The sequence below is a fragment of the Psittacula echo genome, assembly GCF_963264785.1.
Source record: "Psittacula echo genome assembly, chromosome: 3".
NCBI classification, from domain to species: domain Eukaryota; kingdom Metazoa; phylum Chordata; class Aves; order Psittaciformes; family Psittacidae; genus Psittacula; species Psittacula echo.
The window spans coordinates 82,886,330-83,030,508 of NC_137736.1; the positions used below are offsets into that span (position 1 = coordinate 82,886,330).

The 144,179-nt window shown below is 38.5% G+C and overlaps 1 protein-coding gene across 3 annotated transcripts; it reads right to left on the bottom strand.

Annotated features, from left to right (window-relative positions):
- Nucleotides 1-8,318: 8,318 nt before the first annotated feature.
- Nucleotides 8,319-57,520, bottom strand: SLAIN1 (SLAIN motif family member 1; the record flags this gene model as incomplete). Of its 3 annotated transcripts, XM_080612749.1 has the most annotated exons (8): nt 8,319-8,394; nt 11,897-12,191; nt 13,548-13,712; nt 22,435-22,773; nt 24,972-25,121; nt 27,040-27,189; nt 53,693-53,832; nt 57,027-57,520. In XM_080612749.1, the coding sequence occupies 8 exons, from the start codon at nt 57,518-57,520 to the stop codon at nt 8,319-8,321; spliced, it is 1,809 nt and encodes a 602-aa protein (XP_080468875.1). The 3 variants fall into 3 exon arrangements, with proteins under 3 accessions (XP_080468875.1, XP_080468876.1, XP_080468877.1); XM_080612750.1 differs by lacking the exon at nt 27,040-27,189; XM_080612751.1 differs by lacking the exons at nt 22,435-22,773; nt 27,040-27,189; nt 53,693-53,832; nt 57,027-57,520 and having other exon boundaries at nt 24,972-25,032.
- Between the last annotated feature and the right edge of the window lie 86,659 nt (nt 57,521-144,179).

Below are 144,179 nucleotides of genomic sequence, written 5' to 3' on the forward strand. Positions count from 1 at the left end.
TATGCTAAAAATCAGCATTTAGGCACCAAAGGATTCCCAATACCCTTTTTTTTTAATTATTATTTTGTTTATGGGTAACAGATTGTAATGCCAAAGCCACCTAAATGCTTGGCTTATATAAAAGAGGAACAAGGCTCCAAGAATCTATGTGATCTCCCCACTTCCTTTCATGAGGCGCTTTGTAAAAAGTGTTGCTGAACTGCACATGTAGAAATATAATCTCTCAGGCTTCTTTAGGTCAAGGCCAATCCCTTGAATTGCATTTGGAACTAAGGGGCAGTCTGGTCAGATCAGACAGTAGAGGTGTGACCCTGCTAAGGCATCACTGACTCTGGCATTAATTACTAACTTCTCAGAGCTATGAGCATCTCTTCATGCCTTAAACGTCCCTTCCAGCTGTCATTAATTTAGATTAAGTATAACTGCTTACCTTGACAGGTAACAACTGAAAGTCCCAACAGACAGATGTTCTGAGGACCTGCTCCCCAGGCTGGTGAGCAAGGAGCAGAACTTGCTGACAGGTGGGATCTGCAGGCGGATGGTCAGGAACCACACCAGCCACAAGAGCATGTGTAACCCCTTCGAGAGGTTACAAGAACAGCAGGAATCTGGAGAGAGCAAGAGCTGGAAGTGTAGATAACAGGAAAAAGATGGCTGAGCAGGTGGGCTGGTCAGCTGGGAAAAAGAAAACTAAACCAGGTCAGCTTGGACATACCCTTTTCAACACAACGGTGACAGGAAAACCATCCGGGCTTAGTAATTTCCTTTTTTATCCATGATTTCTCAATTGATAAGTCATGCGTGAAGATCAAACACCACAAGCCTGTTTTTAACAGTGTTACTGCACTAGTTCTTTTAAAGTATGAAACCTCATCCACCACTCACAGGAGATATTTAAATAGTGTTTTCCATATAAAAATGCTAATTTTTAGTATTTGTGTTAGCATACAGACATTGTAATGTCCAGGCTGAAATCCTACTGGGCTTCATGCTGTACAAGCACAAAGAAAAAATACAGGAATACAGGTCTCCAATAACTTGCAATTTAGGTACAGCAATGTCATCAGAGAAAGGAAAACTGGTTAGATAGCATCTATTAAAGGACTCAAGAGCAGTAGGAGGACACTGTTGTCCTGTTTTGAGTGGTACTGTACCAAAGAAAAAAGCTTTTAAGGATATATATGCAGACAAATAAAAATGGAGACCTACGTGTTTATGAGGGATTTTCCCCACAGTAAGGGACAACATGGAAGGAAGCTAGGAGGTGCTTTGCTTGCAACAGGCACAATGCAGGCCGACATCACGGATATGGGAATCCACGCTCAATAAGAAACAAGTAAAGAGATAGGATATTGTCCGTGGCTTTCTAAAAGAAGCTCATAATCTTTTAAAGTGTATTCCACAGAGAGGAGGAAATCAGTAGCGATACACAAAAAGTAGTCAAAGCAGTGACATGGTGAAAGCAGGGAGAGAAGAAAATGATCTTTTAGAATCATAGAATAGTTAGGGTTGGAAAGGACCTTAATGTCATCTAGTTCCAACCCCCCTGCCATGGGCAGGGACACCTCACACTAAACCATGTCACCCAAGGCCTCATCCAGCCTGGCCTTGAACACCACCAGGAATGGAGCATTCACGGCTTCCTTGGGCAACCCATTCCAGTGCCTCACCACCCTCACAGTAAAGAACTTCCCCCTTAGATCCAATCCAAACTTCCCCTGCTCAAGTTTTAACTCGTTACCCCCTGTCCTATCACTACAGTCCCTAATGAAGAGTCCCTCCCCAGCATCCTTGTAGGCCCACTTCAGATACTGGAAGGCTGCTATGAGGTCTCCACGCAGCCTTCTCTTCTCTAGGCTGAACAGCTCCAACTTTCTCAGCCTGTCTTCATATGAGAGGCGCTCCAGTCCCCTGATCATCCTCGTGGCCCTCCTCTGGACTTGTTCCAACAGTTCCATGTCCTTTGTATGTTGAGGACACCAGAACTGTACACAATTCTCCAAGTGAGGTCTCACGAGAGCAGAGTAGAGGGGTAGGATCACCTCCTTCGACCTGCTGGTCACGCTCCTTTTGATGCAGCCCAGGATACGCTTGGCTTTCTGGGCTGCCAGCTGCTGGCTGGCTTAAGCCATGACAGAGCACACACTGAAGCCGGCTTATTTTCATTTTCTCATCGACCAACACCCCCAAGTCCTTCTCTGCAGGGCTGCTCTGAATCTCTTCTCTGCCCAACCTGTAGCTGTGCTTGGGATTTCTCCCACCCAGGTGTAGGACCTTGCACTTGGCATGGTTGAACTTCATAAGGTTGGCATCAGCCCACCTCACAAGAGTGTTGAGGTCCCTCTGGATGGCACTCCTTCCCTCCAGCGTACCAACTGAACCACACAGCTTGGTGTCATCAGCAAACTGCTGAGGGCACACTCAATCCCACTGTCCATGTCACCGACAAAGATGTTGAACAAGACCAGTCCCAACAGCGATCCCTGAGGGACACCACTCGTTACTGGTCTCCAGCTGGACATTGAGCCATTGATTACAACTCTGTGTGCGGCCACCCAGCCAGTTCTTTATCCACGGAGTGGTCCACCCATCAAATTGATGTCTCTCCAGTTTAGAGACAAGGATGTCATGCAGGACAGTGTCGAACGCTTTGCACAAGTCCAGGTAGATGACATCAACTGCTCTATCCCTGTCCATCAGATCTGTAGCCCCATCATAGAAGGCCACCAAATTGGTCAGGCAGGATTTCCCCTTAGTGAAGCCATGCTGGTTGTCACCAACCATCTCCTTGTTCTTCATGTGTCTTAGCATGCCTTCCAGGAGAATCTGCTCCAAGATTTTGCCAGGCACAGAGGTGAGACTGACTGGTCTGTAGTTCCCTGCGTCATCCATTTTCCCCTTCTTGAAAATGGGGGTTATATTTCCCTTCTTCCAGTCATTGGGAACTTCACCTGACTGCCATCATTTTTCAAATATGATGGCCAGTGGCTTAGCAACTTCATTCACCAGCTCCTTCAGGACCCGCGGATGGATTTCATCAGGTCCCATGGACTTGTGCACATTCAGGTCCTTAAGATGGTCTCAAACCAAATCCTTTTCTACAGTGGGCCTAAGGTCTTCATTCTCACAGTCCCTGCGTTCACCTTCCAAGACTTGGGTGGTGCAGTCAGAGAGTTTGCCAATGAAGACCGAGGCAAAGAAGTCATTAAGAACCTCAGCCTTCTCCAAATCCTGGGTAGCCAGTTCTCCCGATATCTTCCGGAGGGGGCCTACGTTGTCCCTAGTCTGTCTTTTACTCGCTACGTACCTATAGAATCCCTTCCTGTTATCCTTAACATCCCTAGCCAAGTTTAATTCTAACTGGGCCTTAGCTTTCCTCACCTGGTCCCTAGCTTCTCGAACAGCATCCCTGTATTCTTCCCAGGCCACCTGTCTCTGCTTCCACCTTCTATAAGCCTCTTTTTTCCTTTGAATTTTCCTGAGCAGCTCCTTATCCATCCAAGGAGGTCTCCTGGCCCTCCTGCTGTACTTCCTTCTAGTTGGGATGCAACACTCATGAGCTTGTAGCAGGTGATCCTTGAATAACGACCAACAGTCTTGGGCCCCCCTGCCCTCTAAGGCTATATCTCATGTGTCCTGGGTTAAATAGCGGTCATATTTTCTCCTTCTTAGTAGCTGATGCAGTGCTGTGGTTTTTACTTTTAGCCTGGGAACAGTACTGATAACACCAATGTTTTTAGCTACTGCTCAAATGTTTGGTCTGACCAAGGACTTCGTGAGTCTCATGCTTTGCCAGGGAGGAGGGGAAGCTGGGAGGAAGCAGAGACAGGACACCTGACCCAAACTAGCCAAAGAGGTATTCCATAGTCCTGCCCAGGATGTAACTAGGAGTTACATGGAAGTGCTGGCTCACTGCTGGGGGCTGGGTATTATCAGTTGATGGGTTATGAGGTGTTGTATTCTCTTCCCTTGTTATTTCCTTTATCATTATAATTATTGGTGGTAGCAGTAGTGATTTGTGTTATACCTTAGTTACTAAACTGTTCTTATCTCAACCTGTGGGAGTTACATTCTTTTGGTTCTCCTCCCCGTCCCTCTGGGAGTTGGGGAAAGAAGTGGGGTAGTGAGAGACTGCCTGGCTGATTTATGGCTAACTGGGTTTAAACCACGACACCATGGAACCTTACTAAGCAGGTTCCTGAAGAGGCCAAAGTCTGCCCTCTTGAAGTCCAGGGCAGTGAGCTTGCTGCACGCTCTTCTCACTGTCCCGAGGATCTCGAATTCGACCACCTCGTGGTCACTGCATCCAAGGCTGCCCTGGAGCGTCACATTTCCAACCAGCCCTTCCCTGTTGGTGAGCACGAGGTCACGCGTGGCACCTCTCCTTGTCGGCTCCTCTATTTCTTGCAGAAGGAAGTTGTCTTCCACACAATCGAGGAACCTCCTGGATTGCTTGTGCTGGGCCGTGCCTTCACTCCAACAGGTGTCAGGGTGGTTGAAGTCACCCATGAGAACAAGGGCCTGTGAGCGTGAGGCTGTTCCTATCTGTCTGTAGAGCACTTCATCCACAGAGCCCTCTTGACCAGGCGGTGTGTAACAGATCCCCACAGTAATGTCCCCCACAGCTGCTCTCCCTTTAACTCTGATCCACAAACTCTGTTAACCGATCACCTCTCCCCAGAGAGAGTTCCATACTCTCCAACCTATCCCTTACAACTCCCCCTCCCCACCTGCTGGACCTGTCTTCTCTAAAGAGCCTGTAACCTTCCATTCCAACACGCCAGTCATAGGAGCCATCCCACCATGTTTCTGTGATACCCATTATATCAAATCCTCGTAGATGCGCACACATCTCTAATTTCTCTTGTTTATTCCCCATGCTACGGGGGTTTGTATAGAGGCATCTGAGCTGAGCTTCAACGGAAGCCGGCTCATTGGATGGAGTGGCTGAAATATCTCTACATCGCTCCGAGCATTTATTATATTATCTTACAATAATCTTATAAGATATAATTATAATAATTTTATTTATTATATTAACGTATCATTTTAGTTTGGATAGATCTCTTGATGAAGACACTACAAGTCCAAAGATGACTTCAGGTGAAGAGGAAATGGATGACTGCACTAGCTGTAGGGATGAGAAAGAAAAATTATTAAGGAAATTTATTATGCATGAAGGCCTTTAACCTACCCAGAATATTAGGTTATAGAAAATGCAAAGACATTTATGGGGCTGAACGACTGGAAATGCAGAGGTTTTATTCTCACTGACTAAAAAGGGAGGGGAAAAAAACCTTAGAGAAAAAGGTTGAGAGTCATGACTCTGTCATCAGTTCAAGAGCTGAGCCCAACTACAGTTTCAACAGAAGGAGGCAGGCAATTTTGGGGATGCAGCAACAAGGAGAGAGGAATGGGATATGCAATCATGGACCAATAGAGAACCACCAAGGAAGGAGCAAAGCCAGAGCTCTCAAATGTTCCCTTACACTTAGATATTAAGTTTTGGCTGTGAAAAGTAAGTTTGAGTCTCTACTTTTAAAAATAACCAAGTGGCCTTGCTGTTTGCAATTGCCCTGAAGGAGATTCTGCCTCTCACAAAATTGAGCATGACAGAGGTGGTTTTATGTTGCATATTTCACATGATCTGCCCCCAGTTACCCTTCAGTGAAGTACATGACACTGTGCAGTAGTACCTGGTTAGCTGATACTAATCTCAGGGGAGACAGCCAGCTCCGCCATCAAAAGGCAAACAGCAGCAGTACCACAGCCTGTGCTTGAAACCAGTGTGACTGTCTTGAGTCTTTTGAGAGTATAAGAGATCAGGCTGCTCACACCTTGCATTTTCTCCTGAAGTTTGATGGTATCCAACGTGATACATACTTGACAAAACCACTTAGAACAGCAAAGTTATAAGGTTACCAAATCCTGACATGATGTATTGCAAGGGAACAGGATAACTAAAACAGGAAAAACAATGGCATCTTAACTGAAATAGCTGATTATATCCAAAATGCTTGACTCTCCAGTTCACACCACATGTTGTAGTGTGAAATTTAAAAATGCAAATCATAAACAGTTGGGCACCTTCCTTTTAGACGTTGGCATCATACATAAACAACACTGGAAGAAAACATATGCACTGGGTTCAAACCAAGAGCCTGGAAAATAGAAGAGCTATAGCTACCGAGAAGAAAACATTTTCAAAGTATATACTGCCCTCCTGTGTACAATCCAGAATTACCTCTAACGCTTGCAACCTCTTTGTAAAATTGAGAGTATTGTAGGGTTGTGATGTCCCAGATAATGGAGGAAAACAGGTAAAATCTTGGTGCTAGGGAACAGAGTGAAGAAACAGCTCTGACCAGGGCTGGCACAGACAGCAATGAGCAAAAACTAATCATTGCCACTAGTCTCTACCCATTTTTCATGAAATAGATAGCGCTGGTTCCCTAGCACCAGCAGCCATGACAGTTTATTAACCTGGGAGGTTCTGCAGCCCTCGTGTCACAGGCAAATATCAAAGCACCCTCCCAAGCTGGCTCTGCACCCCTGTCACAATCAGTCCCAAAGCAAGATAAACAATTAAAGACAACAGTTTATCCACAAATGACTCACTGCTTTAACCAGCAGTAATTTCTTCCAATGAACGCTTCTTATGAACCAAGTTTGGGACACTCCTGTTGGAATACTTACCTCTGTAGAGATAATTTCATCATTGGAATATTTATTGATACCCTCTTCAACAGTTCTGCCTTTTTTTTTTTTTTTTTTTTTTTTTTTGATAAAATGGATTTTAACTGGATTATAAGAACTAACATGAAAAATCGTTTATCTCTGGTAAACAATATCATGCTGTGAAGGGATACTACTGCACTGCTATACAATCACTTCTCAGTGTAATGAAGGTTTTACCCACCACTAAATGCTTCTCTTTTTTTCTTTTATCTTGCCCATTTAAGAAAAGCAGGTCCTCGAGCAAATTCAGAGCAAAACTGAGAGGAATTCAGAGCCACAGTGAAAGACTCACTTGGTACACGATCTGTTTCCCACTGTAAGTCGTATTTCCGCTTGCAGAATCTGAACACTGAACTGAAAAAAATTCTTAAGATCATAGTAAGATTGACTAAAAAATAATACATATGTCTTTGATGCATACTATGGCTTCGTAACACAATTAAAAAGACCCAGAAATTTTCAGCTGAACTTAGTTATTATTTGCAAAAATCCAGCATAACCTTTATAAATACTAAGTAATAAAAACTTTGGGAGCTAAGTAGATGTCAGTTGCTAAATTCTGACAATGTTTACACTGTACACTCAAGAGCTGCATTATTGCTGAAATAGATTCTTTATTTCTGAAACATTCCAAAACAGCAGTATACACAGTTGTAATCAAATATTAAGTCATATGCCATTATAAGAAAGCATTGATTAGTGCAATTGGATTTTGTAAAAGATCTATCAAAAAAATTATTTGCATTAAAACTCGTTTTCCATAAGCAACTGTTAATCAAACGTTACAATTTAATTCTTTTGTAATAAAGTACTGAAAATCAACTGTAGTTTTCGAGACCACTTTGTAAGTGCAATGTGACTTTTGCTGCCGCTTTAAACACAAAACACTATGACAATTGAACAAATGGTGAAAGACCAACAAAACCATGCTGACCCAGCTGGATGGCAATTTCCAGTGAATGCTACTTCTTTTTTGTGCTTCTGCAACATAAATATACTGCTTTGTATTGCCAATGGTACCACTTTGTAAGATATGCTCCTAGCGCTAAAAAAGTACATTACCCCAAAAATATTATTTATGGCACAGAAAAGTTAAATTATCTCTCTGCTGTTCAAGGTTCAGGCAAGTTTAAATGAACTTAAGTATACAAAATAAAATGTACTGGAAACACTAGAAAAAAATTCAAGCACATACATAAGTCCCCCCAAATTCAAAATAAAATGCATGACGACTTTACACTAAATAAATTAACTTAGAATTTCAGGATGGCAAAGCTGCCCAAAAGCATTATCTCCTAGTTCTTTCCAAGGAAATATTCTGGAACTTTTTTGAGTTCCAAATACCAACACTGTCATTATTAGTCTGGTAACAATGCAGCTGCTCAGGTAACTGATTAAGTGCAATATTTAGTACTTGATAAGATGTTCATTTTTTAAAAATGACATTGCATTATAGATGGTTACATATTAAAATCCCAGGGGAAATAATACTGTATGACCCTCCTTTCCCAAACCATTGTTACCCAGCCAGCTGGGTAATGAAATCCACATTATTTTTCACTGTTGATGGGCATCCTTCATCAATAGCAGCCGTCTCTCCAGCTCCCATCCCGCATCGTGCTGAGTGATGAAAGTGGTTTTGGAGGCTGAAGAAAACTGTATTAACCAAATGACAGAAAAAGGCAAAGGAAGTCATATTTCATGTGAAAGATCAAGGTAAGAAACATCATTTACTTCTCCAGTGACACTGGCTTTACGGTTTACTTAAAGACATCACTCTGGTTCATTTCTGGCTTCGCACTAATGTAAATATAAAGATCTACAGTGAAATTAAGGCCACTTCCAATAAGACCCCATTACTGTTCCTGGTCTTAACAGACTAAAAGCTCTGTAAAAAGGAATGTGGTGAATATTGTCATGATGAAGAGACCCCTCTAAATGCAAAGATTTGTGTTTTCAGGGCTAAAGATGATAAAAACCTATTTTTGTCACTATGGTCAGCAAAGATCTAACAGGAAGTATTCTCCAAAAGCTGTTGTGCTCAGCATGCTCATGAAAAACGAGAACATTATAAAACCACTGTCTAGGCACTAAAGAATTTTGGCATCTTCGCAGTTGAAGAACTCTACCAAATCTTGTTCCAGGCCTTTTTATCCAAGACAACGTGTTTCTACCCCACAGCTGTAGTCTGAGAGCTGCCATTTCCAGCACCACCACTCCAACTTGGAACTCGCTATGCTCCAGGCCCCCACCCTCACACCCAAGCTGCCTCTCTCACTAATCAATGAGCACTTATTATAATATGTTTCCTGACCACATTCCAAACTCTCCAGGTAACTACGGTGGTAGCTGTATCTTTTAAATCTTTCAAGTAAGATTAAAAAAAGGAAAACCAACCATCTGACTCTATGTGACTGCCAACACACTGCTGATGAGGAAGGTTATCTCTAATTTGCTGTGAACTTATTTTTATTTCACCAGAATTTGCTGAAAATAATGCATCTCAATTCCGTGAAACTATTTCTGATAAAGCTGGGTCTCAAGCCTTGTTCTCACACTTTTTCTGTGAGAGGGCCAAGGTAAAGAATAATTAACTAAGTTGAAAATAACTAAGAATACTGCTGTATATCCTGGGCAGTAAATAGGAACAAGTGACAGCATTGAAAACCATCTCAAACAGGCACAGGCTGTCAGTATAATGCCCTGTGGTTTGAGATAACAGTTTTTGAGGGTCTGCAGTCCCTTTCTGCTTTTTCCACCACCAGCTGGATTGCAGTGATTGGCTCCAGCACAAGGCAGCAGGAACAAGCAAGGCTTCCACCTTGGCTCCAGAGCTGAGCTCACACTGATACCGTGCCTGTGCTTGGTACCTGGGTTGATCCAGACTGAGCTGCTGACTGACTTCCTGGCTTTAGCTGCAATCTGCCTCATCATTGTAGACCTATCTGGAGACTGGGACTGTTGGCTGACCCTGGTCACCATCAATAATTCTCTTGGTTGGTCACTGTAAAGCAGCCTAGCTATGCTGCTCGTCTCCCAGTACACCTTGCCATGCTGCCTCATGTAAGGATAGAAAATGGAGGACTCGAAGGCAGGGGTCTGCAAGAAGCCCCAAGCATGGAGCCGGAGAGAGCTGAGGGATTGTCTGAACCCATTCAATAGGAACAGAAAAAAAAAGTGCTGCCTCACTTGTAAGGCCAAGAAAAGATGGACTGTATGGTTACAACTTTTTCATGCTGCTTGTGGATGCATGAATCTCAAACGGCAAGGAGAAAAGTGGTTAATATTTAGCCAAGTTGTTATCTTGTCTATTATAACTTATTTTACAAATTATCTAAAGCACTCCCTTATCCTGTGTTTGATCCTATGCAGTAAATACTGAAGTTCCCTAATGCAGGCTCTATATAAAGTGTCTAACAACCTATTTTAAATAGCTAAAATACCAATAATTTGGCTACCTAACAGCCTGGCCATAGGCATGAAGACACACCTCTGCTCTGAATGTGCACTTACCCCTGAACATCTGATTTATTTTAAAAATAAAAGATCTGTGTTACTTTTAATCAAGTAATGAATAGAAACAGTTTAATTTTTCAGTCTAGACTCCTGACTGATAATGTGAAATACCATTCCTTGGAATAACCATGGTGACAAAAATCAACAGAGAGAAAATCTGCCTCTAGCGGCTGAACTGCTTCCAAGAAAATTCCATATGAACTGAAACTGCCCTTATTTTTCACATGCATAAATAAAATGAATCCAGGGTCTTAAAGAGCTCCAATCTGCCTGTGCTTTTACAGACATATAAACTTGTCATTCCTACAGTGCAAAGACCATCTATCATCAATGATCACTGGTCTGGCTCTGTGGCAACATAGGATCCTGCTAAGGAACATTTGAAGGTAAGAGGACAGGAGCCCTGACTTTCTGGACTATAAATAGCTTTGTTACTGATTTGAACCAGCTTCTAATAAAACCAGTGTTGAGAGTAAGGTCTCACCCTCCCACTGAAATCCCAACTTTGTTTTTCTTTAATATTGTCTGTTGGACGCAAAGTTACAAAATAGCAAGGGACTGGTCTTCATGGCCTAGGAAGTATCTTTCTCACATGTTGCTATGAAAGATTTAAGAGCTCTGCAGAAGACTATGAAGTGGGGGAAACTTAAAAAAAAAAAAAAAATGGTAAGAAAACCATCTACTATAAAGAGCTCTAACAGGGAGCTCCAGCAGAGAGCAAAGGAGGTTATAATAGAAGTCTCATGGTACAGGCTTCATCAAAGAAGAAACCTGATGGCTCTTTATGAAAGTTTCACCACAGCTGGCCTAAGTCTGTTGTCAGTCACATCAGTGTAGTTCCCAAGTAACTCAACCAAAGTGAGAATGTGAGCAACTGAAGTTACTCTGGATTTAGCCAGTATCTACTGAAAATTATAAAAATGGTGAGATCTAAACAGTGACAGTTCATCAAACAGAAAACCAGGTGGTTGTACAGCAGGCCCTCACACGAGGAGAGATGGATGCATGTGATGGGGAGAAGTAGTTGGAAGAGTTGATGTAAATTGATAGACAATTCTCTTTGAGAAACTTCATCACCTATTAATTACAGAATATAGCTAAGAGTATTTACTCAAGCTATATGTTCTGTTATCTTTATTCAAGCTTATTTTAATACTCACTCTAAAAAAAAAAAAAAAAAATTTGGAAATTAAATTCTCTTAGAAACAATGCAAAAATACATTCGTTTATCAGCATAGCTCATTGCCAAGTATGTGATACTCCAGGATTCCCTGTTTGCCTGTTGTCTCCCAAGCTGGAGTTGAAGAGATGCTAGTTCAACCCAAGACTGTACTATCCAAGATAGTTTCTTCCTCACAAATGCCGTAATGTCACAAGCTGCATTTTTGCAGTCTACTGCCATTCACAACAACAGGGATGCATTTGCTTTTATTTCTTATTGACAGGTGGCAAACCATTCTTACTTACATGTGATTACATCCTATCAATTATCATAGTTTACTAGGAACGACCAGCAAAAACTGTTCGCTATTTCTGGAAAGGAATCCACAACAAAACCAAGCCAAACAAACAAACAAAAAAACCCAAACACAATCTAAGCCAAAGCCATCCACATATGGAAGGAGGCCTGTTTAACTCTTACCTTCGAACTGGCTGTGCAAGTTTACTTCTGGGGATGCCACTCCCATTGATGGCTAGTGATGGTCTTGGAAGAGCACTGCGCCCTGCAATCCCTTGACTGGCAGTCTTGTTTGGCATTGGGATCCCAGTGTTAGAATATAACTGCAAGTTATTGGACACTGGAATACTGCTGCTACTATTGCTACTACCTTGTACAGTTGGGCTTACGTATGCAGTAGCTTTGAGAGGCTGTCTGGCAGACACTGGAAAATGTCCCACACTGTGAACTCTGTGTTGAAGCTGTCCTGGTGGTGGAACTGTAAAGAGTGGTAGAAAAGGAAGCAGCAAGGTCAATATGCAACAGATGATGCTAGGTAGTATTACTCATTTCTAGAGAGACATGAATAAGGATAAATCATTATATGTATCATTATGTATCATATCATTATCAATTTACTTACTAATTAGAAACTGCTGAAAATTCCCTTGTATTCAATACTGCGTCTAGTAACACTGCAGTGAACTAAAATACCCTGTTCCATCCTCATCCTGAACAAAAATCTCACCCCACCCTTCTTTCTCCCCTCAAAAAGGTTTTATCAGCCATTACAAGCACACTAATTCCACCTTTACAAATAGAGCTTTAAGTAGGAGAAACTGCTGAACATACAAATTAATCACTTAGACCATTTAGATTTTCGTAAGTTTGCCGACCATAACCATATCTTGTTTAAGGAATGTTGCATAAAGCATTATAAAACATCACAGAAGTCTCAGCTTTATGTATAAAAACAACCAAAAGGCTATAAAAAGATCTTGAATATAACAGCATATTCCAAGGCAAATGTTATGTAAACTATCATTTTAAATCAATGCTACCGGCTCCAGAAGCTTTATATACAGATTTTCTACACAATCCTGCCCTCTGGTGTACAACCAGACATGCATCTGTTTCAGAGGCCACATATCAAAAAACAAGCTGTCAAAAGCCTGAAGCACATAACACTAACACAGCACATCCTTTTTCAACTCTCAGCAAATTATTTAAAGACACGTTTTACATTCATAATCTTAACATCCACTAGATCAATACTCTGTTTTATCCCCCCATCAAGAAGTCACCTAAACTGAACCTATTTCAGAGTAATGTTAATTCCGCCACTCAACAAGTATATTACACTTGAGGACGTAACCCTCTCTTTATCACACTTGCTCAGAAGTGGCTTAACTTCAGCAGGAGAGAAGTCATGTATTTTGAGATAGTATTTACACAGTGTATCGTAAACCCAGCATTGTATAAATCACCAGTAAAAGCAGTTTTTAATTCTAGCATCAAAACTAAAAATATAAGTTTATAGGAATTAATTGCACTACAGTGCTTCTGCACTACTACTTACTGGTATTATAATTTTAGTTTTATAGTTAGCACAAAAGGAATGGGAAAGGAAAGAAAACAAAAGGAGGTGATGAAACTCTCAAAACTTGCATAGCAAGAGTGGCAGAATTTGCTTTCCAAAATAGAAACTTCAAAAATCCTGAGCTATATTAAAATCTGGTGGAAAAGGAACACAATCTGATTTTAGCTTTTCATAAAGCAGAGGATCAGTGACTGGGACATATATTTTACCACTCTGTCAATTCCTTGCGTACAGCCAAAGAACACAGGTACTTACTACATGATTGCAACCTTGAAATTCCATTACTCGCTCCATGCAAATTGGAGTCAAAGCTCTGACTGTTCCTCACAGTGACTGGAGAACTAGCAAAGCCAGCACTGCTGTTAACAGTGGGGGTACTTGGCATCCGAGCAAGGTTAGGCATGCTTCTTCGAAGTTTATCTGAAGCAAAAGAAGACAATGTTCATGGTCATGTCAGAACGTCCAACAAACAGAAGCAGCTTCTGAATAATTTCTGTAGAAAATAAAAATTCAAACAAATTAATTCAACACAAAATTTTTGCTCTGCAGAAAGAATATGAATATGTTATTGACAGCCTACTAACTGAACCCTACTGACTACTGTAACAGCAAGATTATTCACAAATAATTTTAAAGACATCGATAGTACATTTTTGGAATCACAAGGATTTAAAGACTAAAGTGTCATAATAGGAAGAGTTTCACATAAATGTGTAAAATAGGTCAGACGAATGATGCCCTGAACGTGCCTGTTTCTTTGCAGCGAATACAAAGTAAGGCTGCAGTGAAAGTCAGACAGATGCAGCTACACTGTGGACATACGTCTAAAGACAGGTGAGGTGAGTCCATCCAAAGTGACTGAAGTCTTGCTTTCAGGTGCCAACGAGATGCTAAAAAATTCTATGCAGTAACCTAACCTTATTAGCATGTTAAGTTTCTGTAGATGGTCATGCACAAAACTTGCTAAGTCTTGATGCTTTTCAGTTGATTGGAGTTCTGGGTTGACATCAGAATTTCCCCATCTGGTGGTTCTCCCTCCATACCCCACTTGTGGTGCCTGATTTGGTGGTGTTTTTCACAATAGGCCTGAAAGGGTCTTCCACAAGAAGAAAGCTGCAAATGCCTCAAACGCTTCTGGGTCAGGTTCAACAGCTAAGGCAAGTACCTAAGAAGTCAGAAGATGTCTGCAACTTCACTCACACTAGCTGACTTGGACAGAGAAGCCAAAACTAAGTCTGATACATTAAGAAGAATTCCCAAACACAACAGCAATAGATAATCCAAAATGAAGCTCTTTTGGTTTCTTCTTCCACAGGGCCAAAGGATGACTCTATTCTGTATAATCAGAGGAGACTGGTGGGGGCAGAAGGGCACACACTGAATGACCTAGTCTGAATTGCCTCCTGTGACATGACAGACTTCAGTAAAGCACCACTGTGGGGAAATGACAGGTCATTTGTTAAACTGGCCTCTTGGCCAGGTTCAGGAGCACCAGTGCTGTGCCCCTCAGAGGTGGCTATGTTTCTTATGGTATCATGGTCAGCGTGGAGGCCACCAGCTCCTGCCCATGCCATAGGTTCCAGTGTCTGGCAGGTGTCTGCCTCCAGTTCTTCCACTACAACAGAAAGCAGAGGCATACTTGTCTTAAAACAGGCAGCTACAATGGCTCTCTCCAGTGGCAAGCAGGGCATTTCAAGATTGATGGTTTGGATTTTTGCACAGGAAAGACACATCACATGGCTTGGAACTGCTGTTCTAGGCTGACCTCGTAGCTCACACAGGGCAAGTTGAGTCCACAGAAATAACAAACTGACTTATGAATCTCTGTTTATCAGTCCACATAAATATATAACCTATTTAGCACCAGCATGAGCTCTTCTAATCTTTAAAGCTGCTAACAGCTGATGACTAATAAGAATTGACAGTACAGATCTAGATATACAAGGTATTAATAGCCACTAACAGTAACTTTAATGTATGTGATGCCTATGTAACTCCTGCAAACAGTCACAGCAAGGCTACAACTCCAGCTGTTTTTTATGACTGGTCCTCATGATAAGAATGGTACAAAATCCTGCAAGTAGTCAAAAACATCCTTGTACTTCAAAGGTCCAGCATTTCGAATATCTATGTCCCAGGTCCCAATTACTAGTGCCTGTCTGCCCTAGACACTGTACCATGCACGCTAGTCCTGTGATGATAAGATCTTCCCTTCCACCTCACCTAAGGCTGACTTTCAGTTACCACAGGCAGTCAAATATAGAAAACCATTGCTGTCTAGGAAATAGTTTAAATATTCCTATGAATTAAATACACTACATTTTCATATTTTTTAAATCAAACAGTAGATATGGGAGGTGAGATAGGGCGGGGTTCAATGCAGGAAAAGGAAATGCAAGGTTTTAGTTCCTGGAAACTAGAATACAGTCAAATCCTAACAAAGTACCAGCTTAAGGGTAATCCTTCATCAAAGAGTTAGAGCTGTTGTGCTTCAGTCACTCATCACTAAGGATGGCAGGCTGAAACTGTTAGTGGTACAGCAATAAACATTAGCAAAGGAATTACCACTGTGGTTCAGTCAGGTGGTGAGTATTAATCTCACTCATATAATAATAATGAAAGAGTTATCAGGCTTCCAAAACTGTCCTGGGGATGAAAATAATGGCATCATACAGCTACTATATAACTCTATTTACTGAAATAATCATGATTTTGCAAACTGGAAAGGAACTGTCTTCCTATGATGCAATCCTTGGCCCAGAGTGGCAGAAAATTCATGATTATGGGATGTCCATAGCTACTGTTAATTCTAGCCTAGCCTACTCTTTAAAACCCTAGGTCCTAAAATCCTACGTCAAGATTACAGCTACTTGGCAAAAAAGGTCTGAGCAGCAGGATGGTGGTAGGGAAGATGGTACTGTGTAAAACAGCTTTTCTAATACTATTCATGTATCATGTCGTATAAGCAGAATTTCTTGGACTCTACACGCTTTTCCAGTCAAGAACTGTATCAGCCAACACAGGCATGATCTGCGCCTTGAATTGTCCAGTGGCTGCAGCTACAATAGCAGTAAGAATAGGTACAGAAGTAGCTTGGATTTCCTCCATGTCATGGACATCCACGTCCTTTGCTTCCTGTTCATTAGCCCCTTTTCTTTGCAGCAGTCTGCTCTGCTGCTGATTCATTCAATCCTCAGGCAGCAGGTTCCTGCTGCACCTGCAAGTTCTCATCCATCAAGCATCTGTGTTTACTTCTTTGATGGGTCCTTGTGTCTGCTGAGATAAATGGCCCTGAAAAGCAATGAAAATAGCAGGTCAGTTCTGTGTTTGGGGAAAACCCAGAAACGTTTGTCTTGATGACATTCTGCAGCTTTCATCTCCTTGGATGATGCATCCTCTTTTATCTTTCTTGAAGTCTCTGTCACCTGTTCACCTCTTAAGAACAGTGAAAAGAACCTTACAGACATTTTGTTTGTAAATGGAACGCTGGCTTGTGAGCTTGAGCAGAAGGTGCAAGTTATGAGATTTTAACATTATTTCAGGTCGCCAAGACACGACTAGAAAACAAACTTGCTGGAAATATATGAGAAGAAAACAAAAGTATTTTTCCAAGCTGCTAGTAGCAAACCTTCCCTTCCTAGAGCATTCTGTTCTGCTATGACTGATAAGAAAATTAACAGAGAGGAGGAGTGAAGCAATAGAGATGTATTCTCAGGTAAGAAGTAATTTGCCCAAATTGTCCTGTTTATGATGAATGCTGAAATTTGCTACAGTTTCTGCTACCTCTTCTGCACTAATCTGGTTCAGTGGCAAGCCTAAAAATATCATCAGTTGTTTACAGTTTGTTCTGTTGGGAAGATGTTGATATTAACAGTAGCAAGGAACTCCAAAGGACCTGTACCTTCTACAGCATCCACAGTTATTATGACCCACTACTGAGTCTCAATGATAATCTAGGCCAAAGTAAGTATAATGTTTAAGTAGGATGCAGACATACAAAACATCACAGATACATCTTCACCTTTCCCAGGCTTCTTTGAGATGTAACAGCATGACCTGCAGACACTTTCGTATTGAGGTATTTTAAAGTTCGAAGAAAATGCAGTCACACAAGGGAGTTAACCAGGAACTGTTTATTACCACCTTCTCAGAATAGTTCATGCATACACACACATTGTCACTTCATGAGTTCTGGTGGCATATGTTGCCCTTTCTTCACATATTTGCAGCAGAATGATACACCAAAAATCACCAACTGCATGTTTACGCTTTCTCCCCTATGTGGCATCCATGCTGAATTGCCTGTTGACTACAGCACAGGAAAAACAGGGAATTGTGAAATACAATACTCCTGAAAATGTGCATCCAACAGCACAGATTATATCCACAACTGGTGAGAAACGGGTCAAAAAGCAGACAAAAGTGTCCTTTATTTTGTCACACATTCCACAAAATTACAGGAAAGACAGCAGTTTGCCTCTTACTCAGATGTTTCAGTTCCGATTTTTTCCAGCAAGTTCTTCCCCCAGTGCTGTTTCTTCTCTGAAGTCAGTCTGGGATCTGTGGCCCAGCTTCTTTCTGGCAGGCCACCAGAACAGGCATCACCTGCTTCTGTCTTCTGGTCCCAGCACTGCTGGTGGCTGCCCCCGTTTCACTGCTTCTATTTTTTTCCTTCTCTGACCTAATACTATCACTGGCCAAAGATTAATGTCCATGTAGCACACAAACAGACTTTGCCCTCAGAGCAAAGCTGCCCCAGAAAAGGTACTCTTTTGGTGGGCTGCCAGGCTGGGATTCTGTAGCAGTTCTTGATAGCTAACATCTTCTCTCTGCCAAAACACCTCATCCAGTGAGGCTCGCCTTGCAAAGAGGGCTTAAGTTGACACTAAAGTCAGGTGTCTTCAAACCCATTTATTCACTCATTGTTATTCTCTGCAAGTGTTGTCAATGTTTTATTTGCACAAAAGGACTCACAAGCGTTGCCAAAAGTGCACGATCATTAAGGAATGTGATACAATGAATCATAATTATTAGCATCTCAGAAATCTGTATCATCATATAACCTACGTTAGCAGTTCATTACACATAATTAAATCCTTCACACAAGCCCTGCAAATTCAACTCTGCCTTATCCATACTATAAGCACAAATAAGTTAGGAAAAAACCATAAGGAAAAAAAAAACCCTGTGCTTTTCTATTTTAAATATTATTTTATATTATGTAGTTATTCAGAGTTTGTTCTGAAATCCTTAGCAAACTTTTAGACTCAATTACAACTTCACCTTAAGGGATTAATTTCTTTTCCTCATTGTTGAAGACCTGAGTTGAGTATCTGCATTACATTTATTATGTTTATGACATTTATGACATCCCAAATACACCGGGGTCTGGTTAAAAATAGTTACAGATGCTTACAACAAATTAAAGATTTTTTCCATTATTCTTCCATGACTTCTCCCCACTGATTACTGTTCTCAATACAACTTCAAAGGTGACAAAGTAAGATTTTTTTTCTCCTTTAATAAAATCTGCAACAACTTCCTAGAGTGAATTCCGTTTCTCACTGAGCAAGAGAGGTTCTGAGCAGAAAAATACCCTCTAAATCAGTAAGAACAGACCTTTACCCAAACACACAAATCAATGTTAGTCTACACTGAACTAGTATCTAAACACCAGACTACTGCCCTTGAAATGCTCCTCTTTTATTTCTGCTGCAGTTTGCTTAAAAAAAAATTACTCAAACAAACAAAACTCATCAGCTTTACAAATGAGGCAAGGGTGTTGGAACAGCCGATGACATTCACAATCTTTTCCCTGAAAAAAGTTATCCTGCAGAAGAACATGCAATAAAGTAACTCAAAACCAGTGATTTCTGGAAAATAAAAGCAAAATTTTCCAAGTGAACTGTATCTGTGGCCTGTTTATGAGAATATCAACCAAGCTAAAAACTTTAAAATCAACATGAAAAGATAATGTCAAATATACATTCAAATTAACCAAATAGAACGCACTGCTACTCAGTGAAGGATGTATTTTTCATCTGCCCCTTCTTATCACATTATCATAAACTCCTTCTTTAGCTGAAGTAGTTTATCCAAAATACATATTTTCCAATATTCAGGTATCATTAAAATGGATACTTTAAATTGCACATGAAACAAAGGGTACCAAGGATAAAGTTTATGAGTAAGCTTATCTCAAGATCTGGTAAGTGGGTCTGAACACAAGAAGATCAATCCCATTTTCAGTATCCTGTTTACCCTTCATTTTGACTCTATGGATGATTTCATAGCACAGTAGTTCTGTTACTTCTGGTTTCAGAAAATCAGAAGAAATAAAGGCCATAAATATCTATTCAAAAAGAGTAAAGTGATCAAACAGAAATAAAAAATGCTAAAAAAAAAAGTTAAAACAAATGAGATCACTTCTGTGTCACAGTAAAAAATAAGAAGTGTACATTTTCGGACAACTTAAAGCAAGAAACAGCTTGGGTTTATAATATTTGGTGGTATCTCTTATATGAAAATTATTAAATATAAATATTCTTGATTATTAATAGAGTTAGCAAGATTTTAGGTTGTTAAACCATGAACTTTTTCAAATTAGAGGAAGAGCAGAGAGGTATAAATGTAAATCTTTCTATTGCCAAAATACTGAAAGATTTGTAAAATTATAAAACACACTAACTAAGAACCTGAACATTAAGAACCTGAACGTGCACAACTCCATCGGACCTGATGGAATCCATCCACGGGTCCTGAAGAAGCTGGCGAATGAAGTTGCTAAGCCACTGGCCATCATATTTGAAAAATCATGGCAGTCAGGTGAAGTTCCCAATGACTGGAAAAAGGGAAATATAACCCCCATTTTCAAGAAGGGAAAAATGGATGACCCAGGGAACTACAGACCAGTCAGTCTCACCTCTGTGCCTGGCAAACTCTTGGAGCAGATTCTCCTGGAAGGTATGCTAGGGCACATGAAAAACAAGGAGGTGGTTGGTGACAGCCAGCATGGCTTCACTAAGGGGAAATCCTGCCTGATCAATTTGGTGGCCTTCTATGATGGGGCTACGGAACTGATGGACAGGGGTAGAGCAGTTGATGTCATCTACCTGGACTTGTGCAAAGCGTTCGACACTGTCCCACATGACATCCTTGTCTCTAAATTGGAGAGACATTAATTTGATAGATGGACCACTCAGTGGACAAAGAACTGGCTGGGTGGCCACACACAGAGTTGTAAGCAATGGCTCAATATCCAGCTGGAGACCAGTAACGAGTGGTGTCCCTCAGGGGTCGATGTTGGGACTGGTCTTGTTCAACATCCTTTTCAGTGACATGGACAGTGGGATTGAGTGTGCCCTCAGCAAATTTGCCTGACACCAAGCTGTGTGGTTCAGTTGGTAAGCCGGAGGGAAGGAGTGCCATCCAGAGGGACCTCGACACACTTGTGAGGTGGGCTGATGCCAACCTGATGAAGTTTAACCATGCCAAGTACAAGGTCCTATACCTGGGTCGGAGCAATCCCAGGCACAGCTACAGGTTGGGCAGAGAAGAGATTCAGAGCAGCCCTGCAGAGAAGGACTTGGGGATGTTGGTCGATGAGAAAATGAACATGAGCTGTCTGCAGTGTGCGCTCGCAGCCCAGAAAGCCAAGCGTATCCTGGGCTGCATCAAGAGGAGCGTGACCAGCAGGTCGAAGGAGGTGATCCTACCCCTCTACTCTGCTCTTGCGAGACCTTACTTGGAGAATTGTGTGCAGTTCTGGTGTTCTCAACATAAAAAGGACATGGAACTGTTGGAACAAGTCCAGAGGAGGGCCACGAGGATGATCAGGGGACTGGAGCGCCTCTCGTATGAAGATAGGCTGAGAAAGTTCGGGCTGTTCAGCCTGGAGAAGAGAAGGCTGCATGGAGACCTCATAGCAGCCTTCCAGTATCTGAAGTGGGCCTACAAGGATGCTGGGGAGGGACTCTTCATTAGGGACTGTAGTGATAGGACAGGGGGTAACGAGTTAAAACTTGAGCAGGGGAAGTTTGGATTGGATCTAAGGGGGAAGTTCTTTACTGTGAGGGTGGTGAGGCACTGGAATGGGTTGCCCAAGGAAGCCGTGAATGCTCCATTCCTGGTGGTGTTCAAGGCCAGGTTGGACAGAGCCTTGGGTGATACAGTTTAGTGTGAGGTGTTCCATGCTTATGGCATGGAACTAGATGATCTTAAGGTCCCTTCCAATCCTAACTGTTCTATGATTCTATGAACTAGATGGACTCACATTAGCTAATTGCAACAGATACCAAAAAGCTATTTACCTCCTGTATCTCTTGGATCTTAAGTGATCTATTTCTGACCCACTAACCGATTACAAAATCTCTGAAAACCAGAATGCCTTAAAATATTCACAGATGAAAATCTTCTGATGTAACTCAGTGTTACAAACAATTCAGCTGATTTAGCCTGACTTAGGGAGAGGGTGTAATTAAATCAGGCGCGGGGGTGGGGGGAGGGCAGACTGCATGCAAAGCTTGTCTTAGTGTATTCTTGCTAGAATTGGAAATAAAACTTCTTAGAAAGCAGAGCTAACATACATATTACAGGTTACAGCTGCAAAAATATTGTTTAAGAGGTAACAACAGGTACACCTACAGCCTATGCTACAAGTGGCCCCAAATACGCCTTAAACACATCTTCACTTTTTTCACGTCTTAACATATTTACAGTTGCACATATCTTCCACTTTATGACAGCATTTACCAAGAGCTTTTCAGCTCCTGAACAAAGGCAAGCTGCTGGGGACTGACAATCCATCTTGTGGGAACACCAAACAGATTATCTAACACCTCAAAGTTCTGCTAAAAGATGCTCTTCTTTCTTTGTTCTTCACTTGTGGTCACCCTTGTAGCACTTTAGAACAGACTAAAGCAACAACTTTTATGATTAGGTCACAGATTATATTTTGCAGCAAATGACTTAATAACATACCTCAATCTTTTGCACAGGCTTAAACTGCTCGTCACAATTCAGGGTCTGATCTAGCTGTCAAACACCAAACACAATTCACTCTGTTGACACAACTTGATCTTTGAAATGACACTGTCACTTTGCACAGAGAAAAGACCACGTCTCAGAAAAGCATGCAACCCACCTCCATTAATCTTATTTGGTTGCTGCTCTGGAGTTTGGGCTTGAGGAGAGTAGTAGGGCTGCTGATAAGTATTTGAAGGGAAGTGTGGGGAGGTAGGGCTCCTCCTGCAGTCCCGGATACTGGAGAAAGTCTGTGAGTGAGGAATCCCTCTCTGGAAGGGGGAGCAGCGAGTCAGCCGTGGCTGGGGAGGCGGGAGGTGGTCAAACTCTTCCTCATCCTCAAGACTATAGCGATCATACTCCTGGTCAGGGCATGTCCCTTTCTTTCCCGCATGCAGACTGACGTTGGAACTGTGTCTTGACACAGATGCTGAAGTTGAAGCATAATCTTGCCTAAGGCCTGCAAATTCCAAGAAGAGGATAATTCAACTTCTGCTAAGTAACTCTAAACATGCACTTCGATCTTGACAACTAAGCAGAAGAGTAGACAAAATTTTACAGCAAGAATTGGATTTACTGTGTCCCCAGGCTGAAGATTTGAGGTACGATTCATCTCATCTAACTTTCAGTGTCTACTTTTCAGGCATCTAATTCTGAATTATTTCCTTCAAGATCCCTTTTTAATAAAAAATAAAAGTAAAAGAATACAGGCACTTCCAAAATGTAGTACCTGTGAGATGTCTTAGATGCCTCTCCCAGCATAAGATGAATTGCCTTCAGGAGGCATCTATTTCTCTGCCAACAGAAAGACTACATGAGGTTTGTTGTTTTTTTTTTTTAATTAGAGGTATTAACACTCAGTCTATTAGGTTTCCAAGTTATTGCTATTAAATTTTTATATTCATGCAATGAAAATGCTGACAATGACATTTCCTAAACTTAGAACCCATGTAAGGATTCTGGCTCTCCCACCTCCCTGAACCAGAATTATTTCCTGCTAGCAAGACAGCTTAGTGGTAACCTGGCTGACTTTTAGACAGGTATGCACCACCACCCCTTCCACCCCGCCTTCTCAGAACACCAGGTTTTGAAAACCATCCCACTATTAGCACTGCCCCAGAAAAGCATGTTAGCTCCAGGTCAAGCAAGAGGGAAACATCCACATCCCTTGTACAACCCCCACAGCAGCCAGAGAAAAAGGGGATGTACATCACATTTCCAGGAGCTGAGTATCTCTGGCAATAGCTGCAGATAACAGCCTCGCTAGATTTACAAAAAGCCCTCATCTTTGACAGGTGTCTTTGCCTCATAATGGAAACTTCTTAATATGCTTCCTCCCACCCTCAAGTGGGAGATTCTATCCATGGCATTGAGGAGAGCGTGCCTGTGTACATGTATAGTACTACCACTTTCCACAGAATTAAGGGGACAACAACTGTCAAGTGCTCAAACACTCTATACTAGTTGCTACAAGGGTGAGATACAACCATTACAGTTGATAGAGATGAGAAGAACACAGTGTATTTCCTTCCAGTTTACCAATGACCTGATTCCTCAAAGAAGAGTCTTTTTTACACTTCACTCTGAAGGAGATGAGTGCAGCTGGCATTTAACCAATGCAATCCTTTGTATTTTTGATAGTTACTATTTTACTTTTTTTAAATTATTACAACTTCAACATAATATCAGAATTTTTCCCAGCTGTAACCACACACATTTGCCAGCTAAGAGAGAATTCAGCTATCTTGGAAAGCCTCACACTTGCTAATTTCTCTGCTGAACATAATGAGTGCCACCAGATGCTCAGCAAGTTCAAGTGCTCACAAGTGTTTGCTCCAGCTTGTTCAGTCTGGTTTGCTGCAGCCAGACCACAGCTCTACTTTTTAATTCATGTTTTATTTTTACTCTATTTAATCACTTATTACTTGGCATTTTCCTTCAGTTACCATCTCTGAATTTCTCCTGTTTTTCAGCTCATCACATCTTCCTTGATGTCTTGTCATTCATGGGAAGTGAGAAAGATACTGCACTTACTGTCTGAGTGACTTCTAAGTCAAATGCCCTTTATTTATGAATAAAGAGATTTTCCAAAAATTACTATCAAGCTAAACTAAAATCTATGTCAAACAAGCTTCTGGGCTCAGATTTGTGCATAGTAACTAGTCTTTAACTGAAATGCTAAATTTAAATGCCCCAATTCAGGATTTGAAGGGGAATTAATTTAAAAAAATCATCTGACATGAAAAACAACGTAGAGGAAAAGAAATCCACGACAGCTGCTTATTATTACCTTTCTCATAAAACGTATGTGTGGGAAAAATGTTTTAGCATCTTCCCTTCTCAGAAATAAAAGTATTTTAATTAACGTGGTAAGACATTATAAATCTTTTAAATATAAATGTACTCAAGAGATATGGAGCTACACCAGTTGAGATTCCATAAAACATAAGCATCAAGTGTTGGAAGATCCAGTACTATTAACCTGAACCCAACAATGTGCACATCTTGTCTACGCAGGTGAAGAGTTTTTCCACCTGCGACACAAGAGGCGAAGCCATTTAAGAAAGATCCACCTGACTGAGACCAGACTGAAGCAGCTTTGACTGTTACGGGAAATCTTCCTCAGACTGCTTTGGAAAACTAACAAAAGCCACCTACTCTCCTCCTGTAGACGAGCCATGATCTGAACGTCGGTGAGGTCCTGCAACTTGTATCCCATGGAAATGGAATCATCCTCCAGCTCTGAGGTGCTCAGCTCACTGTCTATTGATGACTGTGGGCTCAAAGGCGAGCTCCTAGAAAGGTAACCTGCGTAAGAAAGCATAACCTTTAGTTTGTGACTGCATCTGTCCATCTTTCATTCACTACTATCTGCCCTTTATGTTACAGTACCTTAAAATATTTTCTGCATAGCAGATAAAAACTTTCAGAAGTGTAGTGCAATCCACTAAATTAGCAAGTGTTTTGATTCTTGTGAGACGTAGTAAGTGTAGTAATGGACCATGAATTCCTCTGCTTTTTTCCAAAATACCATCACATAGCCCAGCAATGAATAATTTACCCAGTACAGTTCTGACTGATCTCAGACTACTTAGCATAGTCTAAACACATCTGCATTTGAATACTTCTTATGGGACTGTGGTTCTCCCTACTTTGTTCTGAAAAGCAAGTGTGTGTCATACTCAGTACTGAGATTCCATTTCAGAGTCATTTAACTAAGTTTTGCTGGCTGGGTTGGTTTTTTTTTTGTTGTTGTTTGTTTGGGTTTTGGTTTTGTTTTTTTTTTTAATTCACTAAAACGATCAGATAAATCAGTGACAACAATCAAGACTAAACATTATGCAGCACCACAGAAAGCATTGCCTCCTTCAGAGAGCTACCTTTTGGAGAGGGGTCTGGATTCTACTTGCAGTTAGTTGCATGAGCTAGTTGTTGTCCAACTTTAAAGACAAATTCTTCCAATAAAACAATAAGTTGCTTTCTAATAACCTCTGGACCACCAAAGGGCCACAGCTGCCTGCAAGGCAAGAACCACTGTGGCTATGGTTCATCAGCTGTGCTCGTAACACAGATGTGTTTGCATCCTCTAGCACTGCTGAAAATGGCCACCTGAAATTCATCCTACCTTCAGCTGTTCTCCAATAGTATCTCCAACAGAAAAGAAAATGCTGGGGACTACTTTGCTTTGGAACGATTGTAAGGAGTAAATGTGTTTGCTTTTCTTAAATTTGCAAGTTACAATGGTCCTCCAGGCTTTGCAGAGGTAGTAACAGCTGTGCCTATTTGGTGCAGCAGTGGAAAGCTAGACAAGATACCTGAGGGTATCTCAAATAGCATGAGATGCCTTCATTTAGGTACTAAACTACATCCCATTGAATAGGGGAGTTCAGACATCTTGCTCACACATACACGTACACCAGGCATTCAGTCTGGAGCTGTATCTCATCCACAGTGCCCATATCCCTTAAAACAGGGCTTTCTGCACTGATTTCACATGTTGAAAAGAACAGTGGGCACAGATCAGTGTGACACTGAAGCTAACTTCCTTAGACCATGCCTGCTCCTGCCAGCAATAAAATTTTAATGCCTCCTGCCAAGATTATTTTCTCTGCTGCCACTACAGTTCAGTCACAGATACAAACTGACTCCTGATACTTGTAGTGAAGAAGGAAAAATGCAACTCTCTGTAATTTACAGCCCACAGAAAGTTTACATTTTTCCTAAATGCCTATGTGCCCTGGAAATCAGTGGCAAACATAAAAAAATCTTGGGTTTATTATTTAAACAATACCAGTTTGAAAACAGCCATGATTCTGTTGCCTGTTTTTATTGTAGAGAAATGCTCCCTGATACTTTATTACACAGTTGCACAAATGTTTCTGTAGACAGAAGGAAGTTGCAAAGTGGGGCAGAAATGAGCAGTAAAGGGCAGGCAAAGCAGGAGACTGTTTAACTTGACACAGTCACAACTATACTCTCAGGTAAATCATTACTGAGAAATAGGCTCTGTTTAGTAGCACCACTTTCCTATGACATGCTGCGTAACAGAAGATAACCTACACTACTAGTTAATTGCCACATTTTAGGTTTTTTAAAAACATCTCCCTCTGAGGTGAGAGTCTATATACAATCATCGAAACAGTCCATTGCTGTTACATGCCAGGAAGATTAGATTATATCAAGCAATTTTGTAAGCACCATAAATCAACAAAAAGATAAGCATTACCTGTTCGTTCAGGTGTTAGTATTGCTTTACTGGAGGTTTTAGAGAAGCTGGGACTGTTAAAGCCATTGGTATATGGGGTGAGTCTTGCAACAGGGCTATAGGGAAAAGCCAAGGAGACAGGTGTAGAGAAGAGGTTCCGCCATCGGCTAGCTGTTATAGATATGAGGGAGAAGGGGGAAAAAAAAATATGCTCCATTATGAAGAGAATAGTGCTGTTAGAGAGAATTATTATCTCATCTTATCCTGTTCATTAGACATTTTTTACTTAAATGAAGTAAAGTAAAAGGAAAATAACAGTCACAGTTCAGCAGCAAAATAAAGGATCAGCACAGTCTTCTATATTTAAATGTGCTCCAAAAGTTTTCTAGCAAATGTCTTGTTTGCCATTTTCTATGTATACACCATTTTGGTGTATATTCATCACATACATCACTGGATGCAAACACACAAAGTAACAGAGGAAGTAAAACCCACTACAGTTAATAGAGAAACACAGATTAAATTTGTAATGCTCTTCAAGGAATTGTTCATGGCAATCAATCATCACACAATTGAATTAGCAGTTAAATTATCAGTTATGGGAGTTCAGAGACACAGCAGTAAAAGACACTTAACCATCAAGTGCTAAAAACAACTGTAATTCCACAGCCAGGTTTAAGTTACCATATTTTCTCTCTTCTTTTCACAGAATCGATTCCTGATTACGTAAGTATGAAGTCTGTTGTTTCTTTTTACTCTCCACTGTTTTGGTTTTTGGTTTCTTTTTTGAGGATTAACCAAATAATAGAACAGCGCACCTCTTTTCCTACATACTCTTTACAATAAACTTGCAAGAAATCTGGTCTGCTCAGCAACATCACAAACAGCTCAGAGCAGGCAAAAAAAAAAAAAAAAGCTAAAGGCTTATTTAATTTACATTTTTTTAGCTCATCCAGTAAAATATGAATATAACTGCCCTTTGGTTTGCTTATTTTGTAACATGCATTCGAAAGGCAAAATAAACAATATCCACATGCTCTTCAGAAATTAAATAAAGAGGGTTTAATTAGAAGGAAAAGGCAAAATTTTAAAAATGTGAATTTTCAGAGAACCCAGACAGGTACAAGCAAAGCTTGTACAGATGAAAAACAATCTATAATATCACATAGCTATTTGTGACAGAATTTATTTTGTCCTGATAGATGTTACATACAGTGACACAGGGAGGGAGCTAGGAACATAGCTCTACCTAACTTAGAAATCAATGGCATAACCTCAATCCTTACCAGGTTTTTGTGGTGTTAGATGCTGCTAACTGGTTTTCAAATCTAGAAGGGCCTCAAAGCCCCCAGAAGCTATTCTCCATCACATGTTTAGTTAATACCACAAATCTGCCATGTTATTTGGACCTGTTGATCCAGTCACTTTAAACACAGATACCCAAATAGCATTCAGGCCCTCTCTATTTTAAAACCTCACTGTCATCAAAATGATTTAGCAGGACATATGAATTATTCTTTCTGGCTAACATCAGCACCAAGTGGCTATGGAAAATCAGGGAAGTGAATCTCGTTGGCAGTCTGCCAATCATATCCTTGCAACATTTTGGAGGAATCAGTTCATCATCAGTTCAAAATATGCTACTTCCACCTTTCCCTTTTGCTTTGACTCACTCAAAGCTACTTCTGGAGTTTTAAGGAAGAAGCAGCCTTTCCTACTCTTCCCACTAGTGCTACTAAGCTCAGAGTGAAGGCAGCTACCTGATTCCAACACTGGCACAAAGCAGTTTGCCAGGGAAGGGAAGTACCTGCAAGGCTCAGTCTCTGTGGGAAGGAGCTAAACTACACATTAGTAAGACATAAAAATTAAAATTGTGATCTTTGCTGTCCTCTCATCGAAGAATTACTGCAACTTCCTCATTTTTGATGATTCTAGTTCCTTCAAGCTTAAAAAAACCTCAAGGTCAGAGTCCTTAACCAGGAGCAGCGACAGCACCACTTCTAGGAAACTGCTTGATGCCAAGCAACACAACACAGACTTCCAGGCAGTGTTATTTGTCTTTTACATCCACTAGCATGATTAGTTCAGAAGTCAGGCACACAGGTGTTCCAGGACAAAAAGGACACCACATGCAGATGGACACCACTCTATAAACCAGTAACTAACACAAATTGCTGGGAATGAGATTAATTTACAAGGAGTTAACAAGTGCAAATTGATTTGAGGCATTCCCTGAAAGAAATCTGTGCAATAGAGTAGGCCTCAATATCATATTCACAGCTAATGTTTGTCATTTCCACTAGAAACCATCAGTAAGGAGCAAACGCTGACAGTTCCTTGTGATTTTATTTTTCTGCCTAACACAAGTTCCTGTTTTGTAGCAGCCTGATCATCTGCCAGGCCAATTAGCTGCCAGCATGTTCTCACCCCAGATGTGGTCAACCGCACAGCACAAATAAACATCATTCATTACCCTCTACAATAACCACTGTGCACTGGTCCACAAAGCACAAAGCAACAGCTACTGCGACTATGAAAGCAAGAGCCCGTGTGAAGAATATAATTAGTATTTATGGCAAAGCAGATTTCGAACTCCTCTTTCAAACAGTATATGTTTTCAAGCAAAGATGGACAAAGAAGCCAAGAAACTCTAGACTAATCTCTCTATATAATGAACCAATGTAAAATATCCCCAATTCTGGAACTTTCGCCACCGTGCCTAAAATAAAACTTTATAGTGTTCAAGCATCAGCAAAGTAATGACACTTTTCTGGCATACAATTAGTTCCATTGTTCAGGATCAAATATAGAAAGGAGTTTTCACTAGTTTTCCAATGGAAATATCAAAGTACAATTAAGACCTTATTTTTATAATTTCCCTGGAGATATCAAATATGCTAAAATAGATAAAAATAAAACCTCAACTACATAAACATCACCATACTGACTCCTGTGAATAATCAGCATTTGGTAAGAACTGACAGAAAAATCTCACATGAAAGCCTGAACAGGTAAACATCTACAGAATTGCATGGCTCAAAAGGAATGAAACACCCTGCAAAACCACAGGATGCTGTACCATATTTAAAGCAATCCCTTTACTAAAAGCAATTTCTCATTTAATCTATATAAGGTACAGAATTTCTAAACATATATAGAAGAATGTTTTTGAAAGTGAAGAAAAAAATTGCTATTCAAGTTAATGGCAATATTAACAATCTGGGACATGAGGTAAAAATCAGCATAGATTCTCATTATGTTGTTTTAATTTTGCAAGATTACACTGATATAAGCAGGGACAAATCAAGTACAGGCCCTTTACTTGATGAATCAGATACGCCCCATCCCTGTAAGTGCTCAAGGCCAGGCTGGACAGAGCTTTGAGCAACCTGGCCTAGTAGAAAGTGTCCCAGCTGATGGTGGATGGGTTGGAACTAGATGATACTTAAGGTCCTTTCCAAGCCAAACCATTCTGTGACTCTGTAATTCTATTATTTAACAATATCAGTGTAGACTGCACAAGGGGACTTCTTTCAACAGTTAGTAAGTAGGGGTCTCCACAATACAACTTAGTGTACATCCTTACATAAACAGACAGACAAGCACAGAGGCTTTGTGAAAAATGTAGTTGTCTCAGCATTCATTTTCCTTCTGCATGCACAACTCTCCCCACATGCACAGGTCCAAAAGCAAATTTTCTAAGCAGACATAGCAGCCAAACTTGGCTTTCCAGCTTCCTCCCCAGCTCCCATACTCCGCAAGTGCTATTTTATATAAACTGCCAGTTTGATGCACTTTCATTCCATTTGGTGGATTCCTAACCAGAACCCACGAGCATACAAGCTCTCACATTTCAGCTAGCTTGAAGAAAGATAGACTTTTCTGAGCAGAAGACTCATTTTCATGTATTACTATATAAGGTAACCTGGAACAAAATATATGGCCCCAGATTCTTCGGCCAAACTATTACCATTTCATTTATTAAGGAGAATGTTCACCCCATTTAATTTTAGGAGCCTTCAAATAAGAAATTAGGAGCTTTCCAAAACAAGGAATGCTTACCAAAGGGCACGGTGAATGCAGAGATTTACATAGGAAAACTGCACAAATTCACAGAAGAGGAATCCACCAAAGGTTAATCAATCACATCTAAACCAGAGTTAACATTGGGTTCAGTCAGTCTCTGAACTGGAAATACAACCAGGAAGGTGTTAGGGCAGGCATGTATGCTCTTTCCCCATATTCTCACTCCCTTCCAATATCTATTTATAGCAATTCTGGATGCTGGAACCAGTGTCACAGACACAGTGAAGATGCTTTAATGTATAGACATTGATGGTTGACCTCATCACCACAGGACACAATATACTCTAAGAGAAAGGATGGGGAAGAATTCATCTCACCTCTACTTGAAAAGGTCATGAGCCCTGCCTGTTTGTCTGCACTGCCTACAAAGGCAGCACAGTGTGACTGGCTCCGATACAGATCTCTGCATATATTCAAATGAAACTCACCCTGACAGTATTAATTCCAGAGAACAATAAACAGAGCTTAAAAACACATCTCAGAGACTGCATTCAGTTTTCCCTTTTTCTAAGCAATTGAAAAAGGCAACTCTTTTGCAGCACTAGAGCACTGCAATACTTGCATGCATCCTATTGAAACAGCTGTAGATACCCAATTAAAGTGGCTGAACATCTCTTTTGGCAGCAGTTCCAGTTGAAAGGGGAACCTCACTACCTTCCTACAGGCTAATGCTTTACTGCAATCCTCCCCATGCCATCTTCTTGGCTGCACTGGTACAATGTACCAAGTACAGATGTCCTTGCCAGACTTCATGCTCAATTAGATCAATTTTTCAATCTGTACTAAAAACACCTTTTTGTTAATTTATTTAAAAAAAAAAAAAAAAAAAAAAAAAACACCACCAAAAAGCAACAAACAATGAGGAGTTCCTCAACGCCCTTTGCCAGCAAGATGGAGTCAAGTTGTACCAGGGCATTTAAGGAGAGATGGAGAAGCAGAAAATAGAAGCAGGAAGGTGGGGCTGCTGAAGCCCACTTTGCCTCCAAAAGAAACAACAGCAGTCTCCACAATGTGTGTAAAGGCAGGTGAGATTAACTCAATGTCTGACACCAATTGCTTGCTTACACATACAATGCAGAGCAAAACACCACCACTTGCATTGCATTTTAACAATTATCAACAAAAAGGGAACAAAATGAGAATGACCTTACAATATCACTCAAAGAGTAAGGGTCTATCACTATGATGTGCAGACAGTGCACAGCAGGCAAAAGAAAAATATTCCTCCAACCCTTGCTGTGTCAACTGGATAGATCTCCTGTCTCTGCTGATTCTGGCTGTAAATTATCAGATCTCTTGTCAGGCTTACAGAGCATGTAGTGACTGAAACAAGCTACGAAGCCACCATGTAATCATCACAAGTAGGTCTGAATGGGCAGCAGTTCCTGGAAGCACAAATGAAGTTAGAACAGGACATATGTCCCTGCCAAAGAGAAAGCAAGTTACATTCCTGTGTAAAGGGAAAGACTCAACCACAGTGATGAGGCACTGGAACAGGTTGCTCAGAGAAGTTGTGGATGCTCCATTCCTGGCAGTGTTCAAGGCCAGGCTGGATGGGGCTTTGAGCAACCTGGTCTAGTGGAAGGTGTCCCTGCCAATGGGTTTGGAAGGAGATGATCTTTAAGGTCCCTCCAAACCCAAACCATCTATCTTATTCCAAATGTAGCAGATCCCCAAGAGGCTGAGGTTGGTTTATACCATACAGCAGAGAAGAGTGTTCAAGAGCCCTGCGGAAGCTCTGAGGAGACTGGTGCATCTATCTAAAGAAAGGTAGGACTGTGACAAGAAATCAATGTCTCTTACACTATCAGCATACCTTCGCTAGCAGCACCAAACTGGGTGAGTGTAACTAATCTGCTCTCAAATAGTTCAAATAACCTTGCAGAAAGCTCCACGCCATACTTATGAGTGGTGGCCTCACTCTTCTAATGTGAAACAGGTGTCTTGACGCAGACATTGCTATTGCAGTCTACATCACGGCAAAAGAATTACATTTAAGCAGAGCCGTGTCAGACGTCATGATACATATACCACTTAAACATTGTTTGAGCATCATGATCAGGGTGAATCACATTTTACTCACTGCCTGTAATCCAAAGGGAAAACATTTGGTTTGGCACAATTTGTGAAATACTTTACATTTTCCTTTACAAAACACAGTTCTATCATTGCTTACACACACTCTAACACTGTGAGACACTCATATTCTCCAACGTCATCGTAAGCAAAATCTGAACACTCATGCTCATTGCATTAAGCATTACGAAACTCATCCCAACCTTATTTTCCTTCATGAACTCATTACCTTTGGTAACTGCTGTGTCTGTATTTCACTGACAGTGTGATACAGCAAAATCCCACAGAGTACTGTAGAAAGCACATTTTGCAATCACTCAGCACTGGTTTAACTGCTCTGTTTGCCACAACACTCCACAAATAGTAAAACCAACTGAATTTTGAACAGGAAAACATCTGTTTGTCCTTTTCTTTAAATGCTGGTTCTTTGAAGCATCTCACAGGTCTGAGAAAGTGTGCCTGGGTCTCAGCACATCACTGCTTACTGCTTGCAGAGCCCTGGCAACCTTTGCCTGCCATATAACTGACACCCTTTCAATCCAATGGACATTTGCTCTGTGGACCAGTATGACATTCTCTCTAGTTCAGAAGCAGTTAAGGGAATGTCTGCCAATAAGCAGCAGCAAGGAGTCTGAAGCTGCAGGACTCACCTCCACAGCCTCCATAATTCAACACTTGCAGCATCCTCATCGGAGATGCTTGCCTAGGATGCAGCTCTCGCACAATAAAGTGTTGCTGACCAGCAGTTCGACAGCTACTGTGTTGGATTACTAACACCACAGTTCTGTGGTATTATCAAACCAGGAGGACCTAAACCTGTGTTCTCTGAATTAACACTGCCATATCGTCATCACCTCTCAGAGAGGTGCCTTTAACTGTAATGGGATGTATAGAGTCGTTTGTAGGGTTTATATTTTACTGTTGACCCTGTGCAAAGGTTATATACAGCTGTAGAGTGCTGACCAGAATATACACAGTTAATATTTCCTATTTCTGTATAAAATGTGCTGTTACACTACTAATTTTAGGGTCTGCTGTAAAGAAACAAAGTTTAAAGTCTAAATCCAGGCCGATAATCTTATCAACATATTCAACAAAAATGCTAATTAAAGTTCCTTAACCAGGGGAGGAGGCAGAAATATCTTCCACTTTGAGGAGAGTACTTACCAGAGTTGCTATTTTGAAAGACTCTACAAACCACTTTACAGTAAGGATCTGGGGAGCTGTATCTCTACAACCCTTCTCAGGCATGTCCCCTGGGGTGTACTGAGCCCTCTAACTCATCACTCTCACTAGCAGAGATTTGGGATCAATGGAGAGAGAAACCTAGTTTCATATATAAGCTTAATAATGCATGTTCAGGTGGGGGGTTGCTTCTAATATGGGCCCATGATCATGATCTGTGCACTTCAGTGAGCACTTAATCCTAAAAAGCATCTGGTGGTAAAACTGACTTAGGGAAATCTGGCCTGCCACTTCTTCAGACATGGTTATCTATTATTCAGGAGCAGGCTTTCAAGCTACTAATCCATCTGGTGCACGTACTGGGTATGGGACTCTTGTTACAGGTCCTCCTCTTCCCCAGCCACACAGCTCTGTCCCCTGGGGCTTCCCTTAGATGTGGAATTTGCCTCAGCATCCAAGGGGAAGGAGAAGCAGTTTCATGTCCCCTATTCCTAGAGGGGCTTCCTTTACTCTTGTACAAGACGTGTAGGTGCAGTGACATTTTCAAGACACAGTAAAAGCTAGTAATTTCATTTTTTGACATTTCTCCGTCAGATTACTCCTGAACTAATACTTATGATAATTACCTGTTCAAACCTAAACAAGGGAAGTTTGGGTTAGATATAAGGATGAAGTTCTTTACTGTGAGGGTGGTGAGACACTGGAACAGGTTGGCCAAGAAAGTTGTGAATGTCCATTCCTGGCAGTGTTCAAGGCCAGGGTGGACGGAGTCTTGGGTGACATGGTCCAGTGTGAGGTGTCCCTGCCCACGGCAGGGGGGTTGGAGCGAGATGATCTTAAGGTCCCTTCCAACCCTAACTATTCTATGATTCTATGATACTTTTCTCAGGCATCTGTCTTGCAGCTCAAAGATACCTGTTTCCCCACAGCAGTCCACTTGCCACATCCACTTAATTCTTCAAATTACTTAAAGATCAAATAGCCTGTTATTTGATAACAGGTATATTTGATAAAATACCCTGCAGAGGTATTTTGCCAATACAATATAGTAGGATGTGTAAATGACTCAATACCATTACGCAAAGTTGATCTTTATGTCAACACCCCACAAGCATTCCCAAAGCAGGTAATGGATTCCCATAGTTTCACACTCTCAATGAACAAAACTACACTGCATTCAGGTCTCCAGCACAGATCTGATCTTCCCAACACTTGAACAACAGCAAGAATATCATGTATAGCTCTATTGTGTGTCAGAACCACTGCATGGCGGTGCTTTGCAAAAGTTCTCATCAAGCAAAATCTGTAACTACAGGGAATCGATCTTCAGAGTTTTAAGCAGTTTGCATTGATTGCTGTCAGCCAAATTAAGAGCATGAACTCATTCTATTTTCAGTCATGTGGGAACCAATAAATACTGAACCTCATCTTCCCATATTTCTAACCTCAAATATAAAGCAGAAGACTCCTCTCAAAGATATCTGACATTCACTCCAAAAAGCTTACAATTTTTAGACAAAACACCTTAAGGAACTAACATAAGGTCAGTGCACAAACAACAAGAAAGACTTCTAGTGATTTCAATAGGTTTTGGATCAACATGATCCTTTTCCTATTGTGTTTCTACTACTATATTTTTTCCATTAATTCTACCTTGTACATGAGATGTAATTACAAAAGATAATTTTTTTTTTAAATACTATATATTTAGTTACCTTCCCTCCTACCATAAGACTAGTGACATTTCACTTGCTTCTTGTCTTAGATTAATTTTAAGGGGTAGAAGGTCTGGCTTTCAACAAAATTTCAGTTTACCATGCACTTCACCAGTAAGTGAAGGCTGGAAATTACTTTTGCTTGATGACTAATAATTATTACAGAAGCTATTGTATGGAAGCCAATCTGAATTCCAGCTATGCAGGAGGGGAGAGACGGAGGAAGAACATTTTGAAAAACGCAGCATGCCCTCTGTCTTCACTAAACTCTGTGGTCTGTATTCACCTCAACTACTTTTCAATGCTCAAATTTGCCCTCCAGTCCTACCTAACCAGCTATGTTCCTCTCTGTCCTTCCCTGTCACTGAAGGAAGAAAGATCTCATGCTCCACAGTTGTCTCTATTTTTCAGTTAGTCCCCAGTTTCAACCCTAAAGTTTAAGGTTGCTTAAAAAAACTAGTATAAATCTTATTTGAATGCACTTCTAGCATATTTAACACAGAGAAACAGACATACATGGTAGCTACAGAAGATATAACCAGAAAGTTGAAATAGAGGAGTATTGGGTTATTCATTCAAGCTGGATCCAAGTGACAGCTATACTGGTATATATTATTATTATTATATTATCCGTGCAGCACTGCACTGCAGTGTGTGGATGGCTGTACTGGAGCTAGGCTGTTTGGCATGCCTGTGCGTGGTGTAGACAGGTTGTATGCACTGACAAGATTGATTCTGACAAGATTAACTCTTAGTGTCTACTTATGTTCTGATAACACAGTAAGGAGGGCTGAGGTAATCTGTGTGCCTGTATATGCTCTGTATATAAGCATATACCCCTCAAGGCTACTAAGAACACAAAAACCTTGTACCTTATCAGCAAGGTGCCATCTACATAGCAAACAAGTACAGGTTGTGTATTTTTTAACTTCAGTCTGAGAAGGAAGCCTGTTTTTAAAACCAGTTAACCTAATAGAGCTTTTTTGTGTAGAAATAAATCTCCCTAATCTCTTGCAACTGTACATTAGATGTCTTCAGTTCAATCAGCCAAAAGCAGTTCTAAAACCCCAGAGATAATGGTGTACCCACTCTTTTGCAAATGCTGTTTTCATCCCTTAGAGAACAACAGCTGCTTTGTGATCTCTTGAGTCTTTGTGTCTTTGTACATCTAAGATCATCAGTGCCATCATATTTATCTTCCTGTGCATTCAGTACAGGAGCTGAGTCATCGCGGTCACAGCAGTCACAAAGAACTCTGCTGGACAGGCTCCCTTTCTGCAGCTTTGGTCTCAGGAGTTGAATAAAAGATAGGAGAAGTCAGTAGTAAAAGTGCCACTCATGAAAAAAAAGAAAAACAAAACAAACATCACCACAATAAAATAAAATTGCATCAACTAAAACTCTTGAGAGATATGTAACAGTTAGGGCAAACACAGAATTGCAGTTTAAATAAATTCATTTAAAACCAAAACACACGTTGAAAGGATTATTTTAGAGAATAAAACATTTATTTTTTTTTAATACAGATTTCAAGACAGGCTTAGCTGCCATTCACAAAATGGAGTAAGAGGAAGGGTGCCTTTGCCCTTTCACCCTGTGAGTTCACACTTAGGGGACTTCTCCAGGATAAGGAACAAGGTTAGTTATCCCTTCTCTGCTTGATTTACAGAACAGGTATTAGTTCAACTCCCTTGCAGATCAGAGATCAGCTACTACACCACATGCTTTTATGCTCTTCTGCTGAAGACAGCCTATTCCTTTAGTCTATCCACTGAACTAGAGGTAAAACAAACCAAAAAAGACTATTATGTAGTGGTTAGTGCACTCCTTCAGAGAAGGTAGATAGGGTTTTGCTCCAGTTAATAAGAGAGAACTTCATTTCCATATGCCACAAAGGATGTACAGAAGTTCTCCTAAGTGGACATGTACTATACTCCTACTCAGATATGCTAGCAACAATTTGAATCAAAGATGTAAATTTTTGTTCAGAGGAACAGTTGGCTGGAGAAAAAGAGAGCTAATTACATTCCTTACATTTAAAATTTTTGGTAGTATATTTCTTAGTAATTCTTTTTCTCATTTTTAACTTACCATCTGCAAGCGAGATAAGGGATCCATTCTGTAAATAACAGACTCATAGAAGGGCAATTTCTCATCCTTCTCCTAACAGTATAGGACATAATTACATACCAGGTATAATTTAAATATGTGTCTCTGTTGGGATATAAATCTCTTGAGCATTTATTGTAACACAAAAACAATAAAATAATTCAAACATTAACCCTAAACTGCACTTTTTTTCTAACCTGACTGGTCAGTTCTGAATTACCCCTGCATCCAAGGAACACCTATAAACACATTATCTACTTGCCGTCTTTATTCACAGGTTAAACCTCTGAAAGGAGCGTTTTGAAGAGGGCTCCTCTGTCTACACTTTCTGACTCTGACACCCTGCTCCAAGATGCCACACTCCCTTTTTCTTGCACAAGTATACCTGCTGCCTATACTGAATCTGACTGGAAAAATTACAAGTTAGGCTTAAATCGGGGTCAAAAGCAGCACTTACCCTCAAGGACTCTTGTGGAATTTGGATAAATATAGCAGGTGTCACAGTTATGTGCTTATTATGAGAATGTGTTAACACTATCACACAAATCAGAGAAATGATGCAAAACCCTTAAAAAAAAAAAAAAAACAAAAAAAAAACAAAAAAACCTATAAAATAGGTTTTTCATACTTCTGAAACACCAAATAAGGAAAAAAAAAAATCACAAAAGTTTAAGATTAAGAAAAGTACTGATAGAAGTTTAAGTGACTCTCAACTATAATAAAGTATTCAGAATACATATCGTTGTGTAGAACTAAGGTTCAACACCAACGTAGGGTAAAATGAAGAAATTCTAACCAAACAGTTACTTCTAGGAGAATGGGTGAAATGGCATAGAATCAATGAATCATAGAATAGTTTGGGTTGGAAGGGACCCCCAAAGATCATCTAGTCCAACCCCAATGAGCAGAATATCTTCATCTAAGTCAGACTGCCCAGAACCACATACAGCCCAGTCTTATCTCCAGGGATGGTGCATCCACCACCTCTCTGGGCAACATGTGCCAGGATTTTACCACCCTCACTGTAAAGAATTTCTTCCTCACATCCAGCCTGAATCTCCCCTCTTTTATCTTAAAACCATCACAGTATCACAGTATGCTAGGGATTGAAAGGGACCTCAAAAGATCATCTAGTCCAATCCCCCTGCCGGAGCAGGAACACCTAGATAAGGTTATACAGGAACATGTCCAAGCGGGTTTTGAATGTCTCCAGAGAAGGAGATTCCACAACCTCCCTGGGCAGCCTGTTCCAGTGTTCCGTCACCCTCACTGCGAAGAAGTTTCTTCTCAAGTTTAAGTGGAACCTCTTGTGTTCCAGTTTGTACCCATTACCCCTTGTCCTATCATTGTTTGCCACTGAGAAGAGCCTGGCTCCATCCTTGTGACACTCCCCCTTTATATATTTATATACACTAATAAGGTCACCCCTCAGTCTCCTCCAAAATATAGAGACCCAGCTCCCTCAGTCTTTCCTCAGAAGGGAGATGCTCCACTCCCTTAATCATCTTAGTTGCCCTGCGCTGGACTCTCTCCACCAGGTCCCTGTCCTTCTTGAACTGAGGGGCCCAGAACTGGACACAATATTCCAGATGCGGTCTCACCAGGGCAGAGTAGAGGGGAAGGAGGACCTCTCTCGACCTACTGACCACCCCCCTTCTAATACACCCCAGGATGCCATTGGCCTTCTTGGCCACAAGGGCACAGTGTTGGCTCCTGGTCATCCTGCCATCCACTAGGACCCCCAGGTCCCTCTCCCCTACACTGCCCTCTAACAGGTCGTTCCCCAGCCTATATTGGAACCTGGGGTTGTTCCTGCCCAGATGCAGGACTCTACACTTTCCCTTGTTATATTTCATCAAGTTATTCCCTGCCCAACTCTCCAGCCTGTCCAGGTCTCTCTGGATGGCAGCACAGCCTTCTGGCGTGTCAGCCACTCCTCCCAGCTTAGTGTCATCAGCAAACTTGCTGACAGTACACTCAATTCCCTCATCTAAATCATTGATGAATATATTAAATAATACTGGTCCCAGTACTGACCCCTGAGGCACTCCAGTAGATACAGGCCTCCAACTAGACTCCGCCCCATAGACTACAACTCTCTGGCTTCTGTACTTCAGCCAGTTCACAGTCCACCTCACTACCTGATCATCCAGACCACACTTCCTCAATTTAGCTGTGAGGATGCTGTGGGAGACTGTGTCAAATGCTTTGCTGAAGTCAAGGTAGACCACATCCACCACTCTGCCATCATCCATCCACTGTGTTATTTCCTCATAAAAGGCTATGAGGTTGGTCAAGCATGACTTCCCCTTGGTAAAGCCATGTTGACTGCCCCTCATAACCCTCTTATCCTTGATATGCCTTGAGATGGCACCAAGGATAAGGTATTCCATCACTTTCCCAGGGATGGAGGTGAGGCTGACCGGTCTATAGTTACCCGGGTCCTCCTTCTGGCCCTTTTTGAAGACTGGAGTGACATTTGCTTTCCTCCAGTCCTCAGGCACCTCTCCCGTTTCCCAAGACTTGGTAAAGATGATGGAGAGTGGTCTAGCAATGACTTCCGCCAGTTCCCTCAGCACCCGCGGGTGCATCCCATCTGGGCCCATGGATTTATGGATGTCCAGATTGCTCAGCTGGTCTCTAACCCATTCCTCATCGACTAAGGCAAACTGCTCCATTGACCTGACTTCATCTGAGGTCTCAGGGGTACAGGGCTCTTCAGGACTGCCTCCGGCAGAGTAGACAGAGACAAAGAAAGCATTCAGTAACTCTGCCATCTCTGTATCTTCTGTCACCAGGGCACCCATCCCGTTCATCAGTGGGCCTACATTGCCTCTGGTGTTAGTTTTATCTGCCATGTGTTTGAAAAAGCTCTTTCTGCTGTCCTTGACCCCTTGTCCTGTCACAACAGGCCCTGATAAAAGGTCTCTCCCCATCTTTTGTATAGGCCCCTTTTAAGAACTGAAAAGCTACAATAAGGTTTCCCTGGAATCTTCTCTTGTCCAGGCTGAACGTATGTTTGATATAGACACCATTATCATTACTGTCATGGGGGTCAGGGCTTCTGCAATGACAGTTTTTAGCCTGAACAGACAAGTTTCTTCTGACTCCCTAGAGAAAGACAGGTTTCTCCTGGCACTAACTCAGAGCACATTCCTAAACTTAAATTCCCATGGGGTGACTTTAGACATCACGAGAGACTCCCTGAGTACCTCCCAGAGGTACATACACTCACCCTAGCAGGAACCGTACAAGCATTTAATAAAGTGGCAATCCTTGCTCCTTGCAAAGAAGGAACATAAGTGCAAGCAGACAGAAAAGGAGAGAGAGGAATATAACATTACCAATCAGGAGTACAGTACAACAGGGAAAGCACGAGAATGGCACAAGAGACGAGTCAAAGCACACAACTTGCAGAAGGACCATCAATACAATTACAGCACTGCTGCAACATCCTTCTGCCCACGTCTTACTTTCAGGATAAAAAGAACTCTACAGTATCTTTAAAGAGTTTCCACCACCACAACCTGTCACGCCCACAATAAGCAAACGTGGGCTTGGACAACAAAGCTTGAGATGTTTCTCCAAGCTTCTCCGTAAAAAAAGATTTTGTTTCTTCCAAGTAAAATTACCTCAGATTTAACAGCACCCACATAGGCCAAAAATAAAATCTGTTTTGGACCAAGTCCAACACAGTGGGAACATATGTACCTACTTACACACTGAATCTTTTTTATTTAGCAATAAAGACCCATTTGTGATTACAGTGAAGAATTTCACAGTGTTTCAAAAGACATTTAATAAACAACCCTGAGGCACTCTTAATGTTGGCTACATAACAGCAACATGTGAAGCAGAAATGACAAAAAAAGAAAACTGGTGACACCATGGAGCAACAGGCTGAAGCGATGACTCCATCACTCCATTCTACCCTATTCCATGCTGGCCTATGAACTGCTCCTTTCCCTAACTTTCCTAAGGATTAGGAAAGAACAAAGAACACAGAGGTTTTTCTAGTGTTTCACAGATCTACTTGAGGGACATGCACCTCTAGGAAGAAAGGACCTTAAGCTGTTAGGATGCCGAGCCCAGTCCTCTGTTTTTGCAGGCAACAACGCAACGGATAACTAAACTGCTATCACATACTATAGCCCATAAAACCATTCCCTGCACCCATAACAGACTTAAGAGGTGTTATGAAGAAAACACTGCCTAAAGCTAAAAATCGCAAACACATGCAGTGCCAAATAACTCTAAAATTGGGGAAAAAAAACAACAACAAAAAAAAGATATGCTACCACTCAGATGCAAATTCTTAAGACTTAACACTCAATCCTACTTGTACTAAGGCTATACTGTGGTAGTACCTTGAGCCCAGTGAAATTGGAATTGCATTTTATGAGTCACTCCTGAAGGATACAACAAATGACAGCCCCTGGCCCTAACAGCTTACTTTAATTTCTGACACAAATGTTTACATGGCTTTCAAGTGGCTTTAAAAGAAGTAGTAAGTAGTTAATGCTACTCAAAGTCCATTCACACACTGAAAATATAAGTTATCTTGCACCACTTATTTTCTTATTTGCTGATAACTCTTCAACGATATGACAGCATTAATATAAAGTGCATCCTGAATTTTGTTATATGTAAACAGCAGTTCTAAATGGAAAAGACGAAGTAATGAATACCTACTGCTGTATGACGCATGAAAAACCACAGAAGTCATATGCCAACATTCTAATCCTTTAAAAGCTATAGCCTGAAGTTACATCTGGAACAAATAAGAAAATAATTACAATTTTTCCTTCCAAAACTCTTAAAATAATTCTTTCAAATTAGCAGGTTACATATTAAAGTTGCCTGCATAATAATACCTGTATCATTGAAGAGATTAATTCAATTTCATTACCAATAAAAACAATGTCTATTAAAAAAAAATTGTAAGACACGAACACATTTCTAAGAAGAAAAAGAAATTAAGCTTCTGTTATAGGATTGCTTCAGGCATTCTTCACTATCTTTCTACCTTCCCACCTTCCCAGACATGTCCTCTGAGTGTCTATGATGTCCACAACTAAGTTTTGCACCTAAGCTCTGACTACAGTCAATGAAGACCTACAGCTCAATTCAGCTGCCCACAAGTAGGCATATTCTGCCATTTAGATATCCACTCAGGGCATTTCAAGGGCATCAGTGCCACACATATATGGACAACCAAACCTAGCCCTGTCTTTCTATTGGCTATAATGGGATACTAAATACTGCTTGTATGAAGGTATGACAAGAGATGACTTGTAACCAGATGCAACATGAAACGTTGCTCAACATAACAAGGAACAGACTGAACAGGTCACTGCTGTGAGCCAGCCCTGCACTTTATCAGTCTCTACTGCATACTGAACTCTCAACTATTTTTCTGCACAAAGGGTGTTGTCTGTGCCACATATGAGTGCACAAACACACATGCATGTGTAAGAGAGTTCAGCAAACTGCAAAACATGCTAGCCAATTAGACAGACAAGAGGTCTGGGAACCCATTAAGCAACTACAGGGCTACAGTCTTGGCACTGGAGAGACTTTGGGTCTAGGCCAGCTACCAGATGTCCACTTGAGCATGTGAGATGCCAATAAACATCAAGTCAGACTAGCCAGCAAACAGGACCAGAGGTTTGGGGCCTGGATACTGCCCGGACAATGGATGTAGGGGTCAGCTACCATAGCATGGGTGTCGGAAGCCGAACAACGGAGGGAACGTAGGTCCAGGCAGGTGGCTGGACATGAAAATAGAAAACTGTAGCAGCCTCACATCTAGTGGACTGGAGAGGAGAAATCTTCTGGGTCTGAGACTCCCAACAACTTCAGCTCTGGAGAAATGTAGCAATGCTGTCCTTGTGACTTGAAGTCCACCAGATTTAGGCACACTAAACATCTCATATGCTTAGACAGCTTCATTTAAATACCTGCAATCTGGAGCAGAGCCCACCCTCCAGCACAGAACAGCAGGGGCATAATTCAGCTGTCTAAAACCAGAATGTAATGACATCTGAGGTGCTCCAGCTGGTCCAGTTAAGCGAGGCTGCTGTGCAGGTCCTGTATCATACCATCTACCCCATCTAGATATTTCAAGGACCCAAGACCATGTCAAATTACACTTAGTATCCTTGTTAAGGTAAATGAATCACGGCCAAAGTGATTGCGCTGTTAAATTAGGTATAGCAGACACATTCCTAAAATTAGGTGGAATAAATCTGAGCAATATGTTCTATGAATTAAGTAACAAATGTCTGAGATCCAAGGACAAGGTACTTACAGTCAGACACAATGGAAACAGCTCCATGTCTGGCTCCAGTAACCAAGGCACAAAAAATCTGTCCAAGCAAAACTGAATCACACAGATTTCTCCCTGTGATTCATATGCAACACAAAGTATCCCATGTATCTCACTTCTGACTAGCAGACACATACTACAGTGTTCACACCCTTTCATCAGTGTATGCATGGACCCTGGTACAAAATTTTTGTGCCTATCATAGAAAGATTCAGATGAGCTACCAGTATGTGAAAAAAACAAAAAGACCTCAATTGTCCCTGTTCTGCAGAATGAACTTAAGCATCTAAACAAATGATTATGAGCAGGGTCTGAAGTGCAATGACTGAAAAAATGGAGACAATGAGAAACAATCTCTGAATTAAAGGTATCAGGGCTAGTCTTGCAAAACGCAGCAGGTATTCAAGACTTGCTAAAAGTATAACAGAATATTGCCATCTAACTCCTTCCAACGTTAAGTACTCCCAAGGTTTTTCTAATTAGTGGAGAGAAATGAGTATCCCAGACTCAGTTCAGAGAATTGCTTAAGAATGGAGGAAGACAGGTTGGATTAATTGCCATTTAGCTTCTTCAGAGTCAATGGACAGTTAAGTTTTTCCCAGGTATCTAATTCAAATCACTAAGGTTAGGTGCAGTTACTTATAACCTTTAGCACCACAAAAGCTCTCTGGTTACAAATCCTTACCCTACTTAGTCAGATACAATCTGTGCTCCAGCAGCTGCAGACAAACCTAAGCGAGAAATTAACTTCTCTCTCCTATGCAGCAGAGGATACAGCTCATCAACTCTTACCTCACTTAGTGGAATTTATCTGACTGCATGAGGACTTCACCAAACTTAGCCACTGCTACCTCTATGTGCAACCATTTCAGATATGTGCATTTCGAGATACAAGTCAACTCACCCTGAATTAATACAGTGCAAGCAGCAAGATCAACATTGGTACTACATAACCATACAATCATAGAATAGTTGGAAGGGACCCTAAAGATCATACAGTTCCAAACCCCCTGCCATGGGTAGGGACACCTCCCACTCGATGAGGTTACTTAAAACCCTGTCCCAGTTGGCCTTGAACACCCCTAGGGATAATGGGGAAAGACAAATGAATACAAGAGAAGATGGCTTTCTTTCCAAAAGTAATAAAACTTATTTGTTCCAAGTCAGAATGCATTTGCAGTGTCCCTTTGTGGTAGGGAGGTGCACAGGGTTAAATATACACAGACATCAGACATCTGCTTTTATGAAAAAAACCTATCCCAAAATAGTGTTACTGTACAGATTTCTCTGGTGTTAGAAAGTGGGTTCGATCTTAGCTCAGCCAGCTACATTGACTCGGTTTACAGGTACTTTACACTGTAGAACAGTTTGGGGGTTTTTTGGTAACACAAAAATTAAAAAAAAAAAACAAACATAAAATAAAAAGATGAAACAAATAAATAATGTATAAGCTATCAGCTTAATGTCACTTTAAAAATCACTTGTTACCCTGTATCAGTTTTCTGTAACGTCTCATAAGTCAATCATAAAATAAAATATTCAAGAACACGTTGAAGTATATTTTGTGACTTATTTTCATATGATTCTTTAAAATTAGTAAAAAAGAAATTTTTACATTGCTTCAAATGCTTTTCAAAACAAGAATTACTCAGGTTTCAGCCTCTTTTCCTGACAAAAGCAATTTTCTGTCCCACAGGCATATTTAAACTACTTTTCTCCCTGAGATTTCTCAGAAGTATAAATCTCTTAATGAAGAATTCCACTGTAGTGTTTGATCAAGCCACATTCAAAGACTTCACGAATGGCTTAGGGACTCCACCAAAAGTGAACATTCCACAAGAAAACCTTTTCTGTTGTTGTAAGTTTTACAAATATATTCCACTTTAAAAGTAAAATTAATAAAATAGAAGTTGAGGGGAGGGCCACGAAAGAAAAATTATACCCTTATGCCTCAAGTATTCAGATTAGAGCTTACCGACTACAATTCATTACCAGGGAGAGTCAAAAAGGTTTTATTTTATTACAAGGATTTTGGCATGAACACTTAGGTAAAAGCAAACTACTGGTGTAAATATTTTATTTCCACAAAATATGAACAGAGATATGCTGGATGTGGAACACTCAGTAAAGCAAGCGCAGATAACTGACTTCTATTAAGATGTGAGGTCAACTACCAAGGAGAAAAACTGCACGGCACATTTACAGGACTATGGACTATATCCCAAAAGTAACCAACCAAAAGATACTTAGGGGCCATGACATAGAACAGTCTGAACAAAACTTCCCAAAAGATGCAATGCTATAAGAACAAGAACCAAAGTGCTCCCTGAAAGTGAAAATATGGAAATAAACCTTTTAGTAAAGAGGCAGTGCCACCTCTATGTACCACATGGGGGAGGCTCATCTACATTATGAAATGTTATTCCCAGCTCTCTTCTGCAGACATCAAAAATAAGCAGTGAAAGAAAGTCAGCATGTAAGAGAAAAGCTATAACAATAACTTGGGGCTAGCAAACAATTGGCAAGACTCAGACTATCAGGAACAAAAATGAAATGGCAGCTTCCAGAATAACCCAGTTTTGAAAAGATCCTCTTTTCCATACAAAAGGTATCTTCAGAGGATAAGCTTTCAAGCACCCCAGGTCCATCAATAAATCTTACGTTTCTTTTTAATGTCTATCCAGGAAAGTAGCTGCATACTTTGGAAACAAAAACAGTGATTAGTACTCTGCTGGATAACACTAACTATGCCTGTATTTTTAGTGTAACTGTCAGGGCTGATGCTACTACTATTGCTTTTAGACATATGCTGCGTTACAGACTCTGAGCCTATATGGCAAGAATAAGTTATTTTTATATTAAATAAGCCTGCTGAAATCCTCACGTAAAATTTGACAGCATTTTTCTAGCTGTTTAAACACTCAGGATGAGTTGATAATCTCAGCTCAGCAGCTAGCATGAATTAATAGAGCATTCATATTCTAAAATGGGATGGGTATCTTCTCAACTGAGGTAAGATCCAACTCCACCTCTCCACAAACCTTTAGATACATTTCAGAACTCAGCATATTCTGGTACATGTAATGACAACTAGAAATCAATTCTAAGAAAATATTTATGAGCTAAATGACAATCAATCCCCAAATATGAAATTAAATTCTTAAACAGTATGTATAATTTAATGAAAAGCAGAAGTCATATCTAAGAACTATATTAAAAAGGCAAGAGATATCTGTGAAATGAACAAGTGTCTGATGATCTATGCATTTGTTGCCATAAGGGTTTTCAATCAAATATTTTTATCTTGAAGTGTATTTGCAGAGTTGAAATGTTCCAGTAGGAGAGAGAAAATACTTTGAAATGCAAGCAGAGTATCAAACCAGGGTTCTTCCCAAATGCAATACACAAATCATGATCAGCAGCTGCATCAGAAAATCCAGTGATATCATCATTTGCAAAACCTCTAAGAACTGCCTGGAATTAGGCAGCTGTTACAACAGGTTACATCAAATAAATGGAATCTAATAGGAAATTGCTCCTGTGCATGAATGTGTGCACTCCAAGCTCTAAGCTGGTAGTGCAGCAGAAGACAGCTATGCATCCTGTCCTCTGAGATACTGCTTTCCTTGAAAGGTGCTCCTACGATGACAGAAATTACAGTTGCTCATCACCTTTTATTATCAGAAACATTTATAAAAAGGAAGCAAACCTGTTGTGCCACTTCTTTCATTCCTTTTAGAGCTTCAGGCATTTTATGATTTATGATGGAAGCAATGATCCAATCATCTGCAAGCTCCAACATGGTATCATTTTACCCCAAAAGCATTTTACATAAAACTCTATATCTCCATTACATATGAAAAATAATTATGAGAAAACTGTTATATAATAAAACCAAATCTTCTTAATCTAGTCCCGAGAGCCACAACACACATTTCTGATCTATCAATGGACAGCAAATAAATCTGTATCAGATTAATAAAAAAAAAATCCCACCTTGCAGTGGGTGCTGCACTGGATCCAGCTCAAGCACACAAAATAAAAGCTTTCATCCACTTACAGCATTTTCTGTTTGATTCTGCTGTTAACAGACTACAGCACAGAAGTTCCCTATGACAGCAATTCTTAACAGTTGATGAAATGTATTTTATATCTTAAAGATTACAAATTAAATCACTTCACTATGAAACCCTGGGAAGTGAAAGAGAATTAGGAGAATGGGACAGGACCTCACCTCTTTCTCTTTAAGCAAGAAGTTGCACATCCAGGCAAAAATCTTCTGCCTGGAGCCCTACCAGCTGTAATATTGTTTTTTTACAAGTAAAAAGAATATATCATTGTTAAATTAAACAATTTATTTTAGTTTGGGTTTGCATTTTTTCTTCTGTTATATGTTTGGCCATCAAACTTAATGGACATCTGTCATTGTGATCCAACATAATAAAGGCTAAAATGTCACTGACGAGATACTTGGGGTTTGTGAAATCATTAGCAATTGGGAAGAAACTACAACAGGTGCGTTTCACAACACACCTTATCATCCTTTAGATGACATAACAGCATTCATCCTGAAGTACATTACTCATTTTAAGAAATGAAGCAGAGTTTAATCGTGAAACTGTAAATTACTGCAGCCAACTGCAAAATATACAGACTTCTGTTGCCTCCATTTCTTAAACATCTGAAGCAGCACTTCTGAATAAGAACTCATATAAGCCAAACGCTGAAACTAGCCAATATTTCATATTCTCCAAGAAAGAGGAGCTTTCTGTCTGGAAGGCTGAATTGGATGAGATATGCTTTGAGGCCCTGAATAAAAGCTGAGCTCCTACAGATTGACTCCTTGCTAAGCCTCTTAACTCCTCAGTTTATCCACCTGCTTCCTCCAGAGCATTTTACAGAAGTGAAGCTATACAGGGTATCTCCAGCCAGGGTGTCAGTCAACACCATCTCATCCATTTCGGAGGGGCTATACCCGTCTGCACCAGCTAGGAAGTATACACACCACATCTCTCTGCTAACTGGGCTTAATACTGATGTGCCCCAAAATCTCTAAGTACTATCAAGAATATACAGAAGAAGCTCCATCACACTGTTAAGACTGTTATGTGACCCTGTTGGTTTGAATGAATCTAAAGGAAATAAATAGATGGCAAGATTAAAAAACAAAGGGAGAGGGAACTGACCCTATGGTAGAGAGAGAACTGCCATAAACAAAACCAACCAGAAAGGTTTCAAACAAAAGATGATTGAAGAAGAGCAAAAAGAAAGAAGTGATCAGGATCAGGGCAGGGAGAAAGAAAAGAGACACAAACAAATATTACCCAGTAATTGCTCATGGAAAACAGGAACAACTCCAAGCAAAGATCATATGAGGTTACATTTAACTGTCATCCTCCTTAAAGCTAGCATGCTTAATCCACTGTTGTGGTTTAAGCCACTTGGCAAGACAGCCACACAATTTCTACTCCCCTCCCCAGGGAAGGATGGGGAGGAGAATTGAAAGAATGTAACTCCCACAGGTTGAGATAAAAACAGTCCAGTAACTAAGGTATAACACAAATCACTACTGCTGCCACCAATAATAATAATGATAAGAGAAATAACAAGGGAAGAGAATACGACACCACCCACTGAAAATGAGCCCGACTGAGCATAGCATGCCCTTCCGGGTAACTCCCAGTTACATCCTGGGCATGATGTGCTGTGGTATGGAATACCTCTTTGGCTAGTTTGGGTCAGGTGTCCTGTGCCTGCTTCCTCCCAGCTTCCCCTCCTCTCTGGCAGAGCATGAGACTCACAAAGTCCTTGGTCAGAATAAATATCCTGACCAGCAACTGAAAACATCGGCTTTATCAGCACTGTCCCCAGGCCGAAAGTCAAAAACACAGCGCTGCACCAGCTACTAAGAAGGAGAAAAAAGTGACTGCTACTGCTGAACCCTGGACATCCACAGAAACAGGGTTTGTAATAAGCCTAGTTCATTATGAACAAGATAAAAGCTTTACCTACTTAGTGGTAGACCTTGTCCAAGTTCTCACAGGGGTTCACAGATGAACCACTTGCTGGAAACCACCACAGTGCTTATACCCGTAGAAGATTTATTCCAAGATGAAATCTTACTTCCACAATGAAATACTGGAAGCAGTCAATTTTACTCAAAAAGAAACAGACTGTTGAGTGCAGCAAGGCAAAAAGTAAAAGAGCATCACCCAAGTGATTCTCCAGCTTGGAAGACCAAGTAATCATTGTATTAATTCATCACCTACGACTGCTTTGCCAGGAGTTTCTCACAACAGTTTTAGCCTTGTTATGACCTATCTTAATGCTCGGATATTTTAGACAGCAAATTAATACTTTTATGAAAATCAAGATATAACATAATACAGAAAATTTATATCAGTGGGAATAAATGAGCACAGATTTAAAAATCTTAAGACAACAGGAATTCCTTAGAACTCAGAAAAATAGCCTGGCAAAACTTTACTAATTTTGGCTCATAGTTCTTCTTTCTGTGTGCACTTACTTAGGTATGCTGACTTTGCAGACAAAAATCAATTTTTACTGCTTTTTATTTCTATGCTCACTATAGTGCCTGAAAAGCTATGACAATCTAAACTGGATTAATTTTTGGGTAATGTACCATGGACAATATTACTAAACCAATTCTAACTATAAGCCACTTCAGAAACCATGCACTGGTATTTCATACATGTTTTTCACTACACATTTAATAATTCTCAAGTACTTCAGTGTTACCATTGACTCAGTGCCAAACAGAAGAGGCACAACTAGATTTCAATGCTCTTTCAATGCTAAAATGCTCTTGCAAGGCGTATGGCTAAAAGGGGGAAGAAAATGTCCAACTTACAAAGTTTGAAATTTTAGGACCAGAAAAGAAAAATGACATTCTTACTGAGATGCTTTTACAATAAGGCTAAAACTGTATGTATGTATTTATACACATATACTTACTGATGAGAGTGCACTGCAAAACAAACCCCAGGAAAGTCAGGTTACAGAAAGTTTGTTGTACTTTTAAAACAAAATTATTAGATTCTTACAACAACCTCACATCTGGTTTCAAACCGAGGGAGAAATAAATATTGTGAAAAAAAACTTCCACACAGTTAAGGTAAGAAATACAACATTTGCTCATTACATATTATTTGTAAAGGTATAGGTGATAAAATCTTTAGAAATACGAGAGTTAATCAAGTCTAACTGAATTATTAATTAAAACAATTTTAGCATAGAACTGCTGCAGTAGAAACACGAGCCTATTCCCTCCTTGAACATCCTGCTCCCATAATGAGTTTCATACATAGCATGTAATTTCTCAGAAACTTTATACAGAGCCCAGGAAATGCACAAACCCATTAGGATTAGAACATATGGATTAAACCAGCTCACTGTCAGCATAACTCTGCGACATATGTCACTCACTGTGACTTCTGCATGGAAAGAGACTGAGTTTGCTTCTACATTCATATTATGGGCTTGATTCAGTTGCCCATACCTAAGTGTGCTTGCCCACCTGAGAGACCCGTGCAAGGCCAAGATATCATCAAAGGTATGGCAGATATGACACAGGACTTGTGGAAGGTCTGTATCTGTCCTGAGTGGAAACCAGAGTAACTGAAGTCATCTCAAATGGCACTGGATACCTATGCGGGGCAATCTAAACTGAGCTTCTACACGAAAGTCAGCTCAAGACTGCAAACACAGAATGCTATGGGTTGGATGGGACCTTAAAGATCATTCAGTTCCAACACCCCTGCCATATGCAGGGACAACTTCCACTAGACCAGGTTGCACAAAGCCACACCCAGCCTGGCCTTGAACACTTCCAGGGATGGGGCATTCACATAGGGATGTCCTACACCACACAGATAACAGGTGACTAGATGGAAGTTGAGTGTCAAGCACCCATTACTGGTCTCAAGAGAGCTACTGACTTCATTTTGAGGCCATCTCCTACACCTCAACACCTGAGCATCTCCCCTGATTCCTCTGACTCTATGGACTAAACTCCCATTGACTGTCAAGCATGAACAACAAGCTCACACAACAGGTGCCTGAAGTCAAGTGTCTAATCACAAGCCAAATTCCACCCTAAACCTAGGCTGGATGATTACCAACACAGGAACCACAGTTTAGCCCACCTAACTTAAGGCAAATGAGCTGAACTAAATATTGCTAGGACAATAATCACTGTACAATCTTTTATAGTTGATGTAAAGACAGCTGCCTGCAGAGACTGATTCAGTTAAATACCTGATTTTGGATAATACTAATCCACAGCTACTCAGCTACTCATATCCTCCAAAGCATATAGGAACATGCTCAATCTTTTAATGATGGCTGTAGTTAGCTTATACAGCCATATGCTCATATTGTCATTAGCTTTATTACTTTCTCCTGTCACCTATATTGTTCATTTGCTTCTTCTTTCTTAGCAAGTTATAAACCTTAATATCCTACCTTAACCACTTTCTTCAGCAACACTTGTTACAATCTTAATAGGACCCTGGATGGTAAAAAAGTAAAAATAATGCTGGCTGATACTCATTTAAAACAAAATCCAGCACATCCAGCTATAATTCTACAAGTTCACTGGCACCAAACAGTCATCAGATAGATCCCAGTCTTTGAGACTACTGAGAGCCTACCAAAGAAGTGCTAGCAGTCACATTACAGCTCTTCTTGGTCTGTCTTATACTCAGCAAAGTCCTGATAATACACTAGATGTGGATAAATATGCCTTTAAAAATTTATAGCACCATAATAATTTTGACTTTGCAAAAGAACAAAAGCATCATTTTTCAAATCTTGATAAAGACACCAACAGTAAAGTTAACATCAATGTTTTCGTGCCAGGAGGTTCACTATTTTAAGCAATGGAAAAAAACTGCCAAGTTTAAAAGACACAAGTTATACATGGGAAGAAAAGGATAACAAAGGAGAAGAACACTTTAAAACACGCATGAGCAGAAAAAAAAAAAAAAACCAAACAATTGTTAGCATTTAGTGGAGGAAGGCTTGCATATATAGAAAAAACTTGCATGTGTGCCATCTGTAGAGCTTGCTAAATTGTGAAAAACACCAAACACGAGTGAAATACCAGACCAAAAATGACAACTTACTAGTAAAGAAATTTAAAGAATAAGATTACCTTGTTCCAACCTGAAGCATAGGGAACGTTTTGCAGCCTCTATCTCAGGACTTGGATGATCCAGAACATGTCTGCACCACTGCAGGGGACTCAGTGATTTCTCTTGAGGAGTGAGAGTCTTGGTAGGCAAGATATACAACCTTAACCAACATATACACAAATATCAGCAAGATACACAATATTTTAAAGTTTACTTTGTATTCCCACTTTCCTGCCTGCTCACAGTCTGTAACAGTGCAAAGCCCTGAAATATGATATCTAATAACAAAATATATTCCAAAGTAGAAGGGTTTTCATTAGTTTGATTCCTTCCCTTCTGAAAAAGTGATGGCAAAATATGAACTCTACAGGTCTGGCATGTCAAAACAAAGTTCAAGCAGACTTCTTATAAAAATCTTCCATCTCATATTTACCCCGTCTGAATTTCAGCACTGCCCAAAGTTCCAATGCATTAGGTGTTGTACATACACCAAAGGAGCTATCAGTTTTCCCTTGCAGATTTACCTTTAGTGGAGATTAAATAATTTCAGTATTGGATTTCACATTTAAATCACAATTTCACTGTTAACTATTGCCCTCTTTTACCTATAACAATTTAATAAACTTGTCAGAGTGTTGCTGATATTCATACGCAGTATGTTGTCTCAGATGAATCAAATGTTGTACAAATCACACTTCTAAAGATTAGAAAATATTTGCTGAGAAACAATGAAAATCCAATTTTGATAAAAATAAAAATAATGAAAAAAAGCGAGAGTATATGTGCTATTCTCAGACAATAGTAGGCAGCTAATCAGATGCAAGCACATAAGGAAGCCAGGTATCAAATGGGGGAAATTCTTGAAGCTGGGCTTTGCACTGCCGTTGTTGCCTTTGTAGATTAGTGGGCACAAGCAGATGCTGGTTCACCTGGGGGGGAGCAAGTCTCCCAGGAAGGAAACTATTCTTGGCTGCTGGAGACAGCTTACAGCTCCCTGGCCTGACCACTTCAGATTGCATCGATGAGGTTGCAGTGAGAGGAAGTTTTTTCACGTACCAGAAAAACACTCCACAGGCTGCAAAGGAATCTGGCCTGCACACAGTGGAGCAAAAGGCAAGACCTAGAAAAACGCAAGGGATTTAGCTCCTCAGAGGAACACTACCAGGTAGCAGCCTTTCACTTTCGGGGTTTTGGCTCAACAGTTACGCAAATCCCCCGAGAGCAACTGTTCTCCAGTGTCTGATCAATGGGGGTTTTTTTATCCCTTTGAAGTCAATCAGCTCTCTCTATCCAGCTCACAAGGAATAAATATCCTTGCTGTGATTGCTATCTCTCTCAGCAATCCCAGCAGAGATCAACTATTGAATTTCTCCAAGGAGAGGACTCATTTCCCCCGACTTCCAGCAGTGTCTGGCTACGTATCTAAAAAAAAAAAAAAAAAAAAAAAAAAGAAAAAAATAAGAGAGAAAAAAGGAAAAGACGAAAGAAAAAAAAAAAAAAGGGAAACCAGAAAACCTTTCATCTTTCCCGTTAACCTGCAAAAGTGCTTCAAAAGCTGAACAACTGAGTTCATGTGAAAAGCTGAACAGCAAAAATAGGCTGGATTTGTCTGGAACGATGCTAATTCTACAGGGTTTTGTAACTGCACAGGTATTCAAGGACTAAAATTACTGATTAACAACTAGGATTAACTCATCGGCCTCTGGCTTTCCAGATCGCAGTTTGCTTTAAAGACTGACACTACAAACAAGCTCCAAGCAGCTAGCATCACACTGCTGACCTTTCATGGACAATCACAGAGATTTAGCCTTGAAATGAAAACGTTCAACAGCTAAAACAACTCACTCTTAGTGGAATAAACTGATTAACAAACCCCTGTCATTAAATTCTTCCTGTGGACACACAGTTGTGTGATATGAAGGTAAGTTTTGCCCCCCCCACACCCACACTCCTCAAAGCATTTAGGATTGCTTCCAGAGGTTGAAAGGAATAGGAAATTGATGGAAATTATTGGAAAAATAGGATATTGTACTAAGGCACATAAAATAACAACGACTTTCCACCAGCCTGAAATGTAAACAGGGAAAACATTTTTGTTTAACATGACAGGATCAAGTAAGTTTGATATTTCTTAATGTGAAGGAAAGGGGTTAGGACTGATGTAAAATCTGGTTCGAGTCTGGACTGACAACCCCAAAACAGCCCTGTGCAGACTAACGGTACGCACAATGAAACAACACTGGCACAAATTTCCATACTTGTTGATGACTCTCAAAAGCAATTTTCCAAAGCTGCAGCATGGTATTATTTGTACCATGAAGTACAGACCATGGGCATTCAAGAAATATTTTTGCTATTTAGCTTAATTTTTAAATCCTTTCTCTTCTACCAAAAATAAGGATGCCAAATGCATCTCAGAAGCATTATACTGTATTTTATTTCCAGATGACATAAATTTCAGCTTGATTTGAAAACTAACCACATAAAAACCTGCCTTAAAGCTTTGACAAATCCTTAAAACAGTTCTTCAAATATAGCTAATCCATAATTTATAAGTGACACCTTAGAACAACTGAGCATCAATTATGTTTAACATGGTTACAGAGTCAACGATTTCCATAGCATTCCAGCAGTGTCCCTACAATGTTTGTCCACGTTGCTGACAAGTCTCGAGGCACCAGGTTTATTTATTTATATCTCCAGTCTATAACTTCCCCTCTATTTGTTTTTAAGAGAGCCTAATCATTTCTCGAGGTCGATTTTATTTTCTGTTTTATTCATTCGCCATTCATTTCTGCTTTATTCAATTTCCTAGCACCCAGCCGAGCCTTTTGGAGCTACATGGGCGTCTGAGATACACAACCAACCATTAGATCAATGTCTAAAAGACAAAAGCCCTCCCAAATCCCTGAAGACAGGAGACAATTGGGCACAGATTTTAGGATGGGGAGGCAGCCACTGCTCTGAAAAGGCTTTCCCAGAACAATTCCTCTATTTTTAATTCCTTATGTAAACAGGAGGCTGAAACTAGGCTGAGATCTGAAATTATAGAAAAGCGATCTTCCTCGAAGTGGGGAACAAGCACAGATCCCCCACCGAGAGCGAGACGGGGCGGTAAATGCCCAACCTGAACCTCATCAAAGACACGGGCCCCTCCCGTCAGGCGAGTACCGCACTGATGACACGTTTTAGGGGAAAAAAAAAAGCAGATTTAAGTTTAAGCAGAAGGAGATCGGGTGGATTATTTGGGGGCTAACCCTAAACGGAGCCTGGGGAGCGCCCGCGGGGTACGCGCTGCAGGGGCTCCGGCCGGGGTCCGAGGTGCGCAGGTAGGGCGGGGCGCGCCGCATGTACCATGTATCCTCGTCCTGTCCGCAGCAGCCGTCCTCCAGCTCCAGTACCGCCACCTCGTCCAGCACCGTGGTGGCCGCCGCCGCCGCTGCTGACCCCGGACCACCGCCAGTGTCCTGTCCCCCGCCGCCGGCCGCGGGCAGGCCGAGCGTGGGCTTGAAATAGGCGAGCGGCTCCGGCGGGCCCAGCACGGCGGCGCACAGCAGGGTGGGCACCGGCCCGGGCATGCACGGCGCAGCCCCGCTGCCCGCCGCCGAGGGAGGGCTGGCAGGGCGCAGCCCGCCGGGGGCCCGCAGCAGGTGCGGGCTGGGCGGGCCGGTGGCGACCGCGACGGCAGCGGCGGCGGCAGCACGGCTGCGGAGCTGCTCGTTTTGCTTCTCCAGCTTCCGCACCAGCTCCTGCAGCTTCTTCACTTCCAGCTCGGCACTGACGGCGGAGCCCGCTCCGCTCCCTTTCACCTCCGCCATCATCGCCGGCTTCAGCAAGGCAGCCTCCATCCCGCCGCCGGCACCACCGCTACCGGCACCTGCTCCGCCGCGCCGCCGGAGGGCAGCGCCCAGCCCCCGCGGGCAGCGGGAGTGCCGGGAGTGACCGCGCTGGGGGCCCTGCCCGGCGCTGAGCTGCCCGACCCGCTCCGCTGCAGCTCCTGCGCCTGCCGTCAGCGGCGGCGAGGACGCGGGTGGGATCCCCTCATCCCCTCCCACTTGGGCAGCCGGAGCGCCGCGCACACGCACACGGTGGGAACAAAGAGGCGCCCGGCTCCTCCGTCATCGGCCCGGGGCAAGGACTGCGGGGCCACCTCCGTAGGGAGCTCCGCGGGCAGCCCCGGGGCCGGCTCAACGCTCGTCATTAAACAAAGGTGCCGTCCCCGCACCCCGCCCGCGCGCTGGAGCTGGCCCAAGGCGCTGCTCCTCCCGTGAGCCGCGTAATTAGAGCCTGGTGGTGCCAGGGTTGTGATTATGCGGATTGGAAGTGTGATGGGAATGGGAATCACAAATAGAGGCTTTGTTGGGCTTGAAAGGAACGAACTCGGCCAAAAGCAGACGTTCAGGGGCTTGAAACGTGCTGATTGTAGGAGTTTTGATTCTTAGCGGGGAAAGCAGTGTATTTTTGAAGCTGGCGAAGCCAGGACTGAGCCAAGCACAGCAGAAAACTACGCGATTATTTATGTGTACGAGAGGGATTTTTTTTACAAGGACATGTAGTGATGGGACAAGGGGGAATGGTTTTAAACTGGAAGAGGGGAAATTTAGATTAGATGTTAGGAAGAAATTCTTCACTGTAATGGTGTTGAAACACTGGAACAGGTTGCCCAGAGAAGTTGTGAATGCCCCATACCTGCTGGTGTTCCAAGTTCAGGTTGGATGGGGCAACCTGGTCTAGTGAAAGGTGTTCCTGCCCATGGCAGGGGGACTGGAACTAGATGATCTTAAAGGTCACTTCTGACACAAACCATTCTCTGATTCCATGACCCATGAGGTGCCCTCATACTGAAATTTGTAACATAGTCCAGATACACAGATGGATTTGCAATGTTCCAAGTCTTTGACAGGGGAAGAGTGGCCTTCCCTCATGCTAATGTTTTTACACTGTACTTCATTTCTCAGTATTCAGAAAAGCCATTGCTTGTGTCCCTTCCTCCCACCCAGCAGATGAGCAAAGATTCAGTGTTGCTCAAGGCAGTTCAGCCATCACACAACCCTTGCTGGGTTCATTTCCCCTAGCTACAGCTACAGGCCACAACCTCTTTAAGCTACTGTCCTGAAGATTCCTAAAGCTCTGATATAAAATAGGGAGCAAATCTCCAGGAGGTGTGTGAGCTGCTCAGCCAGCCACCACCCACTAATAATAGCTATCAGTTTGTCGCTGCCCAGTTCATGAGCATCAGCTTTAGGCAGAGTAGTAGCAACAGCAGCCACCACTGCCTTCACGGTGCTTCATCACTGTCTCAGATTGCTGTTGTAAGGAGGAACAAACACAAATTCTCTTTTCGGTGCATAAATCAACTTTGAAGTCATCCAGCTTGTCACAGTTTTCTGTCTTGTTTGTAGTTGGGAAACTTTCTTCTGCACATTCACTGGACAATGGCACTGTTGTTTGTCAGTCTTTTAAGTGTTCTTACAGTGCAAATAATAATAACAGGCACTACAGGAATGGCTGGAAAGGAAATAGAGCAGGGCACAAAGTGCTGACCTCCAGATAATGCAGCTTCTGTCACTGAAGAGATTAAGTACAGTGAGCACTGTACTACAGTACCAACCAAATAGTGCTTAATCCAAAACTTTTGCTGCATCTTTTCTGTCCCTTTGAAAGAAAGGAATAGAAAAATGTTGCGAATATAAAAAATGTCTGGCCCCACATGCTGGATTTGGATGGGTTAATTTTCTTCATAGTAGCCGGTATGTAACTGTATTGTGCATTAGTGCTGGAAACCTGATAATACAGTGATGTTATAGGTACTGCTGAGCAGTGCTTACACAGAGTCAAGGTGTTTTCTACTCCTCACCCCACCCCACCAGAGAGTAGGATGTGGGTGCACAAGAAGTTGGGAGGGGACTCAAGCAGGACAGCTGACCCCAACTGACCAAAGGGGTATTCCATACCATATAGTGTTATGCTCAGCATGTAAAGCTGGGGGAAGAAGAAGGAAGCGGGGGACGTTTTGAGCGACAGTGTTTGTCTTCCCAAGCAACCATTATGCATGATGGAGCCCTGCTTTCCTGGAGATGGCTGAACACCTGCCTGCCCATAGGAAGTGATTCTTTGTTTTGCTGTGCTTGTGTGTGTGGCCTTTGCTTTCACCATTAAACTGACTATCTCAATCCACAGGTTTTCTTACTTTTACTCTTCTGCTTCTCTCCCCAATTCCAATACATGAGCGAGCAGCTCTGTGGGCTTAGTTGCCAGGTGGGGTTAAACCACGATACCTCAATTCTACTGTGTGTCATCAGAGTGAGTAACATAATCCTGTTTTCACTACTACAGATAGTTGTAATCTTTATTCCCATAAGTGAAAGTAAGAATTGAGCTTCTACATGTTTAGCCCCAGGCAAAAGTTGTCACTAATAGTGATACTTAGCCTCAATTCTTAGAGATGCATAAACTAATCCAGTAAGATTGTAAAGTGATACAAATTATAAGCAGCACATGTAATAATAAGTTTATTAGACATCAGTAATATACAATGAAAAAAAAGCCAAGAAGAAGTTTATGACAATATCAGTGCTGAATGATGCAAGGAGGCAGAGGAAATACTCAAAATAAATTCAAAATGGATGAATTTTTCTCTTTGAACCAGACAAGCAGAGTTATTTAGTGGGCCAACAAAAGAAAAAAAAAAAAAAAAAAAAAAAAAAAAAAACAAACAAACAAACAAAACACCAAACAAAGAAATGAGGAAATGGGTATCATCTGATTTTTTTCAATTGCCAGAACAGTGTGGTCAGGATATTGCATGGTTAAAAAAAATCTAATGCAGACGCCAGTTTGGAGAAACACAGATTATTCTCCTCCCAACGCTGACATTACTAATGAATTGTTAATGAGCTCTATTCAGTATCCCAACACTAGCTGATGAGTTGGATCAACCCAGAAACTTCATAAGCTCTTTACAAACCACAGCAAAGGCTTGATGGTTCCATTTATTTTTTTAAGGCATTGATAAAATCTGTTTAACACCAACCCCAAACATCCTAATGTGCCCATGAAACCTGTCATTCCTGGACCCGAGAAATTAGTAGATCTTTACTGATTTAGGCCATATACAGGATGCTGCTTACATGATATGCTATAGTAGAAATTTCTGAATCAGTATAGTTACTGATAGGCTCCCAATGCAGAGAACAAAGAAGCAGGAAGTCCACAAATCCCATCTGCTCTTCTCTGATAATAAGCCTGTTGCTTTATGCTGCAATAGCTGCAGGCTGGACCTGCCTTTCAGACAAGCCAGTAAAGAATTAATTGCAAAAATCCAGTCTGGGCTGTACAAAAGATGGGTTACAATAAGGTCAGAGCACGGACGGTAAACTCAAGTCTGGTGAGATTATTTTAAAGTGCAGTGCCAGTCTGAAAAATGACTGTGAAAGTAGTTTTATAAAAATAGAGCCACTACCATGCCAGCAGAAGTTCATCTAATACAGTATTGTGTCTTTAACAAAGGCTGATAGTAGCTTCATAAGGGAAATATATGAGAAACAAGAAAAATATTGGGGTTTTCTCCAGCTTTCTGAAGTTCACAAATTGGGACAGCTGGACTATTTATTTTTGATAGCCACCAATGTGTAATAATATTGCGTTTGCTGAGCCCCATTTTTAAACCATTTAAACATTGGGACTCTACAACACCCTATGGCAATTAGTACTGCAATTTAATTATGTATTGTAAGAAAAACTGCTTCCAATTATCTATTTTAAATCTGCTGCCTAGTAATTTAATTGGGTGTCCCTTCATTCTGGTTTTCTGAGAAAGACAGAATGATTAATCATTCTCTATTCAGCTTCTCTTTGTCATTCATGACTATATAAAACTCCGTTACTTCTCTTCCAGGCTGACAAGCCCTAATTCATATAGCCTTGCCCCCACAGAAGTCAGGCTGAACCTCCCGTTGTTTCCCATCTCCCTCCATAATGAAACCTGAATTTTCTGACCCATTGTTTCCTTTCTGTTAATACTCCATGTTGTCATAACTTAGGGAAAGACTGTGTCAAAAAATTCTTGTAAATCCAAATATACTCAGATAAAGAAAACGGCTTAACCAGAACCATATTGGTTCCTTCCGAAACACTCGTATATTCATGAGTATACCTTGCTTTAAAAAAAACTCCAACGTATCCAACCTATCCAGATGCCTTTGTATTCTGTTATGTATTATAATTTGTATAAATTGGCCCGATTGATAGGAAATCAGACTAACTGAAACGTAGTTCCCCAGAGCAGCTTTCATGTTTTTCAAAACTGATGTCCCAGCTGATGCTTCCACTTTGTTTGACACCAAGCCTGCTTTGAGTGATAGAGTAGATCTCTGTGAGAAGTCCAACAATGTCACATGTGAGCTGCTGTAGAGTTTTTGCATAGATACTACCAGGTCCTAGCAATTTATTTTGTCTAAATTTATGAATTTGCTCTAAAATATTTGAGCAATTAAACATTTTCCTGGAGTCATAGCATGGATTTTTTATTCTCCATTCTGACTTCCTAGCTATTGCTAATTTCCTGTTAATTGACTTTCTCTTTTTTATATAGTTTCTGTTTTTTAAACTACCATTATTCCTTCTGGCTTTTTCTTTATTGAATTAATATTAAACTGAAGTACATTGTAATCACTATTAGAATGGATTTTTCTATAAGATCAAACCCAAAATTGCATCATTTTCAGTGAGCTCGAGTTGCTACAGAAAATCAGCATTTATGGTATCCAAAGATATTGTCCATGCATTAAGCTTAGGGTCTGCTAGTTTGTAGATCAATCTAGGCAGAACTATCCTTGGCATCTCTAATCCAATGGATTCTTATTTTATTTTGACTCATTAATTCTGTATCAAATAACTCTGACTTTCAAATGCATTAATTGCTTCCCTTCCTTATAGACAGAAAGCATCAACCTGAATCTTATAAATCAGGATGGACTGTTTCTTTCTAATGAGTCTTCATTAAGAGCAAAGACTAATTATGCTTTCAAAGAAGCTTAAACATTTGCACTGCCTCCAGTATATGAGTATATTGGAGAGTATAAACTGGTTCACAGAACCTTACTGCTGATGAATAAGAAGGAGAAGGTGGAGTGGGAGATGTGAAGTTCAAGGTTGTTAATAAATGAGCTGTTAATGTTAGAGTAAAGGTTCTGAAATAGCAGCTTCTCTCCAGGAGGCTAAAAATCCATGGCACACATTTTGCCAAGAATACAGATTTCAGTTTGATTTGTCTCCAGGGAACAGGAGCAGCTGACACAGGAAAAATGCCTTATTTCGTGCCGACATGATTATACTGGAGGGTTCAACAAATTCTGATCTTTTTCTTTTCTTTCTTTCTTTCTTTTTTTTTTTTTTTTTTTTTTCTTTCCATCTTCTTTCTGCATGTGCTTGGAGAAGCAGCTTTGCAACATAGTAGGAAAAAATTGCTATTGTTACTATCCATATTACTATCCATTTGCAACTCCATCGTACAGATAACTAAGCGATTTTTATTGTTTGCAAAATTTCAGTAAGTATAGGCCAAGGCTGAATGCCTTATGGTAATAGTTTAGAAGTTACCATGTTAAAAAACTAAACAGCCAGATGCTTATCATTGGTTATGTGAGATATTTAGGAAAAAAATAAATATTACAAAACCTCCTCATTCCAACTGTAAATGTGTTTTTTGAGAAGGCACATCTGAGCAGTACTGCTACCGTGTCGAAAAAGCATAGAAAGTTTGCAGTTTCTTGGAAGGTTTTACATGTGTCAAAGTGGTTGTGCTAAATTTCCAGATAGGGGATTGTTTCCAAAAATAAGTACCTGAACTTTTATCCAAGTTCGGTTTGATCAAACAAAAATCTTTGCTGAATATCCAGAAATGCCCATGTAATTTATCTTTGTGATTTCTTTTTCCCATCAGGGGATCTAAAAACTAACCTATCATTCAAAAACCTGTCCTTGCACAATCACACTCAATCAGAAAAGATCCAATAAATGCCAAAGATACCTAGAAAGGAATTTAGGTACAGTTAGAAAACCTAAATCTAAACTTGTTTTCCAGACCCTTTCTTCCATATACTATGTAATCTGCAAAAGACTTGAAATCTTTCCTGCCACAGATCATGAGATCAGCATAAAAACCTTTGCCATTCCTCCTGCCGTGTGAGGTCTCCTGGGTGCAGGTAGTGATGGATCTATTAATCTTTCCACCCCTGGGTCCCTTTTGTTCATTGTGGAGGTGTACTGTCAGTGCCAGACACACCTCTAAGGCTGGGGGAGAGCTGCTCTATAATCAGCCCTTTCTGGGACAATCTGTAAGTAGAAAAAATGTGGTGCAGCAAAGGCATTTATTGAGTACACTCTCTGGATTGATGAAGGGTGTATGAATTGTGGTATTACTAAATATTCTTCTTATCTAGATCTTTTCCTTGTGTTCCAGTTTCATTATGGGAAGCAATGTCCCTGCCGTCTCCGCTCCTCTGTTTAATTTATGTTCCTACTGAGAAGATCCTGATTCTGAATTAGAAGGAGGGGAAGTTTTTAAAGAGTCGTGGTGATCTCTGAGTTAAAAATTAGAAATCAGAGCTCTCAATGCATATTCTCTTCTCTGACTGAGTATATAGGATGTCTCACACTAGATGAGAAGAGGCAGAAAAAATACTGCTTCCTTCCTTGCTTTTCTCCTTCAGCTTTCCACAGATGTCATTCATGTCAAAACTGGTACGCCTGCTCCCATGGAGAATTTTGTGGTAAGAAAACCGGTATTTTGCTACAAAAGGCTTTTCTGTTACTTCTACTTATATGTTACTTCGGTAAATTTATAAAAGCAATGCTCAAATGCATTATCAATTATATAAACAGATAAGACCAATGTTCAGATGCATTATCAATCATACAACTCTATAGATTTTCCAAATAGTAGTATTTTTAATATGCAATCAAAATGCTACAAGTATGGTAAGTTGGATTCTCATTCTTAATTCTGAGATTCGAACTACATATGGAGATAATGTAATTCAAAGTTCCAGGAGTGGAAACTCTCTAGAGGAGCTAGAAGATATGAAGGTAGACCAACATTTTCTGGAATATTTGTCTTACAGTCAAGTTTGGCTATCGATTTCAATGGCACCATTATTTATGGCCACACTATTACGTTTTAAATTCTTATCCCCAGTTTTCAAAATCACTGATTCTACTTGTCCTTAATTGGCTTATTTGCATAATGTTTTCATCTTCTCAATAATTTCTCCTTTTTCTGCTTCTTTTGGGTATTTTGACATGTGAACACTATTTCTGCACCCACTCCCCTCTCCCCATTTGGAAAAATGGCTTGAATGCCAGAAAAAGCTTTGCCTTTTCTTTCCAGAAATGACTGTTTCTTTTTTCTTTCTTCTTTTTTCCCCCTTTTTTTTTTTTTTTTACATTGTTTTCCTGAGTAGGTAGTTTTAAAATGTTGGCTGCACATTGTTCTCACCACAATAGCTGTCTAAGCTTCCTAAACAGATGTCTGATGACTGCACAGCAATGCCAAGTCTCAGACAAGTGCTTTTGGCAGGATCATACTCATATATTGACTCTAACAGGACAAAACCAACCAATTTTAAGTCTTGGCACAGGCTGTGAGATTATAGCTGTCAATTTATAACTGACACAGTTATAAAAACTCCATGAAGAATAATATATTTACAAGGAGCTTGCTTGGAAAGGGAGTGAAATCTGATTTTTTTCTTGAGCTATTTACGCAGGTGCAGCAGTACCACCCAGAGGCCACTGCTGTGCTGGGCACTGCACAAACAAGGAGTCAGTTCCTGTCCAAAAAAGCTCAGATACTGGAAAGGCAAATAAGATATTAAAGCTTAGAAGAGATCGTATGAAGACATTTCTAGTAATCTCAGATGAAAACCCCAAAACTTCCACTCTCAGCATCCTACACCATCCAAATCTGAGCTCAGACAACTCCTCTAATGTTGCTAGAGAGGAACACAACATTAACAGAGATAAACAGAGGATCATTTAGACTGCTTTTAATTATGAATTAGGCCACTTAGATGAGATGGAGAAATTCCAGGATCTGGTCTCTGCTCCCAGGACTGTCTCTACATTTTCTATTCAGCAGTCATTCCTGAGGGGTCAGTAGGCACCTAGTGATTGTGTAGGCAATGCAGCTATCCTGCAGGCCATAGGCCATAAGGATCCACCCTCCACCCATATCAGGGAACATGGCAACAATGTCTAGTTTATTCCATACACTAGCCTGTTCCAATGTGTTACATGACTTGGTTAAAATATAGGTTAAATGGGGTAGAGATTGAACTTGACCCTCCCACTTTCTGGGCCAGTGATCTATTCAAAGAGGAGAACAGAATCTCCCTGTTTTTGAAAAGCAGTAATTATCAGGAGATTTTTGTGGAGGTTGGATCTTGGCACTGTGTGCCAAACACGTTTTGAGAGTATCTGCAGGCTATTCTCCCTGAAATGCAAGGAATGTTTCTAAGTCCCAGTTTTACTGATGCAGGAGATTAGAGCTGCGTTGCTTAGATCAAGCAAAACAGAAAACAGGACAGTAGGCTTTTGAAGTCAAAGAAGGAAAAATGGGTTTAAGACCTCAATGGGTCTGCATCCGTTAAGTGGCTAAACAGAGCTATTTTGGTCAACAGTTTCAGACTTGGGCACTACCTAAGTATCAAAACTACCTGAGTATTAAGTCTCTTTATCCTTTGTCTTTATGGAATGAAGGATGTCTCTACTGTTACACTGCTTGAAGAAAAATGAGGTGTTTTGGTGCAGCAGATGCTAAAAAAAGGAAGCTACATTTCTCTCTTGTAGTCTGACACCAAGGTGTCTGGAAGCTAAAAACACCTCGCAGTGTAACAGAGTAGCTACAATGAGCAACATGTAAGTATGATCAGAAAGCAAAACCGAACAGGAAAGTGGATACTTTTCATCCTAAACAGGATTATGTTAAGTATCAAGGAAAGCAACTGGATAGCAGAGTTCTGAGTAATTAAACTGAACATGTGAAACTATCCCAACACAACACACATCTCCATACCAAGGAGTGGGGAATAAAGCTGACCTCTGAATAAAAGCAAGGCCTCTTTGATGCTGACCAGTTCTTTACAACCCTAGCTAAGGGGGCTCTACAAAGTAACAGAGAGCATGTCTTGTCAAACTCAGAGAGATACTTATTTTAAGAGGAAGAGGATGTAAGTATCAGTAGCTTTGAAGTAATCTACATATTTAAATACATCAATATATATTACATGCATTATTTCACTCCTTTCCTCTTATTGCTTGATTCTGCCCCCTGTAGAGCTATGCCCCAGCTTTGTAAGATAAAGTATCCATTACACACTGACAAAATGGGCCTGATGAATCACAAAACCCCACATAATTTTGTACATCATCTCTCAATAGAGCTTTTCAGTCTAATTTAATGCATTATTGAAGATAACACGTTCATTAAAACAGCTGCCAGCAAACTGTTCATTTGGATTGTTTCATGGAAGCACTAGTCAAAGAGAAATAAAACACCACATGCTAATGATATGCAAAAAGGACAAAAAACAATTCAGTTTTGATACATTGGTATTGAGATGTTAATATGATTTTTTTAATGAGTACTGCCATGCTGGCTTTTATATGGTAAATATGAAGCATCACAAACCTGGTGTTTCTTTTCAGCAAACTTACAACATATAATAAAAAATAACAAAAAAACACATGGCAAAATTACCAGGGTTGTTCAGCAAGTATGAATTAACAAGCATGGAATTATTATTTATTGTTTCTTATTGCTACTTCTCTCTCTGTGAGCATTTAAGTAGCAGCTTTTTGGATACAGACTTTGCTCCCGGTCTCTCGTGGAGTGAACTGAAATCTCTAATCCCCTCAAATGCTAGGAAGTCCTGGATTCTAATGAGCTGGCTCAAATGAACATCTAACATCTTCCACTGAAACAGCCTTAGCAATAACGGTTGGCCTTTGAACAGGACCAAATCTCTGACCCCAACCATTAAAATTTCACCACTACTTTTCTCCACCTGTTTTGCAAGTCTCATTGTTTCCTGGTGAAGCACTCGGTAATAACAAGTATAGTTGAACTAGAATACGCCATCAGCAAGAGACACACACCAGAAAAAAGTCTATAATAACAAGTTTATTAAAGCTACTGCCATTAGTTAATAAGAAATTTCAATAAAATTAACAAAACAATCTACTGTTTCATGGGTCCTTTACATATCAGTCTGAACATCCTTCAAGCCAGGCAAGACAGATTACATCATTATTCAGCTGCAGAGCCAATTGTATAAATTACACAGACATCTATACCTCCTGTCTCCACTACTGAATGTGCAGATGAGGAGAGAAATTTTGTCTGGGGCAGCCATTCATCAGTCTAGTATTAATGTATGGCTTTGGCACTTTTCACCCTTCTAAGCCTTTGCCAAAGTCCAGCAGCCTCTGAGCACTCTAGCTCTGTCATGGTCATATTCAATAAGTCCTTTTAAGTTGTGATATAGGTGGTGAAAGTCAGTTCTGAATAACCATGATCTGAAACATCTCATGGCAAAGACTAATAGTCAACACCTTTGTTTGTCTAGCAAATGACTGAATTATTTATTATTTTAAACAAATAGGCAGGTAACTATTGAGTGTTGTGGAAACATTGTAACAAAGGATGAGCCCTTCTTTCAGTTTCTATACCTTAATGTACATATGCTCTTCAAAAGCAAAAAAACCAATGCTTTCACTGTAGTCTCAAAGCAAGGAGACTATCTGGCCTAATGTAAATGTCTAGAAATTTGAGCTATTCACTTCAGGTTCCTTTGCAAACCATGGAAACTAAAACATACATTTCAGAGCATGGTTAACATCACGGTAAAGTAGATGTTTGCAATCCGACCAATTAGCCACTTCCTAAAAATGTCTACTTCTCTATATGAGTATAAAGACAGAATAGAACAAGTAACTTCAATGTCTGCAGTATAGATGTTTCAATTTAAGTGAGATGAATCCATCCAAGGTGTTTGGATATTCCACTTAATAAAGTAGGAAAGATAAATACAACATAGTGGCATGCAAAGTATGTATTTCATGATTTCATGGCAGCTACTAAGTGTGCACTTCTTAAAAAAAATAAAAAAAAAAAAAAAAAGAAAGAAAAAAAAAGGGGTATATAATAGTTACCAGAATTACAGACATGGGGTGGGATACTTCTAATTGAAGCCCTCTATCATTTTTTGTCTAGAATTCTGCAGTAACAGAGATGCATTTTCCAAAGATGATTTGTTCCATCTTAAAGTTATCATTTAAGTTACTTGGGAATAATTTTCCTCTGCAGACTGATGTCTCTCCTCAAAGGCCCAGAGAGAACCCACCTCACTCTGTATCAAAACAGTAGTTTAAACTGAATAGCTGACTTCTAAATGATTAATCTTTGATGAGATTAATCCTATTCAAGCTATATAAAGGTAACAGGTCTTTGAGGAGATGTGTTTTCAGTAAAAAGAATACAGCCCCTTCAAAACATATGTATAGGTATATCCTGCTGTTCAGAAAATTTTAATAAATTATCATTAGTTTTCCATGTAGTTTCACAAATCTGATAAATATACTGAACAATATCTTGTTTTGCTTCCTGGAATGCATGTATTAAAAGGCACCTAAATCCTCAAGCACTTAATTCATTTGGGAACCATGCAGTGGGACTGCATTTAAAGTATTTGTTCCTAGCAGTAAAAAATAATCATTTACCGTAATGGTTTGAATTAACAGGGCAATACACTTAACTAAACACTAGTGGAACTTCTTTATCACGCTGTCTGTCAAATTAGTAGATCCACTTTTCTGCAAAAGAGAAAAGATTGATCAGAAATGCCAGCAAATCAGTGTTCTCTAGGTGTCACACAAGGAAACTTTAGATCAATTTATTTATTTTTTATTTATAAAATCTACTGAAGTCCCATCTTGTCATTTGCTGAAATAGGATATGTCACTTTATAATGCTTAACATACAGACACTTGGTCTGTCTGTCTGCAGTTTAATAACTGCCAAAATGCCTTATTAATTTTATAATTGGATTAATTGCAAAATTCACTCTTCCCATCAAATTTTGCAATGGCATAATAACACAAAGTATTTTAATAAAACAAATTGATTAATATAATTTTAGTTAGGATGATCATATCTGAGAAGTACATTGGTGAACACCACCTTATCAGAACATTTCATCTACATTTCCATTTGTCTTTATTTGGTACAGAGGTAGTGATTTTTATTGTTATGAATTAATAAATAACATGAACAGAGAAGACTTAATATCTAGCAACTGCTAGAATAATTCATAAAACAAAAGCTTCATTCTTCAATGCCTTGCACATTTGTTTACTCACTATGCTCCTCACAAAAGTGAGGATGGTACTCACAGTAGATTATTTTCATTATGATTTAATAGATTTTGTATCTTCTCTTTGTTGTTCACAATGACTACATTAGGTGAAAATACCTCTGAACCCTGGTTTATTTGTTTCAGTAGAAAAATCTGGTTCTCAGGTGGCCTTCCTGGGTAAGATGCCATTGACTCACTGTAGGTGTTTCCATTGACAGCAGAGGCACAACTCTACAGATTTCATGAGACCTTAAGAGGTCTTCCTCACAAGTACCAAATAATTATGTCTAGAACCTGCGGTTGGATATCATCTTAACTCAGTCTTACTGAATGAAATTCTTTGAAAAGGTTTAAGTGCACAGAAATGAGCAAAAGCAACAGCTGTGTCATATGTTGAAGTTATTTGAATGAATTTGTCTACACTCTTGTTCTATGTTCAGTGTAATGCATCTTGCATCTTACCTTTAACTTTGGAATAGCAAGGCTCACAATGCACAGTTTGTCTGTAAATCCAAATACTGTCTCCTGCTCTCAGATCTTCCAGTGGTCTTTTACATACTTCACACTTTGATGCACAAGTAAAAGTAACAAGAAAAATTAAAATGAATCCTTCTCTAATATTCGTTCCCTGCATGCTCTCTTTTAGGAAGTAAGCAAGCACAGACCAGTTATGAGTACTGCATTATCAGCTAATCTGAACTCTGAAAGAGCAGTTTAAATAAACAGTCAATTATACGTCTGAATATCTCACCTTTAGACATCTAAAAATCAGAAACCTAAGTCTCAACTGGTTCCCTAGGCTCTCATTATACTTGCCAACCCATTCCTTCCCCCAGACATTTCCAAGTGTACTCTTTCTGTCTTAGTTTAGAGATTTATTCTAAAATAAGGTGAATCACCCTTTTGAGATCCTTTTGTTTGTTCACTGAGTAAAGGAAGCATGATCAGGCGTAATACAACTCAAAGTAGACCTCAGAGAACCTAAACCCTTAAAAAAATTTTATACTGTATCTTAATCATTAACTGTGTCTCCCATTATTGCAGAATCTGGACACTGCTTTCACAAATGTCTCACACAGATAAGTTTTGAGATAGAGAAGCATTGTCTATGTTTCACATATGAAAATACACAGATCTGCACAGATGTTGACTTCCCAAGGTCACAAGGAAAGCCTACAGTGGACCAAGGAGCAAAGTAGTTTGATCTATAAACAAGAATCTTGACACCATCCATTTTTTGCAATCTAATAAAAGAATAACAGATTCAGGTTTCTTTGGATATTTTATCCTCTGATAAGTGAAAACCAGAGTCTTCCCATAATTTTCATGATGGCTGTCTATTCAGATAAATTTGGGCTAAAAATCTTTATTAAAATTGAAAATTAAAAGCCTTACTCAGAACATCCTTTAGCAGCTAAACAAAGAAAGAAACTGCATGATGTCAACACCATGGACTTAAAGACAGTAGGATTAGATCAAGGATCTAATGGTTCTTAATGACTTCTTTGCCTCAGTCTTAACTGGCAAAGGCTCTGACCGCACCACCCAAGTCTTGGAAGGCAGACGCAGCGACTGTGAGAATGAAGACCCTAGACCCACTGTAGGAGAGGATCTGGTTCGAGACCATCTTAAAAACCTAAACGTACACAAGTCCATGGGACCTGACGAAATCCATCCGCGGGTCCTGAAGGAGCTGGCGAATGAAGTTGCTAAGCCACTGGCCATCATATTTGAAAAATCATGGCAGTCAGGTGAAGTTCCCAATGACTGGAAAAAGGGAAATATAACCCCCATTTTCAAGAAGGGAAAAATGGATGATGCAGGGAATTACAGACCAGTCAGTCTCACCTCTGTGCCTGGCAAACTCTTGGAGCAGATTCTCCTGGAAGACATGCTAAGGCACATGAAAAACAAGGAGGTGGTTGGTGACAGCCAGCATGGCTTCACTAAGGGGAAATCCTGCCTGACCAATTTGGTGGCCTTCTATGATGGGGCTATGAAACTGATGGACAGGGATAGAGCAGTTGATGTCATCTACCTGGACTTGTGCAAAGCATTCGACACTGTCCCACATGACATCCTTGTCTCTAAATTGGAGAGACATCAATTTGATGGGTGGACCACTCACTGGATAAAGAACTGGCCGGATGGCCACACGCAAAGAGTTGTGGTCAATGGCTCGATGTCCGGCTGGAGACCGGTAACGAGTGGTGTCCCTCAGGGATCGGTGTTGGGACTGGTCTTGTTCAACATCTTTGTTGGTGACATGGACAGTGGGATTGAGTGCGCCCTCAGCAAGTTTGCCGATGACACCAACCTCTGTGGTTCGGTTGATACGCCGGAGGGAAGGAATGCCATCCAGAGGGACCTTGACATGCTTGTGAAGTGGGCTGATGCCAACCTGATGAAGTTTAACCATGCCAAGTGCAAGGTCCTACACCTGGGTCGGAGCAATCCCAGGCACAGCTACAGGTTGGGCAGAGAAGAGATTCAGAGCAGCCCTGCAGAGAAGGACTTGGGGGTGTTGGTGGATGAGAAAAGTGAACATGAGCCAGCTTCAGTGTGCGCTCGCAGCCCAGAAAGCCAACTGTATCCTGGGCTGCATCAAAAGGAATGTGACCAGCAGGTCAAAGGAGGTGATCCTGCCCCTCTACTCTGCTCTCGTGAGACCTCACTTGGAGAATTGTGTGCAGTTCTGGTGTCCTCAACATAAAAAGGACATGGAACTGTTGGAACAAGTCCAGAGGAGGGCCACGAGGATGATCAGGGGACTGGAGCACCTCCCGTATGAAGATAGGCTGAGAAAGTTGGGGCTGTTGAGCCTGGAGAAGAGAAGGCTGCATGGAGACCTCATAGCAGCCTTCCAGTGTCTGAAGGGGGCCTACAAGGATGCTGGGGAGGGACTCTTCATTAGGGACTGCAGTGACAGGACAAGGGGTAACGGGTTCAAACTTAAACAGGGGAAGTTTAGATTGGATATAAGGAAGAAATTCTTTACTGTGAGGGTGGTGAGGCACTGGAATGGGTTGCCCAGGGAAGTTGTGAATGCTCCAGCCTTGGCGGTGTTCAAGGCCAGGTTGGATGAGGCCTTGGGTGATATGGTTTACTGTGAGGTGTCCCTGCCCATGGCAGGGGGGTTGGAACTAGATGATCTCAAGGTCCTTTCCAACCCTAACTATTCTATGATTCTATGATTCTATGACCCAGACAATACGCAGTTGCCTTAGATTACATGTGCTCATTAGGGCTAGTATGAAATTTCAACTGAGCACTCCGCATTGATTAGCATAACATGTGAGAGTACTAAGCAACTTGGTTTTTTATGTTTTACCATATTGCTTTTTTTGTATATCTTTTCTACACAAGCTGTCAGTATTAAGGTACTATTAAAATAGTCTGCTACCTTCACTAGTTTTGTGTTTCCTTGTATAAATCAGCAAAAGGATGGTCATGTTTTCAAGGCTTTTATCACTCAGATTAGCTAGCATTTTTATACAGAGAAAAAACCTACAATCTGGACTATTTACTCCTAAACTTCAAGGCCAGGTTGGACAGAGTCTTGAGCAACCTATTCTAGTGGGAGGTGTCTCTGGCCAAGGCAGGGGATTGGAACTAGGTAATCTTAAGGTCCTTCCCTACCCTAACCATTCTATGATTCGATGATTCTATAATTACCTTTACAAGGAAACAAAGACCTCATGCTGCTGCCAGCTACATGGAAATCTCTAATGGATAAAAGGTATTTGTAAAGAGCTAAATGAATATTAATGGTAGAAAATTGCACTACTTAGTTAAATACATAACTACAAGCATGAACCACAGACCTACATTAGCTGTTTAATTTTTTGACAATGCTTTCATAAATGTGTAGTTACACAAAACTTAAGCTGAATTTTCCTGACCAGAAATGTCCCCACTTGAGAATAGGCAGCAAAAAGGATATAATTTAAAAGTTAAGATTAAATATTCAACAGATAATTTGGCCAATATCAGTGTTAGGACTGTTAGCACTCCTAAGTGTGTGAAAAGCCTATTCCTCTTTATGTGGGCTGATCTATCCAAAAAGAATAGAAGCAAACCAGACCTTGTATTTACTTGCAGTAGGAGTATGGAGGAGGTATTACATAGTGATTTACATGGAAGAAATTGCATTTCTACTGCTCACAGAGCTTAGAAAGTCCATATGAGACAAAAAGCATATGTAACTTCATACATGTTAAGTACAGCCTTACTGCTGTATTCTGCTTTGGGAATGAGCTATGCTGATGTGTTATTTTGAGAGTATTGTTTGTTAGAACAACAAACTGTGTTGAGACTCAAGCAGAATTAAGACAAATGAAGCAGAAAGAAAACAGACTAGAGGGATGAACACTGATAGGCATACCCTGAGAAAAGTTTAAGAGTGAATTTTAGGCTGAGACTTAAGCTTTGGAATGACAAGCAAAATTTTTTCTGTGTTTTCATTCTTACTGGGAACAGGAAAAAAATAAGAAACCAAACATAATTTGTAATAGAACAAGAAAGACATATCCATTTTCATCAGTATTTTATCCTACAGCAGAAACTATCTGTAAGACCCAAATTTTAACCAAATCTTTGATCCCAGTGGGTAAAATGATTTTACCTCTGGCTTAAATAACTTTTACTGATGCCTTTGAGTGTGGCTTCTGCACAAGCCATAGTTGTCCTTAATCAAGGACATCTACAAAGCTTCACAAAAAGAGAAATAGAATAAAATTTTACAATATGAAGAAAGTGTAAGTAGAATATAATTAATCAAATAGAAGCTTGTGCAGCTGAAGCCTTATAAATGTGTAGGACATTCAGGGTACATTACACTGCACCCTTTATCCTCCTTGTGGTTGCAAGAAAGAAGGATAGACAGAGAGAGTGAAAGTAGAGGAAGAGGGGGAGAGAGATGAAAAGAAAGAGGAAAGGATTGTGTAGGGGTAAGAGAGACTAGTATTTCCTACATTAATCTTCATCTCTAGTGTGCAAGACTTCCTCTTCTCCCCGGTGGAGAAGGCCTAAGGCATAAATATTCTCCTATTATTTGTGTACTATAATGCAGGTATTACTTTCAAATTATATTTCTTAGTAGCAGGTGAAATCCTCTTACCTTGAAGCAAGTTGAATGACAGCAAATTTGCAAGGCATCTAAGATCATTTTGGCATCTATGCCCAAGGGCTTCCTGCAGTATGTACATATATCTTTTCCAATTATACTCCTGTGTATATAATACAACATCAGCTGTCAGAAAAAAAACTACCATTGAAATCTCAAGGAGAAAATTGATAAGGCACTAGGTGGGAAAGACATTTGTATACTGTACAATGGCCATAAATGGAAAAACATCATGTGTATGTTCCTTCCATTCTAGTTGACAGCTGTAATATACATGCTCCTGTGATGAGCAAATTGCTGAGCATAATAGTCAACTAGCAAAAATACCTTGATAGAAAGCATGGTCTTCTTTGATGAACTGAATGATTTCAAACAATAATGAGACTGTATTAAGCTGCTGAATGTCTGGGGGCACGTATGCTAAATGGGGATGAAGTGGAGGATAATGATTTTAACATTTTAATCACAAAAGAAAATTGGTAGTTGAATTTAAACTGCCGTCATTTGATCAATCTGATAAAGAACTGTCTTCTATTTTGGGGAAGAGCCTGAAAACATAGGCAGAAATCCTACCTTCATTGCAGTTATAGCGAACACATGCATAGAACAGCCTACCTGGTATTCATAACAATAATATTCTAAAAAATTTTCTCACTTCTTTTTGCATTCTTATGTGGCATCAATATGTACTTTCCCTAGATACAACTTTTGGTGTACCTGGTATCAACTGGTCTTGCTGCTTTTCACTCAATAGTAAACCACTGTACTAATATTTAATCATGCCCAGAGTCTTTTATACTTACTTTGGAAAAGAAAAAAGAAAAAAATCTTTATTTCCAAGTAGTGGGACTGTGCAGACTATCTGAAAATAGTGACCACATTTATTTTATTTTATTTTATTTTTTTTTTCCGATGAGGTAAGATATTACTGATGAGCAAATATCCTTCTTATATTTGGGAATATTTTAGTTGGTGTGAAAACACAGAGTTTTTAACAGCATTGTCATTTGAAACTGTTCCTCCACATCTATACGTAAAGTTGGTCATTACAGACACCATTCCCAAAAAGGAAGGAAATTTTGCAGGATAAGAAGCTGCCCAAGGTAGAAACCTACAGAATCACAAAGCCAACTCTGTCACTTAAGGCATTGGCTGTTGTTTCTATAGATATTTTAAAATGTCAGCTGTGACAAGGCTAACACAACATTAGGCTGATGAACCATGGCAATGATTTGATGGCACAACCCCACTGAAAGGGAGCTCCATATGAAAGGCTGTCTGACAAGCCTAATGGGGACTTCCACTGCTCCCTTTGTCTGAATACTTGAATGCTTATGCAAAATGTCTGTGTCCTTTGGTATTCTACAACGTTATTAATGTGTACTTACCGATCAGAAGTAGAGTAAACAGTTTTGATAGTATTTCCAGTTATATTTTTGTCATAGGTGCCATATGATGATTTGCTGTGAATCGGTGAAAGAATAGCAATTACTAAACAGTACTTTTTATTTTTAAAGGTTTCACTACACTGATGATAATATGCAAATAAAACTAATGTAAAATGCTTATAAAAAAAAAAGAAAAAAATCATCATACTTGGTGATAAATTATCTTCCTCTATTTTCACAGCCATCAAGAAAAATATATAAAATTAAAACAAAGAAACAAACACAAATTAGAAATATAGTGTCCTTAGACCATGTTCTGTTGCTGAATGATTCTTCAACATTTCAAATTAAATCCATAGGCCCACTGAGCAAAATCTACATGATAGGATTGGGTTTGCCTGTGGTGAGATCCCAACCTAAATGATACATTTCAGGAAATGGTGACACACTGCTTTTTTCCCCTTTTCCCCCCCTTCTTTCACTAGTCCTCAAAGAGCTGTCAAACAGCCAAAGTACAATACCTCCCTCTAAGTAGAGTGAGGGTCTTTATAATACAGGCTGTTCAATGTGAGATTTTTGCTCACTACAGTAACCATATTTTTCCTTGTATCAGAGTAGGAAAGAATACACTGAATTTAAGTATCAGCGAAGCTAAATCTTCCTTTGTAACTGTCCCATTTCTAGTTGCTTAACTGTCAGTTTTGTTTGCATGGAAGGGATGGGCATGTATGTGACAGCTGAAGAAGTCATCTTGCCATACATGTTTTGAACATTTCTGAACAGATTTAATTATCCTACTCCTCCGGAAATTCATAAGGTATATGGTAATTATTGCACGTTTCATATCACTCTTGAATAACGTTTAGCAATGTTAGGAACCATTTTTTATAATCATGTGCATTTACAGAACATATCTTTTTTCAGGGAAAGTGTAACAGACTGATAACATGCATGTGTAACGTGTTAAACAGCACAGATACACTTTTCTACATACCTGTTTTTTGTAATGTGTATACATCTTACTTGACTACTATACACTACCATAAATGTATTAAAATTGCACAATTACAGAGAAGCTTAAATGACAATTGTTTTATTTACCTTTCATAGAACATAACAATGTGCTTGCTACTGAAGAGTTATGTAGCAAACCTGGGTTTGCTCACCACAGAGAAAGTACCTCCTCAAATGAACACCCAGCGCTCCATTTACATTTCAGGCAAGATGAAAGTAACCTTAATAAGTAGGAAAGCAAACTGAAACTAAGTGATCACATTTTGAAGGAGGTTTTCTGGCTATTTTTGCCCTGAGCAAGCTAGACACATACACAACACATGTCACAAGGTGAAATATATTGGTGGTGCAAGTCCCTGAAGTTTCTTGCTGTAGTGAAAAGTGGCATAGGAATATGACCTCTCTATTCCTGTAAAGCATGGGCCTGTCTGTGTTTTTCGTGATTAAGCTTTTTTTTCCCCCCGCCAAGTCTTCCATTTAACTCATTGTATTTAGCTGCAGAATCTAGTGCTGAGTCAGGTTGACATTTCAAATCATCTAGTTAAATCAGGTTTGAGCTCAGGGCAAAGTGAGTCCTGTGCATTGCACGCTGATCGTAATACAGCCAATTTACATGCAACTTGCCTGAAAATAACACTGTTTATCTTATACGAATTGAATAGAGAAGAATGCTTTCCTCAGGTGTCCTCATGTAGACAAATGTCCCTTGAATTTTAATAACTGGCTAGAGTACTATGGTTGAAATACACAAAAACATATACATCCACATCTTAAAAAATAATTGTGCTGTGTAGTAAAAAAACCCCCATGAAACTACAGCAAAAATATTTTCAAAGCATCAGTTTCTAGTCTTGCCAACAGAAAGTGTGAGGAAACTCAACACCTTTCAAATAAATGCATAATCTGACAACTTGACAAGACACTAAGTTAAAACTGAGCCATGATGCAGCCTAAGACTGCATATCTGATCAAGTACCTTCTTACAGTTCATATCACCCACTCCTTTACTTGCTATGGTGTGACTTGTTTATACAGCAAACTACTCAGCAATAAATGCTCTGTAGAACCTATTGCATAAACCCAGAAAGAATAACCTGCAGAGACCATTAATTTGGTAAGCTTTCATTAATTAAATTATGATTAGAGCTTCAGATACAGGGTATACAATTTGTCGATGTGCTTTGTGAAGCGCATTCTTTGCCCTGCATTCTTGCATTATTGTTCTCTATTTTAATTTTCAAAGATAATCAGAATATTACACTTCAGAAGCTGTATGTCTGCCAAATGCTAATTATTTTTTGTGTGGAATATTCATTTAAAGTCTTAAAATTGTATGCTGTTTCTTTTTTTCTGCTGTATGGAGTTTGATTTTATTCTCAGCCAATTTATGGGGTTGTCTTGAAAGACCATGCAACAGTTACAGAATACACAAATTTCAACCACACTGCAACCTCCTACAGCAAATGTAAGAAAATGAGAGAGCGAAGACCCTGTGCTCAGTCACACCCACACCAAAGCTTAGGTGTGCATAAGCTTAAGGATTGGGACATTGGCCATGGTTCCTATGAAGTACCAGACTGTGACTATTTTACTTGTTAGTAAGGCTCAGTAGAAGATTTCTCCTCTCTTTTCCAGGTCATCAGCCTTGATTCAGGCAGTTCACGACCACTATGCAGTAATACAATGCCTTACATATGGGACTATATCTTTAAATAGTCCTGTTTATATTAACACTTAATTAATCCACATAGATGGGTGGGTTGGTATTGAAGGGTGGTTTTTCTAATTGAAGGTCTTTTATTTAAAATTATATATTATAGTTTTTGTTGTAATAATTCTTTAAAATGCATATTGACTGTGAAGAAACATATATTTCCTTTATGCCAATGATTTCCTGTTACCAACAGACCATGTCTTTAGTTAGTTCTATACAATATCCCTACATCACTTTTTTCACTCAAGATTTGCAATGCGTGTGTTTGTAGATACAGAACCCACCCAGAACAAGAGTATTGCAAGAGAAATGGTTTTTAAAATAGTTTGTACCTGGTCAAAAAGTCAGAAGCCCACATTACAATTTCAGCAATTGAGATGAGAGTTCCCAATTCTCCATGGGTTCAGATTCATCCCATATACTTTTAGGAATTTAACAGGCACTTGAGTGTAATGTTTTCCTTGCAGCCTCCGAAAGAAATAAGCTCCCTGAGAGTGTGGTGTATCCAACATGCAGGAAATGCCTTTCCTCTTTGATTGTATAAGAATTCTGGCTTAACTGCTCTCCTAAATTTCATGCCTCAGCTACATCTCTAGAGCTACACAGGCTATGTCTTATGCTCCCTACTCTGTGTGCTAGAGCTATGCTCTGTGGGCCACCATGCATGGGATGTTGGAAGCAGAATTTGGAAGGGGGCTGGCATCTTTCCATAGACCAGGATAAAGTTTCTAAACATCCCTGAAATTTCTTGCATAGATGGGTTCTCTTATTTTTTTATTTTTCAAGAAATGCCACTTTAGGTGTTATGGTTCTCAATACATTCTCCACAGTACCTGGTCTTTCTTTCACTGTCACCGTAGTAGTTTGTTTCTGGGAGATTACTTAGAGCCCTTGGAGGATTTTCATATGCTTGCTCAATTATCCTAAAAAAGAGAAACCATACAATAAGAAAATAAACACCTTTTGGAAATCATATTCAGTTACACAAATTTCAGTTACACTCACAGCCATAAATTTAGAAACTTGGACTAGAAACAGTAGGTAAAAGAAATTTATCTTTTTCTTATGGTTATTAAATTGTTGCTTGTGAAAAATAATGGAATTGGTGACCTATAATTTTAAGTCCTCCAGTTAATGCTGGTAGATATATTCATATCAGAAACTGAGGTTGTCAACTATGCAGTAATGTCTGAGTAGTTGATAGCACTGTGTATTTTCTTGGCAGTGTTCTATAATGTTTTATTATTGGTTTTACTATATATTAGTTCCAAATTTATTTATATATATATATATAAAATACAGTTATGTTTTTATTAGATATGACCAGCTAAACAGATATGTAGAGTCATTTTCAAAAGTAGGATTACGATTCAAGTAAATGAAATGTTGCCTCCTGCAGTTTTCCCTGCCACAAACATGACATGCAACCAAACATAACAATAAATCTTGTCAGACAAATTATAGGATTTAAGGAGTAAGTGCTAATAATGTTTTTGATGATTTTACAAAGCAGCTCAGACAAAGGTTGCTCTTGTTTGGTTCTGACAAAAGTTATATTCTGAAACAACTTGACGATTATCAGCCTTAACTCTGGATGTTTGGCTTCAGTTTGATTTGTTTCAGTGAACTTGCCAAGGTCTGAAGCTTTGCTAAATGAACTTGCTCAGTGCTGATCACTGTTTTATATGCATAGCATGCTGCATGAAGCAGCACCCTCTGTTGTGCCTGACTCCTAATCTGTCAGGCCCCCTTTCAGAACTAAAAGAGAAACTCATTCACCGGAGATATCCAGTATATGCTCCTCTGGTCAGATTGTCAAGTGGGACTGCTAGAATAAATAGTAAATTTTATATTAAAAATAACAAAACTGCTTATGCATATAGCTAGCTAAGTTCTTCCTTTTCATTTAGATACACAACTACATGGAGACTCAAAAGGATACCATCAGAATGGTACCTAAGAATATAATACTAACTTCACTTTAATGGACCAAAATGGATCTTTCTTTCTGCAAAAAATGAAACTTAGTAGCAGTGAAACTTTTAATCTGTGAATGCATTTACTTATATTTCTTTGAGATGCTAATATCTGAATTCACAAAACACCTAGATAAACACAAAAATACCTATGAAGATCTTGTCACCAGGCATTTTCATCCACTGCAGGAAATTATAGGTTTGAGTCATTGCTTATTATCAAAATACATGCAGCTATACTGTTATATTTGGTTAATCAGGCATATTTTAGAAATAATAGAGATATCTTCTAAAGTTATGCAAATTCTGCTTGCTCACTTTAGGAATTCTCATTTTCTGGTATCACACAAACCAGCTACAACTCTTGATATTGACTCTTTAGACTTTAGGAAGAACTGTGAATTGAGTCTCACTGCTTTGTACTTTGGTCATTAGCAGACTTCATGTCAGTGTGATCACCAACGGCCTCACCTCTGTGAAAGTGAGGAAGACCTCTGAATTAATCAAATTATTTGATTCAAGCCAAATGTATTAAATAGTTTGGTTTATTTATGTTGAAGAAGAGAAATACTGTATGCAAAAGAAAAATTTCTGACTACACTATGTATTAGAATTGTTTAATATCCTAAGCGTTTCATTAATCATGAAGCAGGAGTCTGTATTTAGTTATATATTAAATATTAATAAAATAATAAAAATTATTTCATTATTTATTAATACATAATAATATTCAAGTGTTTAAATATTTGAATTTTTAGAAATTATTTCTGTTTCCTAGCCTGTATTTAATGAGGAATTTAAAAAAGTTAAAATTATATGGTTTAAATCAACTAAAAATAAAAATTTTGACTTCTCTAATGATTTGAACAGAACAGAAAAAACTATAAAATTAAGACTATACTGCAATATTTTCCAGTTTATCTCAAGTGTGGCACTATTCCAAACTACTAAGAAATGCTAAGTTCATTGTAGTAGTGTAGGATAATTCAGGTTGGAATTCAGAGATGTCAAGAGGTATCTAGTCCAACCTCCTGCTTGAAGCAGGGGCAGCTCTGAGATCTGACCAGGCTGCTCAGGACTTTTTCTAGTTGAGTTTAGAAAACCTCCAAGGACAGAGATGGCCTGCTGTCCAAGACAGCTTCTCCAAGCAACCTGCTCCACTGCTTCACAGCCCTTCTCATATCCAGCCTGAGCCTTTCTTGTTTCAATTTATGACTGCTGCTTTACATTGTGTTGCCAGGTGAAGGGCCTGCCTACATATGGTTTAACAGAACATTTCACATTAATTTAAAGAACTTTGATTTAAAGAACTTTTTTCTTCCACATTGAGTTTTTTATATTTACTACCCTGTATTTAATGAAGAATTTTTTAAAGTTAAAATTCTATGGTTTAAATCAAATAAAAATATTATTTTTGGCTCCTCTAATGATTTCTACAGAACAGAAACTATTAATTCTAATATCCAGGCAAGCACCAATATTTTATAAATATATAAGGGAAACATTATGACATCCTTGCCTCTTATTTTTCTGACCAGCAGTATTTATTTCAGTAAAATCCTTAAGGTCTTTTCCTCTGAAACAACAAACAAAAAACAACTGTTAGAATATTGCCCTTATGTGAGAAGAGGTAAAGTGTAATAAAAGAAAGAAATATATTTAGGCACACATTTAAAAGGAAAAAAGTAAATTATTAGTTAAGTTTATGTTTAAAATCTGCAAACAGTTATGTTATCAACCACAATGAGAAAATATGTTTACAATTTTCCACTAGCAAATTAAAGTTCTATACAGTTAAATAAAAAATATCATCCAGAACACCCAAGAAAATAAAAAGGCTTTGTTTAATCATATCAGTGCTTTAGCCTAAGATTTTTCTTTGCCAGTGAAGATAGTGAAGGATAAACATGAACTTTCAAAGAACTTAGCATTAAATTACAGGTCCAAGCAGCCTAATCCTTGTTCACATCATTAATTTGCAAAAAACCCTACGTTTTTGGTTAAAGTAAGAAATGTCTGCTTCTTAAGATGTCACCTAAAATCATGTCCAAAGGTCTACGTATTTTTTTTTTTTTTTAGAATGACAAGAAATTACCTCTGTGTGTCATCATAGTTAACAATTAAAGTATTGATTATGTCCGTACTTATAATGAAAATGTAATTGTCCAAAGACTCACAAAGTTTACATATAAGGAAACATTATTTTAATTTCATAAACACAAACTAGTGGCTAGTTTTTCTTCAGGATTTTTATTATTAATAATATTAATATCATCGTTATCATCATCTTTACTAAATGGTTCAGTGAATTACAGAATGGAATGACCTGTGAAAAGCACTCTAGCTAATGTAAAAACCTCTGATTCTTTTTAGGTAGAAGTAGGGAGCAAAAGCAAAAGGCGAAGTTTGCTCTGTGATAACTTGATCACTTCATAATAGGCATATTAATCTTAAAACTTTGGATGCCTCCTATAATTCAGTAGTGTCTCAGGGTCTTGGAGTCTATCCTAATGAATTCTCTGTGAATTACAATTTTCAAGTTATCTGTAGAATTTTGGTGTAAGATGTGACACATACTACATAGCTTTCACTAGCGCAGTACCCTGGCAGCTCCTCCTCTTCTGTGTGCTTAAGAGCTGCTTACAAGACCACAAGAAGCTTAACTTGAAGCACACTGAACTGATGTGCTGTTCAGAAATATAAATTCAAACTGTTTTTCATGGATCACTGCGCTTGCTGTCTGAAATGCTTAGTTACACCCTGTTGCAGCAACACTTATCATCCATGAGCTCTACAATATTCGGTTTAACACCCCTTCTCTAACTATAGTAAAATTTTCCTTTATCAAGGAAGCATATCAGGCATGTATGGAAGCTTGCCATACTTATTACGTGCTCAGCTGATAGTACACATGACAGTTAATTAATCTGCATTTTTATATTCATCATTCTGTATAAGGAATGCTATTTATTAATCTATAAACATTTTGCAGATTTGCAATGTTACCTTTCCTGACATTCTCATAGTTACAAACCACTCACTGCCTTAGAAAAGCAGGGCCTGAGAAGCTTTGAAGACTTACTCCTTGTCACTTGTGAAAGAACTTGGTTTCACTTTGAGTTGGTTATCAAGATTTTGGTTCCTTTGGAGACAGAACAAAACCAGATCAAATCATAATTAGTATAGACAGCGGTCAATTAGCCAAATTTAATACTCAGTTAAAAAGAAATTGTAATTGTCACATTCTTGATGAAAAACAAAATTAAACTGATAAAAATTTCAAAGCATACATCATTTAGTAATTCAAAGATATTCACAGACATAGCCACATGCCCCCCATATGCACACTAGCACACACTTCCTGGAAAAAGAGGACTAAATTATGTTTTCGAAACAGCAAGTTATACCTAATACTTGTGTTAGAAAGTATAATTCCCACTGAACATGGATCATGGACAACTTCAAAGAGTTCCTGACCTCTAATATGCTATAACAAAAATCTTTACCAGATAATTCAGTCAGTCAAGTATTCCTGGTATGTGCATGAACAATTTCTTACCTAGGAAGTAATCATGGATTAACTCTTTTTGGCTAAATCAGTTAAAAAGTCCATTACCAAATAGCTAATTATTCTTGTATCCTCGATTCTTTTATGTTCTTAGAGGTATTTAAAATATGAATCTCTAGTCTTCTATAAAGTCTACAGAAGCTCTGCAGTTGGAGCTGCCTCAATTATGCTTTTTATGGCCTATGCAACCCTCACATATATACTGGTTGCAATGTGGCATATTCACCCAAAACATAGAAAGCAGGAGATTTGGGACTCCAGTTTATTCTGGCTGCAGTCATGGGATTCTATGCAGTTTACTCAGCAGGGTTATCAGTAGCCTTTCCACTTACTTCTGCTGACTTTCACAGTGTGAAGCAACAGAAAGTCTGTGACAGTATCAGAGCTGTGCCCTGCAGGCCAGCACGCCTGTCTGATTTTCAAAGGAATACAAGCATTTGGAGAACCAAATTCCACTGCACTTTTTATGAGACTTAGCTCAGTAAAACACATACATTTGAAGTGTTTACATACAGCATAGATATAAAATATTATATTCACTTTTTTACAATCTTCAATTTCATATTTTTAATAATTTCTGGGAGTTCTTTCAGAATCAGATAAATTAGTTGAAGACACCTTCCTATAAAACAAAAAAAATCAAATACAATGCAGATAAAATATGTTCCTACCACAAGGCTCAAATATTAGAACTTCTGTTAATCTTTGTAGGAAATATTAAACTGTCTTAGTGTATTTATATCAGATGCTACATAATTGAATTTATGATACTACAAAAATTTATTGTAGAAGACTAGGAAGTTATATCACTTATATTCTTGTTATAGCTGATATTTTCTGTCAACAAGAAAGGAAGAAATGCCCTCAAGATCAGCAGGAAATATTCTGGTTTTAAAACACAATCTTTTTAGGTTTTCACATGTATTTTAACACTTTTCCCAAGTAACTTCAGATACATTTTACCTTCAATTGCTCCGTTCACTTTGCACAGATTTTTCAAACAAAGAGGAGTTATGTAAAACAGTTCAACCTTGACCTACTGCCTATTTGAAAATCATAAAAAAAAAAAAAAAATACAAACTTCCAATAATTTCAGAATCATTCCTTCAGAAATGTGCTTACTGGCCCATATTAATCCTTGGTGCAACTTGAGAGATAGAGGAGTTAGTTCCCTTCTGTAGACTTTAAATCATCATGACTTTGCAGCCAACAGTGTTTTTTTACTTCCTCATACATTATTTTCAGCGCTATGAGTATCCCAATGCATTGACTGTCTTGCAAGGAAGATTTTGCAAAGGGATAGTAACAAAAGTAATAAAAGTCTAGGCTGCATGCGCACTCCTTGACAACTACCAGCCTGATTTATAGAACACCAACACTGAAGAGTCCTAATAAGTGAATATAAACAGTTGCAGATGAAGGTTACGGCACAAAAATACATGCTGACTGACCTGTTCAGCTACACTTTATGGTTCCTATGGAACGAACTTCTGTAAGATATAACTCTTAGAAAATATTTATTTACTGCACTGGTCACACTTCTCAAATTTTCAACCTTATGACACATCTGCTTGATATGACTGCAGCAATTAATTAAAGTTGACATCTTGCAAGTTCTTTGCCTTGAGGTGGTTAGCTAGTGCAAAGGAGAGATCATGGGATGTACAACTTCAAGCTACCAGTTCAAGCATAGTTCAGGTTATTAGCAACTAAGTTAAAGTTTGAGAGCTGTTATTTACAAAATGAGAAACCATAAAGCAGGGCAAGCTGCAGGACATAGTGGATAAGTAGGAATTTATTTGATTAGGTTCAGGGCATACTTTTACTGTTTCTTTTAATCTCTCCTTGTTAGCTAAGCTACATTTACTTTAGCAATAGCACACAGCAGGCACCAGCGTTGCTATCACCACATATCCCCATCTCACACTAGATTTCTCAAATTAGAAAGGATGTGCAATACAGAGCCTAAAGAGAATTTCAATTTAGGTTTTGCTTGAGAGTTGTTAGCATGCTGAAAAATAGCAATACAATTTATACCTTTCCTAACACTTCTAAAAGGCGTATAAAATATTAAAGCGAGGAAGAGACCAACACATATGTTCATACATTGAAGAAGCTCCTTGATTATTAGAATGTCAGATGCAGTGAAAGGCTGTTGTGGAAAAGTCTTTCCAGTTGCAGGTATAACCGTCATTTGAAAAAATAAACTATTTCAGTGTCCAAGACTGGCTGAATTGAATTCCTATTTCTCAAATTTGTCAGCATGCAAATCTATATTTTCAAAATATAGATGATGATGGAAAACAGCAGCATAAAACTTCTACACAAAGCAGTTTAGACAAACTTGAGGAAATATCTTTCAAATGTGGTAGGTAAGACTTGTAAGAGAGGCTGACATTTTTCATAGGTCATTCCAAAGGATGCCACCTCCAAGCACAGTATTTTCAGAGACGGTCATTACATCACTGTGTATATTCTGCCTAAGGTGAGTGTTTTTCTAAATGGATGAAAATAAGTAAGGTCAGACAGCCTGCCAGGAGGAGAGTATATAGTTTGCTTATAAATTCAAGAAGATGAAATATTTTAATACAGCCATAGGACATGACTGGAATTTTTCAGGAGCACCTAACTCAGGATAACAAATATATATGTTTGTATTCTATATAAAAATATTGCAACAGCAGTACAGAGGATTTTGTATCATATTTTGCTCAAAAGGATCAAGTATTGAAAAAATTAATTAATTTATTATAAAATAAAAGCATTAACACTCAGATTAAGATCCAAGTGTACTTGCTATCATCACTGAAGTGTGGAAGACAATTCTATTGATTCATTTACTTTTCCCTTTGTGAGTAATTACCTTAAGAAAAAAGTCTATTAAGATATTGTTGCAGAAAAATGCTTAAAATAGCACTATCAAAAGGCCCAATCTGGAAGGCAGAAAAACCTATGTGCGCCTGGGTCACTGTGGACCTCACTCTATAAGCTTGTGCTTAACTTCATGCTTAACCATGAATTTTGCTGCTGCTGTCTGCTATTTTGCCTCCAGCTGCTTGTGTAAAATAGGATTAGAAATTGGACAATTTATGAAGAGAATCCAGCAGAATAAAGGGCTAGCAAAGAATATAAGTAAAGTAGGTTTAAAAAAGGCTGTCAAGGCAGGCTGCATGCAAAATTTATGGCTTAGATTAACCAGACACTTCTATTCTGCCATATCTTGGACCCCCTGTGCCTCTCAGATGCAAACAAAAAGGGAAATTATTTAGGGCTTCTGTGACAAGCTCTACAGAAATTATCTAAGTTCCAGAAGCTTCCTATCTCTGACCCTGCATCAATATCAGCAAATATTCTTTAATTTACAGAACCATTGTCTTTTGTATTATCACATTTTACTAATTTTAGGTATTTAATGTCTTCTTTGATTTAATGTACAAAAGACCTGTGGGCATGTTCAGTAAGTAATCTTTAAAGGTATAAAAATGAATGTCTGATGTAATCACAAAGTATGGGTTTTTTGGTTTTTCTCCTTTTATGCTCTGTACTACTAGTTGTCTACATTTTGCTTTCTTTCAATCTGTGTTTGATTTCTAACCCAGTTCACTTGAGATGAAGATTAGTACTTTTCAGTCCTTCTGCTTTGTGAAATATGTTTGTGGATCTCACTTATTTAGGTGGATAATAATTCTGTAATTCTGGTTTAACTGACGACAAGTCAGATCACTATCAAAAAGGAAAACATAAATGCATCCCACCATGCAGACATTCAAGCACAGCTAGTAGCTTTTGAGTTGGTTTTGGTTTTGGTTTTTTTTGTTGTTTTTTTTTTTTTTTTTTGATGGGTTTTTTTTTGTCAGTCTTGAAAACATTCAGGTAAAGTTTCAGACGGGATAGAAATAGCAAAGATGTGAACCATGTCCATCCCTACATAAGAACTTTATTAGTTGTTTGATGAAAGCAATGAAAAGCTTTCTAATGTATTTGTGAATTCTGAAGAGAATGAGGAAAACAATCAACAAAAGTAGTTTTTAAAAATTTTGACCACATTTTTCTGACTGTCCTTAGTGCTGAGGCCAAGTTGAAAGTGATCCTGGACATGTGTGGGAAAGAGAGCGAGAAATGAAATTTTAAACAGACCTCAGCCATGCTCTTGAACTGCCAGTATCGGGCAGCAGAGGATGTGATCACAAGTCCCTAGTCTTTCAGTGAATGCTTAAACTGTGAGGTCTTGCTGAGCTCCTTTCTAGTTCCAGATGTTTCCAAATTGCTGTAGGCATTCTTGCCTTGTTACCTAGAATTTCATCATCCTTCTTTGCTGATACACAAACCAGTTGAATAATAGCCAAGCACCAATATTGTAGGTGTTGTTGTGTGGACCAGAAAAATGAAGGACCCCATAAATTTGCTGAAATGTCTTTAATCAGTGGGGCACTTAATGTCAAATTATAAAGTACTCTGTGAGGTTTCAGATCTACTCACTCTCTCATCATCAGCATCATAATGCAGAGGCAGATCTATTAGAATCATGCATGGTATTTTTAATAGATCTCCGTCTGTTTTCTGATTAAAAGCCCTGAGCAGGATTAGAAAACTATTGAGGTGACTCCCTATTTCTAATGGATTATACTATAAAATATATATAATGTTTCTAAATGCGATAGCAAACAAGTTGCATCTGTTGTCCTTTGTTCAGTGATCTCTCCCAGATGAGCTCTCAGAAAGCATTCTGATCAACAGCGACTTCTTCTGACGTGATGGGATATGCAAAGACCACACTAGCCAAATCTGGCTAAAACCTTAAGGGCATTTCTGACCTACTCATGTCTAAACAGAAGAAGACAATAACAACTGATAGCCAACTGGACCTTCTAAATCTGACCAGCTAAAAGATATGGTCTAAATTGTATTACGTATGTCAGACCTGTCACTGGATAAAGCTAAACATCACAGGCCCAGCTGAATTTCAATGTGCCATCAATGGCTGCTTTACTATGCCTATGTCAGACTTTTCATGTATAACTGAAAATGAATAAAGAAGCTCTTTGAGAAAAAAAGTGGCATTTATTCTGAAACACGGTACGTTTCCTTCCACACCGCTATGCTCACTAATCAGTGCCAGGAGCTCTCATTCAGACCTTTCATCAATAACAGCCAAGGATAAGAGAACAGAAGAGGTCTGCAGTCAACTGCAAAAGCCAATTTATACTGTGCCAAAACTAGTATAATGCTAAGCCCACAGGATTTTGGAGTTAAATGTAGAGTAAGAAGCTGTTGATCAGAGTGTTTAAAAGGACGTGGACTGGGAAAGATCAGTGAAAAAACAACTAACTCAGTTTTGCATGGAGAATATGTATGACCCTGTAAACACTGTAATAACTTTTCAGTCAGGAATAATGGGCATAGATCTCTTCACATGAGCTCTGCAACAGCAAATCAATTATATCAACATGCAGAAAAGCTGTAAACCAACATTCCACTGAATGCTGAATCTGTCAGAATAGGGAGGCAGAAGGTCCCTGTCACTAGGAAGTGCCTTCCTCAGAAATGCAAAAATGTATCATCAAAAATGATTGTATAAATTCGTACTGTCAAAAACAATTTAGAAAGTGTAAAGCCACTTTACCATAAACAAAAAAATTGCCATTATAGCCAAAGCAAGACCGGGCTGTAGTTACAACTACTGAATTATGGGTGTGCCTACATCAGTTCAGTTTTGGTATCCTTGTTTCCAACAGTTTTTGAGCAACACAAGTGCTCTCCAGAGCATTTTAGAGGTCTCCTGGTCTCACTGAAAAATGAAAACAAATGAGAAAGTCATCACAATGGAAAAGTCACAAGTCACACAGGAATACCTGGTGTGGGAGTCATGCCTTCTAATTCTGGTCATCTAAACTTTAGTCCAACCTGAGGCAATTCTCTACAATGTTTCTAGTAGCTGTTCAGGATTGCCTGTCTCACTCCATAAACCAGATTTATCTTTTTTATGTAATGGGAACACATATTTGGCCAGTGCCTCAAAATGTACCTACATGTTCTCTCAGTTTTGTGCTTTTTGCAGCTCTAGAACAATGAGTTTTATTAACAAACGTTCATTTCAGAGACTTGACATGATGGGTTTAATTCCATTGGTTTGGAAAATTCCAAGTCAATACCAACTTACTTTTATTTTTTAAATAATTTGAAAAAACTCTGCATCTTATTTTGCTACTCTTCAAAGTTGTCAAATGTTGATAGACCCAGAAAAATGTGTCCCTGTTGCAAGAAATAGTTTAAGCAAAGGTAAGTAATGTGTCGTTCTTTCATGATCTTTTATAATGAAAACTGTCAAAACATCTTGGGTCAGATAGGGATATTGTTAAAAAGGAGCATAATACAAATATATTTACAGCATTATCTAAATTTTCTACTATCTGATAGGAGTAACTATAGTGAATTACCTCTACAGCGTAGGAAAATCCTGTACATTCAGTGCCCTGTACTTTATAGAATATAAAATGCTAAAGAGCTAAGAATATAGTGTCTGCTTAAATATGTCACAAAAATATTGCAGTTCTTTATTTCTGCTCCCTAGAAATTCTCTCACACGCATACATACAAATACATAGCTGAAACATTTTCTTCTACCTAACTCTGCTGTCAATAACATATCAGAAAGACATACTTATGTGAAAGTTTCTACAATATGCCCTGTGCCCCTACAAAGCAGTAGTCATTCAGTGGTAGCAGATGATCTCACCACAGATGCTTTAAGAGCTGAGCTGGGATCTCTTTCTACATTCTTATATAGCCCCTGTTACTATCAGTTCAAAAGCTTCTCAAGTAGGCCTATCACAAATTCTGAGATATCTATGCAAAATAAAAGATCAATTCATTACTTCTATAATTTCTGAACTCTTGGAAATATTTTTTTAATTATTCTGCCTCTTTTGGTGGTAATACCTTTCTACTGCACTGGTAAATATGGCCCACTGTGCCAAGTATTGTTACTTTCTGTACAGATCATATACAAGGAAGCAGTGTAGTTGAATACGAGTGAACCCCACATAAAAGCATTTATAGAAATACATATTTTTGCATCCTAACTGCAATTGTTAATGAAACATTGACTAAAGCTGTGTTAAACACCCTCAGGATGTTTGAAGTGGTTTAACAAGGTTGCCCACAGAACGTGGTTCTTTAAAACATTCAGGCTTTTAATCACCTGCAGTTAACGGTTGCTACAATTCTGTAATGGGATATCATAGAGTGAGATCTTGGATTTCAACTGAAGTGGAAATAAAACACAAAAAGAACTTGATAAGCAATGAATATAAGACCTATTGAGTAAATCAGAAAAATGTCTCTGTATGTATCCACTGCAGTCCTCACATGCTGCTGTATTTGTAAGATACTAAGCGACCTGATTTGGGGACAACCTGTGACAAACACACAATTATTGAACAGAGGCTATCTTTACTTTTTCTGCATCCTGCCTACTCATGCTGTCTAGGGTACCTATAGATGCCCTTACTAATCATGAGATGTCTATTCCATTCTGTTAATCATGTCCAAAAGGTGGAGATCCATATGTCCATGCCTTCAGATATGCTATATATTATTATATACTCTGTGTTTTATTATGGATGCTAAGTCTAACTGTTTTACTTGAGAACAATGCAAAAGTAGCTTTTTACATTAACAGAATCAGTGTTATGTCTTGCATGAAACAGTACACAATAAGGCTTACAATTTTAGCCAAAAGAGATCGTATCTGACATACTTTTTGGGATTCCAAAAGATGTTCATTGCATTGCTGACAAGCTTGATAGAAAAACAATTGCCATTTTCCACTTATTTTACACTGAAATTAGTTCATTATTCCTTTAATGTTCCTATGAGAATCCTGAGCGAAAGACAAATCATCAATTAAGTATGACTTTAAAAAGAGTGACCTGAAAAATCTTTCCATTCTAAGTAAAAAATATAGGAAATTAAAGGATGTAAGAGAAAATGTTATTCTAATAAATGTCAGTGTTACTAGAAATACTTGTTGTGTAAGTGCTTGCTTCCCCTGTGTAACACAACCCTTTTTGCCAAAAGTGTAGTATTTATATGACATCTTTAATAGAAAAAAGGCGCTTCTGCTGACAGCTGCTTAATGCATTTTTGGTTAGTGTAAATTTAACAAAAATCTGTAGTTTTATGAAGCTAACACAGCAGCAGCAGATGGACGACAGCTGAAGCACCAGCCAAATGTAAAGGAATTATAGCAGGAGTAGAGAGGGCTGAATTTTGCCTGCTTAAGATTACAGGCTACTTATAGTTTATATACTGACACAAATAGCTCTAGCAGCACAATGTTGCCATAGAAACTTGTAGACCAGTAAAATATTCCTCCAGCTTTCCACCAATGGAGGGACAGGAATGCAAAGCTTGATATGGTAATGAGAGCCACCAGGGGATGATGAATATGAACTGATTGAGGGTGGGGGTTAAGTAAGACCTTAAAAAGCCTTTAGGAGTGACGAATGGTTGTGACTTCCCTAGTTAATACGCTGGCATACTTAATTCTCTAATATATCCCACATTTGTTGACAGGAAAATATTTCACTGAAACATTACTTTTTTTCCTAGGGATTATATGGTCAGACATCTTTTTCATGTTTTTATTAATGTTTTGTACTGTTTTTACATACTGGAGTCTTTGGGGGAGAGGGGTACAATACAAAATAACACAGACTGTGGCTTCAGACCTCACAAAACTGTACTTTATGAATCAAATTAAGTAGAATTAGCTCATTTAATTTTAGTGTCTGCACCATTTAATAATACCAGTTAGTTAAAAACTGCAAAATGAGCTGCTGTAATTCTCAGTCCATATCTAGAAATCTACTTCTAGTTCACTCACTTACTAATTGCATATGCAGGCATTTTGTTCTGGTCAAGGACACAGTCAAATTTTTCTCATGGTTGTTGCTGATTGTTTTGAAAAATGTAATGTCTCCATCAATACAGAAACTTACAATTTGCTGGAATTTCAGTTAAAAAACCCCAACCAAACAACAAAAGCCAACAAACTAAACAAAACAAACCAAAAACCTTCTATGTCTTTTCCAGCAACAGTTTTCATGGTATTCTGTAGCCTGTACAAGATACATTAGTACATATGCCATCTAACTCATACCACAAGAACAAGTCCATCTGTTTGAACATACTAATTTTGTCACGCTAACTGTTATATGTTGGGGTTTTACTATTTAAAATGCTAAAACAATACACAAGTTGGGTTTGGGTTTTGGTTTTTTTTTTTTTAAATATACATAGTAGTGTGTAGATATGACCTCTCCTACAATTTATTGGAGACCGAAGAAAATATACTATATAATCCATACTACTGGAATTCATCTTTTTTTAAACAGTTGCAGCAACTGTCTATATGCTGCTCTTTGAGATGCAGGCTACACAGACTGAAAGAATAAAAAATGAGACATCTGTGGCAACTTAGCAAGTCAATAAGATGGAACTCAAAGTTTGTGCTTCTAGGACTAGATAAATGCTGCATTTATCACACACTATGTCCAAATCAGCCATCAAATATGGAAATCAAGCAGATTGGGTACTTAATATCACATTTTTTTCAATGTTTATCAAAATATCATTTTGATTATATTTGCTTGTGTTACCTCGCTGTAGCTTGATCATCCACTTCGGTCTTGGATTTCTGAGGAGTCACCTGTTCTGATGAAAAGGCATCCCTGCAATAGGAATGGTGGAAACATATTTAAGGCAGAAGAAGATATTTGGAAACATATTATAGCATTTAAGTGACTTATCATTGTAGATATTCTGTTTCTTATATTTGTAACCACAATGAATTCAGATTTTCTTTGAGAAACATTTTTGGTTTTTTCTTTAAATATAAGAAAGTTGGGGCTGTTAAGCCTGGAGAAGAGAAGGCTGCATGGAGGCAGTCTTCCAGTATCTGAATGGGGACTACAAGGATGCTGGAGAGGGACTCTTCATCAGGGACTGTAGTGATAGGACAAGGGGTAACAGGTTAAAATTTAAACAGGGGAAGTTTAGATTGAATATAAGAAAGAAGTTCTTTATTGCGAGGGTGATGAAGCACTGGAATGAGTTGCCCAAAGAAGTGGTAAATGTGCCATCCCTGGCAGTGTTCAACGCCAGGTTGGACAGAAGCTTGGGTGAGGTATTCCTGCCCATGGCAGGATTTAGGGTGAGGTATCCCTGCCCATGGCATGGGGGTTGGAACTAGATGATCTTAAGGTCCTTTCCAGCTCAAACTATTCTATGATTCTATAACATATAAATATCTATAACATATATATAAGGAATGATATATGTATATAAAGAATATATATATAAAAAAAAGCTAACTAATGTTTCAGTACAGTAGATTGCTCCATTCACTAAGCCTTTTGAAAAATTGGTATTCCAAAACTAGCTGTTTTGCTGGTATGGATGTAATGAAGTAGAGCTTCTTTATGGTTTCAAAATTATTTTTCTAATAAAGGAAGTTTAAAATACTTTTCTACTAAATAGATTTTACTTATTCAGTGAAGACTAGCAATTTACTTATTTAGCAAAGTATTACTTTTTTTTTAGAAACTAAATGACTAACCAATTTCACTTGCCTACTTTAACTTGTTTGTGTAATCGGTCAGCTCAGTCACTGCAGGAATACTAGAATTATAAGAAATTGCAAGAATTTTAAGAAGGTGGCCAATAGAATTGGAAAGGAGTTACACGCTGCTTAAGAGAATTTTTTCACTAGGATGGCAGCTAAAGCATGAGAAATTGTGTAGCTGCCTTAATAATGCGTAATGAAATTATAGGTTGGTTAAGTAACCTTTTCCTAATTTAGACCATCTGAAATGTATATTTAATTAATAAATTAATTTAATAAATCTATTTTCTAAAATTAGAGCAATCTTTGTAGACACTCAAATAAGTTTGGAGTACTTTATGTCAATTCATTTTATGTTAATGCCTTCTATTACAAGTCTTTGCATGTGAAGAGCTTTTTAATTTACCACTTTCTTTTTCTTCACATTCCTCACACTCTCTTTTTTACTCTCCCTTTAGAGCATAGTTTAATATAAAAGGGTATTTTCATTAGCAACATATAACTGTGGAACTAAACTTGTGAAACAGTGTTTAATTTTTAATGCAGTTGCCTCTGGTTTTTCAATTTGAATAAATATCCAGTGTTCTAAGCTATGTGAAACTAATTATGTTTCTGCAAGGGAGGAAGTCTTAATACACTTCTGTGATACTGACTATAGAGGAACCCTCTCAGGTAAATTATTCAGTCTTTGTATTATAAATAAATGTAAAATAATAATCAAGGTTTGTGCATGTAAATGTATTGCATTCATAAATCTACTAAGAAGCAAAGTAAGCAAGACGTACGTTGTTGGAGCCTCTGAATTTTCTGAAGTGGTGCTAGAGAAAGAAAAGAGTAAACAGTTCAGAAACCAAGTAGCAAAATGCTAGTATTGAAGCACTTCTTTGCAAGATTTTAGATTAATCAACAGCAATTAATTTTACTTTTTCGTCCTTCCAAGGTGGCATTTTTCTTTGTTTCTTAATGTGGAATATAACGCTTTTAACTCAAGTAGCATAATACTCAATAATATTTTTTGTATGCTATTAAGACAATCATTCTTCAATTAACATTCTCGTCATTCACTCTGGTCAATGGTGGGTTTCTTTCAGTACACAATTCACAACCAAAAAACTCAGTTACAGTGGGCTGCTTATATTTTTAGCATCAATTGCAATTTCTTTTCAGCTTTCTGTAAAGTGTGCTTAATCAGCTTGGAAATGAGGCAAAGCACTTTAGAAGTTTACATGTCCTGCTTCACTATAGAAGGCTAGGTATCAGAATCAGAAAAAGTAAGTAAATATAAACGCTGACCAACTCCTTCTCCCCCGAACCCATGATTGTTGAACTCCCTTCCTGAGGATGGCAGAACAATCAGCCATTCTCATATTTCAAGAACAGACACAGCTCTTTGCTACACCTGTCTTTAAGACTGATAGTGACCTTTAAAAACTGGTTATTAGCATCTATGCATCTTCGCTTCCTGAATCTCACTGGTGAGTAAAAGTCTAACATTAATTAGTTATAGTAATATTCACAGTTTGAAATAGCTTTCACATGTTCAAAGCACTTTACAAAGATAAGCAAAGAAATCTTCTAATGCTCATCTCTGTTTAACCAACTGTGCTTGGTGACATCATTGCTAGACAACCCAGGAAGGGCCATGAAATCTTCAGAATGAACATGCCTGTGTTTCAGTCTTCTCTGAACTGAGAGTAGAGGAGTAACTGGCACTTCATATACTCAGCCCTCAGTCAATGCTGGACATCAAGCTGCTAAGAGCCCATGCCATGTTACTTATCAAACTCAGTCCCTCAATAACTGCTCCGTTGGCTCACTCCCCAGATCAGCTTTAGCTGACAATTAGGAAATAACTAGCAATCATCAGTACTTACCTTTTGGTTTCCATCGTTTCGGTTGTGGTTTTACTACTTGAAACTGGGGGAGGCATCCAAGATTGCCTGTCAGCGTTAAGAAATATTTTTTTTTAGTATTAGTTTAATGCTATGGGGCTGAACAGCATCCGATGTATGTTAGAATGCAAAAAGTGATGTAGAAATACCTAGAACTCTTCTTAAATTATTAGTATTTTGAAATACTGAATGCAGATACTTCTTAGACCACTTTCTGGTTTGTTTTGTTTTGGGTTTTGTTTGTTTGTTTGTTTGTTTTCCCCAGACAACTGAGTGGAATTGGAAATAATATACTAATTTTAATTATTTTTGTGAAAAAATGTGTTCTCTGTCCCTAGGTTGTCTTACCTGCAATCTGAATGGTACAAATAAACAGATCACTCGTATGAAGGACAAACAGATAGAATGCACAAAGGGAAGAGTGTCAAGTATCAAACAAGAAACACATTCAGGCTGGTATTAGAAGTCACATAAACATTACAAGCACTTTCACTTATTTTTTATATTTTTTTAATCAAAACTATTAATCCAGCAACTGTTTGTGAGGGAAAAGAAATTGCACCATAACCACTGCAATTCAGTGATTGCTTTTCATATCTTCAAAGAGCCTGAAGAGAACTATGGGGCTGAAAACACCATAAACTTCCACCAAACAAGCAAAGCTGTCAATATGAAAATGATGATATTTTAGTTTCTGCTTCCAGAATTCTACCAATTACTATTTTTATACATGAAGTATGAAAAAAAAATCACAAAAAGACAGAATTTGTGTCTGGGAAGGACACATAAAATATGGCCATTGTCAGCAATACATTGTAAATCAAAAATGTAGTTCTTTGTTTGTTCTAAACCCTGTTTTTATTCTTGCCCAAAGAAATCCAAATTTTTAAAGCTAGCTGTTCATCATGCTGAAAACCATGTGGTTCATATGTATGCAAACAGCACGGGTTTAAGTTTGGCATCAGAGATTTTGCAATTAGTGAGCTAGAACTTTAAACTTAGACACTGAAAAGGCATATGGTAGCTGAGTAAGGGGCTGCAGCTAAGTGTCATCGTCTCTTGTGCTATGGTCCACCAGGCTCACAAAACTGGCTCTGCAGAGGTTAACTTTCAACACAGTACCCCCGCAGAAAAAGCCAGAGCATGTAAAAGTTTAATTCTAGAAGCCTTCTGAGGAGTTAGAGCATGCTAGAGGAGAAAGTTGATAATGCTCTTTTTATGTAATTGTGACATGCTACTGAGGTTTCATAGAGTGCTATATATTCTCTGGCAACCAAGCAATGGTGGTAACAAATACCTTTTTTTCTTGATTGGAGAAGTCGCAGCAGTGTTTGTGGGTGCTGCATTAGAAGTCCAAGATTGCCTGTTAAGAAAATAAATATACTTAATTCTTAAATAATTGTATTATTGTGAATGAAAAAAGAAGTCAAAAAGTTATTGTTTTGTCCTGTGCAATTCTTAATGTAGTGAAAGTAACAGAAGAACAGAGCTTTACAAACTATTTTATTGTTCTTTGGCATGAAAAAATATATACTACTAAAGTCTCACTCAAGTCCTACTTCAGCATTCATGGTAGGTCTATTAAAAAATCATCTCTAGACAAAATAAGATAAAATCCAATTTATATGATGTTTCATGTGTCATCATCACCATGATTTACAACGTAATGGTGTAAAATCGTAATTTAAAAGAATGATCTCACTTGAACTTTAAATGCCAGGGATACTCATTTACTCTTCAGAGTAATATCTCAGCACTTCACAAGATGACATTTAATTGCTGTGCTCAGCCCTCACTGGCATCTATATTCATTGCAATTTATTATTGATGGAACAGTACTGACAGCGATATATTTGTCCCTTTATATTTATAAGTATAGTGGCTGAGCTCTTATGACTTACATTTTTTAAAATAAAAATTTCAAGCAGGTAAGAACTGTAAATCCTAAAGAAAATAAATTTTTAGTGCTGTGTCGTCAGACATAGAAAACGTTCATCTCTGCATCACAACAGCTTTTTTTAATAACATGTAAAAAATATTTGTGCCAGGTTATTTTAAATTAAAAATTGGTTTCACCTTGTTTTAAACAAAAGACTGACCTGACAAAAGAAAAGCCTTCCACTGGAAAGATCAGTTACCCTGTCTATCAAAAAAACATTTCTTGTGTTTTGGTACTCAGGTTTTCTATTGGCAATGTTCAATGTTTTTTTCAACTGGAAGCAGTAATTGCAATTCTTTTGTGCAGTCTTTCCTCAGCAATACCTGTTACGTTTGGTAGAATTCATGCAGAGAAACGTAGAGCTCAAGAACATGCCCACACCGAACTGTTTTCAAAACCCTCTTACTCTTTCTGGTTTTGTATCTAAAATACTGTGTTTCTTAAATAATTGCTTTTCTGAGTGAACGTGTAATCTGAGATGGTCTCTTTCTTAATCTATGTGCAGAAATAGGCATTTTAAAGGTAAGTTCTTCTTCTAAAGAAAATATCTGAAAGACATGAGATGGATTGTCTTCCAAAAGACCCTTTTTCTCCTCACTGTCTATAAGAAGGGTCTATGATAGCCTAGATATAAAAGTCAGCATTTCAGATGTCAGGTGTTGAAATTAAGCCTACTATTCGGCCATATGCCATACAAATGATGTCTCTATATATTCTTGGCTTGTCCACATAATCAAAAGTTATGATATTTTATAATACTTATGTGGTAATGCATGAGAAATGATCCATAATAATTTATACAACAGAATACAGAATACATAGATGATTAAGTTTCTGAAAATCATACCTGTTGCTTTCCTTACTATTCAGACTTGCAGACTTATTTATTTTATCAGTGTCACTTTTGTCTGGAATTCTGTCAGAAACACGGAAATTATTTATAATACACACTCTAGATATGGAAAAAAATAAATAACCCAACCAAAACCCCACTTCCAGTAATGCTAAATGATGGAGATTTTTTTTTGCCCTCTGTACAGATTAAAAATTCCCCAGTATCAGAAAAAGTCTAGAACAGTATCTGAATTAATATAAATTTAGTTCATTAATATCTGAAGAGTTTAAGTAGCTCACTGAAAAAAACTGTTTTAAAAGGTTATGTTCAAACACTAATTGATATACTATATCAAGCCCCCTTGTTGTTAACAGTTTATTGCAACTCCTTTGAATTAGACCAGAATATGAAGAACAAAGCAATGTTCAGTCAAGCAGCACAAACTATTCCCTTCCCCTCTCCCTCACCATCCCTAGAGAGATGCAACAGTCTCATTTTCTTTAAAGCTTTTAGAGATCAATGTGCTTTGACAATACTCTGGTGTAAAATCCCCAACAAAGCGTGGTAGTGACCTACAGCAATAACATCTAGCAAGAAGTAAGATTATTTGTGCTTGAATTGCTTTCATTAAGCCATGAAATTTACAGTTGGAAACTACCACATGATTTTTCAAGCCCTTTATGGATTCTACAGCTGTCGTGTAAATACCAAATTTTCACAGAAAGCACCATGTAGCTACCATAGCTGAAACAGCTTAAGCATTTATTTTATTTCAACTTTCTTCTCTCATATAGAATACCCTTTAATAAGAACAGTGGGACTCTTTAAAGCTCAAATATAAAGTGATGTACTTTGAAATAGATTACATTATGTTAAATATTTGATTAAAACAACTGATTTATATACAGAAATTTAAATAAATAAGTTTACAATTTTTTTACATGTAGAAATTACCCAATTTTAGTTATCTCCATCTATAAACTGAAGCTATAGATACAAAATAATTAATCTCAGAACTCTAATATTATGTACAAAATATTTTGCATCCTGCCCTCAGCCAAGTATCAGAGAATGCTGTTGTATTTAATGGAAAGCCTTAAAGGGAGCTCTTGGACACAATTTGTGCCAGCTTATGCTCTGTGCCTTTTTCAAATCTAATTTTAATTGGACAAAAAACTATCTCATGTCACGGGCAGCTTGTGGCTGTGACCAGCAGTTACTCGGAAGATCACTAGAGGTCCCACTAAACTTACTATAGCATTGCTGCAGATGCAAATATGACTGTTAGTTCTAATTCACGGCTAACCAATGAACCACCATTTCTTTCACGCTTCATTTTGTATTTTCAGAATTTCAGCACAGTGCTTTAAGCAGTTCTGTATTTGCTTATTTTAAAGACTTGAAGGGTCCATCTGGCTTCCTACTCCAGTGCTGCTTAATTGTAACAGAGGCTTTGGAAAAAGTGAAAGAAGAAATGTATATATAATGTTAACTTCTCCTTTTCAGCTTCTGATAAGCAGTGGTTGAAGAATATCCTCTGCTTGCACCCAGAATGCTGTTTCCAGACACCTTTGGAACACTAATCCATTCACTCATCTAATGTTTTCCTGAATCAAATTAAATTTCTGGCGTCCACAGTATCATGTGGTGTTGACTCCCGCGATTAATCTATGTGTCAAGGGAAAAACAAATGCTCTGCTTTTTTTCTTTCTTTTCTTGTTTTTATTTATTCATTTATTTATTTATTTTAAATTATTACTTAAACATTTTATAGAGTATCTCCTCATTCTCACAGTGCAGCAAACAGAAAATATCCCCTCCTTACTCCCTAGGTCACTCTTTTCCAGGTTAAGGAAACTTTGTCTCTTCAGACATTCCATAAATGAAAGATATTCCATCCCAGTCATCATTCTTTTTCACCTTCCTCTTAATTTTTTTTTTTTTTCTGGTTCTGTTGTAGTTTCTTCACATAAATGAAAGGCTGCATGCAGTGTTCAAGATGTGTAAAACGGGCTCATACCACGACTGAACAGTGGTTTCAAAGGGTTAGATTATTAAAAAAGAAGAGAATGAAAGTGTCTCATTTGCTTCAGTCCCATCTCTTCAGATTTAATCGCTGTAAGTGCAGTTAGGATTTATTCTTCCTGGAAGTTATTCTGGACTCAGTACTATTTAGTACTTGGAAAAATAGTAATGAAATTTTCATTGTCACTATATTATTTTAATATTTCTCCCATCTTTTGTCAAATGCTTAGTTGTTAATAATGTGAGGGAAATAAAAGGATAAATGAAATTGTTCCTCCCATCCAGAAGGCTACCTGTGATTATCTGTAAAATGCAATTGTTGTCTGAGTTATGATGTGTAGATCTGCATGCCAGTACAAGCATATGTGTACCTACTGCCATCAAGCTATGGATTTCTGCTCGTAACTTAACAGCTCTTGGTATTATTTTTTGCTTGCAGCCAATGGTGCAATTGCATGTAGTCATCTGCAATATCTCTCCCATGTCCTTAATACTGAAAGTGATGTTTAAATTTTGTAGATATTGGGTTAAGCAAAATTCACATCAAATAATGTTATTTTTGAACATTGATATGGCCGTCTCCAGGACTCAGAAAACTGTACTTAATATAGCTCCTAGATATGTTTTCACTGTCACATTTACACAAGCAATGAACTCAAAATTACTCCTATACTACTTAAATTACTTTTTTTAAAATTAGCATTTCAATGACCATTTTGTCATTTTGAAAACTAGCTATTGAAGAGACATTCATTCAGATAGAGATCCAGATTCTTTAAATCCTTGTCTTTTGGAATATTATAGTCATGGCCAGAAGAGATGCACAGCAGAATTGTGAAAAGATATTCCAATACCTAGCTTGCAAACAGGTAAGTCCTAAAGGCCTTTTCCTAAAGCACAGAAAACTAACATTTTACAGCATCTTAGCTAGACAAAATAATTTTCCACATAGACAACATGACTATAATTCTATAAACAGCTCCGAGAGATCTCCAATACCAAGGTAATTTTTCCTCAAGAACTGTCTACTAAGAGCAGTCCTTCAGACTTTATCCTACCTCCCAGGAACATGCTCTTTTTTCAACTCTGCCTTTTAGTTTTTAACAGGAAATAAAAAAAAAAAAAAGAATGCTGCTTTTTCACATAGGCAACTGAACAATCAAGTCCTGCAAAATTCATGCAAGCTTGGAGACTTCTGTACCATGGTTATGCTTGCCAGAAATAATTTTTAAGAAAATAAGGGAATTGTGCCCAATGGAAAACATCCTTCATAGAAGCAGCAGAAGTACCAAATTGGACTGCAGGGTATAAAAAGGTGTCAAGAGATAATACATCACCACACCTTGCAATGCATTAGGTTGCAAGTTTGAGGAGATGCATCCATTACAGAAATGCCTGCTGGCAATGGGTGCGTACAAATTAATTCTGGAATGGTTATATTCCACTTTTGAGAAGACCAGTAATGAGTAAGGAACAATAAACTTCCTTATTGTTATCATTTCAGGTAAAACCATCATTATTCACTCAATTTATGGACATATTCTGCATTAGTTATCAGAAGTGTATATTCACAACTATAATCCTCTTCGTATTCTCTGTCATCTTTTACACATTAAGAACACTTTATGTTAGATATTTGTGTATATGAAAACATAAAGACAATCGGCTTACAACCTAAAATAATTCAGACATCTTACTATCTTGGCATAAAGCAAAAAGACATAGATAGGTACAAAAGGACAATGTGGCTCAGTGACACTGTAGAAGCTGGAATTGTCCTATGACTTCTTAATTAGTAATCGGGGTTTCTATGTATGAAAATCAAGCCTTAAAAATATATTTGAAGTCAATGAAAATAAGATAAGAGTGACATAGCTGACATATTCTACTTAAATTTCCAAAAGCTTCATAGAAATTTGCTCTAGGGGCTCTTCAACAAAGTGATCTGCTATGGTGGTAATAGAGAAGATCCTTTCAAGGATAGAGTAACTGCTTCAAAAGTAGGAAACAAAGGTTTAGGGTAAATAACATTTTTTCAGAGTGGAAGGAGGGATCTGTATAAGACTTGTGTTTCTGTATGTGTTCATAAATTATCTAGAAAAGAAGGTGATGTTGCTTGCCACTGGCACTGACTCATGGTAGTCAAAACAAATGCAGACTGGCAAGGTTTTCAAAAGTCATCTGCTAACATATCAGATTACTAAAATGGCAGATAGCATTCACTTTTCTTAGATGCAAAGTAATGCCTGCCAAGAAAAGCAGCTGATCTCTGAACCAGCTATTATCATTCAAGAAAGAGGCCTTGGAATTATATAGATAATGTTATAAAAATGAAAGATAATTCTCAGCATCACTCAAAAGAGCAAATTCAATATTATGAAGTATGACAGAAGGAACAGCAAATGGACCAGAAGCCATTGTACATATACAAGCTGTGTGCCCATCTTAAATACCTGCATGGAGATTTGGACCCCCAGATCAAAAACACTAATATGGAAATAACAAAGAAGGCCAGTAGGCAAATTGAAGTTAGGATGATTTCCTCCTGATGAGTGAAAAAATACAGCAGGATTCAGCAGCCTATAGAAGAATCAATGGAGGGGTGACATCACACAGCTGCACAGCCTATTCTGTTCCAGGCTTCTATGAGAAGGTAGATTTTACATAACAGTTTTTCATTGTTTCTTATAGCAGAAGTAAAGATATTCAAACGAAATAACACAGTGCTATGATCCAAACAAACAAGTGCACTTTTTCCACAGTGTGTACTAAAGTGCTGTTACTCATGGCCTTTGCATGTTGTGGATACTGGATGTTAATGTGGGCTGAATTTTGAAGATGCAATGCAGAAAGAATCTGCAAACACAAGCATGGTCATGTCTTAACAGAGGTCAAGGCTGAAGAGGACATTCAAATTAAGTGCCTGTATGTTAAGCACATTATTCTGATATTTGTACTGATCATGGTACGAAGCGGCAGTAAGGATTTGCAAAGAACTAGAGGTTTAGCTGTGTTGTGCTTAATTATCAGAGAAGGGACTGGGATATACAGTTTGAAAGCAGGAAATGGAATGAGTGGTTTTCATCAGTGCTGAGATACTTACATTTATGTGGACAAGAATGCGCAGAAATTGACAGAGAAAAAAGAAGAGCTTTATGTCAAAAGAACCTTTTCTCTAATCACATTTCCTTTTGTCTCATTGGTAATTCATGAAGAAAAATCATTGACTTCTACTTAGATGCTTAATAAATAACACAATTTTAAAACCCCACTGATTTCATTCATGCTTTCATTTTTAAGACCTCTGCACAGGTATGAGAATAACAAAATACAATACATACAGAAAAAAATCACTACCTGTCCAGGGTAGTATCAGACCTGTAACGTCCAAGTACAGCTTTCTGATCTTCCTTTTCATTTGTGGCACTGCTATAAAAAAGATCAGAAATGCCACTTTGGTTACTGTTTTTATTAAACAAATCATCACCAGAAAAACAATATGCAGGTCTCAAGATATCATACATTATTTCAGACCATCAGGTGTCAACACATCTAGCCCTGCATGAATTGCGATGATCAACCCAACAGTTATTGACATTGGAGTCAGATTTACAGGGGAGAGATGCATAGACTAAAATTGAACAAAGCAAGTTCTTGCTATAAACAGGATACAGTAAAAGGATACTCAGTTTTCTTTGACAATATCATTAGAAAGGTGTGCGGATTCTCTACTGTACCTGTGTAGGCTATCTTGAGATTTGTATTGGTTAAGCACAGCCCTTCCATAGTTTTCATCAGCACTTCAAGCAAAAGAAAGACAGTAGTTAGTTAAATTTGAATATTAAAATAGAAAATTGTTTCTTGGCAAAACATTTCTGCCCTCAATCATATTTCCCAGCTTTCTGCTACTACTATAATCACACCAGCTACAGATCTCTGCATTAGATGACTCCAGACAGTTTGGAGTAAGAATAATCTCTTCCTACATGCTGTTCATGGGCTAAATAATGAAAGCCTGCTCTCATGGTGGAGTTTTTGCTGTAATGGAAGTCCTAGTTTGTATTAGAGTGAATTTCAACTGATCCTGGTTTAAGCTCCTGAAAAGAACTTGCCAAGATTTATAATCTTCATGCTTGTAAAAGGAAAATGTTAGATATTAGTCCTGCAACCCAGATATATGAAATGTGGGATTTTTCTTGTAGAGCAGAAGCCTTTCATTAAATGATCAGTGCTCAAAAGTCCCAATGAAAAACAGTGAAAATCCAGCAAACTACCTTCAAAAGGCAATCAATACCTCATCAAGAAAAGCACATACTAGTTATTTGATTAAATTAATGTAACTCCTGTTCATACTATTCATGAAAAAGTAGACACTCCAAGAAAATGTACATGGCATACAGAAGAAATATATTTCATATCTTTCTTACTTTTCCTCTTCAGGCCTCTTCTTTATCCAGCTGTTATCTTGCAAAACGGTCCGTCGTTTGTTACTATCATGAGTAGCCTGTTGTCTGCTTTTAATTGCAACAGAGGGGCTCTTATTATCTGCAAATGCAGAGAAACATCTTGAAAAGGAATGTATGGAATAACTTTGGAAACTTAATGTATTATTAGAAAGGCTGAAATATGTAAAAGTTTATCAGTTTGACTCTTCAGCTGTCATTCTTGTTTAGTGCACGAAATTTGCTTGAAAAGTTTGTGGTTTAGTCACTTCAACCTTCAAGGGACTGCAGAAGCCCAATTTACAAAACTAAATTAAGTTTCATCTTTAATATGAAACAGCTTCATATACTTTTAATGTAAACAAATATCACAAATCTGATAAATTTATTATGAAATATACAGAGAACAACAATTCCAGGAAAGTCAAACTAATGAATACTGTTTCCTGAGGCATTGTTTGTGGGTTTTGCATTTGCAGATGTGTGACAGGATGCAAATTTCAAAGCAAAGCTAATCTTGAGATGATCAAGTGGTCCTCCACCTACATCCACAGCTCAGTGTGTGTGTATTTTCAGGTTTCTTAGAAGGGTTATGCTCCTTCTGAAGCTTTTTCCTCAGTGCCTGAATGAACAGTTCATTCTCTAACCAGCTCCCTAGTTTTACTTAACTTTTAATAAAAACAATACATTTAAGACCTATAACTTTATGTTAAATTTAACCAAAATGGGTGTGTGGTTTCAAGTTATTGGGAGGAACTCCAATATACACTTACACACTGTGTGAACATGGAAGCTTTATTTACTTTTGAAAGCAACCTAAAATATCTTTGTCCAACAATGCTGATATTTAGTATGTTGAATATGTTAATTTGATTTGTGAGAATATAACTTCTTCACTGTATTAGAAAGTTAATGTTTATCTCAAATTCAGTGACTATTGTCCAATATCCTCAGTTTGTTTTCTTCCCACCTAAGTTTTGTATCATCAGCCTATTTGAAGTGAGGGGGAATATTGTTAGAATCATAGAATAGTTAGAGTTGGAAAGGATCTTAAGATCATCAAGTTCCAACCCCCCTGCCATGGGCAGGGACACCGCACACTAAACCATGTCACCCAAGACTCTGTCCAGCCTGGCCTTGAACACTGCCAGGAATGGAGCATTCACAGCTTCCTTGGCCAACCTGTTCCAATGCTTCACTACCCTCACAGTAAAGAACTTCTTCCTTGTTGTGATATTTTAACTTTCCTCTTTAAAATAGAAGACTAGAATTTGAGCCCAAATAGAAAATCCATCTTTGAATTGTGATATTTGCCCCAAACCTTCTCAGAGAAAAGAACTTGAAAAAACTATATGTGCAAAACCTTTGTCAATAGCATCCAATTAATCAACTAACTGACTGATAAAGAATACTGAGTTTCTTGGATTTTCCTTTAGAGATCTCCATGATTTTCTCCAAGAATTCCGCACTCCCTGAGCCTTCACACAAAAGGAGTTTAACACCATCAGATTTCACTATCAGATATCACTATCTGGTGTTCAGTAAGGACATTTGACCATAAAGATTGTGTATAGAAAGACCACACAGAAAACACATTCAGGCAGTATTAGATCATTTGTCATAGCTGTGTTTCTGCTGTAATTTATAAGAAAATGTAGTTTTTGCTTTTAATATAAGAACTTCAGCTGTAGTACTAACATGAAAACATGACAAATAGCTGCAGTGAGTGGAAGACCAAATTATAATGAAGCACAAAAAAGTCATTTTGACTGACAATGGCCAAGACTGATTTTTTAAATACATTTTTCTCCTGAAAGCAAAACTCTGCAGTGCAAAGATATACATTTAGGTTGAATTCTATCTCACTGTAACCCAGACTGTGTCTGCTCTTATCTGTTGCAATTCATTGTAGATACATCCATACTGACAATAAAGGAAGGACAGTGTACAAATTAATGGATTGGACTTCTCATTCATGTTTGCACAGCTGCAAATGTTCTCTGGCTCTTCTTGTGCTGGACTGAGCTGCTAGAGAAGTTACAAACATTTAAGAAGCATGCCTCTGATAGCACGGATGTGTGTTTCTGTCTCTTGGCCTTGATGCCAATATTTGGCTTTCTTTTATGAGCAGTATAGATGCAGCCCTTTGAGGCCATTAAGAAATGAAAGGTACATCATAGATGAGATTTGTAAGAATGCGCTGATAATCACGATAGATTAAGAACAAAAAGTCATCTATCCTTACTGCATGATTTCTGCATCAGCCTGTTCCCTGACAATTACTGTGGCTTTTCTCTTAAAAATATTTATTAAAATCTGACTTTAAAGACTTCAAAAAATGAAGACATCCCAGCCTCACTTGAATAGCTCCAGTGGTTCGTTAAAATATCCATCTACATAGGCAAACTGAAAAGAAGGACCTCCATTGATTTAAACAATAGCATTGTTTCATAGTCACTGTCAAGAACTGAGATAGCTGTAATTAGCAAACAAGGCTAACTTAAGTGCATTTGCTCTAAATATTTACTGGTTTGAATATAATGATAGTACTAGCAATGTTGGGATACAACAGGAACTTGGCTGAACCTATATTGATAGAAAGAAAACCACCAACTTTGTAACATTCAGTAATCACGGATTTGAATGAAATCCAATATTAAAAACCGTACCTTCCTATTGTCATAAATATTTAGGTATTTTATATTTGGTACAATCATTTGCATTGAAAATGATAATAATAAAAAAAGTTAATTTTGGAAAATAGGAAAAAGTGTGAGTTCAAGTGTATGCATTCCAGAGGTAAAACTTCTCTATGGTGAGGACAGCTGATGGCAGCTAAAGGGGTGGAAGTGATTCCAGCATTCCTTTCAAACTAATGGTTTTAGCCAAAGATGCTTTCAACTGTCTGCAATACATTTTAATCTGTGCTCTACTGTCAAGCATAACCTCTTCTGAGTCTTGAAGAAAAATTCTTCAATGACACAAACACAATAGAAGCATTTCTATATAATCAAGAAGTACTCAGTATATATCCAACTATTACAATTAAACTTGCATGTACAATATTGGCTTTTTTCCAATAATGTTTTAGGAAAACTATTACCTTTTACCCAAAAATCACTTGGATTTCAGAGAAATTATGGCTTTCTTAATTGCTTAGTGCAATTAGGAAAATCTCCTACAAAGGCCGTAGCCAAGGAATATATATTGTGTTTTATTTTCAAGAAACATCAGAAGAAATTTGCTAATGCATGAGGCCTTGGGTTTGCTGAAGAGTACTAATTTTTGGTCTAATGAATTGCCTCTCAAGTTTCAATTAAAAAACTAAATATAGATCTGATGCAACAGTTCAGATCACATGAGCAGACGCAGATGGAGCTTATTCACTTCAGCAATAAGAAGTTTATGTCCTTACCATTGTAGGGCCAAGCTGCTTCCCCCCGTGGTTGCACCCATTTTGCTGTACTTAGGTTTGGCATGTCCCACTCAAACCATGTCCTCGTGTACCTCAAAACCTTTCAGTCTTTAAAAGTATTTTGTAGGTTCCAGGGAAATGGAAAATTTTGTCACGTTTCCAGTTTGTTTCTTGCTATTTCTCTGCATGGAAAGCAAACTCCAGCCCTCCTCAAGTTTCGTCCCTCAAAATGAACAAACAATCCTTTCTGACAATGATTAAATAACATTTTTCTCCCCTCTTCCTATTCTAATTTTCATCTATTTCTCCTCATTTTCCCGAAGTGAGAAAATGGGATGATGCCGAGACCATCTGTTCACTGCCTTCCAAGCTGCTATGCTCCTGTGGGATCTCCAAAGCAACCACAGGGCTCAGTGGAGGGAACCACTATCTTGCACCACACTGCTTGGCTCCCCTGCTCCAGCACACTACACTGCCCAGCATGGTGGTTTAGCCTGAATCTCTGCAGTGAAACCGTACAAACACCACCGCTAGCTTTGTGGCTGAAGCTGGTCCTGGTGTGAACCTGATAACCAGCCCATCACAGCTTAACAGTGTTGGTATGTCCTGTGAGGGAGCTGCACGATGAACATGGCAATGCTTGGAAAGGCGAGAAGCAATGCCTCAATCTGTAAGTATCCTAAGAGCAGAAAATAAAGAAGACTCAGTATTACCGCTTTGGTTAGTTGCCTGTTTTCGTAAGCTGAAAGCTGACATTTTGTTCAGCGGAGTGTCCTTCTGTGAGAATCTAAAAGAAAACATGGAAAAACAAACAAACAAACAAAAAAAAAGGACAGTTGGCAGTGAGATTAGAAATCATTCCCAAAGACACTTTAAATTCATTTGCCATGCTGATCACCTCCTCGTGCAAGTTTAGTCTGATAGCAGAATGACTTAGCACCAGCTGCTGACCTCTTTGAACTGAAGTTCAGGCACAGAAGTGGCTTTTCTGGTGATGACTGTGTACCCCTGCCCTGTGTTTTTCTGCCTGTCATGCTGCCTCTCCCTCTTTTTCCTTGTCAGGAGCTCCTTCTCTGAGAACATGTGGGGTGGCAATAGCCTTTGGAGGGCAAGACAAAGTAATGAAGATTGAGGTGAGTTGATTAGCTTCATGGGAAGACAGTATCAGCTTGTGGCTCAGAGCAGTGCCTCAAGCTAACATGGGCTCACCCAGCCCCACTGACAGGTCTCACAGCTTCAGTGGCCTGCAGCTAACGTGGGGGTCCAGTTCTTCTGCACTGCACCAGTTTTCTAGTCACTGACTTCTTCCCTTATCTCAAATCAGGTTGAAAACTGAGCCTTCAAGACTGGCTGATTTAAAAAAAAAAAACAAACAAAAAACAACTTACTTGGGGGTTGAGCCACTCAAAGGATTTCATATTATGCTTTGAAACTGGATTTTCAACATAAGCTTTCCTAGAGAAAGCATCAAGCAGAACAGAATGATATTTAAATGATAAAAAATTCCCCCTTAAGTAAAAAAAAGCAAACCCAATCCTAACATTGAAGAATGTGGACAAACTGATCCTCTTCGCAAGTGAATTCCTGTTTAAAAAGCAGCATTTTTCAAGAAAACAAGGTTAAGCTGGGAAGCTCCCAACCAGCTCCACTGGTCAGGCTGCTTAAAATTTACAGAAGCACTGGAAAACATATTTAGTGACGGAAGCAGTCATTAAAAGTCAGAAACATTCCCGGTTCTCTCAATGACATAGTTGTCCTGCTTGTTTTGCAGACGTGGAGTGTATTGCTCACTCACCTAAAATAGAGTGGATTGAGAGCCTGGAGCCTGTGGCTGTTTCTTTACTGACGGAAGGTGAAAAAGATGTTTAATTTTGGCAAAAGCTTAGCAAAAATACCAAAAGTAAAACTGTCAATAAACCATATAAAACTATGGTTTACACATAATGAATTGCACTTGGAACAGATTTGTCATTTTTATGTTTTTACTGCCAGACAATTCCTAAAAAAGCTTATCATTACCAAGCAAAGAAAGTAGGAAACCAATATCTGGATGTAAACAAATACAGATCTTTTTAGAAAGTAAAGATATAAATACAAAAAAAAATGCTGAAGTCCAAAAGTCTGCATATATCTCACCCAGTTGTGAAATTCCAGATGTTTGTGAGAGTTTAAAATTCTGGCATGTTGATTGGAAGGCTCTGACCACACTCCTTTCTTTTAAACTAAGTTGTTTGTATCAAGCATGCATCGGCACAGTGTGTGTAGAAAACATGTGACAGCTGGATCTTGTTTCCACTGAATAAAAGTATGCTCAGGGCTATGATGAGCCTTATTTATTTTGCAATAGGTCATAAAATATCTTTCAAAATGACTGGTATAAGATTTTGAGCAGATATACTCTGCATTTCCTAGAAACCATTCAGGTAGGTTATCAAAGCAATCGGTTTTAAATACTAACCAATCTTGCTATAAATTTTCCTGAAGTGTCACAAGATGATAGAGAGGACTCTGATTTATTTATGTTTTCAGCTTAGCAACAGCTGGACATCTGATACTGGTTCTTATTTCAGTCAGTCCCATGACAATATGAAGCTTGACATTTCAGTACATTTCACAGGCAGTGAGTGCTGGGACTTTTCTCATCTAGAGAAGAAGAGGTAGATTGCATAGAAGGAATTATTTTCTAATAAAAACTTTTAAAGCCATTTCCCAAGGGAACTGAATCATAAAACTTAGAAAATGGAGCCGCCTTTTGTGGAAATTAAACCAAATGTGGGCATTCTAAAGCTTAGAAAATCTTGTTAAAAATACACAATTCGCAATTCAAATATTTCTCACTAAAAATGAGAAGAAACTGCTACATAGACTTCATCTTATGCTATAGCCTTCCTTTCCACAGATTCATGATGGAAACAATTCCTCACAGAACCGGCAAGGAAGTACCATACACCTTTGTTAAAAATAAAGAAAGTCCCAGACATTTGTTCTGAAATAGAAACTATCACCAAAGTAAAAAGTCCATACATTTTGAGGCTTGTCTTTAAAAATCTACAGAATAACTACAAATGTATTAATGACACAATTCCTGCTTGTATCCATGCATGTCAAAAGAAAGTCCAGCAAGCACGTTTCTTTTATCCTCCATCATTTAATTAAAACTGTTTTCTGTCTCCTGTCCTGTATTAATTTTTTAAAATGTTTTTAGGGCAAAACAATATTTCTGCTGCACATACATACAGCGTCTGGCATAAACTACTGCCTAGTCTGGCAGTTTGAGAGTAGTATGCATAAATGAATATAAGAAACAGACACACTCCCTTCTACAGTCAGCATTGAAAATGTGCCAGGTATGCTGAAATTTCAGTCCTACATAATACTGCCATATTGTCCTCAAGGTTTACCTCTTGTTTCCAGACTTTCAAGTTGTATATCAAGGATTAACCCATTCAAATTTAAAACGTAAATTAAAAAAATTTTCCTACTTTAATCTCTAGCACAGACAATCAAGAATCATCAGAGTAAGATTTAAATTTCAGGTTATTGAACTGAAAAGAATCTTGCATAAAGAGGAAGAATACAATTCATCAAAGCATTTTTTTTCTTGGTCTTCACTATTGTGGATTAAGTGTGTGTATCTGTGCATGTAGAAAGGAGAATGGACAGAAGATGTGAGGATCACATTAGTTTAAAAACTTCAGCTCATAAAGATCGGGAACCACCACATTATTCAAACAGGTCAATGAACTGCTTATCTTTAGCCCATGGTTCAAAGGAGATTTTTAAGAAAAAAAAAAAAAAAAAGGTTGTTTTGAACTTTGTAAATGAATTTGCAAGAAAGGGAGGTTATAGGCTTCTATAGTATACTATAGTAGTAAATTATGTTCAGGCATTCTTAATAAGAGCTCAACCACTGAAGCAAAACAACTCAGCTGGAATGCAAAACAAAAACAAACAGGAATGCAGCTCCAGCATAATTTGAATTTAAAAACAACGTTGGGAAGCTTTAAAAGAAAATTAACGCTGCCCCAGCCAGTCCAATGAGCAGTTCCCCAACAGTTTTAAGACATGCCAGTCCTGGATTCAGACCCTCTCCCATTTTTGGGGAAATCCAAATTCAGTCCCAAAGAAATCCAGAAAAAACTTCAGACATGACTTCATGGAAGGTCAAATGCCCTTCCAAGCTGGCAGCTAGTTATTCAGAAAGCAGCACAGGTCTCCAATTCTGGTTTTATCACAAATAACCATATTCACATTTCTGTATCTCCTTTCCACATCCTGCAGTGACTGACCAGCAGCGGAAGACCTCAGGCCTGTCTTAAATTCTCAAAGATAGACCTACTAGTTTTCAGCTGGTGTGAACACACTTATCCTTCCAATACAGAGCCCTCCTGCCTTCCTTCTTCTGTTCTTGGTTGTAGCTTTCTACATAATTAGGTTTCATATGTGTGCATTGCTGTATTAAAAAAAATACGTCAGAATAACACAAACATTTCCTGTGAGAATCGTGTTCTCCACATCAGACTGAACTATTTACAACCAAAAAAGTCTTTGTTCTTTGATTTCTAGCTGACAGTGATGAAGACCTTCTTTATAAATATTTAGTTGATATGTATTTTGCTTCTAATAATATTTCTTTCCACAGCTTAGAGGTATCACATATTATCACCCTGTATATAAAGTAACTCAACACATGAATAGTGAGGCAGTGTCAAGGTAGGTGAACCTTCTTCTCCTAAAAGTCAAAAGATTTGTTTTTATACTGAAGTATTTCATATAAAACACTGCCAAATGTGAATGCCTAAAATATCAAACTTCCTTGTTAATGAACAGAGTGACACAAAAAGTTGTAGACGAGCAACTAGTTTTAAACAAAATAGTCTCAGAATTTTCCTGTCTTCCAGCTGCTCATGCTGCATTGCTAAAGCAGCCTGGATGGTGGAGAAGATACTGAGTTTGACATATCCACATTAAACGCCAGCAGGTGTCTTATACATGGCTTTACACAGCCACAGACTGCTGACTGATTTTCCAAAATATCTAATACCTGCCATATGAGAAAGAAACTTTATTTATCCCAAATAGGAAACCTTCCACCAAAATGTAATATTTTTAAGGACTGTTCTGCTCAGAAGTAAGCTAAACGTTCAGTATCTTGGGAGTAATTAGAGCTCAAAATTTTCAAATTATCCCATTGGAAATCTAATAAGATATTAGGAAATCAATTTCCCACATCCTTTGTGGTTTAATCCATTTGCTCGCTTTTACTGTGGTCCAGGAAAAAGTTTGGATAGATTAACTATTGGTGAACAAATAAAATGAAGGCTTACTTCACTTTTACTGTTTGTTTGTTGGTTTGGGTTTATTTTTCCCCCATTGTAATGGTTATTATTAAACCTATACTACCTGGCTTGTTTTAATTTATATGAGATGAATGTGGAGAATAGAGCATTTTAAAAAACCCCACATTTGATCTTACTGAATCACAGTTATGAAGTATTTCCTTGCCTTTAGTTAACAACTTTCATGTCAGGTCAGCAAATTTTGTTATTTTCTTCATCATTTTTCTTGAATATAGTAAGATGTGTGGGCAACAAAATGATTAAAGTCATTCTGACTTGATACAGGGTAAAGATATCCAGGCCTTAGAAAAAAGGCACTGGGGAGACACATCATTACAGTTGTCCTAGACAGGCACCCACAAGTCTGTGAGGTGAAATCTTCCTGGTTTGGAAGTCAGTATCAGTTTTGCTGTTCTCTACATCTGTCATTTTTCCCCCCAAATATAAGAAGTGCTGTGACTGGGCTACCTACACTTCAGCTCAAATAAGAATTCATATTTCTAAACGTGGCTGTACCTCTTGGTTGCAGATAAAGGCTGTTTTCCAAATCACCAACACAGCTAGAGCCAGCCAAGGCTGTACCATCCTTCATACTTTCCAACTTACTATTTCAGTCAAGCATACGATCTCCTCAATAACCTTTAAGTCCCTCTTCGTCAGGTGCAGATCTGTATGTACAAAAGGGGCTGTACATTTTTCCCTACAAAATTGTTATCAGTATCCAGTGCTGTCACTCAAGACTGTAGGCCAGGACATGAAATAGAAAGAACAATGGTGTTGCTAACTCAGCATAGTACCAAGTGTGTACTCAGAGCTTAAAAAAATCCCACTTGAGTATAATTTATATGATTCAAAATTATAAGTAACATTATTCTCTTTATTTGGTTATTAGTTAGTCTTTTTGTCCTTTTGCTGAAAACTACAGGTAAAAATAACTACATTTATTTTACAGACATTAAAGAACAACAAAAATGTGTTCCTAGAATGATTTTTTTTCTTTTTTCCCAGGAGTTGCACGTCCAGGCAGTAGCCATGTAATACATTTGCAAACTTCTGGAAATAATATATTGTGTTTAAATAAGTACTTTACAGTTTAGGCCACAGAATTAATAACAGCTCTCACAGAGAATAGAAATAATGTGTATGTGAGCGAAAGAGAAAACAGGCAAGGTTAGAACAGGCAAGGTAGGACTAGAGAACGCAGGAATGTATGGCAGAGATCATTTATTTGTAGCTGAAAGAGCTCTCAAAACTGGTTTTTCAGGACGGGCGGAGGAGATTCTGTTTTGAAAGAAATTAAGCTTTGGTACTGTCATTAAATGTAAAATCAGCTGCTAAGTCAAAACCCAAATTTGTACATGTTTTCAAATTAGTAATATATGATCAGTTTAAATTGATTTTTTTTTTTTTTTTTTTTTTTTAACGGATTGTGGAAGGCGGGTGTGTGATCGGGTTCTTCTTTTTTTTGTGTGTCCAACTCTTTCCTTTCACTTTTCTAGATTTTTAGTAAAGAACCCTTCCTGCTTATAAATGAGTCCACTTCATGTAAAGGTATTTTATTGTATCACAGCAGAATGGGTACTTTTGTTGTCTCTTTTGCTAAGGTGGAAATGAAAACAAACTGTTGCAAATTTTTCTTCTAAAATTATACATGTGAAGCAAATTCAAGTAAAGGAGGTTTTAATACTTTTTAATTTTAGAGAAGAATTCTAAAGAAAGAATAAAGAAACAACAAAACTAAGGAGAGCGCAAAAAAATATGTTAAAACAGCCATTCATAAAAAGTGGTCTGAACAGTGAGCTTGTCAGCAGGCAAATAGCGTTAGAGTAAAATATAACTCGCAATATAATGGAAATAATGAAGTAATTAAGATAATATGGCCAAGAGAAGATGTCAGAAAGGTCCAAGGAATCTGAAATGAACCTAAAATGAAACACTTAAAGAGCTGAATTTTCATAGTCAAGTTCTCCACACTTCTTGAAAATAAGATTCTTTGAAACAGGATCATAAATTGGACACTAAGAAATCACAGAACACCTGAAAATGTAGGACTTCCCATACATGGAATATAAATCCAGAAAAGTAAATGTCCTTACCTAGAAGTCAGTGTCCTACAGTGGCTCAATATGGTAAGTCAACCTGTAGGTACCTGAAAATGAGGTACAGTCAAGGCAGACAGAGAGCTGAATTGTCCTTCCCCATCCAGCTGTCTGAAACGTCAAGAGATTTCTCCTTCAGAGGCTGAGTCACTTAAGGAGGAGGTAGGAGGTGTGGAAAAGGGTGGCACCTTGTAGAAATACCAGATCAATTAAAAGTACAGGTGAGTTGTTATACTTCAGTGCTTGCTGTACTTTTCAAGTGCAGTAGGGCTGGGTTTCACAAAATGAAATGCTTTCAGACCTTGAAACAAAAAACCAAGCTATTACTATTTGGAAAAATATGCTGCAGTCATTTGGATTTCCCACAGAAATGTACATTGCAGAGTTACAGGGCTGACTCTCAGCTAAAGGGTTTCAGGTATTTTATGCAGGTGAACATGAAGAAACATCGTATTTCATCAAAGGACAATTCTGCAGAAGTGTTACACACACTGGAATCCAATATGCTTTAAGCATTTGCACTCTTTTGAGTACGTGGGCAGAGGCAAAAGATCTGGGAGGGAAACTCTCCCACATGAGATCTTGTTGTAAGTCTCTCTTATCTGTGCCCATATGCATTCTCCTTCAGCACAGGCAGCAATAAACAGAAAAGGGAGAAGAGACTGCCTTCCCTTTTCTTTCCTTTCTTTAAAATGACTGCAATACATTTCTCTGTAAGCTAACAAGTGCCTTACTATTAATAAACACAACAGCATGGAATCAATAACTTCCTTATAGGAATGCTGTATACAACCCCCACTTATTTTGTATCTGGAGAGCTTTTGTAATTAAATATGTGAGATGCCATTATGTAAGATGCTGGGTAACCTTTAGTCTTATTGTCTTTTGTGAAAGTTAAGGATTTTTTTCAACACAAAAGAAGAAAACTGACACAAGTTAACTTAGTTTCTCTTTAGCCATATTTCTAGTCCTTACTTTTGCTGATCTTCATAGGCTTGGTACTTAATAGCATGAAGTTGTCTAAACATTGGTTATATCTGATGAAATAGAGCTGATGAAGCAGAGCAGCAGGCAAGACAATACCAAGTATAAACTACTAACTACCACACATTTCAGAATTAATGAATACAAGCAAGCAAACATTTCTGAACTTCGTACATCTCACTTCCGTGTTTCTGAAAGCGAAAAATACCTATAGCAGTTCTGGCATGTTCAGGTACACTGTTTTATATGTTTATCTTTTTATGATCAAGAAGAAAATGCTGTGAATGCATCTCTTTACAGACATACTACAATTTTACAACTGTGACACATGCCTCGCAAATGAAATGTCTTTCCTCATAAGAAATGTACAGTGGGAATTAGCTTAATTTAATTGCTTAGCCTATATCAGAATTTGAATTATGTCTCCCTTATTCCCCAGTTGAAGCACATACAGTGTTCTGGACACAGATTTTTTAGCAGTGTCAAAAAAGCAATGCAAAATGTAGAAGTGAGTATGTGCCTCTGTATTGACAACCAGTGATTTCTAATCAAAGGATGTAACTTACCTAATCACCACACTGTGCCATGCTTTACTATTGATTTATCAGAGCTGAAGGAATTTTTTTTAGTTCAACCAGTAACAACAGTAACTCATTTCATATCTACCTATAACCATAATGCCCATATAATCTGCTTGTTGAGAGTTGGCTACATGCTCTGTTTCTGCTTGCCATTCTCTCAAGAACAAAGAGAAACTTCTCTGAAAAATATACAAACACAAATGGCCACATCCTCAGCTGATGTAATGGGATATAACTCCTTCAAAATAATTCTGACAGCTTGATTTACATTAGCAGAGTGCATGGTTTGATATGATTTACTAGCGAAAACAAGAAATATCTTAGAATTCCTCCTTACAATAACTTTTCTTTTAGATTTATTAATAATAAGAAGTAGGGACGCATTACTGATTAGTAATCAGAGGTCACTATCTCTTGCTACATAGAACTCTAGCATATTTTGGAGGCCATTCCTAGAAAGCTCATTTTAAATAGCACAGGCTTATTGGTCATCCAAAGAATTCTTAAAATGCCTCCTAAGAAACTGCAAGTAGGGGATGCTGAATTTTAAAATAGAGCACTGGCAGAAAAGAGAACATAACTAGTTCAGAAATGCCATCATTTAGATTTGAATAGCTTATTCAGTGTTATCAAATTTAATTTACATTTTTAAGTACAAAACATACTTCAAAATATTATGCTACCGCCACATCCTTATTGAGCTTTTGTGTAGATTCACAAGAGATAGATGGGGATGAGCAATGACCCAAAAGACAACGTTTTGGATAAACATCATTCTGTGGCTCCTCCCAGAAAAGGAGGAATACGTTAGTGAATGCATTTTTTTTCATATACTCAGGCCTCCAAAAGAGAAGTCCTTTAATACTTTGGATTTCCCAAGTATGATTGATAAACTCTTGTTTTCTGGGTTATAAGATGCTATTATTATAACTGTCCTTCCAAAAGATTTAAAGATATTCTAGCAAGTGCTGTTCAAGTTTTTTAGTTTCAAGATACAGGTAAAATAGCTACATTTATCCTATTAAGTTAAACATGCCGAAGCCCAGTCACAGAGGACAAGCGACATCATGGTTTGTACCGATATCACTAAACTTACTTTGCAAAAAGAACCACGTGGCCTCATCCATGGTCCTATTGGAAACACACAGGCTTTCTAATAGGAGAGATCCACGGACAAGGGTTTTTTCAGAGATAATAATTGGCAGGAACAAAACTGTGTCAAGCACTGTGCATGATAGTGGGATGGACAAACAGAGGCTACTGCTCAAGCCCAGGCCCTCCCCCTACTTATTTAACTAGTATGGTCTTACTCATTGGATCTGATTTTTCCAAAGTGAATTGTGTTCAACATAACTCATGGCAAAAAATTACTAAAACTAAACACTCTGAAACACATAGATAGGTGTTGGCAATGGATGATGGCCAGCTGCTAGACAGCATTTAGCAGGCAGACACAGCTAGTTAATGTAACCTTTATCTGGGAGGTGGGTTGCACATCTGTGCCATCCACACATTTTTCTTGCTTAAGCCTGGTCTAAGATCACCTATATAAGTAGGCAGCAGTTCTATCAGGTTAAGTTAAAAGGAGAAGGGTCATTTAAGGAAAAAAGAACCCAGTGCAGCCAACATAATACTAATTAACATAAAAAAGGAAGTGGTGCTCAAGCATAGGGTGACACCTTCCTTTTGAAGGTGACTAACACAGGACTGATCCTCCCTTAATTCTCAGTCCAGCCCTACATAAAATAAGGGGATGCTTGGACTTGTGTTACCTCTATGTACAGAGGTACTTTTCACTCTGGTCAAAATAATTATCCAAGGGAACACCTTGCCTATGGGTACACCCTTACTAAGAGGTACGTATGACTCAAAACCAGACTAGAAATGGTTTTGTGAACCCTCAGCAGGATTCATCACCGCAACAGAGAGGTAGAAATAAAGAGTATGATTATTTTTTTTTCCATGGGCAGGTTACTCCTATAGAATTTCTGTAACTTTCCCTTGAAGACTCTGGTCCTGCTCCTAGACAGACATCTCAAAATAAACTACAGATGGAAACTTCATTTCTCCATGGCGTCCTAGTTCATATTAAGGTGTGTCTAAAGATATATCAGAAATGTCCTCAGCAGCCTTGCAAAGGGCAACTACAGGCAGTGCCAAGTACCTGAGAGCCGTTTTTAACAATTTTATTCCTCCCTTGGTGCTCAAAAAGTCAGAATTCCTCAGCTTAATCCACATGCAAGGCTCATTTCCAAGCATGTCTAACCCTTTCAAAGGATAGGATGGAAAAACAACAGGCTACCAATTGGAAAAATCACTTAACCTATGTCTAACCTCAAGTTCAAATAATTTCTCCTTTTAACAGCAGCCCATCTTTACCAGCAGACTACATTAACCACCAAGTTATAAGATATTTTTCATGGGAGGGAACACAATTGCTACAGCTTTTGTACTCTCTAAAGTTTAATTATTCACTGAAGAGAGAATAGTGCCACAGCCCTTTTACTATAATATTCAGATACTGGTCTCGTCACTGTCTAAATTAATATTTAGGTATGACATATGGAATTCTTCTTATATTGTATTTTTCAGAATTTTACAACTTGAGTAATTAAAATAGAGAGAGAGAAAAGTAATTTTGTAATATCAGATAGCAACAGCTGTTGTGCAGATGAATAACAAGTTAAAGCCACTTTCAAGTTAAAGCCACTTGCAAGTTAAAGCCACTTCCAAAAGATTATGTTACTGTTAAAGTGAGTGCAACATTTCAGTAAGTCTGATACGACATACCAGAATGCCCGAGGGATCATGTTATGTTTTACAGATTAACTTTTGCCAGCCCAGTTTACATTTCCTATTGCTATTGCAGGTTGCCATTCCTGGGGAAGACCTTTCAGCTGCTAAAAGTAAGGTATGCAATCTGCTGTTTAACCGCACCTTCCTAAATGCAGGAAGGAGCACTGACAGGGCTTTTTCATATGCATTTTTTAAATGTGACAGCGCAGGCACATTTTGCAGCCCATTGTTCTCCCAAAAGGTGTGGCAAAGTTCATAAACTAAAGAAGGAAATAAAAAATGCTATAAATAGCATGTAAAATGTCTAAATCTCTTCCATGCTTCTAGTTGTCACAGAAAATGGCTGAGCAGCGGCTTCTGTTTTCCTTCCTAAAATTCTTGGCAGAGAAAAATGCTAATCATAGCAAGTGCCAGCATTTCTCATGGAGATCCACAATCTCCAATACCAGTGGGCCTGATTTGCCCACAATTTGAATACCTCTCTACTCTGCAAATGAATAAAGTATCTTGCCGAAGCCTCTGAAAGCCTGGTCCATAGTATACTAAACTTGTGTATCTTGATCTTGAACCACTACAGTTATTACCTTACATAAAGAACACAAAGAGCTACTGATAAAATCAGTTATCTATAGAAAATTGTGCTAAAAATACAGCTAAATCAGGTGACATCTATGTGGCAACAGCTGAATGGCTGTAACCAGCTTTATCGTTTATGTTATTGATAAATAGCTTATTTGTTAATCTGTTATCTGTTAATGAATTACTTGAATTACTTTTCTCTCTATTTTAATTACTCAAAAGAACTTTCATATGGGTGGCTAAACAAATGAATATTCTGACCAATAGTAGTGGGAGTGTGAGAATTATGATCAGATATGCTTTTTTTCATCAAAGAATAAGAAAGACTATAGTATCCCCATCACCTAAAAATCCTCACTGGGAGACTTCTGGAACAGAACCAAGTGTTGATCTCAGGGAAAGCCATCTTGTTAGAAGATGTTAGAGGAAGAGAAGGGGAGGAATCTTCTTCCTGCTCCCTGTTTTAAATAATCTGATAGGAACTAATTGGTCATGGGCACTGTAAATACATAGGAGACACACCACATGCACAAACCCAAGGCTGTTCTTTTCATGGTGCAGATAAGACAATGTATCAGATTTGCCCCATAAAATGATATCCATGTGAGGTACTTCAAATTACACTTATCTGATAGACTGCATTTCTCTCCTTGTCTTGGTATTGTGCTGGGATTATCTGCTAGGGCTAAGTAGTCTTTTCTCTGCAATGATGATCCTTTTTTCTATTATTTGGATCAAATTTGTTGACTGGAAACTTGATTGTCATTTGAAAACCTATATGGAAATCTTGTAGCAATCACAAAAAAAACCCAAAACCAAACCAAAATGACCAACCCCCCCCAAAACAGTGCACCAATGTCCCATCTATTTAATGAAATCTTCATTTAATAGGTGGGTTCCACACTTGTGTTGCTGGCACACATAACTGCTATGCATGCCAGCCAAATGTAACAGATTGTGATCCTGTTCTCTATCCACATCAAAGCTAAATATGACCTTGGAAGAAAGGTAGGTTTTTTCCCATTCCTGGAAGATGCTGGCTCTGGTACAGTTAGCACAGAACAGTTTCCTGTAGAAGAATTGTTAGAAAATGCATTCCAAAATCAGTAACTGCAGAAACAAGACAAAGGCAAGAAAATGAGAATAAGAAAGGATGGAGTTGGACTTAATAAATGTTCAGAGAAGTACAAAAAGATTATCAAAGACGCGAATTACTTCTCCACACCAGGAAAAAATGTATCAGCTTAGACCCTTTTAGTGTGGTGAAGGGATATCTGAAAGGAGGTATAAGTGGCCTAAAAAAATAACAAACAGTATGAAAAGGGTGTATTTCAGTTCTCCCCTAATGCAAGAGCTATTTGGCATCAAAATTAAACTAGTAGGGAGAAAAAGGAAAATAGAAAAAGGAAAGAAAAAGAGATGCTTCTTCCTTCAATATCTATGTAGCCTGTCCTTGCTGCAAAGAAGGTGTTTGTAATACCTTGTGAAATGCAATATTTTATTTGTATACATGTGTATCTGTACTTGTGTGTGTGTATGTAGGTGTGTACATACAGAGATACTTACGCGTGCGTTCATATATAAAACAGTTCAATGAGAAACAAGACAAGTTTGTAGAAGAGAAATCTATCGATGGTTACTAAGTAAACAAATTATGCTTGGCTAAGACCCTACCGTGCAAACTGATAGAAACTGTAAGGACACTTAAGGAAAGTAATTTGTATGCTTCTCCTGTTCTTCCACTCTTTCCTGAGCATCTACTTTTGGCCATGGCTGGAGACAGAATATTGGGCTAAATAGTCTTTTGGGATGAACAAGGACAGCTACTCTTATGTTATGCCCCCACTGTCAAAATTTGTATAAGGCACATAACTAAAATAGCATTAAAATTATTTCCTGATTCTGTTTATGTGAACAATTTGCAATACAATCAAGGTGATTCAGCATTGTTATTTTAGTTTCTTCAGACTGAATTTCTTCTCTAGTTACATGAGAAATGTGGAGAGTAGGTATATATTTAAACATAGAGAACCCTGTATTTTGTTAGCACATGTTTAAGACCTTTTCCTTACTCATAAATACCTTTGCAGTCGAATAGTAATGCTCAAATAACAGATAAAATAGAAGGCAGATTTATGATATGTGTTGAAATGTAGGTCATCTGCAGGAGTAAAATAGAAAATGTATCACAGAAGTGTCATCTTCCCTCCATGTTCCCCCTCCCAGCTTCTCTAGAGAAGAATTCAGCTGTCTCATTGTCCTTGCTTATCAACAGAAGTAGAAAGATTAACAGCATTTCCAAGTATACTCCAAAGAATAAATTTCAGGTACAGATTTCAATCAATCACAAACAAACCTATGTAAATAAAAAAAATGAAAAAAAATTCCTAAATTGAGACTCCTGCAAGTAGGGCTTCATGGCCTGAGGCACTGAAGACATAACTGAGCCCTCTTGTCTTTACAAAATACTTATCATTTGATGTAAACTGGTCAATAGACTATTACAATGGTGAGAAAGTTAGTGCATTTTAAGTATCAGCTCTCCTTCCCTTTTATTCTGTGTAAATTATATTCTTCTGAATAATTGTTTTCAAAACTGTGAGCAGCTTGGAAAGAATGTTGGCAGAAACAATCTTTTACACTAGTTTTAATGTTCGGTACCCAAAGAATTGAGCTGAAAGTTTTTTTCATTTGTTTTTGTTCCTGTGGTTATTAAGTGTAGTGAAAACAAGGCTGGGCTTTAAAACCGGACAATTTCAAAATAATTTGAGTCATATTACAAAGGAAAGATCAGAACAGATTATAACTATCTGGATGTAATCATAAAGTCTCAAATCAGTTCCTGAAGTTCCAGATCCGGCCATGGTGCTGTAGGAGAACTGTGAAGAACCCAATAATTTCAAGTGTGAGTTGCTCTGGATCCTTGTGCAGGCTATTAGCCTGAGAAAATGAAATGTTAATTAATGTCTAAGTAAATAATCTGAATTCTACTCAGTAAAAGGAGAAGCCAAACTGGTGACAGCTATTTTCAAATACTCATTTCCTCAGAGCTGGGCGAGACTTTCCATCATAGGCCCTATTTAACAAAAAAGCTAGGCTACATCAAAAGCTAGGCTCCTACCTCTACATTTGTCACTTAAGACACCCCTAATATAATCTCGCTGTAATGTAGATGACTAAAGTAGGTCAGAGCATTGGGCTCTACAGGTTACTGTTTCTCCCCAATTTCTTGAAAGGGAGCCTAGGATGACAAGTCAGCTGTAGGCATCTACACCATAAACACCTAGACATGTCAGATGAATCCCATATAATGGCATGATTTCAAATAAAATTCCTGCTTTTGCAGAAAGCAATGACTTCTTGCCAAATTAAAAAGAAAAAGAAACAAGCATGCAGACTTCTTTTCCTGTGTGCCTGGCCAAAATTCACGTCTCAAAGCTCATTCTGCAGCCTCAGCAATACTGCACCTATACTACATCAAAATTTGTCTCATTCTCAAGCAAACTGCATGTCCTGTGACGCATGGTAGAAAACAGCTTCTCTACTCCACCATGGCCACTTACACAAAAAGTGTGACAAGGAAACTATAATCTGGCCATGTGGGAGTCTGACCCACAGAGAAATTGCAAAATGAGAGGAGAGACAAAAATCAAAAAATCGTTGTGCTTTCCTGGGAGTCACACCCTTTCATTCACAAGTACAAAGGAAATATTCCTTCTACTTTTAGAAGAAATATGCCAGATCTGTCTGGATTTGAATCCTCTAGCTATAGCAAAAGTAAGACTTGAATTTTGGGGCTTAGCTGCTTTACTTGTAGGTAACTGTATTTATGCTACTCAGACCCATGAGCTGCAGACAAACCAGTATAAATGAACCTCTAAGCAGAATGTTCATAGCATTGTGCCTAAATGACAATATTTGAATCTTCTTAATTTTCATTTTGACATATGCAATTCCTCAGAATATTTGAAACTTTTAAACTCATACTGCTAAACTCAGGTTTAAGCAGAAAGCTCCAAGTTAGCGAGCTATGTTGTAGCTAAATTGGTTGGGTGTGTGAAAACAGCCATCACACACTGGAGAATAAATTGCTGGGTTTGGTTTTTCTTGATTTGCAAGTTGCTATAAGAGGTGTATGTTTCCCAGGGAGTGGTGAAAAGTAGGGGTGTGTTAAACAGGTTTAAGAACATTTTAAAGAGACACTGTCAGGTTTGAGGTGTAATAGATTTTGTGTACCTTCTTCTTCCTTCCAAATAACATTTTTTTGTTTCTGTGGTTACAAACAGCTGAGCTGCACCCTACCTCTCTATTAGAGAGATACTGCAAAATCCAGTGTAGCAGTTACATGTCACACTGGTCGCTATCTCTGTCTTTTTTGGTTTTTTGCCATCAGTCGGGAAATGAAATTGCCAGAATTGTTTTTCTTTGCACTCCTTGGAGAGCAGATTCACATGCCATCAAGTTCAGACAATAAAATCTTGCAGTTTTCTTTAAATATAGATGTGGTCAGAACAAGCAACACTTGGATAAAACTATTTCTCCATTCACAGTGGTACAGAAGTTATTTGCTAGTGTTGCTGGGACCACTACTTTAAGGTCTGGAATAACCCAGCCCAAAGTCTGGTTGTAAGTTCCCAGCACCTTTCACAAAAGTCACATAATTTTGAACCTGAATTTTCATATTTCTCATAAGTTTTACATGGAGAATGGACATACTTTAAATCTTTTATACACAGAGCATTGGCTTTGAGCCTTGGAGAACTACCTGGTATTTTCTCCTTCTGGGTATCTTACTGGAACTAAGGATAATTCTAATTGAAAATGAGAGCAGTCTTTCTTAAACAGATTTCACAAGAGATGACAGGAATATCCACTTCAATCCCTTGCTTAGTGTAGCAGAATAGAATTAGCAGAGCACAACGTATATACCAACGTATATATAACGTCAGCCTGCCATTATTGCAAATAACACTGAAGTCTTTGCTTGGAAGGATTCAGCCTCACTCTCAAGGAAACATTTTTAAATCACCTTTTTCCCCCGGCTTGTAAATATGCTAAATTTTGGATTGGCCCCATGACATTATACTATAATGCTTACAGTGCTATATGACATTCTGTATAATAGAAACATTCAAGACCAACAGGTCCAGTATTTGGTTATTTAAGAAAATACATATTTTAAATTCCTCCTTCCTAAGGTAGTAAGACAGCACCATGACACACACAAAAATCATTTTAGCCAGACCAAAACTTGGTCCATGAAAAGAGCACAGCCAGGATGTGACTTGCAAGTGCCATTGTTTGGAAGAAGCAGAGCAGACAGACACTGAATTTTGGAAGCAGGTGACAAAGAAACTGAAGAGGAGCTGAAATAAAAATGAGGGAGGAAGATGATGAAGAGAAAATGAGGACAAGCAGAAAAGGATCTAAAATATCGAAGATCAGTCTGATCTCATATACTGACAATGCAAATCCTACAAGAGCCGTGCTCATGAAGGGTTTCATGAACTGTATCCTTGTATACAAAGATTAATGTTTCCTACACTTCTTGAGCAATGATAGAGTGTTTGTATAAAATTTTGCATTTTTTAGAAAACCTGCAATCAAATGAAGAGAGACAGGATGAGCAGTGATGTCACGGCATGTCAGCTATTCCATCCCCATGCGATTTGGGCAGAATAACATCTGAATTATGCTCCAGAAGGAGTAAATAAAAGCAAACACAGGCTGAGAAGGGATGGTTGCTTAGCTGCAAACAAGGAAACACGGTATTTGATGACAATGCCACAAACAAGCAAGCCTCAGAAGTTCATGCAGAAGGGCAAGTTCAATTATATCCTCCTAACACAATTTTTTTCAGGATTTTTGGAGGTCAGTCAAAGGTATAACTGTAGTGACTACCCATTCAGGAAACACCACAGAGATTGTTATACATCAGTCACTTATCTAACTGTACAGTGCAGTGATCCAGTAAATCAGTGTTGACAATAGGTTTTGCAGCGAACAGGAAGGGTGCGGTTTCATTATCAGTTTAAATCAATCTATTACCACATTCCAACCAAAAGAAACAGTTGTGCCTTCCCTGTCCTGCCTTTGACTGTGTTCTCCATGCTCTCCAACTGGTCCCTTAGATCAGCAAAGTACTGCATTAGCTTCCCTCTCACCTACGAATCACACCTAGCTCAAATCTCTATACATACACACATTATTAAAAACATAACTGGGTAACATGGGTAATTTTCCAATTATTACCCATTCATCTTCTTTTCCTATGGAATTTTTTTTTCTGATCTCAGCACTCATTTTTATATTAGTTGTCTATGGTATCTTTCAGGCACTACTGAGAAGGGTGAATCTTGAGGATGGGATTTGAGTGACAGGCACCTTTATCACTTTAGGTATTAAGGAAGTCATTTGAACTCCAAAGTAGTCAATGACTCAAAAGAAAAAATGGCATACTTTCTTATGTTTCTCTACCACTACTCCTGAAGACAGACTGTACTGGTTTTGGCTGGGATTGTTTTCCTTATAGTAGTTCATACAGTGCTGTGTTTTGGATCTGTGACCAAAACAGTGCTGATAACACAGAGATGTTTTAGCTGTTCTGAGCATATATCTTCACAGCATCAAAGCCTTTTCTCTTTCTCGCACCACCCCACCAGCGAGCAGGCTGAAGGTGCACAAGAAGTTGGGAGAAGACATATCTGAGATAACTGACACCAACTGACCAAAGGGATGTCCCATACCATGTGATGTCATGCTCAGAAAGAAAAGCTGGGGAAAAAGAAGAAAGGGTGTACATTTGGGAGTTATGGCATTTGTCTTCCTTAGTAACCGTTAGGCGTGATGAAGCTCTGCTCTCCTGGAGATTACTGAAAACCTGCCTGCTGATAGGAAGTGGTGAATGAATTCCTTGTTTTGCTTTGCTTGTGCACATAAAATAAATCTTTGCTTTATTCTCTTTAAATCAACTCATGAGTTTTCTCACTTTCACCCCACTTTTACCCTTTGGATGAAGATGGTGAATAGTATTTGCCCCACTATTAAGCCCTGGGATACACCACTAGTGACTTCCTTAGATTAGATTCAACCATCTAAAGCACAGACCTTCCTTCTTCTTATGATGTGTAACAATTTCTCTTCTCCCTAAGCGGTATGTACACTCTAAGTTCCTACTTCCCCACAGTGAAGACCAAGCCAGAATTAATACCTTTGAAAAACAGTCCAAGCTCTCTCTCTCTGTAATTACGTACATCTTCTTTTCATGGGACAGTGCTAACCTGCTTCCTTCCTCTTTTTATCCCATCCTTGCCACATCCTGTCTCCAACAACCATGGTAGGTAGAAAAGATTAAGTGCTTCCTTGAGCTCTTCACTTAATAACAAACAAGAAGGAAGGAGGTAATCAGCCATACATTGGCAACTCTATAATTATAAAGTCAATGAAATGTAAACTATCTCCACTTCTGCCTTCTAATTAATTTATTGTAATTACTACAATGTACTGATTTATTTTCATTCTTCTGTTGCAACAGAGTTGACTATTACAAAGTTTGAGAAAAAAAGAAAAGTACAAGCCCAAAACCTGAAATTCATATACAGGGGGATGTTTAAATGTGAGTATAAATTTGTACTTGAAGCTAAGTAGTTGAACGTAATAAACAGGGATATTATATTGCAATGCTTCCACTGCGGCAAGTAGGATTTAGTCACTTGCAGTTTTGTGTAAGTAATAAAGGTGTTGCTCTGTGATGAACATTCAAGCTAATCTGAATACACAGGCACAGGATCTCATCAGCAGTAGTAATATGAAAGGAAATTCCATAGCAGCTTTAATTTATTCAGCAAGGTACAGAATATGCATTCAGGCAAATACATGACCACACAGTAGAAGCAGACATCATAGATAATGTACAGATGAGGGAAACTTTAACCACTACTTTACATATTTTAATTCCACAGTAAACTTTGTGTTTGTAAAAAATAAATATCAGTCTACTGAGCTTAAATGTGGTCATAGACAAAATTAATGTTCCAGATGACAAACTTTCTTTCTACAGTTGTCATGAGCAGTGTGCATACAGACAGAGGAGTCCCAGCTCTGGCCTCTGGGCTGTTCATGCAAAGCCTCTAAACACAAGCTAGCCACATGTCCCTTGTATTACTTTCTCCTCAATTTGTCTTTAATGGAGTGGTCCTTAGTCAGTACTCTGAAGTAACAATGGTGGACACCCATCTGTTTCTGGTTCCAGACAGATAGAGCTCATAATAAGGCACCTGCAAGCCAGATGTTACACATCTTCTTCCCTCAGTATTTTTGTACTGACCACTCCTAGGTGCCTGCACAAACACAAAGAGAAATTCAGGTGGCTCCATATTCAGGGGTCTCTGACCTCATCCATCATTTAAGGCAGGCAGAGGCAGCCTGACTCAGACCTTTGCATGCCTGTGTAAGTGGCAGACAACTCACTGCATCCTCTGCTTATGTGTGACCTTCCCTGAACTGCTCTAATGTTGTTGAGACCTCCATAGGCTGTCCCCATAAATCCAGGGAGAAACTGAAGACTAAGGCAGATGCAAGTTCTGAAATTCTCACAAAACAGCACCAAATGCAAGGGGTTAGATTATTCCCTTGTAACGGATATGAGGAACTATCTGCTTACCTCTATCAGCAGATAGGGATTGTCAGTACATGTGCATAGATATGACCAGGTGTGAATATTTATGGATCTTGGGCTTCGGTTTGCCATAGCTATTGCTGCCTCTGCCTCCCAGCCCCATGCAGTGCCTCCAAGTCACAGCACCTAGTACATTTTGTTTCCCCAAGGCTTCAAGGAAGGATCAGATTTGAAAGCTTCTGCTATATTTCAGAATCACTCCATACAACAGACAAAAAAATCTGTGAGGGTTTTTTTCATTATTTCTGGCACCACAAGATGAATCTTCAGGAGGCTGCTCAAGCTGTATGAACAGATTTATTATCTTCATGCTAGAGGGAGAGCAGCGCCTTTACTTCTGACTGCAGGTCCTTACACCTTCTTCTGAGCTTCGAGCTCTGTCAGAAACGAATTACTGCCCTGTGTGGTGTATAGGTCTAATCTAGTGTGTCCATACCTCTATAATGCAAAACATTAAAAGCAGAAGTACCCTTCTTTCCACCAGCCTTTACGACAGAGTGATTGAAAATAGCATAGAGCCTTTGAAAAGTTACAAACATAGAAGTTAGTTTCCCCCTCACTTTTAACTCTAATAATTGATTTAATTGATTCAATTTTCCACACTCTCTCTCAAAACCCACGTATTTTCATCCAGACACTCATTAACCCAAAGATCACAGATTAGGACAATATACACAAGCCTGAAGATGTTACATACTGCTAATTTCATTTAATCACAATCTATTAAATATTTACATAAATAAAATCCTACAAGGAAGTATGTTTTTATTTTGCCAAGGGCAGTTCCTTGAAGGATGATAGGGTAAGAAATACTAAATATATTATTACAAATAATTACTTAGAGGTGAACATACTAATTTTAATTATAGTGGGTAAGCTTGAGGCTTCCCAGACTTTTCTACCTGTGCTAGTTTATAGTTGCTTTTTGATACTGACATTACTTGCTTTCTCCCGTAACAGAGTCGTACCTTCCATTCGCTTGGAAGGACACTGTTTCAGACCCACTCTGCCTGAAGTAATATGAAAGCTCAGATAGTCTTCATCTCATGGAGCAATTGCAGAGAATAAAACAGCCCTCACTTGACTGATCCAAGACAGGACCTTACCCTCTTCAGAGGTTGCCTTCTGCAGTGCAGATCTACATCCACAGCAATCCGTTCTCTAATTTACATCTACTACCAGGTGATTTTAGGATTCAAACTAAAGCCAATCTAATGCTTCAATGAAGGAAGCTTTCTTTCAGGAACAGATTAATGTGGAGACCTCATAGCAGCCTTCCAGTATCTGAAGGGGGCCTACAAGGATGCTGTGGATGGACTATTCATCAGGGACTGTAATGACAGGACAAGGGGTAATGGGTTAAAACTTAAACAGGGGAAGTTTAGATTGGATATAAGGAAGAAATTCTTTACTGAGAGGGTGTTGAGGCACTGGAATGGGTTGCCCAGGGAAGCTGTGAATGCTCCATCCTTGGCGGTGCTCAAGGCCAGGTTGGATGAGGCCTTGGGTGGCATGGTTTAGTGTGGGGTGTCCCTGCCCAGGGCAGGGGGTTTGGAACTAGATGATCTTAAGGTCCTTTCCAACCCTAACTATTCTATAATTCTATGATTCTCTGCTCCATGTATTCTCCATTTAAAGCACTATTCAATTAAGATTATTTCACAAATAAGGAGAATTTGCCTGTGAATAAATTTGTTTTTTCTATTCAAGTAAGAAGATCGCACAAAAGAAACTGGCCCAGACTTAACCCATTCTGTAGCTCAGAGTTCACAGTAATATTCACAGTGGAAAAAATAATCCAGTATTTTAGAAAGGTGGTTCTGCTAGAAAACTGCTGACTTATAGAGACCTATGCACTTAGCCTTTTGAAAGGTTAAACAAATTGTTCTATATAATGAAATTTAAATCCAAAGCTGTAACTCAAAACCGACAGCTTAACTCTTTTTTCTCTCTAGAATAATGTAAATTCTGTAGGCAGGCAGTTGTATTTGCAGCTCTCTAGCCATATTCATCTATGTAGGTACTTGACTGGTTTAGAGCAGCAAAACCAGGTGAGGAATATCCAGAAGTAATACTCCCCTGACAAATACCTGGGAAGAGTTTGGTGCAACACGTTTTCAGAGGCTGCCTAACCCAGCGGTCAGTGCTGAGCACTTAAAAAATCAGAGTTGCTGCAGACGCTTTATTATAAAATAAATGTGATCACAGCTGGTGCAGTAGCAAGGGATCTCTCTTGCTTTGTTCACAGTTCATGACATGCTGTTTCCTTTGTGATTTGTATCCAGGAAAAGAAGGTGGCCACAGCTGTGCTGCCTCCTACCTAATGAACCAGTTAGTACACTGTCTTGAGTGAAAGACACTGAAGTTTCTTTGTCTGGGCATTAACTCATTTATATTTTGCATGTGGTCAAAGAGAAAGCACAATGGAAAAGCAGGAGCTGAAGACTTTTTCCTAAGGAAAATGCCCAAACTACAAATTCTGAGAGCAGGAGGTTCCATCTCCCTATACATCAGATGCTGAGAGAATTAACCATCCTGTATTTTTCACATGGTGCCTGTGGTACAGCTAAGAGTCATTCAGCTATTTTGTGCTAGTTATAAGAACAGGTAAATAAGCAGAATTACTTTATCTAGATTTTGCTACAATAATGAATATAATGATAATATAATAATATAACAATATAATAGCTATCAGAGTTACTGCCATACTTGTGTTGTATGAAGTGCTGTTTGAGATAAGCAATATCAGTAATTTTTACTTTTTTGTAAGCATATATAGCACAAAATATGAGCCATTTATTTTGTCTTAGAACATGAGATTTAAAAACATCTCTTGTACTGTCTATATATGCTTGTATTTGCCCATAAGCCTCCTGCTACCTTTCACAAGGTAGATCCATGAGTTGTGTCTTCAGCTTCATGAAAAAAAAAAAAATAAATCTCATAGCTCAGCGCTAAAATATCTCCTTTTTCCTTCCTGCAGCACAATTGAGTTTTTGAATGCTCCAGTTCTGTTAGTAAAGTTTTATAAAGTGTGAGAGGTACTTTACAGGCTGATATACATGGGGAAAGACTCACCAGATGAGTCCACCTCAAAAACTTCCAGGTTGCTTAGCTACCCCCTTTTAGACTTCATCTTGAGCACACAGTTGCCTGTGAGAGTAATGAATGCTTCTCAATGACCACGCTGTGTCTCTTTTTATTCTTATGAGTTAATTTCTCTCCAGTTAACAACAGAACTCATATAAAAATTACATCCACAAGAGGGATTCTAACATTTAAACCAAATAACGGATCCTCTTGTTTCTGAACAGATCATACAGCAAAGACCGTATTAGGCACTTGACAGCTTTTAATCTGGGAGCTAGTGGAAACACCGTTTTATAAAAGAAATAGTTAATCTTACTATACCCATTTGCTTATTTGTAATGCAGATTCCCTAAAATCTGAGACCGATGCTGATTTGCGGTTACTGATTCTAGAACGTACTTACAATTTAGGGCAATTTTCAATTTGAGCACTAGGTGGAAACAGAGCAAAGAAAAAAAGATTCGTTACGAAATCTTCAACAACAAATGGAAGCGCTTTCTGCAACACACATCCCAGAAGAGAGAAATGGCAGCTTAAATCTGCTTCGTGTTACTGGGGACATTTATCGTCATTTCTTGCATACAAGAATAAGAGAAAATATTCTCCTTAGTGTTCTTAAAGTTGATTTTTAAATTTGCTTTGCTTTCTGACTTGCTTTAAATGTTGAAATACATGTATTCAGAGTGCTCAGATATATTTCTGATTGTTATTCAAGCATTTCAGTGGAAATTTGTACCTGAATTGGCCATGTAGCAGTTTTTCCTCTATTGCTATTCCAGTTTTGAAACACTTTAGGCTGAACATATGTTCAGACTGAGCTGCTTTTGTCTGCTGCCATTTGCTTGTCATAGGTTGTAAATAAATAAAATAGTGAAAATATTTTTGAATTAATTTTTTCATTTGCTGAATGCTTATGCAACAAGGAAAGTGCAGCTAGAAAAGTCACCCTAATTTTACTTCTCTGTATAACCCAGTTCCTGGATATAAAAATAATTTTATTTTAATTCTATTTTTTATCTATTTATTTATTTATTTTAGCTCAAGAAAGCGAACTGCAATGATATTTAGCTTTGGATGGTAGCCATCTTTTAGATATCATGTTGCTTGTGGAAAACTCCAGACAAATCCATATGCAGAATGCAACTGCAGCAATATCCCAATAGAAATAAGGAGGGATGATGTAGCACTACATTGGAAACCACAAAGCAGAACAGAGTCTCACAAGAGCAATGCTGGTCCAAGCATGCATGGTCAGGATGGGACATCCCAGCATCCTCATCCTACTTCCAAGAAATGATTAATCTTGGTGTAAGACCATTCATATGAAAAGATACAGTCATGACTTATACAGCCTCAAAAGAGGCTGACCTAGTCATCCCCCACCCCTTTCAGTACTGTCCACAGAGCTTGAAAGGTCTGGGTTAAGAAGCTGGGATAGTAGCATGGGACACCTCTAGTTTTATTTAGAGTTCATGATATGCTGTTTCATTTCATGATTGATACTCTACTTATATCAAGAATTAATACATAACAAGGTGATGGGTTTCCTGAAATATTTTCACTTCTTCCAGATTCTTCTTAATTTTGTAATTAAAACATTGGTGACCACCAATAACTTTATTTCATTCTGCATGTTTACCCAAGTTCTGCTTCTTTGCCCACATTTTAATGCAATAAGAGGGCAGATACTAGATTCACAGGCCAGTTTTACAAACAGTTTGAAACAGATTTTAACTGCCTGAGGTGACTTAGTCAAATGGCTTGGATGCCAGAGCTAGTATTCATACTGGTGGAATGCAAGTCATGAACTTGAAACCTGTTGAAGCCTGGGGAGTAACTAAGCCTATTGTTCCCGATTCAAGTAAACAGAACCTTCTATCTACTGGGTAGATATATTCAATATGTTAGATTTAATGACTTAGAGTACATTTTGTAAACTCTGTAGGAACAAACGCAAAGCTAAACTCAAAGATTAAATATCAAGGGGATGCACAAGGCCTATTGTCTGTATTCCTGCAGAAAGTGTGTGTGATGAGTGTAAGGAAGATTAGATAGGGCAAGATATAAATGCAATTACAAAGTAAAACCTTCTGGTTTGGAAGGGGTTTTAGGATTCAGTTCCAGTTGCCATTGAATTAAACCTACCAGTGGGATACTGTATACTTCCTCAAAACTTTTTGAAAATTAAAAAAAAGAATAAAAAATCTGTAGAGCAAAGAGTGTCTTAGTTCTTTGTCCCTCACAAGATGGTCTCAATTCTTATCATTAAGGTCATTTTTTAGAGGAGAAGGCATGTGTTAAATAGCATAGAAATCTTGCAATACAATAAAACAATGTCAGTCATCTTTCACTTACGACTGAAAGGTAATGAACTCGTAAATAAAATATAGCAATTGCTAAACGCAGAATGCAGCACAACTTTAAGAAACCAGGTTCTAGTGCATGTTCAGTATTATTTCTCCTTGAAAGTGTCAGAAGACACCGGCATGTTTTTGATTTGTCCTATTATTCCAACTGTGATAAGTATGTAGGAACTGGATTTTATAACCATTGGTATTTTTGATACAGTCTAGCTACACGACTGAATAGTGTCCTGATGCCAACTTAAAGAAGTTATGCATCACTGCTGAAATGAGAAAGAAAAGAACTTTTCAGGACATCAGAGCTGAGATTACAGATGGCAGAAATTCAGGGGAAATGTTACTTATAAATTAATCAGAGGTTATATGGAAAAGTCCTGCGATAACAGTTGGACTTGATGATCTTAAAGGTCTTTTCCAATCTAGTTGATTCTATGATTTTATGAAAACAGTGAAAGTCAAACACAAAAGTTTTTTTGTTTTAAAAAATTTATTTCAAATTAGTTCCCGTTTCCAAGTTCCACAGGTAAGCTTATTGCTATAATATAGACTTACCAATTTTGGCACTGAAGAGTATCTCAGGAGATCTTTCCAGATGCAAAAACTTCCACTGCTTATAAAGCTGCTAAGGTATTGACCACTCAATAGAGAACTCCTAATATGCCTCTAGTTACTACTTCTTACTTAGCTAAAATCCCTCTTCTACCAAGATTCAAGTTTCAGGTGAGAGCAGACCGAAAGTTTGCCTCTGCTGTTCTCTATCTATCTTGCTGGCAGTTGCTGTTGGTGACTGGAAGTGTTACTAGGAGTGGTTTTGGCTTCGAATAGGATAGCTGTGAGTCAACATGTGGGATAAATCCAGACATGCCCAGCTTTCCTCCTGCTCTGTAAACAAAGTGATCTGATACAGAAACCTGACTTTGATGATCTTTAGATGATATAAATATATCCGCCTTTCTGACACATAAAGACTATCTTCATACTGAGCCCAATAGGCATGTGACACAGGCTATTTTTTGAGGCACTCTAAATTGCAATGACTTCCTTGCCTGCAAGGTCAAGCATGAGTGATAAGCATCAAGAGCAAGATCCTGACTGCTCTAAAGCCAAGAGCAAAATCCTATCTATCTCAACAGAATAATGGCATTGTCCCAGGGAATTGCACACCACTTTGGAGGACACTTCCCACAGAGTCCATTTTCTTCCTCTCCATCTTACTCTCTTGGCCACTTTGCATGTTCTCCCATTTTTGTTTCCAGCCAGTTTCTTCTAGCAGAAAATCCCTCATGACAAACTTCCTTCTCCTGTTCCCACTGTTACCTCAAACAGGCTGCATTTATATTCTGGTTTGGTCAAGTTAAATTCCAGCTAATAGAGTAATCTCAAATCCTTACACACTATTTTTTTTTTCCAGGTAAATTACTGCATTGAAGTCATTCAGCTGAGTTCTTTACAGCATGTCTTCATGCTATTCATTATGGGGATAGTAATTTGCTTTCCTGGCTTAATGTAACACATTACAAATCTTGGCAGTGTAGAATATCTTCCGCAGACAGACTGGATTTTAAGCACATGACCAGCAGGATTCCATATTCATTCACTGAAGATACTAATTGCCACTGTAAAAATGGAATTGCATATATAAAATGTTAAAGGAATATATTCCATAGACAAACTGGAACTGGGCTTTTGAAACAGAAGACATCAAGAATATTTCTTTCAAATGTATGAAAATAAGCTGGTTATAGACAGAAACAGACACACACTGCCATATTCTTTGCAGACTCTAATCCTGCTATCTGCAGTAAACTGAACATGCAGACATAAATCCAGTTTTCAATACATTTGTAAGAATATTCAAGGACAAATGTAGGCATGGAATTAAAGAAATAAGAAGACTGACTCCAGCAAAGACAGGATTTGTCCATAGTGTCACCTGCTTATCCTCTAATGAATCTGTGGGGTTTTGGCTGTACAGGATTGTAGAATCACAACCATGAAAGAGAACACTTTGATCTTTATCCTGACATCCTGCAAAGGCCATTGAGCTGCTCTGAACTTTGTTTATATTAGATTGTGGTTTTTTAGATAAAGTGGATAATATTATAATTTATTAGACAGTGCAATATACATTCTGCTTTACCACAGATAATAGAAAACTTGATCTTAGCAGCAATGCGGCATCTGTAACAGTTATTTGCAGAATCTGTATGCAGGGCATAATAAAATTTGCTTATTACTCAAATTAGGCCATCAAACTGGCAGGCCATGGAAGAATTCTCAAATGGTCCTCAGATCATTTTCCATCATCCTTTAACACTGTAAAATTTATTTGCCATTGGATCTTAGTGTAAACATCTATAAAGTAATCTCTCCCTTAGTTGTCAAAGAGTTTGACAGCCCTTGATTAAAACATAAGCATCCTAGATGCAGAGCTGCTGTTTCAAAGATACTTTTAGAAGTACAAGCCAGAAGTGGTTTATCTGTGTAGTTTGCTTAGCTTTTGGAAGCTGGTCCTCATCTTCATAACTTAAAGGCTCTGAAAGTAATTTATTTTGAGCTCTGTATGCACAGATGTATGCATGCATGCGCAGACTAACTACTTGTGTTTTATTCAGTCACCACATCAAATATCTTTTAGGTTACTTAACTAGACTGATGGACTGAATGATATTATTATAAGTGATTCTTGGATAGCATAAGCTATGACAATATTGTACAACCGAATAAAATAGTATCTGAGAAGACTCAGTAGACAGTACTGAAAATGCCACTTATACATTAATATATTAGGTTGGCACAATAATTTCCCATCAAACTAGTTCATAACCAACAATATTTTAGAATATTTAGCACACTTGATAATAAAAGCATAGTGAATTATTAAGTAGCAGTTTTAACATTTTAATAAGACAACAGCGTCTATTTAATCTCAGCGATGACTGTAATTCTACAAAACAAATATTGCCTGTGAATCTGTGATTCTCGGATAGTAATTCAGGACATGTTAATTTTATAATGTCAGTTCTTCATCACCCCATCAAAACCTTTGATTCAATGCCCCTTGCAAAATGGCAGAAGTTCAAGAACATATCAAGGAGTGGAGAGCTTAAAGCACACACAGTCACTAACAAGTATTATCATGTACTCAGAATAATTGCTACTAAAAAAAGCCAGCAGCTAGCAAGCAGCATTTTAATCTTAATTCAGAATAACTACATTAAGCATCTCTCTGCTCTTTTTAACTTGAGGTACATAAAAATACTTCCCTTCCCAACTGGAATGAAGGGAACTATTGAGGAACTCTTATTTATTGACGTTTCCTCAAAGTACTGAAGAAATCACAACAGACTTCCAATTACAAGTAGACACAGCTTCTCTTTCATTGTATAAAACAACAATCTAAATCCAAGTTGGATTTTGACTGATAACGTGTCTTCCTATAGCTGTGCTTTGAATAGATGCCTATTTATTTGGCACGTGAAAAATGAAATCTCATTTTCCTACACCAAACATACAGAAGCCTGTGACTGCTTTGTGTTCATAGTGTTTTGCATTAACCACCTGTACCATGTCTTCAATGTCTCTAAAGACTAAACTCTAATTATAAGCACACATACTATATATAAATTGAAATAGCCTGCTTTTGGTCTTGAGTAAAGAAATCAGAAAATCAATTAGTCCATTACAATGCATTATGGACATGTGGTATTTTAATACATTAATAGAAAAAATGGAAAATTTGACTTCAGGTGGTGGGATTTTTTTCTTTCATAGAAAGGATATATGCCTTCATCCATTCTTCACAATTTAAATGACACATCCTAAACCATTTCAAGCCAAAAAGTGCAAGCTCCAGTCTTAAAGATGGCAAGAAATCCTTGTAACATCTGCTGTGAACAAAGCCGGCCCCAGTAGCTAAACCAAAAGGGAATATAACATAATTACTTTCAGTGTTCTCAGGGGCCTTGCTCATATTCCTAACCAGGAGAATTAAAGCTATGCTTCACTCTTCTCATTAACTAAGCTGTTTCTTTCCACAGGTGTGCTGTAACAAGAAATAAAATTATGGAGGCAGAAACTGGCTTTGGGAGGACTGTCACCAAGTCACTTAGCTTCATTGTGCAGAGTGGCTATATGTGAAAGCTGCTTATTCACAAAATAGTAGGGAGAAATATCTCCTCGCTTGCTTTGCTAGTGGAGAGCGTGCAGGCTAGCAGACAAAGAAATCAGCTGGTCACTTCAGCTTTGCAGATCTGGTGATCTCACCCTCTCCTCCCACTATTACAGAGTAAAGAGCTGCTACAGTTTGACTGATTGGTTTCATTTTATTGCCTAGTCTCCTGACATATGAGAGAAAATAACATCCAGTTCTTGGCCGCTTAAATTAGTTTTGAATTATTGGACACAAGCCAGCTCATGATGACAGTGCTTGGGATATTCTTCTCCCTATAAAAAAAAGAAAACAGTGCTGGACAGTTACATCAGAGCTTTTTAGCAAGGCATTAATAAATCATGTGAAGATTTCTGATACTGATGATACTGATATCACAAGCAATACTTTAGACCTCAAGTTCCCCAAAAAGAACCAGGTGCCTAAGAACATATATTTCAATGATTTCTTGTGAACTGAGAATGTTTGCCTACTCTGTACTATTTAATGCTATGAAAGGAATTGATCACTTATAAAAATACTATGAAAAAGTTATTGTTTGATTCAAAGTTATATTTGTTTAAAAGCAGAACTAGTACAAATAGAATCTGCTTCATTGTAAGAATCATTACGTATGAACAGAGCGCCTAGGTTCATTCACTGGTTATTTAATAATAGAGTTGAAATTTGCCTATCAAACAAAAATAATGATGGTAAACACCCCCTGGTGGTTGGACTGATTATCTACAGAAACGGATGCTGAAAAAAATCTAAGCGCAAAAAATCTATGTGAGAAATTTGTGAGAGAAAAAAAAAATGGGGAGAATGTTGAATAAACTATTTCAGAACTGTGTCACTTGATCTACCTTGCTATTTGGTGCACTGGCAAACTGCTGCAAAAGAATTGATACGGTTTGGATCTTGTGTTTCTTCATTGCTTCATGGTTCTGTATCCAACTGTGGATGTTCTGCAACCCTGTATCTCTCTTGCTTTAAACAAAAGCTTCTGCTTTGACCAGTTGTAGCATGTGCCAAGACACAAGACATATGATCCAATGGTGCAGTTGTGCGCCCTCATAAGAAAGCTTCTTAGTATTGGGGAAAAAAATATCTCTGAACTTGAGATTAAAGAAAGGATTTACTCTTCCTTTGTTTATTCTCCTGCTGCAAATGAAAGGTAGCTGCCTCAGAATGTCCATGTGCTCTTAATCCAGAGGGGAGATGTGTGATTAAGGCAAAGGATTAGGCAGGGGAAGATACAGATTTTTATTCTTATCCTCTACTGTCTCCTGTGCAAGTCCCCTAACTGTGAGATGCATTACTTCCACTCCTTAGTGGAGCTGGCAGTGGTAAATCTCCATTCATGAACAGAAGCTTTAGAAACAAAATGAATATTTATGCTTGGTTATTCACTGTTTTCGAAGGACATTCGCAAATAACTTGTAGTCCTCCTTTAGAAACAAAAGCATTTCACTACTTTACAAAGAAGCTAAGCTGCAAGGATGGACAGGAAGAACACCAAGGGATACCTAAACTTCTCAGAATGCAGTGCCCCTAACAGGTGTCAAGCTACTAACAGCAGGGAAGGTGCAAAGGGGACTGAAGGGTTCCCACTGTTTGCAGAACTGGGAAAACAAAAGCAATTTCCTCTTCCCCACTGTTGGGAAGAAAGTCCCACTACAGATGTCACCACACAAAATCTGTCTTCACTGCCAAAGGGTTTTCAAGGGCAGCCTTACACTAACATGTGCTGGCCAGTGCATCCTGTTACCATTTTGAGATGGCTTTTTATCAGTGTGGAATTGCATTTCATTCATGTATTTACTGACCTGGCACTGAATTAGTCTCAAAAGGTATCTCCTCACTGCTAATAAATAGGGGTACGCAGTGGGCTCTTACTCAGGATCCTCCATGATCTATGTTGCCTAACTTTTCTTCTCTACATGGGTCCACTGTGGATCACACTAACTAGCTGTCTCCAAAGCAAATCTGCTAGAGAAGCAACAAGCCACAGGCAGTGGGGACATGAGTCAGTCTCTAGCAATATGGGGTTGGGAATTGGTCCTTAGACCTCTTATTTTAGCAGTGTAAATGCAGCAAAAGAAGGGAGGAAGGGGAAGGCTTTGGATGGTGGGAAGGCTTTATACCTTTTTTACTTTCACGTCAAACTGCATGAGTAAATAAAATATATGTGTTAGAGTTATACAGATATTCTACAAAACAGCCTTCAAGACTGACATATTCTGGGCTTCTTTTTCTTTTAACAGCTTTTGCTGTAGTAGAAATATGTGCTCCATCTCCACCCCCCAAAGAGTTTCTGACATAACCATCAGGGCTGTGTTAACAACTCAGAATGACTCAGTAATGTTCTTCTGCCAGATCAAACCGAACTGTCCCAAACCAAGCACAAACAACGACATTTCAGTGAGACACTTTAAATATGCACTTCTGAAAATAAACATTATCCCTTCATTTCTATGACCTTACAAGAAGATTCACATCTTAGAGACAGTCTTGAAATATTTCTAGGAAGACAAAAATAGTGATCATTATTGGTCAAAGTCATCCCCCTCCAAAATATTTTTTAGCAATAACAGTTTAAATGTGATCATAGATTTATACCAGAAATAACATTTATTGATATTTTTTTGCTAAGGTCTATTTTTGTACAAGTGAAAAGACCCCATCCAATGACCATGCATGCAATATCACTCAAATGAAAAAGAACAAAATGAAAAATAAACCCATTCACTTTTTCATATGGTTCTGTCATCGTTTATTCTAAATCTCAGACATGCTTAAACAAGAGTCAGACACAGTTCATCACGTTGTTCCAGCTCTACATTTGTAGCAGTACAATGTCATTAGTCATTCCCCGAACCACAGCCATTACAGATTGAAGTGACCTTTTAATGTCATCACGTCGTACCCTGATTTCTACTATCCATGGCAACAGACTAATGCCAAACACACAATTATGACTTCACTGCAAAATGTAGCAAAGGAGAAGATGATTTCCAGTTGTAAGCTAAATTTCAGAAGGCATAGGCCTAGTCTTTGCCATCCAAATGAAAGTTAGTTGGGTTTCATCTTCAAGTCATTCAACGGTCAAGACTTTGCTTTGGTACCTAAATAAAAGATTGGTTGTTTACCTTGGGCAGAGGAGGGAAAATAAAAATGGCCAAGTCATAGAGAAATTGATGTTTGATCCAGGAACCTTCCAAACCAATCACAGGTTTTTTTGTAAAGCTGGGTGGGGGGAAGTGGTTTATCTTCCTTCTTTACCCCCACCAAAAACTGAAGGTCCCAGGCTTGTGGGGATGGGGGTATAAAAAGGCCTGTGTCCATTCAATATAATGTGGGGCTCCAGCTTGAACTGCATCCCAGCTGTATTCCACATCCCCCTGAAGGAGCCACTCTGCTCTAGATCAAACTCAAATAACACTGTTGTAACATGATAAGAATAATAATCAA